General features: G+C 28.1%; 7 protein-coding genes and 1 long non-coding RNA gene across 9 annotated transcripts in view; 5 read left to right on the top strand and 3 right to left on the bottom strand.

Moving 5' to 3' along the window:
* Positions 1 to 13,106: 13,106 nt before the first annotated feature.
* LOC136089434 (uncharacterized) lies at positions 13,107 to 15,640 on the bottom strand. The gene is made up of 2 exons (XM_065815430.1): positions 15,535 to 15,640; positions 13,107 to 15,086 (listed from the first exon to the last, which is right to left on the bottom strand). Exons 1-2 carry the CDS (start codon positions 15,581 to 15,583, stop codon positions 13,435 to 13,437), a joined length of 1,701 nt encoding a protein of 566 aa, XP_065671502.1. The 5' UTR covers positions 15,584 to 15,640; the 3' UTR covers positions 13,107 to 13,434.
* A 2,533-nt stretch (positions 15,641 to 18,173) lies between these two features.
* On the bottom strand, positions 18,174 to 21,627 carry LOC136089489 (uncharacterized). The gene is made up of 3 exons (XR_010643100.1): positions 21,084 to 21,627; positions 19,364 to 20,954; positions 18,174 to 19,185 (listed from the first exon to the last, which is right to left on the bottom strand). It is a non-coding gene; the product is annotated as an uncharacterized LOC136089489 (long non-coding RNA).
* A 5,580-nt stretch (positions 21,628 to 27,207) lies between these two features.
* On the bottom strand, positions 27,208 to 27,774 carry LOC136089743 (uncharacterized). The gene has a single exon (XM_065815823.1). The coding sequence runs from the start codon at positions 27,772 to 27,774 to the stop codon at positions 27,208 to 27,210; it is 567 nt and encodes a 188-aa protein (XP_065671895.1).
* Positions 27,775 to 36,474: 8,700 nt separating this feature from the next.
* LOC105844459 (probable G-protein coupled receptor No9) lies at positions 36,475 to 44,396 on the top strand. The gene is made up of 2 exons (XM_065815822.1): positions 36,475 to 36,685; positions 43,668 to 44,396. The coding sequence occupies exons 1-2, from the start codon at positions 36,475 to 36,477 to the stop codon at positions 44,306 to 44,308; spliced, it is 852 nt and encodes a 283-aa protein (XP_065671894.1). The 3' UTR covers positions 44,309 to 44,396.
* Positions 44,397 to 49,776: 5,380 nt separating this feature from the next.
* On the top strand, positions 49,777 to 103,552 carry LOC105845495 (NACHT, LRR and PYD domains-containing protein 6). Of its 2 annotated transcripts, none has more exons than XM_065816708.1 (5): positions 49,777 to 50,363; positions 58,763 to 58,810; positions 58,995 to 60,308; positions 75,605 to 75,661; positions 102,814 to 103,552. In XM_065816708.1, exons 1-5 carry the CDS (start codon positions 49,973 to 49,975, stop codon positions 103,425 to 103,427), a joined length of 2,424 nt encoding a protein of 807 aa, XP_065672780.1. In that variant the 5' UTR covers positions 49,777 to 49,972; the 3' UTR covers positions 103,428 to 103,552. The 2 variants fall into 2 exon arrangements, with proteins under 2 accessions (XP_065672780.1, XP_065672779.1); XM_065816707.1 differs by lacking the exon at positions 102,814 to 103,552 and adding an exon at positions 91,091 to 91,854.
* LOC136090307 (uncharacterized) lies at positions 91,862 to 94,647 on the top strand. Its single transcript, XM_065816709.1, has 2 exons — positions 91,862 to 93,329; positions 93,516 to 94,647. Exons 1-2 carry the CDS (start codon positions 91,862 to 91,864, stop codon positions 93,572 to 93,574), a joined length of 1,527 nt encoding a protein of 508 aa, XP_065672781.1. The 3' UTR covers positions 93,575 to 94,647.
* Positions 103,553 to 127,155: 23,603 nt separating the features above from the next.
* Positions 127,156 to 127,761, top strand: LOC136089741 (D(5)-like dopamine receptor). Its single transcript, XM_065815821.1, has one exon. The coding sequence runs from the start codon at positions 127,156 to 127,158 to the stop codon at positions 127,759 to 127,761; it is 606 nt and encodes a 201-aa protein (XP_065671893.1).
* Positions 127,762 to 140,453: 12,692 nt separating this feature from the next.
* Positions 140,454 to 144,179, top strand: part of LOC100212975 (activating signal cointegrator 1) — a 72,023-nt gene continuing 68,297 nt past the window's right edge. The window contains exon 1 of the mRNA XM_065816449.1: positions 140,454 to 140,698. Within this exon, the coding sequence (XP_065672521.1) occupies positions 140,613 to 140,698 (86 nt within the window). The 5' untranslated portion in view covers positions 140,454 to 140,612. The remainder of the gene's footprint in view (positions 140,699 to 144,179) is intronic.

Here is a 144,179-nt window from a genome sequence, read left to right as displayed (position 1 = left end):
TTATGATGGCTCGGTACAGTGATTATTTAATATAGCTGGGTAGAGTGATTATTTACTATGGCTGGGTAAAGTATTATTTAATATGGCTGGGTACAGTGGTTATTTACTTCTTCAGAGCCCTGATTTGAATATAATCAAACATGTTTGCGACTACTTAGACAGAAAGATGATGGAAAGGTTGCCAAAGAATGTAAATGAACTTTGGAATGTTTTAAAAGAAGAATGGTATAATATCCCCATCACATTTATTGAAAATCTGTATAAAAGTACAAATAAAAGACTCCAAGATGTTATTGTAAATAAAGGTGGTCACGCTAAATATTAATTAAGCCCCTACGTATAGTTATAAATTTAAATGTTTTTAATAAAACTTGTATTATATTACAAAATTTAATATAAAATATGTATGTAACTATATTTTTTGTTTTAATTTCATTTTGTTTGACATTTTATCTTGAATATATTAAAATTCTATATATATATATATATATATATATATATATATATATATATATATATATATATATATATATATATATATATATATATATATATATATATATATATATGTATATATATATATATAAATATATATTACCGGAACCATTTTCCTCTTTATAATTTATCTTAATTATTTATAACTTTTATTTATTTATAATCTTTATTCATAAATTTTATTTATTTAAAATCTTTACAATTTATCCTTATCTTAAATGATAAATTAGTTAAAAAAAGAGCCAGTATAAGATTCTTAGGAACTTTTGTTGATGAGAATTTATCCTAGCTTCCTCAAATAATATATATTCAATTTAAGATGACCAATATAATTGGTATGATGTATCGAGTTCGTTTGTATATCAATAAACAAAGTTTATTATATTTTGGATTAATTCATTGCTTCATCAGTTATGCAAATATATCATGGGCATGTACCCAACCATCAAAATTTAAAAAAAGTTTATAGCTTACAAAAATGCTATAAGGTAGCTATCGCTGCTATAAGGTAGAGTTTTATTAAAAAATTAATTCATTCACTCTTTACATCACGCAGTCTGGGACAGCAAGCCTGATTGGCGCCCTTATTTAACAAAGTTTCCCTATATTATAGATAAAGGACTTTTTTTTTTAATTTAGTTACCTTCTTTTCTTTATGCGCCCCTTAGATATCTGCCGGCCGGGACAAACTGTCTCACCCCCCCCCCCCACCTCTCGACAGTACTGCAAAGGACAGCATACTTTAGCATGTGTCTGCATGTAGAGAGAGCTAGACCATCAATTGTAGTGGTTTGCATGCCGCCGACATGTAGGAGAAGTCATGCATAGCGACTGCAGGGATTCACTAAATATAGAGGCTTCGTCCGGTTTGTAAAAAGTTGAATATATATTCAACTTTTTACAAGGTAAGCCTAATGCTTTGACAATATCATCGAACAAATAGATTTTTTAAATTGATTAAATAAACTAAAGTGACTTAAAAGTGACTTAAAAAGACTCAAGTGGCTTCAACTAACAAAATGGTTATAAATTGTTGCAGGTTCAAGAACCACTACTTACAACTTCCACCAGTTAATAAAGCAAAGTTTTACTTTCCTGAACAACCTAGAGCAACTGAGATGAAACAAGAAAGCTTAACAAATTGGTTCTGTGAATTCCTAGCTTTAGGTTTCACTCAAGGGGATTACCAAGAACTTATTGAACTCAGTCTGTTATTAGTTACAAAAAATCCAAACCTCAGAAGTTTAGCATAAAGCACCCGGTAACTTTGCTCAAAGCAAGATGGATGGCAAAACTTCTGTACATAATGAAAATAGTCCTATTTTTCAGAAAGATAGTTGAGCAGTTTTCCAATTCAGATGTTGCAACCAAAAATCAAATCAAGAAATTAGAACGTTTTTGTGTGTTTGCTGTAAGTGTCTACGTGCAAAGATGAATTAAATGCCCGCTTGCAGCTGATGCCCCAGTCAACAATTTTATTTTAGTCAAGAAACTGAAACAGTTTGCATTCCATGGTTCTATAATTGATGACAAGGGAATAAAAGATCTTAACAGACATAGTTTGTATATGAATAAATTACTTACTCCATGGGCTCTTTTCTCACAAATGGTTTCTGACGAAGACAAAGAGGATGTGAGGCTGCAGCTCCTCCATATTGTGAATGCTTGGTTTTCAAAAAAATACATTTTTTTCTATTTATCTTTATATTTCATCTTCATTATAAATTCGTATTATATTTAAATCTAAATATATATTATATAAATAGTAAGATTTTAGCATTTTTCTAATATAAAGAATGCGGAGACTCGTAGTAGATCAAACAAATGGATAGAAAGCTATTTCGATAAACGTGTGCAATATGTATAGTACAGAGACAATAAACTCTCTAACACGTCTATAATAGAGTGTGGTGTCCATCAAGGATGAATTATTGGGTCTTCGCTTTTTTTAATCTATGCAAAGAATTTTTCATGACATAAAAATAATTTGAACTACTAGGTTTGCTGAAAATAGAAACGTTTTTGTCTCCAATAAAGCTATATGCAAACTGCGCGTAGAAGTGAATCATGAATCATAAAAAATTTTAGAATGGTTTTTCAGAAAGTATTTCAGAGGGCAAACAAACTCTCTATCAATTTAAGTAAAACAAAGTTTTTTTAACTTTATCTTTCTTAAAAAATAAAAAAACCAATCTTCCAGACCGTCACTTGAGAACTACTCAAACAAATCTACTATAACTTTGTTCAAAGTTACCTAAATTATGATAATATAGTATGGAGTAGTACCAATAAAACTAAAATAGAACTTCTCTACTGTAAACAGAATAATTTGCTAAGCATATTGAAGTTCGTTGCCAAAGAAAGCTTTGTTTAAAGCTAAACATAATTTGCACCCCTGTCCTAAACGGGGATAGGGCATTTTTCAATGTCTATTAAATTAGCGTACAAATTAATGAAAACTGTAAAGTTATATATAAAAAGACTTGATTGAATATTTACAGTATTTTGCAATTTTTTCTTGATTTAAAGATGCTATTGATTAATGAAAGGCAAAAAGTACAAAAAATTTTTTGCTTAATTTTTGTCAGTTATCACATGTGTCAATTACTTTTTTTTATATAATTTTTTATTATAGTGTAAACATTGATATATATATATATATTTATATATATATATATATATATATATATATATATATATATATATATATATATATATATATATATATATATATATATATATATATATATATATATATATATATATATATATATATATATATATATATATATATATATATATATATATATATATATGCAAATATATATATAAATTTAATTTATTACTGCTCTGTTCTTTAAGAACATTGAGCACTCACTCATTCACTCTCTCTCTCTCTCTCGCGCTCTCTCTCTCTCTCTCTCTCTCTCTCTCTCTCTCTCTATATATATATATATATATATATATATATATATATATATATATATGCATATATATATATATGTATATATATATATATATATATATATATATATATATATATATATATATATATATATTTATATATATATGCAGTGGTGGAAAAAAGTCATGTGTCCAACCACAAATTTATTTCATTTTACAGAATTTTGTTAATTTGTTACCGTTGCAGAGATAAAATAAATCAAGATCAATACCTTCAAGTGTTTAGAAATCAAATGCTACCTACAGTCAGAGAGCTTTATGACAGAAGAGTTGATTTATCTTCCAACATGATAATGCACCTTGCCATAAAGCTAAGCGAGTTTGCAATTTCTTACAAAATAAGGGTGTTGAGCAAGTGGAATGGCCACCTCAGAGCCCAGATATAAATCCAATTGAACATGTAGAGGAAATCCTGCAAAATGCTAGGAATAATATAGCGCCACAGCATTTTCAAGATCTTATTGAGTCTATGTCTCGACGAATTGAACAGCTGGCGTTTAGCTAAGGGCGGACATACTAAGTATTAGTAATTCTTCCAACTCTCGATTGAATATTTACTGTTGTTTATGAAAAAGATAAACTCTACAAATATTAAGTAACTGTATGGTGTTTCTGTTTTATCTAGCAAAAATTCCATTAAAAATTTACTGGACACATGACTTTTTCCGCCACTGTATATATATATATATATATATATATATATATATATATATATATATATATATATATATATATATATATATATATATATATATATATATATATATATATATATATATATATATATATATATATACATATATATGTATATATATATATATTCATATATATATATATATATACATATATATATATATACATATATATATATATATATATATATATATATATATATATATATATATATATATATATATATATATATATATATATATATATATTTATATATATATACATATATATATATATATATATATATTTATATATATATATATATATATATATATATATATATTTATATTTATATTAGGGCATCCAATACCTGTATACCAAAAACTGGTATCCCGGTTTACCGGCCATTTTTCTATTACCGATACCGAGTTCTCAATACCGGTATAAACCGGCATTTCAATTATTTTTTTCATCGCACAGAAACTGTTCCATTAGACTTCGTGCGTGTTTTGACATTTTTAGAGAGTTATAAGCATGAAAATATCACATAAAAAAACTTTGATTATAAAAATGGATAACAAAAAACTTTTGTTATCCATTTTTATAAACAAAGTTTTCACTTTGTTTTTTGTAACTTTGTTGTGTTGTGCTTCATTTTATTTGTTTTATATATATTTGCAAATATAACAACAACAAATAAAGACAAAGAATAAATTTAAAAAGAATAAATATTTAACACACACGTATTCATAGGCAAGATAAAAAAACCTAAAAACATCTCTATATAATATAAAAACATAACTACATCTCTATTACAGATTTAAATATGTTTTTTTGTTCGTATAATATAGAGATGTTATATTTTTTTTCATGTTTTAAATCTCGTCTGCTATTTGATATTGGTTTGCGCGTGCTTAAAATAACGACTTCTCAAAATAGAAAACGATTTTGGAAGTAATGACTTATAGGCTTGTATAAGCACGCTTTTTAAGACTGCTTGGGAATTGCGATTGCGAAATGATGTGTATATATATGTGTAGTTTATATTATTTTTGTTCATGATTCGCAGTCAGTTTAAAGTATAACACATTTAACGAAATAAAATATAATTATATGAAAAGTTCATATAATTCAATATGTAATTCATATAGTTATATTAAGTTCATACAAGTTCATATCTTTATCTTCATTTTTATAAATTTTTAATATTTATTTATTTTGTATTTCAATATTATTTTTCTTATTTTGCAAATTATAGTATTCAAAAACGTGCTGCCATGGCTGATAAACCAAAAGAATTTGAAGATTTTAAAAAAGGACTTCAGGACAAAAACTAAAATTCGAAATTCAATAATAGAAGAATAATCTGAACTTCAACGTCAAGGAAATCGATTTAGTTGTACGTTTGACGAGTGGACTTCGGTAAAAAATAGACGTTATTTGAACATTAATGTTCATTCTCGAGATAGATTTTGGAATTTGGGTTTAGCAAGAGTTAATGGACGTTTCCCAGCAGAAATGTGTGTTAAGTTAATTGAAAACATACTGAAAAAACACAACTTAAAAATTGGTCACGATATTGTATGTATTACCACAGATGGTGCTTCGGTTATGAAGAAAGTAGGCCGATTAATGTCCATCGACCAACAACATTGTCTAACCCATGGAATCCAATTTGGCTGTAGTTGACGTCTTGTATAAAATAACAGTTGTGGAATCGACAGATTATTATTTTGAATCTGATGAAGATAGTGCTGGAGCGTTTCTAATGAATATAATGACGACCATTTAGACGGACTAAAGATTTTTCAGAGCTCACCAAATTCAAATGAACTTACAAATAATTTGGCTCCATTGATAAGCAAAGTTAGAAAAGTTGTAAAATCTGTTCAGAAGATCACCAACAAAAAATGAAACCCTTCAATTTTATGTAAAAACTGAACAGGGTAATAACCTGTCAATAATATTAGATAATAAGACCAGATGGAACAGCTTTAAATTTTTATAAACTAAAAAATTCTATTCAAAAAGCCCTGATTGACTTAAACTGGAGTATTAATTTTACGGAATCTGAACTAGAATTAATATTATCAGCAGTTTCTATGTAGTTACCAGTGAAGTTGGCTGTAGAGGCTTTATGTCGGAGAGACGCTAATCTACAATCAGCTGATGCTACCCTGGCATTTATGCCAGGCTGCAAAATTTAGGCGTAGGACCATTAAGTAACAATATGAAGACCTCCTTAATTAAAAGAATAAAAGAAAGACGTACAAATTTATCTTATCTCATACAATATCTTCATAAAGGAGATCAAGCCCAAAATAATTTTGGTTCAGATATCATATTTGATCGGCTAACTAAAACTGCTCTGGTAAATTTAATTGTGCATCTTATCCAGGGGGCCTCATCTGTACAAACTGAAACTACAGCACTCCCTACAGAAACAGATGATGACGAAGATACCATAATGTGCGAAGACGAACCTTTGAGCTTGACATTAAAGGAGCAGCTAGACATCGCCATAAATAATGAGATGAAAATGAAAACAGTACCAAAAACAAAGCGAAATATTAACGAATGTCATGTACGAAAATTCGATCATCTTTAAATGACAAAACTTTAAATAATTTATGTTTTTTGCGGGCCTATTTTAATAATAAATAACTTTTTTATGTTTTTTGTTTCAAATTAATTAATTATTTATACTATTTTAACTTAAAAAATAAAGTTTTGGAAACGTTTAATTGTTGCTTTGGGTTTTACTTAATTTTTTTTAGTAATTGTAAATACCGGTATTAATACCGGTATTTCGGTTTTCACTTAACCTAATACCGAAAAACCGGTATTCCATTTTTGGTCCGTTATTGGATGTATACATATATATATATATATATATATATATATATATATATATATATATATATATATATATATATATATATATATATATATATATATATATATATATATATATATATATATATACCTGATGATATATATATATATATATATATATATATATATATATATATATATCAATTTTTGTAATTATATTATATTATATGATGTTGATCGGCATCATCAGCATATAATACAATATAATTACAAAAAATTGTGAACGTTAAATAACAAGAAAATTTTAAACTTTGACGCCACCTTTATAATGGCTTCTTTTACTTAAGTATGAAAATTCAACCCTCCGTACATTTTTGCTGTACGGAATGTACTGTTGAACCAAATTATATTTCTATTTCTATTTCGCTTTTTTGCAATTTTTGTTTCAAATTTTAGCTCGAAATTTTTTAATGCGCTTTTTTTAAGAGCATCTTCATACACGCGTTTAGAAGAGTTAAAATATTTACATTAGAAGAGTTTTGATTTAGTCTATTGTTAATTGAAATAGGAATTTGTTTTAAGATTTGAGGGGGATGATTTGAATTTTTATTAATATACGAAAACTCATTATTAGGTTTTTTATAAGGCCGATAAGAATTTTCTGAGCAACGGTCATCTTTGATATTCTAAAGTTTTCGATATTTGACCCAATTTTACGTCACCCGGTAAACAGTTAAAAGTGTTAAAACAGAATACTTAGATAAAGTTAATAAAACTGAAAAGTGTTGTATGAGCCTAAAGTTTTTAAATTTATAAATTTAGTTCAAAAAATGTGTTGGAATTGTTTTTATGTATTTAAATTTAACTTTTAAAAATTCTTAAATTAAACTTTTTACAAATTTTTTATGTTTACAAACTGGTAACGTTTGAATTGCAACATAGCTAAAATTATGCAACATAGCTATCATAGTTTGGTCTTTTTGATGATAAAATTAATTAAAAAAAGGATTTTGTTCAGCACGTTATAGTTATTGAACTTATAAAGAATAAGAAATGAAGTATAAAGAACGCGGATACTCAAAGAAGACCATCAGGTCTTGTCACAGAGAGCCGTAGTTTGTAAAATTAGATCTATTTCAAAATTTTTTTTTCAGTTGTTCAGTTTTGTTTATGTTTTTTTTTTAATATATTGTTTTGTACTATTTGCATTCATCAAACTACTATGTCTTCTTAACCGCTAAAATATGTGAACAATCTCTATAAATTTATAAATATCATGTCTAAAATAACAATAGTTAAAAAAAAATGCGGATATAATTAGATAAATAGATATAATTCGATGCGTCCTTAATTTCAAAATGATTACATCTTCCTGTACCTACTCAACCTTATTTGTCGGATATAATCATTTAAATCTTATTTATCAAACTTAATAAAAGTATATTTGTACTTGTGTACTTCCAAATACACATCTAGATCCAAAAGGTTTTACGGAAGAAACTAAAGAGCCATACTGATAGCAACACTGTAGGTGAAGCCAGATTACTAAGCCAGATTACTAAACGTTTATGCTTCTGACGACAAAAACGCCAAACCACTTTCGAGGTATGGTTCACCTCAAAAAATAGCATACATACATATATTTACAGATATGCATAAATCCAGACATAAGCATTCATTGTTTTTTTATTTATTTATTTTTTTTATTTGTTTATTTATTTATTTTTTAATTTTTATTTTTTTTATAATTTTTTTAAATATATATATATATAATTTTTAAATATTTTTATTAGTTTTCGTCAATTATATTTTGCATATAAAAAGTTAAAATTAATAAAAACTAGCAATTAAAAAATAAAAAATGGTACAAAAAACTTAAATACTTTTTATAATTTCTAAAGTAATAATATATACAGCTAAAAGTGTATAAATATGTTATCCAATAAAAGAATGAGTTCTTTTAGATTTTTTTTAAAAACAGTTAATGATATCGACAAGTCAAAATTAGGCAAAATTATTTCATTTCACAAACAAGGTCCGTGATGAGCAATACAAAACTGATTAAATTTTTTTCGACAAAGTGGTACATTTAAAAAGTTATTATTTTGCAGGGTATATTTATTACTTTTTTAATGTAAAAATAAGTAATCCTGGCTCATTCTGACATGTGCTATAATAGAACTGTATTATTAGTATTACGGAACACCTTAATATTCGCCCTCAATACACCCTATGGCGTATTAAGGGCAAATAGGTGCATTAAACTCAGAACTTAGGACTTTAAAAACGTTTAGTTCATATATGTTAAGAAAATTCTTTAAATTTCTTTAAATAACATTTTTGTATGGAGAAAACGATTTAAAAACATATTAAGCGTATAATGTGTTTTTTTGCCGATGATAAAAAAGTCGCAATTTACTTTTGTTAGTACTTCCCCCAATATTTGCATAGTTATCGTAACTTTGTATAAGTGAGTAGTAAATCAGCTTAAACTTTTTTTTTGTTTAAAAAATGTCAGGTTTTATTTCAATACTAAGTTTATTTTAATATTAAAAGTATTGAAATAAAATTCTGATACTTTGTAGACGATTCTTTTTTTATTTTAACATGTCTATAAACAATTCAAGGTTAAATAATAAATGAGGTAAGATTTTTAGCATGAGGGATTTTTTATTTTATACTTTGTCTTGTCAACGCTCATTGTTAACTTATTGCATTTAAACCAGTTTAAATACCTGTTTAAGTTCTTTGTTAACATTGGAAAATAGTTCATCAATGTTAGTATTTGATATGAATAAATTTGAATTATCGGCAAATATAAAACTACTTAGTTCCCATGCCATGTTGATGTAAAACTACTTAGTTCCCATGCCATGTTGATGTCATTTATATAGATTAAAAATAAAAGGAGTTATAAAATAAAAAGCTGTAGAACACCACATGTAGCTGTAGAACACCACATGTAGCTGTAGAACACCACATGTAGCTGTAGAACACCACATGTAGCTGTAGAACACCACATGTAGCTGTAGAACATCACATAATATTTCAGTCATTTCATTAAAGCATCCACTATTGTACGGAACGTTTTGCTTCTGTTTTGTTAAATAACTTTGATACTATTTTAACAGATTATTTTTTATGCTGTATTATTTAACTATATTATTTTTATGCTGTATTATTTTTTTGAAGCAAGATAATATAACTTACGGTATCAAAAGCCATAGAAAGATCAACAAAAACGCCTAAAGTAAATTGATTTTCATCAAAGGAGCAGGAAATTTTCCGCACAAATTATAATCATTGCCATCATTCAATTATACATTATCATCTTCATCCCAGTCTACATAATCATGTAATCAGTCTACATAATCATGTAATCAGTCTACATAATCATGTAATCAGTCTACATAATCATGTAATCAGTGTATATAATCATGTAATCAGTCTACATAATCATGTAATCAGTCTACATAATCATGTAATCAGTGTACATAATCATGTAATCAGTCTACATAATCATGTAATCAGTCTACATAATCATGTAATCAGTCTACATAATCATGTATGATTATGTAGACTGATTACATGGTTATGTAGACATCATAATCATGTAATCAGTGTACATAATCATGTAATCAGTCTACATAATCATGTAATCAGTCTACATAATCATGTAATCAGTCTACATTATCATGTGTTCTATTACACTACATCATTACGTAACATCAGTTTCCTTTACTACATTACATTTATTTCATAATCCAACTTTAAAACTTGAACTGCGATATCATCGACACCTGCTTAAATCTACCAAATATTGCAAAACTTCACAGAATGATTAGAAGGCGATTTGAAAAATAATTTTCAGCGCAACTAAGTTGACTTACTAAAAAAAAAGACAAATAGTAAAACCGGTTGTTGTAGACCAGTATCTAAGTAAATCCTAAATGTTTAAGAAACTAAAGTAAGGCGATATAATATAAACGGTTAGCTATTTTTTTTTTTTTTTAGTGTACAATATTTACATGTTGTGATTTACATGTAATATAAACGTATAAACTTGAAATATGGAAAAAGATCATAACGATCTTGTCGCCAGAACCATATAAAAATTACAACATAAATATAATGTAAATTAATACAAGTAGTTTATAACAAAATAACTATCCAAAACATTTGAAAAAATTAATGGTTAAAATAATATTTCAAAAATATTTCAATATTATCCTTTGAAAAAATAATATTCTTTAACTTGTTTTTAAAAACAGAAAAAGATATAGATGAATCAAAACTAGGCTGGACAATTTTATTCCAGAGATAAGGTGCTCGATAATCTATACAAAATTGATTAAACTTTATTTGACAAAAGGGTTCTTTTAAATAGTTATTATTTTGCAAACTATATTTATTCTTTACTTTAAAGGTAAATAGATCTTTAAACATGTAATAAAGGGCTGTTCATACAACAAAACGTAAAACATAAAGTATTATACAAGTTAGGTTCAAAAACGTTCAATACATTCATATCTTTGAATAAAGGTTTTGTATTTGAAAAACGATTTAAAAAGTATATTATTTGCATTGCATGTTTCTGATGGCGGTAAAGACATTGCAATTTACTTTTACCTGTAGTTCCCCAGGCAATATTTGCATAGTTTATATAGCTATGAATAAATGAGTAGTATAGTTGTTTTAAATTATTTTTATTTAAATAATTTCTGGCCTTATAGAGGATTCCAATACTTTTTGCAACTTTTGCTGATATACAATCAATATGAGTTTTCCATGTCATATTTTCATCAAGATAAATACCTAGGAATTTTAAAACGGAATCTTTTTTTATTTCTACTTCATCAATATAAAGTTTAGTTAAATCTTTAGGCAAAAAACGTTTGTTTGTTGAGGAGTGGAAAAGGATCCACTTTGTTTTGTCAATATTTAAGGTTAGTTTGTTGCATTTAAACCAAGTAGAAATTTTTATAAGTTCTTTATTCATATTTAAAAAAAGATTGCTTATGTCTTTGTTTGATAAAAATAAATTGGTATCGTCTGCAAACATGATGCTCATAAGATTCGAGGCCTTATTTAGATCGTTGATTTATACTAAAAAGAAAAGTGAACCAAGGATAGAACCCTGTGGAACACCACATTTTATTTCAATTAATGTTTTGTTTTGAAAATCCAATAGGAAGCAATTCTTCTCCGTGGTAACCGAATTGCTTTCTATTTGACAAGTAGCTTTTATACCATTTGATCAATTTACCAGTTATTCCGTAGAACTCAAATTTTTTAATTTAGATTCACGATTGACTGTATCAAAAGCCTTTGATAAATCGACAAAAACGCCAAATGTATATTGTGATTTAGCAAAAGAATTTGAGACACGTGTAAACTGAATAATGGCTTGTTCAGTTGAACTATTTTTTTAAAGCCGAATTGATTTTTATGTAGTAAACTATTTGAAATCAGGTAGTTGTGTGTCTTATCAAAGATAATTTTTTCTAATATTTTTGAAAAAGTAGAAAGGATAGAAATAGGGGGATTATTGACGTTTGATTTTTCTCCGTCTTTATAAATCGGGATAACTTTGGCATTTTTTGATAGGTTAGGGAAAACCCCTTGTTGTATAAATCGTCAGGTTAGAATTATTTTGTTCTAACTCTGCATTTGTTTAAACTGAGATAAATCCAGTTGAAGTTTTAAACTGTAATGCAGTAGAATTGGAAATATATTTTTCATTAATGAAAACTTTTTTTAATACTTGGCTATATACTGAAAATAATTATTTGTTTTGAAAAAAAAAGTAAGTTGCTCAAACTGCTATTATGGCCCGACCCTGTTTGGAGATAAATTCAATATATACATTTTGCGTTAATATTATTTTGTGCTATCTCCATATTTTAGTAAAAACAGTTTAAACGTTTTGCAAAAAGCAAATGAATTACAACAAATTACTTTTAACTTAGGGATTTAAACGCAAATATAGAAACCTAATGCACTTCGTTGGAAAACCTAAATGGATGGGATGATATAATTAGCTTTCTTATTGCTACTTAAACAGAATTCAACTGATATTGCTTCTGGAAGGATGGGCAGCTTTTATTAAGAGCTATATTATTTAAAGAAAATCATTTCTATCTAAAAAGATTTATTGAAAATAAACAAACAAAATTTTTAATACAAATAACATGTTTATAACAGTTTATACAACTTATAAAACTGAATGTTGCATAACTAAATAATTTGCAACACTTAAGTATATAAATAAAACAATTAAAATAAAATTTGTTTCCGGATTGAATAGTTGAAAAAAAACTACTGAAATAAGGTTTTATAGAAACAAACATCTGCAGCTGGCATGTATGGGTACATAGAAACAATGTCTTTTACTTTCTCACTAGAAATTTCAATATTATGTGGAAAACAAGATGCCAATGGAATTGATGGTTCTTCAAGATTACTTCCTCATCCTCTATTGTTTTTTGGCTTAGACAGCCGTGCCTCTTTATAAATATCTGTAAAACGATTCTTGAAATACACATGACCAGGAGCATTAGACCTATATACAAGTGTTTTGACATTAAAGTATGGAACCTTTTTGTAGTTCATAAGACAAGCAATTTTTGAGAAATTTTTGATGTCCTTTTTTTGCATTTGGTATACAAAAAATGGTTTACGTTGGTTAACATTTAACATTGCTTTTACCAACTCGGGAGGGCTGAATATTTCTGCTGAATGTAATGATTTCTCAATCTGACTATGTATATTATCACATTCCTGAATGGAGCTATGCCCTGGCTCACAATACTTTTGTTCAATGATTTCAATATTTGGATGATCAATAAGAAACTCACGCAATGCAGCTGACATATGACTGTTTCTATTTTGTGGAACACAAGAATCAAACCAGAGTAAAAACTTGTCAATATTAGGAAGATCCTTGTAAACTTGATTTAGCATACATATCACAGCACTAGCAATATCGTTACCAGAACGACCAGACATACCTTCATGCCATAATACACAATATGCTTTTTTGTTTAGCGAAGAGTAACCTGTTAAGTTATAACAACTGAGCTTTCTTTTATAAAAGAAGTTTCCCACGTTACTTTTTGGCAAGCTCAAGACATTTTGTAGATCAATACAAACTATGGTTGTGGTAGGGGAGTTCAACTTTTGATCCTTATCTCTCTCGATCTTTGTTTCATTTTTTGATGCAATATGCTTGTTATACTTTTGGATTTGCTCTTCATTTGCATTTTCAAGAATGCAAAATTGGTAGCATGTATCACACAGATCTTTTTTCGGCTTTTGAAATTCAATATTAAATTTGGTGTTAAAAATATTGCGGTACATACATTCCTTTGCTGGTAAAATTTTATATTGAGTGCAATATGTTAAATATAAATCATAAAGTTTCTTCAAATTTAATGAACCATCAAAGTATTGTTTGCAGGAAATGCTTCGACAATAATGTGACTCAACTCGTGGAAACAAGTTAATATGGTTTTCTACACTCTGTTTAGTCATTTCAAGAACTTTTTTTTTACAATGTTTCCCCCATTTTGTAGGGGCAGGAATACCAGTTTCAAGCTTATTTTCATGATAGTATGATATTTGCCTGCTGCTGATGTCTAATGTAGACAAATAAAACACTTTACATACACGATGTTTGACATTATCAACAAAGAAATTGTAAAAATAAGTATATTTTCTCCTTGATTTGCTTACTTTATTGGTCTGAGTTGTTTTTTTATCTAATCTTTCAGTAGTTTTACTAAAAAAGTGTTGCTTTTCAATCTGAGACATTCCCCACAGTCCATTAAATAATATTTTCCTCTCGTCTTCTGAAATTTTTACAGAACACTTAAACTTGCAACAATTTCCACAATCTTTTTTATTTTTAATACTTTTTGGTTGTATAACCTTGCCTCTGATATTTATATATTCTTTTCCTGATTGCCTAAGTCGCTTTCTTTTTGACTGTTTCCAGTTATAACAGTTTGCCTTACGTTTTCTTGTTTTCCCACCGTGCGGAGGTAATCGCAGTTGACCAGCAATTGAAGGATGTGTTGGAACATAGGGAGTAACCATGATATTAGCTTGTTGTGGGTAAACTAAAAATAAAAATTAAACATAAAAAAATTATGCAATGCAAATAGGTGAAAATAAGATCATTTTTTCCACATATGAAGCGATTCATTTAAATTTGAATCCTTATTTATTTAGTATATACAACAAATAGAGTGCTCAATATATCTATATCTATATATATATATATATATATATATATATATATATATATATATATATATATATATATATATATATATATATATATATATATATATATATATATATATATATATATATATATATATATTATTAGAACCTCACGGATTCTATTATATATGTTACATACACACATTATTGTATGTGTCACATATACAACAGAATCCGTGAGGTTCTAATAAGATAATAACACATTTCCTACTAAAATAATTTGCTGAATTTTTATTAATAACTAAAAAAAGCCGATTAGCACTAGAATATATAAGAAAATACCTGTATTTTGGTTTATTATTCCAAGACATACATTTATATTTTCCGCCATTTTAAAATTTTTAAGAGGAAATAAACACGAACGTATTATTTAATGCGATTTATAAACAATTTTATTGGTTGTTGTAAATAGAACAAAATAATATTAATAACTATCGCTATTTTGCACATAGAACAATCGGTTACACCTAATTTGACACTATTTAGTTGTTTTTTTCAATCTTAAAAGTATTATAGCTAGAAAGAAAATATAACAAAAAAAGAGAAAAAGGTATAAACTCATTTTTTTCAATTTTGGAGTTAGAACAAAATAATTCTAACCTGACGAAATGTCTTGAAAACTTTAAATAGAATATTTTTCAAACTTTCATAGCAATCTATAATTTTGTTCCCGTTTATTCCATCCGCACCGATTGCTTTGTGTCTTTTTAGAGATGTCAGTAAAGTGTTTATAAAATTCTTCCGGTATTTCATTTGGTTCATATACACATACATTGTTTATTTTAATCATTTTCGGAAGGAAATTTAACAGGTTTTCTGTTTCCCCATTATTTCTTTCAATATTTTCCATATTTGTTTTGAGACATTTTTATATTTAGTAATTAGATTAGAGTAATAATTTTTTTTCAGGTTTTTACGAATTTTTTCAAATAGAGTTTTGTAGTTTTTATATATGCGTAAATTAGCACGAGATTTTGTTTTTAAATATCTTTTAATACAATTTTTGTTTAATTTATGAAGATTTTTTAAGACCCTTGGTAATTTAAACGTTTCTAATCGATATTTAAACGTTTTTTTTTTGTTGAAAATATTTTTTCTTGTAGTTTGACTTTTATTAGTGTTAGGAGTTAAAATTGTGTTGATTGTTATAAAAATGGGAAAGTGGTCTGATATATCTGATTTAATGCCTTTTTGCAAGTCAATGTTAATACATCTGTTTGCATGTCAATGTCTATGCATCTGTTGTTAAAATATTGTCAATTAGGGTGGTTGAGTTTTCTGTTATTCGAGTAGGTCGGTTGATAATAAGTATTGCTCCTGATACAAATATTTCATCATAAAATTTTTTTATTTTTTTGTTTTCGCTATATCGTAAGCAATCCATATTTAAATCGCCAATTACAAACTTTTTTTCTTTTCTTTGTTACCGTTATGAAAAATATTGTGCTTTAAGTATAAGCTTAAATTTTCTGACACACCACCAGGTGGTCTATAACAACAACTTAGTAGAATTATAGTCTATAGAAATAAACCCTGGTCTGGCAATCTATTGTTCTTCGCTATTGTTTTTTTTCCGAACTGGAAAAAACAAAAACGTAAGTCACGTGATCAAGAATATTGTTTAAATGGTGAAATCTGAAGCATCTCCGGAGAATTTAAATTTAGTTAAATTTGATATTTTAGATGAAGATTTCTTAGATAAAATATTTGAAGAGGATATTAATAAAGCATTTGTAAAGGTGTGCAATTCTCTTTTCTTATATAAATTTAATCTCAAAGTTTATCAAAGAAAATACACATTATCCAATATATATATATATATATATATATATATATATATATATATATATATATATATATATATATATATATATATATATATATATATATATATATATATATATATATATATTATAAAATTACTTTTACTTTTTATGTAACTTCTTCGGAGGAAATTTCATGTATTACATTTGCAAAAATTTGCAAGTCAAAAGGAGGTTTAAAAAGAAATGTAAATTCAGCACACAGCGATTAGTAATGCATCTTAGGAGAAAAATTCGATTGATCATTTTACTATTAACATGTTTTCAAGTATTGTGAAGGAGGTGCAAAATACTTTATTCTACGACACTTGTTACCCAGAACAGTTGAGAAAGGCAATTAAAGATTATAAGTTTGAATTCAATGATAACCTGCGCAACGAAGTAACCAAATTATTAACTGAAGTCAGGTCATCAAAAAATGCAAAGATATTTTTATCAAAATTTTATTTCAGCGTTGTTCTGTATGCCCACAATTATATTTTTAATTTGGATAAACGTTTATGTGCTTTATTAGTGCTTCATATCGGAAATCATAATTTGAGTTTTCATAAAAAACAACAAAACTCTGCTTATGAAGAAGAAAACAAAAGGAAACCAATAAGTGCACAAGAGCTAGATGAATTGTAGTATTTAGCTGGTTATGTTGTACATAAATTTATCAAAAAAACAAGAAACAGTACAAATCATAATTCAAAAATAAATCAGAACACAATGGAAATACTTAAAAAATTTACAGCAGATACATTCATTGATCAAAAATTAATTTGTTCTCAGAACAGAGGGGGTTTAACTGCTGTAACAAAAGAGTGTCAGAATATTTTTATAGTAACGGAAAGTTTGTTTCAGAGAAAAACTAGCCAGAGCAACCTTAAAAAAATTGATATTGCTAAAATGGTAACCTCTTTGATGGAAGACAAAGACATTATAAGTTTGTATAGTAACATTGTTGAAACATTTGAAAATGAAACCCCTATTGTTTTTGATAATGATCTGGGTAATAACATTTTGGAAAATATGCTTAAGCTTTATCTTCGGATACACTCATTTTCATTAACTAGAGATATTGTTCAGCCGCAGAAAGAAAAGAAAAAAGAAAAATCTTTGCAAAAAACAATCAAAAAAGAAAATTTGCTTACAAGAATAAAGAGCATTTAATATCCAAAGAAAAATAATTTTTATAATATAACAAAAAAAACCCATTTTGTATATCTTTATTGATCAAAAAAATCACTTATTACAAATATAATGATATGTCTAAACACTGCTTAAGAAGTCTTACTATAAAAAATTTGTGTCCCCTTAATGATCTTTAGAATTTTTCATATAGACAAAGCAAATTTCTTATCTTAACGTTTCTTAAGCAGAGTTTCATCAAAAATGGTCCGAGATGGTACACGTTTTGTTTTATGAGCACCTTTTGTGTTATCAGTAACAGGTACAACTGAGCGCTGCATTCTCAATGTATTTGTTTGATAGCCAAACTGGTGTATGTTAGGATTATCATTTCTTCTTCCTAAACTGCGATGTTTCCCAAAATATTCCTCTAAAACATCTTGACTGCTCACTAAGAACATAAAGCATTCCAGCATTTAATAAGTATTTTGTTACCTCAATAAGAGAATATGAAGGCCCTCGTATGTTTGGGAAGACAAAAACATTCTTTCTCGTTCATTATTTGAGAAGTCACCAACACGTTTAAAAACATTTTTTTTCTAAAGTTTTAAATAATTTAGAAAATTTTCTTTTAACCATGTAAATCGCTTATCATTGACATTTTTTTATGGTTCTAAAAATGGCTTATGCTTAGTTAAACTTTCTGAATGGTTTCGAACATTCATACAATCAAAAAACTTTTTAGCAAACTTGCACAATTTTGCAGTTTTATGCATATAAGCAGGGTAATAATTTTCAATTACATGTGACACTGTTTCACTTAATACTTCGGTAGCTAATCGAATTACAGAATATGGTGTCAAGTTAAAATGTTCAGGTGTAAGTTTTGGAAAAAGTTTTAAACAACACTTTAGTTCGTCGTTATATAGTTTTTTTAAATGATACCAAACACTATTATTTCCATTCCACATATGACATGTAAAATTTCCACTTAAGCCTAATAAGGAGAAAAATAAATTCATTATATGTCTTCCAAATGATATCAATGATTCAAATATAAAATATATTAATAATTATATTTTGAAATTGTTATATACAAATATGCAATTAATTTATGTATGCATTTTTTAATAAAATATATAAACAAAAATATATTAACACATAAACATACTTACAAAAAAAATTTCTCAAAGTTTTTATTAGGTGAGGAGTATCAGCAAAAAACAAAATAAATCAATCATTTGCAAATAGATACGTTACTTCATTATCAACCAACCCATCCATCATTTTATGCATTTGATAAAACTTTCGGCTAGTAAATGCCCCATCCGAAACTGATGCAATGACATAAAGATTACATGTTAACTTAAGGATTGAAACAGCTTTCCAAAAGGTCATCATAAGCTGACTTGATGTTACACCTTTTGTAGTAAAATATGCTTAACTAAACTTTAAATCAGATGCTATGCCTCTCAGATAATAAATAAGAGCATGAGTTGCAAGTGCACTTGAATCTGAAAAAGTACTGTAGTTGATACTTGGATCGTCAAGGTCTACGCATCCAATAAGTTTGTCTGTATATTTGTCAAAAACTAAGTCCTCTTGAATCTTGATTTTATCAAAAGAAAGACAAACAAACCTCTGGTAACCAGTTAGATTTGAAGTTTTATGCAAAAGTTCATCTATGACTGCAGAATTAAAACCAACACAAGGTTTTATGGCATTTTTTAATCTCTAAGTGTTCTGAGACTTGGAAATTTTAATGTTTTGGCAGATTGCAATACATCATAAGCAGATGCAGACTTCATTGCAAATGATAAGCAAAATTTAATTATCATTGGATGATATCTCATCTTTGAAGTTGGATTAGAAATTTTTGTTGTTGTTTCCATAACATTTTCACAAATGGGGATACTTCATTGTCATCTAATCTCATAATTTCTAACGTTTCATCACTAATGCTAGATGGTACAGTTATGGATTTTGATACAATTTAATTTTTCATTTTTTCTATTGTTTCTGTCAATTCCTTGTATTGGTGTCTTTTCTCTTTTAAGGCTAAGATAATTTTGTTTGGATAAGTGTTTTTTAAAAGGAGCATTATTTTTTGCAGGAACAACTGCTGTTTTGTTTTTTTGTGCTAACTGTTTGTAAAGCTTTTTTTTCAAAGTTAGAACATTTGCTACAATTATTATTTTCTGATAAAGAACAAAGAATGACACAAATTTTTGGCCTTAAATAATGCTTGTGGACTGAGAGTCCTGCTTGCAAAACAGTTGAATTAATTTCAGTTGGAACATAGTGACAAATAAATTCACTTGAGGTAATACTTGTTAATCCAATGCATACTTTAAATGCTCTATTTCAGCTATTAAGTCGGAGATAAAGACATTATTCATACTTCCTGAGTATTGTTCTACAAAATAATGTACACTCGGAAGGACCCAATCAAGAGCAATGCAACTATAGATTAAAAATTCATCAACAATGATTTCATAAGTAGGAACCAAGAAATGCTCTGTAAATTTTTTGAATGACATTGTTTTCTCATGAGTTACCATCCAATTATCTGTTAATTTGAGTTTATTTGCTCTATTTTTGAATTCCAAGAAGCTTTTGTAGCATTTTGAGTTTAAAATTTGATCGCTTGCTCAGTCTTGTACAATATGTTGATGTTTATGTTCTGGCTGCTGTGAATTTTCGTGAGATTTTTTTGGTAAGTTTTTAGTTGGTACTGCAAGTAACTTTAAAGTTTTCTTTTGTTCTCTGAAATATAAAAACCAAAGTTTTAATAATCATGGATTTTTTTCTGTATGTTAGGTAATGCCAATAATTTAAATATTTGTATTAATTTTTAATAATTTGTAACTTGTCTTTATTTATTCAAATACTTACTTGTAAATTCAATATCATCTGTAGAAAAATGTTTTTCGCAAACAACAATTTGTCCTGCAGCTACTCGATCTTTCAAATCTTTATCTACAACACGATATTTAAACAGAATATTAACTATTTCTTTCCTCCAGTTTGAATGAAATTCGTCATTTCTCATAGGGATTTGAAGTATGCTAACTCCTTTATACTTATAAGAGCAAGAAACTCCACATCCAGGAAAAGCACAGTTTATTCCTGGCATAATACTATAGTAATAGTTTAAAAAAACTTTCTTTTGATACTCTTTACAAATATTATTAAACACAACAAGGTTTTAAGATCTTTTTCTAAAACGTATAAAGTTTTGTTTGTTTTGCACCCAACACTGATCACGTGACGCAAATTTACGGAATTTTAAGTTCAAACAAAGACATTGTCAGGCCATGGTTAACTTCTAATAGACTATAGTAGAATGCTTTTGCTTTTTAAATTTTCGCTTTTATTGTTTGAAATTTCAATTATAACGATTTCTTTATCGCCATCAGAAACGCACATATCATTCCTTACGTTATGCACAATAGGGTGGGTCAAACGTCCCTTATTTTTGAAAATCAAAAGGCACTGTTTTCCATGGGCTGTGGACGTACTCTAGGATCAATAAAAAACAAATTTTTTCTTATTTGCTCAAATTTTAGACCCCGCTCAACGGGCTCGAAAGTTAAATTTTTGCCCCAAAAAGTCATGTTGTGAGTAGTTAAACCCCCTTAATTTTTTTATTATTTTTTTTTTTGTTTAATCATTTTGTGTGATCAATTAAAACAATTATTCAGCAAAATAGAGACTATTAGGACAGCTTTAGGTGTTGTTTTGTAAGTTTTTTATGTTAAAACTTTGACCTGGTTTCTCAAAAAAACCCGGTTTTTGCATAATCTTAGATATAATAGCTTGCTATCGACAGCAGAAGAAATATACAACTAGGGATAGTTTTCTTATTGTGTTATGCAAAGTTATGCACATATGTGGGTTTAGAAAGCTTTTTTTTTAGCACATTTATAAATGAAAATTACAATTTTTTTAAATTTTTATTTTAAAATCATGTTTTAAAAATATGTTTTTTTATCAATTAACTTAACATAAATTTATGACTTGACATAAATTTATGAAATTATATAATTTTTTACAATTTAACAATCATATAAACAATGTAATAATTACATAACACATGTTAAATAATTTTTGACAACTTGTCTTTAGTATTGACTGAAAATTTTTGTCTGTGACTTGAAATTGAAAGCATCAAGCATTGCTTTATTTTATTCATCCTGACACATGTGTGTTAAGTCTTGGATAAGCTTTACTCCTCTCTCATCCTGGCACATGTGTATAAAGTCTTGGATAAGCTTTACTCCGCACTCATCCTGGCACATGTGTGTAAAGTCTTGGATAAGCTTTACTCCTCTCTCAGCACAATCATTTACTACTGTTAACTTTTCTATGAATTTTTTTAGAACTCGATATCCTGAAAAATTGTTCCAATCTCTTAAATAAAATATATACAGGCGTTTTTAAATATTTTAAATGCTAAAAAATTTAATAAAATTAAATCAATTAAGAGAAAAACTTACTTTGAGCTAACTTGCATCCATTCTGTTTCTATTGCAGAAAGATTAAGCTGTTGAATTAGAATCCAACTTTGAGGTTCAACCAGTTCTCATAACTCTGAAATTTTTGTTATGCTAATGTTTAAAAAAAGTGGTTCTCCCAATGTTAATCTTGAAGGTTTAGGGTATAAAAATAATTTTTTGGCAATTTTTTCTATTGTGTTATAGTCTAACGTTTCATCGCATATAGCGAGTACAACATTTTGTTCTGTAAGAAACCATAAATTATTTTTAAAACTTTTAATTGCTGCAGTTAAAATTGTTTTATTAAATGATCCATACTTGATCATGTCCCTGATTGTACATAAATCTAAGCCAGGAGAAGAAGCTGCCAATGGTGCTTTTAGAAACTGCTTGACACTTGGCTTGACTACAAATGCTTGTAGTCAAGCCAAGTGTAAAATTGTCTGTGAACAAGGAACACTCTATATAAACTTTGGTTTCAAAAGCTTTCAAAAAATGTAATTCAAACTTGTTAATATGATTTTTTTTTTTTTTTGGAAAAAAGAAATACAAATATCTACCTTTTCTTCTAAAAATGTTCCTTTTCGCTTGCTCCATTAAAACCTGTTAAGGTTGTTCAAACTTATGTACAGCTTTATAGCTTCCCAGAAATTTTGAACTTTTTTAAAAAAATTATCAACTGGTCTGTTTGAGACTATCCCGAAAACTGCAAGTACTGCATGCTAGATAATGATAAATGAGAAAATAAAAAAGCCATTTGAACAGAACTAGAATAAAAGTATTTTATGAATAAACAATCAGCTGGTTGAAACTTAGGTTTCAACAGCTGAATTAATGACATTAGCCAAAGTAGCTGTATGTGCTGAACTCTGAAAACCATATCTCTTTGCTGTAACAGCAGTAGCCTTTAAGATTTTCCTAGGTAGCATAACTTCAACAAAATCTGGTTTTCTTTTATGAAATCTTGGTTTTCTTTCCTTTTAATATTCTTGGTTATCCTCTTCGTATTGTGATTCTTCACTGCTAACCTGATTTGCAGTTAAATCGCTTATATATTCAGAAGCTAGTATTTTACTGTTTAAAGTAGTCACCCTCTTTTTGGTAGATTCAATCTCCCTTTACTTTCTACAAGCAGTAAATAAGTACTTTTTCTCTATTCCACCCATCACAGCTTTACATTCCCCTTGTCGATCATTCAAAAAATTTATATCGACATTTCTTTCCTCTTTAGTGATTTGTTTGCTTAATAAAAATTTTTACTGCACATCTTTTACACTTATTTCAAATAAGCACTTTATTTCACGTTTGTAGTTTTCTATAGTACTTAAATTTTGTGGTGTTTTACATGATCTGCTTTTTGATAGCTTCTTTCTACGATCTTCCAAGCACAAGATCTTACTTCTATATAAAGAAAACAATGTTGTAATGTTATGGTAAGATTCTTAGAATAACGTAATAAGATTCTCTCTCTCTCTCTCTCTCTCTCTCTCTCTCTCTCTCTAATAAATTTAAAAATAAATATATAATGTGTCATTCAACTAATATATTGTTCCGCTACTATTGGAAATGAACTTCTGTTCCAGATTTTCTTCAGTGACGAAACAACAGTGCTTTTAAGAAAATTACATCCTCCAGGGTTATTGCAACCAATTTCATAACTCCCATGTGGAAATTTGCAAAAAACTATATCACTGAGTTAATATTGTAATTTTTCTTTTCTTTCTTTAATTAGTTTGCCATGTAAATATTGCAGAACGTGCTCTCCAGTCGGCAATTGAGATGATGATAGTATCTCAATGGTATCATTGATTAAAAAAACTTTATGTTTCGATCTTGTATCTTTTCCCATTTTATTTTTAAAATTAAATTATATTTAATTCTACTGTTAATGTAGATATATATTTATTTTTCTTCTAAAACATAAAACAGGAAAATAATAAAAATTAAAATTATTTTTGATTTTTCTCAATGCGAAAAAATCAATTTTTCTACTTTAACAAAGCTTAAAAGCGTCATAAATGTTAGCGATCTTAATAAAATAAACAACCGGCAAGTTGAAGGTATAGTAAAAACCGGCCGAAATTTTAAGAAACCGGGTCAAAACTCAGGGTCCAAAACGCTCGAGCACAGTCTAAAATTTATTCAATTTATATAAGGTTAAGCCTTAAATGATCATATAGACCTACAAATTCGGATAAAAAACAGTGCCTCAAAGATATCCATTTTTAAAATTATTTAACAAGTTATAATATGATTTTTTGAGGTGAAAATTTGATCCTTGAGCCCATTGAGTAGGGTCTAAAAATTGTGTAAATGAGTTAAATTTTGTTTTTAATAGATCACAGAGTACACCCACTGCACAAGAAAAACAGTGCTTTTCGATTTTCAAAAATAAGGGGCGTTTGACCCACCCTAATGCGCAATGTTTTGTTTTACTTAAATCAGTATTCCTCCGCCGCGTTTATTCAACAGACAGATCCCGAATTCCAACTATGTAATGATACGGCTACCTTAAATCGAGGCGAACTATGACAAAAATTTTAGATCATAAAAAATCAAAATTTAAAAAAAGATGTCAACTGTTACTTTAATTAATATTTTAAATACTGAAGAAGCTATTCCTCTTGTTTTGTCAGAAGACTTATCTGATTGTTTAGAAGAAAGTAATGTTTTTATACCATATAAAGTTACAACAATAAATCAAAATTATCTGTTACATAACAAATGGGGTAAAAGCTTGAAAGAAATAAGAGGAGCGTTATGTTTCATCAGTCACAATATTAACATATTCTGCAAAAAATGTATTTCAAGCTGAAGGATTGTGTAAAGCAAATATGAAAAAAGAAAAAAGAGAAATTATTGTACACCTATCAAAAATTTTCGCCCATGTTATGTATGCTTACTGTTCTTGTCCAGCAGGATTAAGTGAATATTGTAACCATGTAATGACTTTGTTGTTAGAATTAACTGATTACTCTATGAAATTTCTTAAAAAAGTCCCAACTGAAATTTCTTGTACAAGTAAACAACAACAATGGGGCATACCTGGTGAAAAAAATATAAGTAAAGCTCCTATAATGAGTTATTAAGAGAGAAAATAATAAGCGTGGTATATACATTGTATGACCCTAGATTTTTTTTTAATGAACATCTCATGAACTTAAAAGTGTTAGATTGCAAAAAAAACTTTTTGATGTTGACTACAAAATTGGGTTTGCCCATGTTGTGCCACTCATTCACACTTACAAATACGTAAATACAAGGTTTGGTCAATTTCCAACAGGCTCACCTCTAAGTATGCATTTGCAAGCTGTGGAACCACATTTTGAAATAATTTCAAATATGCAAAAATTAGCTAAAGATGAATCTGCTATTCAAGAACCAGAAATTGAATTTGAGTATTTACCTTTATAAGAAATAAAAGATGACTGTAATGACATCATTCCAAATTGTACATTTTCTTTTGAAAAGAAAAACTATTTAGAAAAAATAAAATTTACATATTTAGAGGCAAAAGATATTGAAAACAAAACAAAAATTTTACAAAATTTTTAGATAAATGGCTTACAGTACAAAGAAACATAATTACTTCTTGCAATGCTCATAAAGTATGTATTAAGCCAAAAACTTTGACAGTCTAATACCTGTCTTAACACAAAAATATAATTTATCTGATTCTAAACTTTTTGAAAAAGCTGTTCAACATGGTAAAGAGTTTGAAAATATTGCTAGAGATATTTATGAAGACGTTATGAAACATAAACTTAATCATTCTACAAAATGCAGAGAAACAAGGATTATTATACAACCTAAATTACCATGGCTTGCAGCGTCACCTGATGGTATGTTAATTAATGGAGAGTTGAATAGTGAATTTGGGTTAAAAGAAATAAAATGTCCTTGGTCAAAGAGAATCTATACACCCTAAGAATTAGTACTCGACAAATCTTTTTATGTGAAAATAAAAAATGACAAACCAGTCTTGCGAAAAAAGCATGAAAATGGATATTACACTCAAATACAAATGACTCTAAGCATATCACAAGTAACATTTTGTAATTTCATTGTTTATACATTCAAAGATGCGTTATTATTCGAATTCCTTTTGATATAATGTACTTTAAAGATGTTGTAAATAAACTAAACTTATTTTATATCAAATATCTTTTACCTGCTATTGTTGAACTTGAGACTAATGAAATTGAGCAATAAATTATATGACAAATAAAATATTATTATTTAAAAGCAGTTTTTTTTATTACATTATTAAAAAATAAATTCTTTTAGTTTCAAAAAATATTATGGTTTTTCTGTATCTTTTTTTAATGGTGATTGAAAGTTTGCAAGGAGACAAATAATAGTTTAAATTTGATTTACTGAACCATGCAAAGATAAAGATACTTCATTACGAATTGTTTTATATTGCTTTATTCTTTGAATAGCACGCTCTATATGTATTCATACTGATGCAATAGCTTGGTTTTCTTTAATCTCAGCTAATGTAAATTGGTTTCGATATTCTAAAAAGAAAGGATGTTTAGACTTACATTTATATTTGCTAATTCCTCTTCAATTGTAAACCCTCTATCTGCAATTATAGAATCATCTTTATCCCATAATTTTTTATTTAAAAATCCGCTTCTTCGTACTACTTCCTTATCTGATACTGATCCTGGATACAACTGACTTACAAATATTATAGCACCAGAAGGAGGTATTCCTAATAATCCCTTGTAAGTAACATGACTTTTGTAACTTGAATACATAGAACTCTGAATATTTAAAGATGATGGTATTTGACAAAACAACTTAGTGCAATCAATGATGCATCTTGTTTTTGGATAAGATCTTTTAAAACATTCAGGCATTGTCAAATCAATTTGTTCTCGAGAAGGCCAAATAGGTATCCTACCAAGTGTAAAGTACAAATAACTAATCCAGGAAATTATCTGTCTTGATATTATTGTTTTTGGTAACTTAAACAACCATCTAATACGAGAAAGTGCAAATCCATTTTTAAAATAAACAAGAACCATGAAAAACTGATCAAGTGCACTTAATTTTGGTTTCGGACCTTTTTTTTGCATTGATTCTATGTTGCTGTTTTTTTGTTTTTTTTCAACACTTGACTGAGAATCATGAAATTTTAAAAAAATTCACAGTTTTCACCTGGGTCGACTAAAATAAATATATCATTGAACCTGTCTACTTCTAAACCAGTCAAAGATTTGAACAATTTTGATTCAGTGGAAATATTTTCATAATTAAACTCGTTTTTATTTTTTATTTTAATCTCATCATTTATATAGGAGTTTACTTTAGTTAATTTTAAGTTTTCATTTTTAATAAAATTGTTTTCATTTTTAAGGAAATCGTTTTCTTTTTTAAGTTACTCTAATTGCTCTTTTAGAGTTTGACAATTTTCACAAACAACAACTTTCTTTTCACAAACTTCTTTGGGACAATCGATATGAAAATTTATATCGTTTTCTATACTATAGCAAGTTTCACTTTCTAAAGCTTCTGTTGATGTATTGCAATTAAGTCGTTTTTTTAAAGTTTTTCTTTCTTTTTTAATAATGTTTTCTTTAAATTAAAAATAGACGGGATAGCATCTTGATGAAGTGTTTTTCTGCCCGAACAAGGTTTTAAGATTATATCACTTATATTAAAATGAAACTGTGAATGAAGGTATACTTCTTTTCAACATTAAAATTGTCAACTCCTCCTTGTCGTCGAATGTTATTAAATACATTAATCCACTTTTTTAACAATTAAGGGTTGTTTTTAGGAAAAGTAAATAAACCGATGTTCGTCTTATTTTTATGTTTGTCATACCTAGCATTTTTACCCATTGGTACACAGCAGTATTGACCCCTACCACCACTTTCCAGATGTTTAGGACGAGTTTTAGTTGAACCAATACAAACCTCCTCTTCTGCAACTCCAAGACTTACATCCATATTTTTTAAATTCTTTTTTTCAATAAAGAAAAAAAGTCATTATTAAGATTAACAACAATAAATAAAAAAATATAAAAAACATCATGTTCCAAAGCAAAAAACATTTTTGTAGCAAATAAAAAACAAAAAATATCAAAATGTTTCATTTTTAAATTTTATATTTTGCTATGGTTCGCCTCGATTTCAGATATCATTTTTTTTTCTTTTTTTTTTCTGTTTAACATGGTATTATAAATTTTACAATGCTCGTTTAAATATATATAAAATAAATTCTGTTACAAGAGTATACACTAGTGTTACAATAAAATAAGGTTAAAGCAGATAGGAACTCAAATAAGATAAGGATAACATTACGTTATCGCAATCTTTTCATAGAGTCCCTTTTAAAAGAATAATAAATCGTAGATTTATATAATAAATAAGAAGAGTAATAAATCGTTTTAATAAATCGTAAATATACAGCATTAAAATCGAGTATAATATAAATATAAAACTCATAATAAATATACTAAAGAGATCGTATTAAGAAGTATATAACACGTATAATATAAAGCTCGTATAGCAAATAAGTAGCAATGTTACCGGTAAAATTGTCAAACAAACAAAAAATTAATTAGTCAAAATAAAAATATTTTTTTAATTATTAAGATCATTACATTTTAAAAATTTCTTTTTTTGCTTGAAACTTAAACGAACTTAAGGACTTCACTGTAAACTTAAAATCCTTTTGACATTCATTCCATAATTTAGGTCCTCGATAACATATACAATATTCTGAGAGTTTGTTTCCGAGGCAATTTATAGTTAATGTTTCTATTTGATATTAGATTATAGCTATCATTTAGCTTTATTTCGAACTTATCATTAAAATTTACTGGTAAAAGATTGTTGTAGTATCTATACATAAAAATTAGATGCTGATAGATATTTATTTCAAATATATCCATCATTTTCATATCTCTTATAAGCGGTTTTGCATGTTCACGTTTAAATTTAGAGTATATGATTCGGCAAGCGTGTTTTTGCAGCTTATAAATTTTTTCAAGTTTTGTTTTGTGCGTACTTTCCCATGATATATTAGCATAGTTAATGAAACAGTGAGTCAGCCCAAAATATATCAATTTGAGACTTAAAATATTCACCTATGGGCGGACTTGATACATTACGCCAATAGTTCTGGTGATTTTTGATTGAATATAGTTTATCTGGGAAAGCCAGGATAAACTTTCATCGACAAGAATTTCTTGGAACTTTATACTTGTTTGCTTTTTAATTAATTTATCATTTAAATAAAGTTCAGGCAACTTTAGTGGAATGTTTAATTCTTGTTTTTTTTTTTATGAAATAGAGTATTATTTGTTTTCAACATTAAGTGACAGTTTGTTTGCACTAAACCAAATATTAACTTTATGCAATTCTATATTCATATCTGAATAGAGATGTTTAATATTATTATTGGTAAGAAATAGATTTATATCATCTGCAAGCATTATTAAATTTACTTTTAACGATGCATTTCAAAAGCCATTAACATAAATAAGGAATGGGAGCGGACCAAGGATTAATCCCTGCGGTACTCCGCATACGACATTTAATGTTCCGGATTGTTCATTATGAACATATTGCTTTCTATCTCTAAGATAACTTTTTATTCAGGAATATGTTGTATTATTTATACCGTAATGCTTAATTTTTTCTAAGAGAATGCAATGGTCAACTGCATCGAATGCTTCAGATAGATCTATAGATACTCCTAAAGTATACTTGTTGTTGTTAAAACCATTAGTTATATGGTTGACTATTTCAATAATTGCATGTTCAAATGAGTGATTTTTCTGGAACCCGAATTGTTTTGGGTAAAAAAAACTGTTTATAGTGAAATACTCGAATATTCTATTATAAATTACGCGTTCAAACAATTTTCAGAATACAGAAAGTAATGATATAAGTCTATAGTTTGTAATGTCCGAATGATCGTTGCATTTGTAAATTGGGATTATTTTAGCTATTTTAAGAGCGTCAGGGAAAATACCGAACTTTAATGAAAGTTTCAGTATATGAAACAAAGGTTTGCTTAAACTAGTTTTGATTCAGTATATGAAACAAAGGTTTGCTTAAGCTAGTTTTGATTCAGTATATGAAACAAAGGTTTGCTTAAGCTAGTTGGTTAAAAATCACTATATTACTAGAGATTTCATCATATCCTGGGGATTTTTTTTTTTAAAGAAGAGTATGCTGTTTCAAATTCTTTATAACTTAATTCATTATCATATAATATTTTGTTATTAGAGGGTTTTAGATAGATTATAGATAATTTAGATGTTGCCAATATTTTATTGACAAGTTTAGGTCCAACATTTGTGAAATACTTGTTGAACTCTTTTGAGATTCGGTTTTGACAGAATATCAGTGTAGTCAATATTAATTTTCTTAGGCAGTGAAGGAGCAATATTTTTGTCTTTTCCGATGATGTTATTAATTATGGACCATGTTTTTTTACTATTAAATTGGCAATTCGAAATTAGCTTACTGAAATAACTTTTTTTTGCATTTTTGATTAGTGATTGGTAAAAGTATTTATATTTTTTGTAATTTAGTTTATTTTTTGTGTTTTTTTTTTTAGAAATTTGTTATATAGTTTTTGCTTTTTTTTTGAGCATTTTAATAGCGATTTGGTCATCCATGGGTTAGCAATAGCTTTTGCCTTAACTTTAATATCCTCATATAGACAGGTTTCATTGTAGTGTTTTAATAATGTACTTAAAAAGTTATTAAAAGTTTCGTTAGAATCATAGCATTTATATACATTACTCCATGATTCTTGTTTTAATCTTCACGTTAGTTTGTTAATATTACAAAATTTAATGTCACGTTTTTTCAAATTAATAACATTTAGTTGACTATCAGACGCAGTTTTTTAATAATTTACTTTTAAGAAGATAGGAAAATAATCACAAATATCTGTAAGGTAAAATTCCAGTTTCAAATGTTGATTTTAGGTGATTATTAATGAAGATATTGTCAATCGCAGTTGCTGAGTTTTTGTAACACGCGTGGGTTTATTTATTATTGATAAGACGTTGAGTTTAAATAGCACTTCAAAAAAGGATTTTATTTTAGGAAATTTTTGATAAGTCAGAGCATCAAGGTTTATGTCCCCAATAATATATAGGTTTTTATTTTCATTATTAATTTTTATGATTTGAAAATTTTATGAATTTTTCATAAAATTTTCAAATGGTTTAATTTTACAATTTGGTGGACGATAAATACATCCTACTAATATAGTAATATTTATTGTTTTTTATTCATATATACAAATATAAATTTAGACCAAATCAATTTAGATTTTAAACTTTGAGCATTGTCGGATTTCTTTTTATTAAACTCGTGTACTACGAGCTTGTTGTATATCATTTTCGCGAAGTATCTGTTTTGCCTAAGGATTTTTGCTTTAGCAAAAAGTTCTTTTCGAATTTTCCTTGTGGTTTCGCTAAAGTCTTCATTAATATAAATGTTGGTACCTTTAAGATAGGAAGTTTTATCCAAGATTATTTTTTTGTCTTCAAAGTCGTGTAGTTTGAGTACAATTGTTCGCGCACGCTCGTTATTAGCAAGACCAACTCTATGCGCACGTTCAATTTTAATATTCTGTTCAATCCCGAGATTTCATTAAAAAGCTTTTTAACTTTTTCTTTTGTAAATTCCCACTCTTTTTCGTCACTACTCTCTTTAGGACCGTCAATTCGTAAATTACACCTTCTATTCCTGTCCTCTTGTCCACACTTTTTAGCTTTAACTCACTATTATCCGACGGAATTTTTCCTTGTATTTTTTTAATATTAGATAATTCATCACTTAATTGTTTAACTTTTTCTTCGTGAATATTTTATTTTTTCAACGCACAAATCACCAACAAAATTCATAGCAGTTTTTATTTCTTGAAGTTCGTAGATGGACGTTAGAGTTATTATTAAGTCTCCGTTAAACAAATAATATCAAAATAGTTTTTAGTTTCTTCTATAAAATGTCAAAGGTATTCAAAATTTTTGTTCATACTTCTAATATTTATGTGGACAATTCTGATTTTTTTGTTTTCATCGCCATTTTTAGAAAGAAATTCTTTTAAGTCACTAGCAAAATGATAAAAACAATCTATTTTTAAGTCATCAAAATAAACAATATCTGGATCTGAGTTTTCATCAGATCCAATGTATTTGTTTCTAAATTTGAAAATAAATGATTCATAGTCCTCCATTTTATATTTTTTGTCGTTATCATTTTTTGTGTAATAAATAAGATTTAAAAGAATTTCTTATACTTCTGAGGCGCGCGTTACAGGTTTGGTATATATAACTTTAGCAAACTTACCCTTAGCTCGAAGTTCTAGCTATGCTTGTTTCAATGCGAAGTTCAAGCTGCGCTTGGTTTCATTCATTTAAGAAGTTATGTTGGAAATGTGTACTTAACAATATATGTGTATAACGCGAGTAAAGCATATTTCCGAAGTTTTTTCTTTGAATTAAGATTGCGACGTTTAAACTTTGGAGTTTTAAAAATCTTTTTTCATTTTCTTGTAGAGCTTGACGAGATGAATAAAAATAAATAAATCTTTTAAAAAAATTTCCATATTTTATATGTCAAATTAGTTCAAAATTTTAAAAAATAATTTCAATATTTGTCAAATTAGTTCAAAACACAAGTTAGTTAGAATCATTTTTTTTATTTCTAAACTTATGGCTAAAATATAACTGTTTTTTCAAAAAAAAAATTTATCGCCTAGTTATACACAATATTCACTTATAATGATGAAAATTAGTTATTCAGTTTAAAAAAAAAAATTGATTAGAGAGCTGCAAAAAAGTGTTTTAACAAACCCCATAAATATATATATATATATATATATATATATATATATATATATATATATATGTTTTATGCAAAATGAAAATGTTAGTAAATAAAATCTATATGGGTACACCTATAAGTTACTCTTTTCTTTCCGCTATATACTCGCCTATTATAAATTTCATCTTTATAAAGTAAAGAATAAAACGCTATGGTATTGAATTATTTTTTCGTAAGTTATGCTAATTACTTTTCTAATTTTTGATTCAAGTAATGATTCTGATGATTCCGCGGTTGAGCTAAAAAATTAAAAGGGAAAATATTTGAAAAATCTTCTCAAGTTGTATAAATGTTACGGACGAAGTTTGTTAAGTTTCATAGATAAATATGAAATTAAAATTAAAATAATACAAGTAGGACAAATACAAAAGCAATGAAAAAAATAGTCTTTTGGTAATCGCAAAAAACAACAACAAACAAACAAAAAACTATTTCCTATTTTCCAATGGGGAATAGTTATTAGTCAAATATATAAATATTATAATAACTATATATAAATATAGTTTAGGTACAATGAGTTTTATAGTTCCGTAAATTCAACTTTGCTTTTAAAAATCTGCAAAATTTTAATTTACAAACATAATTGCGCTTATCTATATTGATTTAAAAAGAGAATGTTTTAATAAAAGCCATTTTGTTTAAAGATAAAGTAGCCATTTCGTTTTAGAGCAATATTGATGACGTCTTTTAGTTCAGATAACGCAATTGTTCTTTACAATTACAATTACAAGTGCCTTGGTCTATGCTTACAAGAAAGTTCAGACATAATCCAAAAGGTTAGACCATAAACATAATATTTTAAATTGCACCTTCATTTATATTTCAAACTTAATTTTCTCATGTTGTCAATTAGAGAGATTCTTTTCTGATACTAATCAGAAAAAAATCTCTATTTAATAATTTTGGTTGTAGAAATTAGAATCTCTATTTTTTAATTTGGTTGTAGACATTTGTCTACAATCTTCCGAAATCTCAAACGTTACGACTTTAACCAATCTGCTAGAGAGTCCATATCTGGATCAAATTATTGTTGATCAAAGTGCTCTTGATCATCAAATAGAAGATTAAATACAGTTATCTCTGTCCTGAACATATTAATAAATTCACTTTCAGAATTTTTTTCTCGTGAACTTTCATCAACATTGTCAAATATACAATTAAATGTGACATTACTGATACTCGCGTTCTTTTTTATATTAAGATACTTCTCAGTTCTTATAGGTTTGCCAGCTACTATCTAAAGCTTAAAGTTTATGCTTTATATTTTTCTTTATATCTTATTTCATTGTGTAAGACATTAAATGATCTAACCAACGTCATATACTAGTTGTGATAATACGTCATATACTGGTTGTAAAAATACGTCATATACTGGTTGTGATAATACGTCATATACTGGTTGTGATAATTAGTTTTAATACTTGCGTACTCTATATCACTATGTTTGCAGAAACCTTTTTTGATACTTCCAATACAGCAGGGTCTTTGATATGAATTCTTGGTTTCAGCTTATGCTTATCAAGCAAATAGTATTTTAATATAACATAGTATAAACATTAAAATAAAATACTATATAATAAGTCGTTATTACAATCTCAGTTTATGCCTGACTGAAAACTGACTGAAAACTAAAATTATTTTTTAGTGATTTTCGGAACAGATAAATAAATGATACGTGAAGAAAAAACTCTGTACCCTGTTATGAGTTTATTATAGAGCATATACAGTACGAAAAAATACACAAATACTTTGAATGAATTTAAAAACAAATACATTGTTGATAAAATAACTTTATAATAAATTTTAAAATTACAAATTCGGTGTCGCTAAAGCAACTTATAAGTTATTTGAATTCCTTTATTTGGAATTAGCATGATTTTGTCAGCGTAATATGTACAAACAAAAGCTTTAGTTGCTATAATTTTTTGCTTAAAGTTTTTATATTTAAAGAAATTTTTCTCTTTTTTTATATAATTTTCAAAACTTTTTTATTACCCTTTATTGTGAATCTAAAGAACACCATTTTTGAGTCTTTAGATCAATTCTGCTTTACAGAGTTAACTTAATTTTAATTAAAACATTTAGAAAAAGTACCTTAATCTACTATAGATCTTAGCTCTAACCTGTTCTAGTACATTATTTGACTATCATTGTCAAAACCCAACATTTCTATCAATTTTCACAAGAAATATTAGAGTTTTGCCGGGGAAAGAGCTTAAAATTAAATTTTTTTGACCAATAGACGATAAGAGCAATTTATAACTTAATTTGCGCACTTCTGATTTTATTTTCAAAAATTAATTTTTAAACAAGGTTTAGAGTATTTTTCGCATTCATTATTTAGATAGTTTTAAAAAAGTTTTAGTTTTTTTTTAAGTTTTAGTTTATTGCCACAAATCGTTCATGTTAATACACAAATTTTTTAGAAAGCTCAGGTTATCCAGTTTTGTAAACTTGAAATAAAATGTAAATTACAGTTGGTAATTTATCTGAATTAAAGTTAATAAAACAGTAACATCTATTGTAGATGGAATTTGCTGATAAACTATAGCCAACAACGTGGTTTTTTTTTTAAAACATTGTTTTCAAATTTTGGCAAACGATGAAAAACTAATATAAAAACTTTGGCAACAAGGTTTAAAACCTCTTTCAAAGTTTTCAATGAACAATTTATTTAAAAAACTACTTATTTAAAAAGACCAAACTCGATGATGTTAGGTAATTTAAACTCGATGATGTTAGGTAATTTAAACTATATAATAGATAGTTATTTTAATGACGCAAAATATTTTGTCACAGTATTAAACTTTATTTTAACTTAAATTGTACGTGCGGTATTTAAAATTTAAATCTCAGATTTAGTTAATAGAGTGGCAAACAGTTTTTACAATATACATAATAACAATTTATTTAGCTATGTCAAAATCGGGTTTGGAAATACTTGAAATTATTACTTTAGTTATTATTGCAATCTTTGGAATTTCAGGAAACTTACTGATTATTTTTTTATTTGCGTTTGGCGGTAGTGCTGTCAAAGTATTCAGAAACTACTTCATTGTGAGTTTGACTTTTGCTGACCTTATGATTGCAGGAATATTAGTGCCGTTTTGGACTGTAGGTCGAATGAGTAAGTTTTTAATGTTGAATAAAATATGTAAAAATGTATATCATTATTTGTTACGAAATTCAAAGATTATCCTTTTTTTTATATATTTGTAATTTTTACATAAACTGTTGAGAGACGTTTTAGCCAGGGCCGTTCCTTGGTGAGACTTGTTGTCCATGGCAGGAACTCATTTTCAAGCCCCTAGATAAACAATTTTTTTTTACTGGAGTATTACATTTAGAATCCCAAAAAATTACCTTAAACGACTCCAATGAAGATTAAAGATTCAATTAACGACTCCAATTAACTTAAAGCCTTGATAATTAGTTAGCATTATTAAACTATACCAATAAAAGAACTTAGATGATCGTCAAATACGTTTTTTTATTTTGTCTAAACCGCGAAATTCTTACCTTGCTATATTCACGGCCTACTTTGTAAACGGCCGAATATGTATCATAAATATGCCAAAAAATATAGGTTCAGTTTTTCAGTATGATAATTTTTGATAATTCGGGTTTTAACTTAAAACCTGAAAAATTATCATACTAAAAAACTGAACCGTTTTAAACTTTAAATTTAGGTTTAAAATGAGTTTATATTGTAAAATTCCATCTTTCCAAACATTTTTTAGGTTTTAGGTCTATTAGTTGTTCCTTATTTAAAATTTTTTTTTATATAAGGAACAACTTATAGGGTCATTTCGGATAAAGCGAGCCAATAAAACTAAAATCAGTGTGTATTAATAACTATGTGAGATATCTTAATACTTCTTGTACTAGAAAACTCTATAACAGATACCTAAACTATGATATAATGTAAAGTGAGCCACACTAATATAAAGTGAGCCAAGTAAACTATATATGATACATAGGAAAGGCTCGCTTTATATTAACAAATTTATAAAGTGAGCCACCATTATTGGTAAAGCGAGCCAATAGCTTATATGATTATTTTAAAGTGAGCCATTTAGCTTTTATTTCAGACAAAAATTTACAAAATTGGAAGTAATATTACAAATAATATTTACTATATTATGCTTGCCAAGTTGGTGTAAACAAGCTAAAAAATTCCTTTTTTTCCAGTTTACGGCCAGCATTCTTTCGTGTAAACAATCTCATGCCCTCATTCCACTTTCTCTTAAATGAACCAAAAGGCACACGATCCAGTGGTTGCAGCCAATGAGTAGTATGGCTTGGTAATGCAAATACATGAATATTGTTTGCTTTCATTAGGTTTAAAAATTCAAGGTTAAACACATGTGAATAGTGATTGTCCATAATTAAAAGATGAGGTCGACCGTTTAATAGTCCTAATCGTTGTAAACTGTTGACAAATAACTGTCCAAATTCCACAAACAAGTCTTTATTTATCCAGCCACTATCACTTGCTTTTACAATAGCACCAAAAGGAGCACCATCATTCCAGCCTTTGCCAACAGTTTTGCCTTTATGAATGATCATAGGTGGTATAATATCGCCAAATGCATTTAATGCTGCCAAGACAGTAGATGTCTCCCCTCTTTCTAATGCAGCAAGATTATAAGCAGGTTCACCAACAATTTCCACAGCTTCTTCTGCCTTGTGAATATTCATCACACATGTCTCGTCCACATTCCAAATGTGCCTAGGACTGTCTTTTATATCCAGTCTTTGCACTAAGTCTTCATACAAATCAAACCATTTCATAACCTGAGTTTTGTTCATACCCATTGCTCTTGCTGCAGACAGATTCTCTGCCTTTTTTGTGCTTATATCAGGAAATCTGTTCAAAAATCCCTGAAACCAGTAATAACCGGCAATTTTTTTTGATTCTGAAAATCCTTTTATTCCTTTAGCATCAGAATAAGCATATGCAATTTCTCGAATATCTTTGCGCGACAAAGGAAACCCTGCTCGTGCCATTTTTCTTACAGTCTCTGCTAATTCTTCTTCACTTTGTTGTGAAAGAATTGTGGGTCTCCCAGAAGCACTTTCCACTTTGCTCACTTTTCCTGACAATCTCCTCCTCAAAGTTTCATATGGCACATTCCACGCTCTCGCTATCAGCCGTATTGACAACCGTTCAGTTGAAGGTTTTTCTTCTTGTTTTCTGTATTCTTCCATAGCACCATCCATATTTCCTTTTTGCCATAAATTTAGTTTTGTGACTGCATGACTTTGAGGCCTCGGCAGTTTTTTTGAACTTCGATGTTGTCCTCGAATTGCCGGTACCTGCTCGGACAATTTTTGTTTTCCTTGAGATTTTTGGCTTCTTCAGGCCGTAATCGGTTGATAACGTACCATTCTGTAAAAATATCATAAAAAATTCCAATAAATTAACTATTCATGTGGGTCAAAAAGCAAAAAAATTTATAATATTTTTTACATTTATTTATTATTGCAATTTTTGGAAAAGTGAGCTAATGGCTCGGTTTACCTGAATGCCCTTGGCTCGGTTTATCTAACAGTTATGCAAAACCGAGCCAGGTTGAAAATTCGATTAAAAAACTTTATCATCGCTCAAATACATATCAACACTGTATTTTTTGAAATAGTTTCTCATATTACTAATATTACAATCATATTTACTATAAATAGTGTCAAATATGAAATACTCACTTTTCTTAATTGAAGCTAAACAAAATATAAGGTCTTAAAGCGAATAAACGTTTTGTTACTACTCGAATGATTATAATTATACCACCGCGAAAATAATTGCTTAGCAACTGTTTTTAAAATATTTATTAGACTTTAAAATGAATAACTAATATTAAATAAATTGTTATAAATCGAAAGCATAATTTGATTTCGTAAAATTGCAATATTTAGGCGACCGGCTCGCTTTATCCGAAACGACCCTATAAAAAAGTTTTGTTGTAGAATTTTTAAAATTGAATTTTGCATTTCTGCCGAAATAATTTTTTTCTCTTAGTAAAACATAACATTTTAAACAGAAAATGAGCTTTAGGAGAATAACTGTTTTATCCCCTGTTTTGTGATGGCGTTTTCGAGCAAAAATCAATAAAATGTATATATATATATATATATATATATATATATATATATATATATATATATATATATATATATATATATATATATATATATATATATATATATATATATATATATATATATAAATATATATATATATATATATATATATATATATATGTATATATATATATATATATTTTTTTTTTAATAACCAGTCTATTGGTACAAATTATACTAATAATAATAGCTGTAATCATTGAACTAAAATAATAGGAAAATAAACTTTTGATTAAAAATCAAATTATTTCCTAAGTTCTTAAACAAACGTACCCTATCATACATTTCTCCTAGGACCATTGATATTTCAAGTGATGAAAAATACGAGTTACTATGGAGATCTATTTTATTTAATAGTTGAAAATTGCACATAGCCATTTCCCTCCTTTGGTCGGATGTCTTAAAATTAGGTTTTATAAAGATTAAGCAAAATCATCAATTTAAAATAGTCTTGGATTTTCATAAAATTTTCTAGCATTTCTTCAAATAATTTCATAATAAAAATCTGAGACGTTGAGACCATAATTCGAAGCGCTTCAAAAGTTATTGCTGTTTTAAGTTTTATTAAATGTCGACTTTTTATCATTGAAAAGTCATTCTTCAAAGTTTTTCATGGTTTTATTTTTTATTTTTAAATACTTTGCCTTTTAAATGTTATTACAATAAGAAGATAAATTTTACAATTTTTTACATTGGCAACAACAGGACCTCTAGAAGATCATTAGGACCTGATCATGGACTCCTTTGTCTGTAATACAATGTCTGTAGCAAAGTAAATAAAACACTTTTATGTATAAAATTTAATAAATTCTAAACAATTTTGTTAAAGGAAACAATATACAAAAAATGATTAAAAGTAAATGAAGGTTTAATGAAGTTTAAGTAGAACAAAGAGTACAAAACTTAAGAGTTTAGAACTTACTTGAAATTTGAATTACTCAAACTCCAAGAAAGTGAAGAATTAAAGAAAAATTTAATGAAGTTTAATAGAAAAGCCTAAGTTTGGTAAGACTATTTTATTCCAAAGATAAAGACCTCGTAAGAAACAAAAAGTTTTTTTGTTTCAATTTTCGATTTACGAGGTCATTTTTGGTCTATCCTAAACTTTTTGTAAATAAAGGGGCAATAAGATTTTTATTAATACCAAGTTTAAATTTAGTTTTAGGTTTCAAACAATAAAGATTTTGTAATACAACTGCTGACAAATTTTCTCTACATTTTAACATAAAGCATAGAATAATAAAGACATTTCGTTGATATACATTTAAAACATTGATTTCTTTAAAACGTTTGAATGTAGCACTTATATGCAGTTTTAAAAGTTGATTTTAACGAGAGAAAGTGCTGAATTTTTACAAGTGAAAGTAACATTAGTTTAAATGTTTTTAATTTTTATATTATTAATGTTATATTTTTTTAAAACATCATATTTTTTTTATTGGTCAAAAAGTTCAAAATCATATTTTAAAAAGTTTTAAAACATTAGTTTAAAAACTATTTTTCAAAACATAACATGCTTTGAAAAGCATAAAACTTGGGTTAACTTTGACAACCAAAAGATCAACGTGCCAACGAGCTATTATAGTTTAGCTTTTCGAACATGGTTTATCAACCTTATTACTCCCAATTTAACAAAAGACTTCAACAGGTGGTTGTATCTAAATGTAGATGTCCTTCATTCAAAACGCCATTGACACTCACAAAAAAAAAAAAAAAACTGTTATTAGAGTCGCGACTCTTTAGTTAGCGAATTTAAAACAATATGTTGATAGTTAAATACCGTAGTGTGCTTGCTAAAACATTACTATAAATCTATATATAATCAACTCGCTACCTTATCTAATAGTTACCAAAAGAGCTGTGGTGTGTAAAGCTTTTTAGCTAGCGCTACTATTAGTATTATATCATATTACATCATAACAAAAAATTTGTAATCAATATAGCGTAGCTATCAACCGTGATGATATTTACAAACGAATATTTCAATTCACTTTCTCAATAATATATTTACATCAGGACTTATTCAAGACATATTTTATTTGACCAGCAAAATTACTTAAACCACGGGCATTAACAGGTGCATTAATAAAACACTTAAACACATATTAATAACAGTAACTGTATAACAATCATAATCTAAGTCTTTTTTTTTGCACTTATGCATAGGTACTATCTACAACTGTACCTATGCATAGGTACTATCTACTATCTACAACTGTACTATCTACAACTGTACTAAAAATGGCTAAGTGTCGTACCACCAACTCATATCAAAATTATTGTAAATCATTAATTTAATCTGTTTTATCAGTTTCGTTGGAATGGAAAACTCACAAACCAATTAAACCAAGCCAATAGCATTCACTGGCAGCTTAACAAAACCATATAAAAAGTATGCTATTAACCAAGTTAACATTATGGTTTATGGACCGAATTATGGTTAAGTTGTTGATCTCAAAAATACTTCCTGATAAGCTCAGAAAAGGAAAAAAACCTGTTTTTGTTAGAAAGTTACATCAATGTATATTAACTGTTTACTTAAAAATAATGCTGATGAATTAAAGAATAAAGTATACCACCCAGTAATACAAAAAATGATCAGGATGCAAGAGGCATTTTATGTGTGGTAAATAACGTAAAACAGATCTTCAACGAAATTAGTAATGCTGCTTAGCATGAAATTACTTTTATGATGAATATTGTAAAAAAAAAAAAAAGAGTTTTGATTTAGGCTCTTGAAGACGAGATTGATTTAGGCTCTTTTATTGTATGATGAAAAAGTTTGATTTTTTATCCACTATTTTCTTTCGATCTTAAAATTTAATAACTATTTTTATTTTTGGGTGTTATTCTGTTAACTTAAACATTATTTTGCCTAAACATTATTCTATACTTGCTAGGTGAATGGCATTTTCCTTATAAGATATAATAACTATGAGCCACAAAAAGAAAAAAAACACTTTTGTTGATGTCTTGGCAACAACAAAAGTGTTGTTGCCAATAGGTACACTTATGCATATGCCAACCCTTGCAATACCTGTATTCAAGCATAGGATATAGAGAAAAACTTTGGAGAGACCTTTTTCTTTGGAGGTTCAAAAGATTCAAAAATGTCACTGGTTAAAAACGAAAAATTAAAATCAGTCATCAATGGCAAGATGAAGAGAATTTGTTTAACCGATTTAATTAACGTTATAATCATACAACGATAGCATAATGATTTCATGGGAATACTTTAAAAACTTAAAGAAGTTGAAACTATTGAAAACTTAACAGAATAATTAACAGAAGAGTTATTTGTAAATGATACCAAAAATTTAGTTGACGAGATTTTAACCAATGTTGAGACATTAAAAATGTTAACAATGAACATTTGTAAAATTTTTAAAATGACAGACAAAATTTTATGAAATTTTAAACCGCCAAAAGTCAATAACTTTTGAACCACTTTAAATTATGGTATATATCTTACAGAAAACAACTTTTAAAAGTTTTATATTTGTCAAAAATGTTCGTTTCGGCAACACTTTAAAAATAAGATTTAAGAATCTATTTTCAAAAAAATAATTCTTTTTTTTCTCTTAAGAAAAGCTAGCTTTACTTAAGAGAAAAATATTTGTTAAAATGTTTGTTAAAATATTCGGCTTGACCTGAGAGAATTCAAATCATTTTGTGTCACGTAGTTTCATAGTGAAGGGCATAAAAAAAGTTAACAATTCCTATCTATACAAAATTAGATACCAACTTACTCCAAATATATATAAAAAAAAGGACCTTTTTGTTTTTTTATATATTTTTTTAATGCATTGCAAAAAACTCTAAGCAGCTTTGTCCATACTTTTAAGAAAGTAACCTAAAGAATAAATTATATATTTTTGTTGTTGTTGCTGTTTTTTATATTTAACTATATATTTTTTCATGTATTTGCAAAAGCGTTTTGTAATTTATTTATCCTTATTTATTTTTAGATTTTTATTCTATTTCTGAAAACATATGGAGCATCTTTGCAGCTTATGATATACTTTGTGGCTCTGCATCAATACTTAATTTAACAGCTATAAGTTTAGAACGGTTGTATGCTATCAGGTATCCTTTTCTTCACTTAACCTTGACTCAATTTTCTTACAGATTGGCAATTGCTGTAACATGGTTTATTGGATTCATGTTATCGGGCGCTAAAATAATAGTTGCTTTTGGTTATAAAAGTAGAATAAAGCAGTTCTCGTTGTCCGTATTTATTTTGGCATATATGGTTCCAATATTAGTTATTGCGATGTCTTATTCTGTCATCTTTTATTACGCAACTTCTCGAGCAACTGACTACTGTCGTGCTAATAGATTTAAACGCGAGCTAAAAGCGGTAAAAACAATAGCAATAATAGTTGGACTCTTTATTCTGTGTTGGACACCTTTTTTTGTACTAAATATGATACATGACTATTGTAAAAATTGCGACTTAAGAAAGAACTTCATTGGTTGGATTTATGCATCAAAAGTATTGCACTATAGCAACAGCATGATGAACTTTTTTGTCTACGGATACAGAAGCCCAGATTTCCGTCGGTTGTTTCGTGATCTTCTAATTAAAAAACTTAAACTGAACCGATAAATATGTTATCTTGTTTTAAAGGTAATTAAAGCTGCATTGCAAAAAACATTGTTGAAAGTTTATGTTGTTATCAATCAACGCAAGAGTATTTTCGACCAATACTGAAATTGAAAAAAAATTCGGAGTTACTTTCTGTATGTAGCATATTAGTAAATTAAAAATGTAAAATTTATCATATACATAAATGTATTATATAACTGTAAAAATATAAGTGTAAAATGTATTATATATGTAAATGTATTATAAATATTTCATAACATTGTATCATATTTTTGCGAAATTTAAACAGTTGTATCATATTTTTGCGAAATTTTAGTAACAGATAAATAATATACATATTCAGGGGTAAAAGCAGGGTTTGTAGATATTTGATATGATGGTGTTTGAGCTAACATGGAACTTCAAACAGTTGCATGTTTATACTCATGTCAAGTAATCTTTTTTTTTTAAAAATTGAAATGATTTGAGCCTGTGAAAAAAAACCCATTAAAAAATTGACCATAACTGTCCCAAGCAAGAGAGCAACAAGTTAGAAAAATATTTTTTTTCTTTTATTAACTTAACTTATATATATTGATAAATTTTAAATTTCATACAATAATCTCTTTGCTTTCAAAAATTATGACCTTATGAAGTTTGTAAATTTGGGTTCAAACTTTCTATGGTAATACTGTTTTGAACAATGAAATATTATACTATAAAATTTATTGATGAATATAAATTTAGTTAAGAACAGTAAAAAATCGCGCATGTGTACGGTCTCAGGTATGTGGCAGTTGTGATCAAAATTTGTTTCCAAGCTCCAATCATCGCAAGTTTTGGCAAAGAGTACTTATTTGACATAAGTACAATAATGAATTAACTGGAAAAGTATAAATAAAATTCAAAGCGAACATGGCAAGTTTTAAGGGAAATTATAGGCAGTAAGAAACAGAAAGCTAGCTCTTTATCTAAATCTATTAAAGCTTATGGTAAATTATTGTACCAATCCAAGATTGGTAGCTAATGAAATAAATTCTAAACTTCAGATAGACCAAATTTAGCCAAAAAAAATTTCAATCATTAGCAAAAAATAAAAAAATGTAGTTTTCCGTCAGGGTCGTATCTAGGCCCTTTTGAATTGTCTTTTGACTAATTTGATAGAGCTTTAAAAATACTAAAGTTAAATAAAGCAGACGGTCCTGAAGAAATCAATGGAATAATAGGTATTGATATCATAAAAAAATATACTTTTTAAAGTATTTAAATGTTTAATTCAATAAGGAATTTTTCCTGATGGTTTAAAAATAGTTTCACCAATACTTAAAGGAGGAGAGCTACACAATGTTAGTAATTACCGTCCAATATCTACTCTCTGTTTTCTATATTATAGAGAGAATTCTTTATAATAAAATTTTTAACCATCTTTCTTAAAATAATATACTATATAAATACCATTAACGGGTGATGCGGAAGTTATCGGACAAAATAAAAACGTCAATAACTTATTTATAAATAAAATAACAAACTACTATTATATTTTTTTTAAATAAAGCATTTATCTTTTAATGAAAATATATTATTTTTTATATGAAAAAACACCACCATCTGCAATTGATCTTAATTTTGCTCTGGCGCCTTTCATATGCGACTGTAAAAAGTTTAAATCAATTTCTTGTAGTTTTAGTTTAATGCGATCAATCAAAACTTGCTCTGTTGAAGCTTGCCAATCTCCCTCGTAAACATTCTGTGCCAAATGTCCCCAAAAAATTTCAACTGGTCGTGCTTGAGGCACATTTGGGGGACTGGATTCTTTGTCAACGTAATAGACATATTGGTCCATCCAATTTAGAGAATCATTAGAATAATGAGAACTTGCTAAATCTGGCCAAAATAAATAGTTAAAGTCTCCATGATACTTGTGAATAAATGGAAGAAGTCGTTTTTCTAAACATTCATTAATATAGATTGATGAACTGATTGCTACAGCCTTGGAAGTGCGAAACAATGGCTCGGACATACCACGCAAGCTTCGGTCAGATATGGCTATTCACATTAATAATTTTTTTGGAAATTTCTCTTTTCCTATAAAACGAACACTTTCTGGGCATATCTTTTTGTTGTTTGTGTAGTATCCAGAATTTCCAGGCATGTTGTCCCCTGCAAAACAAAAGTATTTTTCGTCATCGATGACTAGAAGCGATTTTGTGTTATAGAGTTGGTTAACTAGTTTCCTGCTTCTTTTCTTTGCCTTTATTTGTTGTTCTATAGTGTATTTTGGAGTCTTTTCACGTTTTCTATATTTAATATTCATTTTTTTTAACTGACGACCAATTGTCGATTGATTTACACCCAATTTAATACCTATTTTTCTCTGACTGACCCCTTTTCGATTGTTGACAAGTCATTGTTAATTCGGCTTTCTTTTCTCTAGTCCAGGATGTCGGACGACCAGGGTGCTTTCTATCAGAAAACGATTGAACAGTTTCAAGTCTTTTTAGGTTATCATATATTATACTTCGAGCAAATCCTTCCTTTTCAAAATGATTTACGTTTTTTTTATTTTTTTATATTAGGTTTAATTACAAAAAACATTTTTAGTCGCTTTCAAAAAGATTCTCGTTCAGCTGCATTTAATCTCATTTTAAATAATTGTGTTTCGAATAATAAAGTTTATATTTTATAGAACGTTTATGCCTACGCATAAAACCACAAAAGCTAATTATTATGCTCAAATAATAAAATTAGGATTTGTCCGATAACTTCCGCATCACCCGTTATCAATTTAATAAAATATAACTCCACTGAACACGCTATTCTCTAAATAATTCAATATTCGACAGAATCGTTTAAAAAATATAAATTTATTTTAGGCATTTGTATTGATTTGTCTAAAAATTTTGAGACAATTGATCATAAAATTCTGTTATTAAAATATTATGGAACCTCTGGCAATAACCTGAAGCTGTTAAAAAGTTATTTACCTGCTCTTTTTATAGACGACAAGCAAGTTTAAAATCTTTGCCTCTTTTATTTGAAATGAATACTCTTAAGATATATCAACTTAATATTTTTAATGTACTGCATTTTATATTAAAATGTAAAACTCACACACCTCCGATTTCTTTTCACAATTTGCATTTTTTAAATGTTAAAAAAAATACAATTTGCCTGATGAATATTTTATTCTTCAACCATATTTCACTACTATTTTTGGTAAATTTGTGTTTAATTTAGATGAACATTTTTATGAAACAAAATAGTTTCAAAAATCTTTGATTTTTCTCATGAATGGAACATTTACTTATTTAAAAGGAAATTATCAAATTAAATTTTAAAAAGCGTCTTTAAAGAGTTTAATTTATATAATTAAGTAAAAACTTTTTTTTTTTGATTCAAATATTGAAACATAGGTTTTCAAAAAGAAGTCGTGAATATGTTTTCGATATTTGTAAAAAATATCATGTGATAAACTAGATAGCATGTGATAAACTAGGTTGTAAAGTTGAGTGGTTTCATTATTCTTGTGTGAAAATTACTCGAGTTCCAGTTGGTTCCAGGATATACAACAGTTGCTTGAAATAAAATTTTGTTTAATAGGGTTCTTCTGTCTACACGATTATTTTGCAATGAATTTCGGCTTATTTGGTATTTATTTTGCCTTTGAAATGATTTTTTTAAAGATTTAGACATTCATTTATTAATTCTTTTATAAAGCTTCAAATATTTTCCTTTTTTTCCATTAAATTTTGTTTTTTATTTTAAAACTTTTTTTTTGAAAAACCTTAAAGGCTTGGTTTAAGGATATTTTGGTATATGATTTAAAGTTACTTATGGTATTTTATGCTAGTTCTCATAAAAAAGTTTTGTAAAATATTTCCTTGTCAAAATAATGTAAACAAAATCGAAGAAATGTTTTTTTATATTGATTGTGTCTACAATTAGAGATAATGTGTTTTTTTTGTGCTAATCTTGATTTTTTTTTAAATATTTTTGAAGGCTTTTTTTTTTTTGGCTTTATGTCAGATTTTGTGTAGTTGCAATTCTTTTATTGACCAGTAAAAGTGTACTAAAGATAGAAAATACACAAAGCTCTGTTGTTAACTATTAGTTATTGAATTTGTTTAATCAAAGTCTTACTTAACCCCTGGTGACAAAAAATTTGGCACAAAATAAACACAGATGGTAATAGTACAACTAAAAGTTTAATGATCAAAAAATATTGTAATGAATAATAAACAATATATTAGTTTTTTATTTTCGGGACTGCAAAAATGATTGAATCTCGCCATTACGACGTACGGCATCAACTTTTTTGTATACATGTTCACACATGCCATGTACAATTTTTTTTAAACGAGAATGGATTTTTTTTTTGCAGTTGATCTTCACTTTCAGCTTCCCAATTGTTTTCATACACGTAGCCTTTAAGGATTGATCAGAAATCTTTAATTGGTCGTAATTCTGGGACACATGCTGGATTATCAAATTTTGTTACATAACGAATATTTTTCGTTATGTAACAAAATTTGAGATGGTTTCGAGATTCCACGAGGGGATATGGTAATCCACACAAGAATTTTTTTTTCAAATTTGCTTTTGCGCTTATATTTTACATTTTTTGGTGCATTTTTTGCGTCATCTGAGTAAAATCCAACATTCGAATTTTTATCTGTATGTTTAAATGTAAAATAAGACTCATCGTCAATGACAAAGTCGCGGTTTCTGAATTTGTGACAAATTCTTCCACACTTCAGTTGCAACTGCTTTTACTGTTTCTCAGTGCGATCAGGGATTGGGTTTTTTCTTAAAATAACAGGGTTTTTTCTTAAAATAACAAATGTTTGTTTTGTTTTTTATTGTTTTTACAATGAAGGAATGATCACACTTGAATTTATTTGCAATTTTTCTTGTTGAAGTTCCAGACCGGTTGTTCAAAAGACCTTTTAGGCGATTGATGTTCCCAGCAGTCATAACTTTTGGTTTTCTGCCTGATCCAGGCTCACGAGACTTTGGTTCATTGTTCTTCCACTTTGCCATATAACGTTTAATGGTTCTTTCGGGGTGATTAGAGGCAACAAAATACTCTACGGTGCTCTTCGTTTTAGCGTTAAGATGCAAATTACAATAGTTGTACACTTGTTCAATTAATGTAGTCGACTTCATTTTTGGATAACTTTTTTACTAATTAATCTAAGTAAACAAAACTTTCAGTAAAAGATAAGTAACACTTTATAAACAAAATAACTAAAAAATTAAGACTGGATAACTAAAAATTCAATAAGTTTTAGCTTATCAAAGATTGTGCCAAATTTTTGTCACCAGTTGTTAATTGCCTTCATTCATTTTATATTTTCAGTTGCTCGGACAAAAATACAATTTATCTTTATGCGGCAATAACATTAATTTCTACAAGTTCTGATATACTCGTGTCTTATAATTAGGTGTTATAATTATATAACAAGGTTTGAAAACTACCCTTTTATTCCTAATAGATTTATGCTTACACCAAATACATTCAATAGCCTTCAGTAAACTTGTTTAATTTCTTATTGATTATGTTTTGCTGGGGGAAAAAATCACTACTGTTTAACATGGTAAAATACAAAGATTTTGACCACATCTTCAGAAGTTTTGTACGAAGTCCAGCAAAAAATTAACCCACAACGATTTGTTTTAACTGCCATGAATTTGCGCATGCGTACATCAACGGACAAACTCAAAACAATTCCAACCCGTCTATACATTTTAAATATTTTTTCAAGTAAAAACATCAGAATGGAACAAAATAATTCATTTTCAAAAAAACATGAAAATATTCTAACAAGCCAAGAGTTTAGATTAAAATTTAGTAATAGTATTGGAGTAGATTGGAGAACTCTTGGACGTTGGTTAAATATTAAAGACAACTGTTTAGACATGGTCGATCAAGATAATGCTAAAACTGATGCAAAAGCTTATTCAATGTTAACCAAATGGATAGAAATTAATAACAATCCAACGTTTGAGGAGTTAAAAACAGCGTTAAAGAGCATGGAGAGAATAGATCTAATAAAAAAAATGGATCAAATAGCATGTAATTATTTTTTAATTTTTACTAATATTTCTGCAATAATATTTTGAATATTTATATAAGTTTCTAATGTTTTATTTTTGAGATAATTTAATTCAAAAGGCTATGCAACATTATTTATAACACACTGTTTTTGTATGCGTTGTTCATTTATTAACACTGTTACAAATTCAAAAACTCTTCAAAAAAATTTAAGCATTTCTGGATTTGCAATCAAGTTTTTTAAACATTGTACCAAGATTTGTATGAACTTTTCTAGCTGTTGTAAATTAGAACTTCATCATTAACTCTTGCATGATCTTTTTTATTTAAAAGGATGAGATCCTGTCCCATTTTTGCTATTAGAGAAATTTTTTGATCAGAGCTTGCTAAAGGATCTCTTGCCTTCAGTCACATACTGGCGAGGTAATAAAAATACAGATGCATGTCCAGGCAATGTCTTCCTCCACGCTTGTTTATATTGAATTATATGGGAAAAATAAAGTCTGCACAAAGTATATGTTTTTGGCAAAAAAATGTTAAATATATTGATGTTTTATTTATAAAATTTCTCACATAATGTTATTTCAACATGAGTGGCAAACATCAAGTTTAAAATTGTTCCTTTTTTAAATTAATAAATTTAGAAAATAAATATGAATGAATTAAAAAAAGTGAAGAAACAAATTTAAATTAAGTCTAAAGTTTAAAAAAAAAGAAACACAAAAAGTAAAATGCATACACTTTGCCCAAAGCAAAAAAAAAAAAAAAAAAAAAAAGTGCAGTGTAACTTTAAAAAATGATTATCTTAACTTATCTATCTAAAATATAATTACAAAAGTCTTTTTAAATGCTTGTTAAAACAATTATTTTATAATTTATAAAATTATATTATAACATTTTTATGTTATTATTTTTTAAATTAATAACTAGATTATTAAATTAATATAAAAATAGTAATATAAAGATTGAATAACAAAAACACTTTTAAATGAATTATAGAAGTTTTTTTGAAATGCAAACCTGTTTTTCTGTATTTTTATGGCTAAAGAACCAAATCTTTTTAATATCCATGAAATGTAGAAGGGACAAAAAAAATTCAGCTGAAATATCAAAAATTATCATCAAAACATAATACTTTCTTGAAAAGCTCATGCAAGACCATCGAGGCGGGTAGCTTGTGTGAGTCCATTAGACAGGCAATTCATCGAGGACATTAGACAGGCAATTTATCCATTAGACAGGCAATTCATCGACAGGCAATTCACCATCGAGGCGGATAGCTTGTGTGAGTCCATTAGACAGGCAATTCATAGTTCGTGCACTAATTTACTCCTGTCAAATCCTGCATATCTGTGGAAAATTTCCTCTAAATCTTTTTTGATTTAATGGTTAAACACTAGTCATTAAATAGCTTTGCATAAATAAAAAGTGGTGAAACTCGTCAAGAAATTTGTCTCTGCTAAGGTCATTTGGATACAGAAGAATGAGATCTTTGACTTTATATTTTCGACTAAAAATAGTTTTTCTCTAAAAGACAAAAACAAAAATAACTAGATGACTGAAGTAATGAAAAATTTGCTGACGTGTTTAACAAACACTTTGGAATGTCTTTACAAATGATAACAGTTATTCTCCATTTATTAATAGTTATGTTAGTGATTGAATTGGTATTAAAACTGTAAATTTTCCACCAGAAGCAGTCAATTAAAATTAAAGCCAGCACATTGCATGGTCCTAATGGCATATCAAACATACACATATTTTGAAAAAGTTAGCTCATTTGTTGTGTGTTCCATGTTCATTTATGTTTGATGCCAGTTTTAAGTCAAGTTCTTTACCTAACCAATTGTGCGAAGCTATCGTATTTCCAATTTTTAAAAAAGATGCTACTGTGGATCCAAATAATTACTGACCCATCTCACTGACGCGCACTTGTTGTCGTGCCATGGAAAAAATAATGTGTATTTTATATAGTATCTAACTCATCATCAGTTAAAAACTCAATAATCAACATGGTTTCCTCAACAAACGCTTCACCTGTACAAATCTCTTAGATTTTACTAATGATTGGAACACCACACTTGATGACGGCGAAATAACTGATGTTGTACTCATTGATTTTTAAAAAGCGTTTGACTCTATCTTGCATTGAAAACTATTAGTTAAACTTGCATCGTATAATAAGGTAATCTTTTAAATTGGATTTCTGCATTCCTCGCCAATAGATATCAACAAGTTAAGATTAGTAGTTCTCTGTCAAACTCAACATGCATTGTTAGTGGAGTTCCACAGGGTAGTGTGTTTGGTCCTACATTGTTTCTATTATATGTTAATGGTTTAACACCGTAACTAATCTAGATTGTTGTTTGAAACTTTATACGGATGATATAAAGTTATAGTTTGTACCGTGACATGGATCTAAGCCAAGATTTTGTATTTACTCTAAATCGGCTTGTACTCTGGGCAAAAATGTGGCAACTATCGATTGCTAGTAGTAAGTTCTTACTTCTTACAGTGTATCAGGTAACATCTTTAAGAGTATTGAGTCCTTCCTTACCAGTTGTAGTATAAAAGTTATCCTCAATAAAAAGCTATCTTCTTCATTTCCTATAACTTCAGAGGTTCCTCAAGGTTCTATCCTTGGCCCTATACTTTTTTAAATTTACATTAGCAATATCCCAGAAGTTTTCAAAGTGGCATTATTCGCTAATGATACTACCATTTATTCTTGTCTTGATAAGAAGCCAACACTCTCTGAATGCTTGGAGGGGGCATTTGAGCTTGAAAAGGATCACACTTCTGCTACAGCATGGGGCTCTCAGTGACTGGTGAACTTTAATTCAGATGAAACTAATTTTTTTTCTGCTAGTCATTATCGCAACAATCTAGATCTTCCTGTGAACGGTAATGTACTCAATGAGTCATCTACCCTTCGTCTTCTAGGATTAACTCTTACTTCCCATTTTTCTTGGAAACCATATATTAAATCCATTGCTAAATTAGCATCTGCTAAAGTTTCATTTCTTTATTGTGCTTGTCACTTTCTTACTCTAATTTCTATTCTTTATCTCTATTTATCTTATTTTTTATCCGTCCATGTATTGAATACTGTTGTCATATCTGGAGTCTTTGAATGATGCCCTTTCTATTTTAGACAAAGTGCAAAAACATATTATAAACATAGTTGGACCTTCAAACATTGTCACATTGATGTAATGTTGCTTCTCTTTTTCTTTTCTATAAATGCTATAATGGCCTATAAAGCTAGCGTCTCTTGTGCCATTTACTAAAATTCATTTTCGTGTTACTTGTCATTTAACTAAGTCTCAGCTTTTTATTGTGGTTGTTCCTATGTGTTCCAAAAATTCTTATTTGTCTAGTTTTTTTCCTCAAACATCACTTCTTTGGAATTTGCTCCCTTTTTCTTGTTTTCCTGATTCATATAGTTTGCAATCTTTTAAGTTGTCTATTAATCATTATCTTGCTTTATAAACTTTGTATTTTCTCTTCCAGTAACTTTCAAATCTAATAGTGGTTGTTTGCAGCCTTGTGTGAAGTGAAGATGTTGAAAAAAAAATCTTGAAAAACTTTTCTATTGATTAAAAGACCGTTTAGTCTGAAACATAAACCCTCAGTTAATGTATGTACATTCAGCTGTGGCTATTCCAATTTAACATAAATTGAAATCAACTTTTTAAATTGTCTCAAGTTTTATTAGAATTCACTTTTTAAATTGACTTGAAGTTTAGTAAATTAATGTAGACTCCGTTTTGTCTATGGCTTTATCAGTCAATGATGTAGTCAATATATCATGAAAAAATAATAATATAATTATTGAATAAAATTAATATGGTAATTATTAAACAACAATAGTTAATGCACATTAGCATAAAATATTATAATTTTAGATAACCTTCACTGCGACACAAACTAATTACTAAAATAGTTGTTTAAATTATACATTTATCACAAAACTCTTTGGAGGTTATTTGTCTTCTTAGTCACTGTTAAAGGTAAAAGTGGGACAAAAAATTGAAATTTTTCAGTTACCCTCTCAGATTTCTTTCCAATTTCAATGAGTGGTACCTTATAACATGAAAAAAATATAAACTGACTGATAGAATCATTTTCCCAGTACAGTCTACGTATATTCTTTTTTGAACTCATATATTTCAAAATAAAGTTTTATAAATTAAGGGTAATTCCATGAAAAAGTGTGACAGTCATTTCAGTCACCCCTTGGATTTTCTTTAAATTTTGACCAATTGTACGTATTAATGAAGCATGAAAAAATCTAAAGTTTGAGTTCCCAAATCCAAATGGTTCAAAAGTTATGATGTTTTGAAATTCGGCCTAAAATGCCTTATTTTTCCACACCCACCATTATGGATTTTATAGATTTTTTAATGGATAATTTAAGATCAAGTAGAAGAATGTGGTTAAAAATTGGTAACTGGCCAATTTTAAGGGTGCTGAGTTCATAAATGTAGAGAAAAAAATCAAGTAAAATTTTTTGATGGTTATTTTTTGATTTTAAAATGGTCAGTCAAACTTTTTGTTTTGTTATCTTGGGTTGTGTTTTCATTAACTCTCAGTGTTGCCCAAGTCTTATTGACATTGATTTTTTTCCCAACGAAGGAGGTGATCCTAGGCTAAAATCTAAAAAAAATTCTTTTTTTGGACTCGAATTCTCAAATTAAAAATAGTAGATTTTTAAGCAATAACTTAAGTGTAAATAGTTTTAGTGGAAGAAACTGACTGAAAATTGATACCTGACCATTTTTGAAGATGCTGAATTCATAGTAGAAAGAATAAAATAACCTAATTCAAAATTTTAGATAATTGTTTTTTATTTCAAAATGGTGGTAAAATGAAGTAAGATTTTCTCTAATTCCTGAAGTTTCCTGACTCCTATGGAACAGTTATGATATGTAAAAACAGTTTTTTGATGTTCGTTTTGATACATAAATAAAGTTTTGTGAAGTGAATTGTCATGTAAAAATATAGTTTTGCGACATCTGCTGTGATGTATAAATAGTTTTGTGACACCAGTTATGTCGTATAAATATAGTTTTGAAACATCAGTTGTATAAGCATAAAAACTATTTTAATTTTAGATTAAATAATTATTGAGTATTATTTGGTAATTCAGTCTCTCAGTAATGCTAAACAGCCAACAGTACTCCATTGGAATCAAGCTAGAAAGTAAATGTCATTTTGCAACATATACATTGTTGCTTGGAATCCAATCTTATGAAGTTATTCCTAAAAATGAAAGAGAAATATAAATAATGTGGAGGACTAGGCTATCAACAATCAATGTCAACTTAACAACTTGTCTTCAACATAAATATGTTTATTTGAAGCCTTATGCAACTAAATTAACACAGTGCTGTAATCCATTTAAAATTCATAACAAAGTTATATAAAAATATATAATAAGTTATATAATACAATAAAAGGTATTTATAGCAATTACAAAATTTAGTTTTTGCGAAAGTGTCGTGAGTTACAATAATAAAATTCTTGGTAGCCAAATTCTTAGCTATATTATACCTTACTTTTAGCTGACTGCTAAAAGTGCACTATTAAATGCCATACAACTTTGAATTTAAAATGGTTTTATTAACATTATTATACATATTAAAAGAGTTCTTCCCTATTTTTAGGCAGTCTTCGTGAAATCAACTTGGGTACAGCAAAGTACCTATGCGGTAAAGGCAAATTCGTAGTGCCAGGTGAAAAGCTTTGTCCACAGTGCAGACATAAATTAGCATCAAGTGAAGAATCAGAAGAAAATGAGTTGAAGAAATTACCTGAAGATATTATGGAAAAATTGTTATGGAATTAACAAGATGTTTGCTCAATAGTACTTTGTATTAACTTGAAGTGTCTCCTCTAAAAGTTCATTTACCCAAAATCTCTAACAAATCTTCACTTTGAAAGAGAAAGATATTGCAAGTTTAAGAAGCAGTTAATAAGAAACAAGTCAATGTTCTCTTCATCAGTTATCATTTACTACGAAAATGTGAAATTAGAAATATCTTCCTTTTGTGTAATTTCAGATGATTTGAATCATGATGTTGGATTTATCAATGCAGTTATGCATAAAACCATTAATCATATAAAGCTCATCTTTGTTCTACAATTACAAAAATTTATTATTTTTCTGATGGTTGTGCAGGGCAGTATAAAAACTGGAAACATTTTTACAATTTATGTCACTAAGCTCAAGATTTTTCTGCTCATTGCATTTGGAACTTCTTTCTCATGGCAAATCTCCATGCGATGGAATAGGTGGCACTGTTAAAAGGCTTGTTGCAACTGCTAGCTTGCAGAGTCCAATCACAGGTCAAATACTGTCTTCTCAGGCAATGTTTGAATACTGTCAAAAGTCAATCAGTGCGACTATGTTTGTGTATGTCACTGTTGAAGAAATGGAGCTAGTAAGAAACAAACTTACTGATATACTTTTAATAGCAACCACTGTTCCTGGGACAAAAAGTTTCAATCAATTTATACCTTCTTCATTCAATTATAAAAATGAAAAGGGTATCAGATGATGATGATTTTGCTCTTACATTTGACTCCCTCAATAAACAAAAATATGAAACTATTAAAATTGACTATGTTATTATGTCACAATACCTATTTTGCAAATACAATGAATTTAACTGGCTTGGTATGGTTGTTGAAGTTTATAAAAAGAATGATGATTTTATGGTCAAGTTTATGCTTCCACATTATCCAAGTCAGTCATACTACTGGCAAGATGTTGGGTGCCAACAATAAATTGAATTTCTCTTGTAAAAACATTGTCAACATCTTCTGGGCGTCAGTGCCACATCTCAAAAGAAGATGAAACTCTATTTGAGCAGCTTTTATTTTGTCAGAGAAAGTTTAATAATATTTTACTTTCATTATTTAAATGGTATCAACTTCAATTTTAGTATTCTTGGGTTATTCCTTTTTATTTTTGAGGTTTTTTCAATAAAGCAGGTTTTTTACTATTTTTCAAAAAAATTTGCATTTATAGTTTCTTATTTTTAACAAAACATTTTCAGCACAACTTTTTAGTATGCAACCTAAAATTTGAGCATGCAACCAGTATTTTGAAACAATACTTAATTATTAAACATTATGTAATAATGTTAAGTTAAATTATTTTAATTAATAAATAATGAAATTATATTTTCAATGTGCATCAATCAGTTCAAATTGCAAATTATATTTCCATGAAATGAAAAATACTTCCAGACTATTGATTACAAATATGCAAGTTATGCAAAGCATATTATAAGTTTTTTTGTTTTCTTTCAGAGACCTAAACTTTTTTAAGACCTCTTATTTCAAATATAGAGTATGGCAAAGTGAAGTTTGACTTTTGATATTTTAAAATTAAAAAATTATTCTCAAATATTAAGAATTGGGTTGTTTTCTCTTCATCTTTGTATTCAACACCTTTAAAAATGGTAAAGTACCAATATCTAGTCATGTTCTTCCTCTAGAACTTAAATTATTTTCTATAAATTCTATAATAGAGAATGGAGGCCAAAAAAAAGATTTTTTTGTCTAAATTTAAAAATAACATGATTATGCTTTAAGAAACTTTATTATGCTTTAAGAAACCAAAACTGCTTTTATATAGATAACCTAAGATTTAATACTTTATTTGAAAAAAAAATTAAATTCCTAAGACTAGAAATCCATAAGACTTAGGCAACTACAGGAGTTAATAAAAACCCAATCCATGGTAGCAGAACAAAGAATTTGACTAACCATTTTAAAATCAAAAAATAACTATCAAAAAATTTAAACTTTATTTTCTTTACATTTTTTAATAACAGCACCCTCAAAAATGGTCAGTTCCCAATTTTTAGCCACATTCTTCCATTTAAGGCTGAATTTCAAAACGTCATAACTTTTTGAACTGTTTGGATTTGGGGGCTCAAATTTTACATTTTTTCATTTTTCATTAATACGTACCATTGGTCAAAATTTAAAGAAAATCCAAGGGGTGACTGAAATGCCTGTCCCACTTTTAAATGTAATTACCTTTAATTTATAAAATTTTATTTTGAAATATATGAGTGCAAAAAAGAATATATGTAGGCTCTACTTCCCCTATATCTATTTAAGTCAATTGATGTATGTACTACTGTCATGTACTGGGACAATGATTTTATCAGTCAGTTTATATATGTATTGCTTATTATACTGTGAAACTTTAAAAAATAGAAATAATAATTAAATATAGTTACAATTAAACAACAATTTTTTAAATTATAAAATGTGTAAGTATTAGAAATCAAGTGAATGTAATATTCAATTTTAATAGTAAATTGTTAGATTGATAGAATAATTATAATTATCCTTAAAAGTTAAAAGTATTAACTTTAATTAACTATATTATTACCTAGATTCTTTAAATCCACCTGATATTGCTAGCAGAGTTTATGCCGAGAAAGGTAATTATAGTATAACAATAACAGTGATGATGATGATGATGATGATGATGATGATGATGATGATGATGATGATGATGATGATGATGATGATGATGATGATGATGATGATGATGATGATGATGATGATGTGATGATGTGATGATGATGATGATGACGATGATAATGATGAGTTATTTATATTTAGGTATATCAGAGATATGTACAGCACTGAAAAATTATTTTCTTGTAAACTATAAGAAAATAAATGAAATTCAACCACCATTGAGAGCACTGGCAAGTGTTGATCTAATACATAACTTTATTGATCTATGTATTGTTGATGCTGTGAATGTCCAAATGGATTCTGTTTTTAATGTTGAGCGAAAGGAATTTTTTGAAAAGCAAATGAGTTATACACCAATTCCATATAGCAAAATATTTATGAAAGAGAAATCTCTTATATTAATATCTGGAATAGCTGGTATTGGAAAAACATGGTTGCTTAGGAAATGTTTGCTTGATTGGTCAAACAATTTAATTTGGAAAAATGTTGAACTTGTGTTTTATTTTGAATGCAGAAGGCTTAATCAACATCAAAATGTTCCAAATGTTAATGAATTACTTAATATTTTCTTCAATGATATTATAAATGGTTTTAATATTAGTAATCATACTGTGCTGTTTATAGTTGATGGATTAGATGAGTTTAAATATTTAAATGAATTAATAAATCCAAGTTTAACTTGTAACTATCCAATTGTTAATGCTTTAGCAGAAATTCAAAAATACAAACATATAGTTGCTGGTAGAGTTTATGCTATTGATCAATATCAAAGTATATCTGCAGAGCATACTGATAAGTCAACCATCCAAGTAATGGGTTTTAATGAAAACGGAATTAACAGTTATGTAGAAAATAATGTTAAAGAAGAAATAAAGGAACTTGTTAAAGCAACTTTGAAGGAATCACCAATTGCAAAAGCCATGGCATCTGTTCCATTTTATTTATCTTCCATGTGTAAAATTATTAGTGACTCAAAAAAAGTATATACAAATTCCTTCTTAACTATGACAGATTTGTATGCAAATATTTTTTTATACTTTTTGCAAAAACACATCATTAAAAACAATAAATTGATATATGAGATAATGGAAGACAATTTTAATAAAAAATATATTTTAAATATTTGTAAAATTGCTTATGAATTGTTTGTTGAAAATAAAGTAGTTTTTTCCAAAGAAGAAATACGAACTTTTATCAGTGACTTCGATCAAAATGATGGTAATCTTTTTGGATTTATTGAAAAGATTGAAACAAATCTGGGCTGTCATTATCAGTTTGTACATTTGACAATAATGGAGTTTTGTGCATCTCTATATGCATATAATTGTTTGAGTCGTAAAGAGATTATGGCCAACGAAAAGCTAAAGAGTTGTTTATCAATGATTTGTGGATTAACAAATAAAAGTCAAAATAGTTTGTTAAAGTTTCTTGATAACCTAAATCCTTCAAGATTTAGTAAGTTTTAATATTATATTTTATACTATTTTTTACTATTATGATTTTAATATTATATTGTATTATTATGAGTCATTTTAAATAAACTTTCAGGTATTCAATACTATATAAAAATATATATTTCTGCTATGGATAAAATAATTAAATTAAAAACGAATAAACAAGCGTATAATTTAAATTCTATTCAGCAAATATTACAACATAACAAACAGTTTATTTAAGTTCTAAATAAAATTAAAAAATCTAATATTTTAATTGAATTCTAAATTAATATAATTCAAAAAATCCAGAAAAACCTTCTGAGTAAGATAATTCAAATAAAAGTTACAACATTTTAATTCAATTCTTATTACAAACTTTTTATTTAAGTTTAAAAATAAACAGTTAGAATATTCAATTAAAAACAAAAAACAAGTGTTTTGTAAGTTCTAAATAAAAGTAAAATAGAATCAGCAAAGCATTTGTTCATTTTTAAAATTTTCAAGCAAATGTTAATGTTTGAAAGATAGTTAGTGAACTCTGCAGCGTTTTTTTTTTGAGCAAAACTTAAACTATAAAAGATTGGCATAAGATTGGCACAAAAAAGAGACACTAAAGTTTTACCATAAAACATAAAAACATGGTCTGAAAAAATTATTTGCTGACCTCAAACACTTTAAGGTTGAAAGTTAGGTTAGCATTGCTGAATGCTGGCTATACTTCTAAAATATATATATATATATATATATATATATATATATATTATATATATATATATATATATATATATATATATATATATATATATATATATATATATACACACACATATTTTAGGGTGGTTCTAAGAATAACGTTTTCTTTAAATTGTCTGCTGCCTCCCCCTAAATGTGTTCTATGTAATAAATTAATACTAAATTAAAAAAATTTTTGAATAAAAAAAATTTTAGGGGTTGCTCAAGACCCTTAAACATCAGACAGGTCCCTAATATTTTGAAAAAAAACTTCTTCAAAAGCATATCATGTTGGGTCTCAAAAGAAGTGAAATTTTATAAAAATTTCAAAAATAGTAATCATTTTATATAAAGTTTACTAGTTTAAATTTCATGGCTTAAAAACTATAATTTTTTAACAAAAAATAAAAAAGTACATATTTTCATAGTTTTTTTAAATATACTTTTTAAATTCGTGTTTCCATAAACTGTTTGCATTTTTTATAACGCCATTTACATTTTTGTACAAATTTAAAGATTGCCGCATTTACGCAAGATGAACATGTGTTAAATTTTTTACAGAAATAGATCAAAAAGTTAATATTGTCAAACAAGCGTAAAACACATAATAACACAATAAAACTAAGTTTGGTGAAAGTCCTAACCCTATTTTAAATATAAAACCACCCATAGACAAACTATTCAAGATCTTTATTTTCTAAGCAATAGTTATCCAAGCTATAGTTTCGACAAAACTGTAAAACTTTTAGCAAAAAAAGTAAGAACAGAAACAAACACTTTTAAAAAATTTGGACATCAGTACCTGCTCTTGTTCTGATACTGATGTTTAATGCACAAGTAGCCCAGATAAAAGGTACATTGTTTTTTTTTTTTTATAATCAATTTTTTTTAAATAACAAAATAAGATAAAAATATTTTCGAATAAAATAAATACTATCGTATTACTACAAGTACTAGTTTCATACTAGTAGTATGATAAAGTACATTATTACGAATTTTATACAAAGTTGCTCGATATTATCATTTAATATTTAGATTCCTGTCAAAGAAAAAAAGGCAAGCGCTGTTAGAGCACTTGCCTCATAAGCGAAAAGTTCTGAGTGATCCCCACCATGTCTCTAGTAGTACCGCACTCAACTTGTTTTGCCGCACAGCGGCCTTGTTTGTTGGGGTTCGTGTTTTGGGGTTATAGAGTTGAGAGAGGGTTGTAACCACAAAAAGTAGCCTCCTCAACTGTAGTGGCACTCTCAGCCTTGGAGAGGTGAATGATTAAAAAAAAAAAATTTCAACTTGATTTAATTGAAAATAGTTACAAACTTCCAAAAATTATCAGAATCTGGTTTAAAATCTGATAGCTCTAGCTCTGGTGTGGTAACTCACTCTAGCTTTATTTTCGAATTAAAAAGTAGAAACTTGAGTTCCTGCTTTGATGGATTTTTTTTAGTTTTAGTCAATTTTCTGGCTTTTATTTGATCAAATTCAAGTCTCAGCTCCCTCATATTTAATGACTTTGTTGTTTTGCTCTCAATAGAAATAATCGAAAGTCAGTTCAGCTTATCTTGACTGATGTTTGATCGTAAATAGTTTTTGATCAACTTTAGTTTAGAAAAAGATCTTTCGCCTTGACAGACAATGACTGGAACTGTTAGTAAGATTCTCAATGCAATACAAGTATTGGGGAATATTTCTTCAAGATCACGTGTAAATATAAATGTTAGAACATCTAGTGGATTTTTTTAATCTGTTTTTCATGACAACAAACAAAGTTCAGTCATCAATTCTTCTCCAGAAATATCCTTTTCGTCTTTGTCGGGTAAAGTTTCTTCCAACAAATTACAATTATCTCTCAATATACCTTCTTTCATGTTTGAAATATTTGGAATTTCAAATAAGAACTGAAAAGGAGACATAGTTGTTCTAAAATCTTCAAAACGCTCCTTCATAGATTTAATGGCACGACTGAAAAGTATGTCAAAGAAATTTTTTTTGAATTTTGATCTGGAATCTAAAACAGGAACTTGGTTTGTTTCAACTTTGTCGAAAAACTTTTTTTCTTCCCGACTCTTTCAGTTGACAGATCGGTAAACTCGAATGTTAGACCCGAAGTTGTTGCCAAAATTTTTGCTGTGGTAACGTACTCATCTAATTTAGTCTGATTGTAACTGGATTCCAAAAATGCTAAAGTGGATTTTAATACTCCAATGGAAATTTTGACATTTGATGAACTTGACTGAATAATTTTGTTTGTGCAGTTTATTTCGTTCAATACATCATCCCAAATAACAATTACACTTATGAATTCCAAAGTATCCATTTTAGCAGCAATGGAATCAGCTGATAATTTTATGGCTCCATCAAAATCACTTTTGGCAACTTCACACAATGCTTCATAAATCTTTTGCATATTTTCCTTGATCGCTTTTACAGCTCTGATGTGACTCTCCCATCTTGTATCACTTAAAGATTTAACTGTAAGTGATGGACACTTCGATTCTAAAATACTGCAACGTTTTGTGGAACCAGAAAAAAAATTATAAAGGCTTTGAATAATTCCAAAAAATGTCAAAATTTCCAATCCAACTTTTACAGAATCAACAACAACAAGATTAAGTGAATGTGCTGTACAAGAGACTAAGAGTGCTCATTTATTTCTAATTCTAAATCTAAATTTTTTTTGTTTGTAAGCCCTTCTTTTTGCCTCTCATATTTGCACCATTGTTGTATGCCTGATCTCTCATATCTTAAGTGGAAGTTTATTTTCATTCAATGAAGCCACAATTTTTTGCTCCAATCCATGACCTGTAAATTTAAATTTTGTTTAAATATGTTTCTTAACTTTTAACATATATTTTATCAAAATAATAAGGAAAATTTCAAAAATTTACAAACCTGTGGTATCATCAATAATAATAAATTTTAAGAAACTCTCTCGGATGTCGACAACCACTGAATCGTTATGTTTTTCTATGACTAGATATCGTATAATAAGAGTTAACTGCTCCTGATGACTGGCATCTGGTGTGCAATCCACAATAATGGAGTAGTATTTGGCTTTCCGAATATTTTTAAAGATTTCCTCTCTAGTAACACGAGCCACTAACTGAACAATTTCTTCTTGGATATTTTTGCTTAAGTAATGAGTTTTGTTTGGATTTTCCCCTGCTTTGGAGACATGATATTCCATAATTGGGTCAAATTCTGCCATAAGTTCAACTATTTTTAGGAAATTTCCATTGTTTTCTTCATACAGTTAATCAGATGATTGTCTAAATGCTATGTTTTGCGATGCCATCATTATGGAAATTATCCTTTTTAAAACATTATCCCATCGATCAATTTCATTCAAAAGTTGCTTTTCCGTTAAACAATCAACAGTTTTTGAACTTTGTAGTCTTCTTTTTTTCGATTCGATCCAATTGCCAAAGCTTTTAATATGATCAACTCTAACTTCATGCCTCGTTAAATTTTGTGATAAATGCCTCCAGTCAGCAGATCCTGTTCTCGCAAGGGAAGTATCTGTAATGTTAAATAGTTTACAACAGAAACAGAATATTTTATTCACTTTTTCTGAATAAATTGGCCATGATCTAGGATGACTTTCATCATTCGAAATTTTTCGGCAAAAAAAGCTTGAGTTGAAGGAACGATTATCATAATTTCTTGGGTAACTGTTTAATTGACGGTTTACAGGGCCATTCATAACTATTTCTTGAATATTATGGTTTGTAAGAGTCTGAGACCAATCAGAAATTTCTTCCCATGTACAAAAAGGGAGCACGCCAGTTAAATTATCTAGATTCTCAATCGAGAATTGAGATTCGCTCGAGAATCGAGTTTTGCTCGATTCTCTGTTTTGGTTCGATTCTTCAATCTTGATTTCATGTACTCTGATCTCATTTGAATTGATTGTATATGGCAAAGTTTTTATATCAGAATCATTGTTGGGGCTATAAAATGTTTCTGAACTTAAAAAAGTATCTAGTTTAGTTTGGTTTTTATCATGTTCTTCCTGTTTCTTTAGCCGTTTCAGATGATACTGAAAACCGGACAACTTTTTTCTTTTATCCATTTTCAAGGAATTTAATAACAAAAAAAGTTATATAAAGTTTCTCCCTTCTAAATAAAATTTTTAATTAAAAACTCGTTAGACGATATTTAATACTTTTGTAATTATTGTTAAACATATTTAAAAAAAAAAAAATTACTAACATGTTTAAATGACTGATCAATTATAATAATAAAGTTATTATGATAAAAACATTGAAAACCCACCAATTCAAAGAAAGAAGTTCTATTGGTACTAAAATATGTTGAATAAGCAAAAATGAGTCCCGGAACTTTCTTCAGAGACATTTTTATTAGTAAATTGTTTACAAAAATTAAATATTGAAATATCGATGTAATGTTTTACATATATATATAATAATAATTTTATCAGAACAAAGAATTTTTTTGGCAAATTTTCATTTAACGTTGACCTTAAAATTTGCCGCCCCTAGAAATTTGCTGCCTGTGTGCATTATACTCAAGAAAATTAGTTACCTTAATCATTCATTGGTTAGCATTAAGAATGATGTCACTATATGTGCTAGTATTAGTTCAAGATTCTGGGATTATTTTGAATTTTCTGCTATAAAACCATTTATTTTATAATAAACCAAATCAAAAGTTGTTCAAACTATAAACCTAATGAATAAAATTTCAGAAATTTGAAATGATGTTTTTATATTCAAAATGATGTTTGTATATTAGCTCAAATATTTTTGATCAAGACATAGATAAACCAGCAACAACTGAGATTTTACTGATGAGATTTTTACTAGAAAAAAGTTTAATCTCAAAGATATTTGTTCCCTTTTGCAAAGTGTTGAAAGTTTTGTACAACTTGTTTCCAAGTTTTGGTTGTATTATTTTTTCAACCAAAACTTGGTTGTATTATTTTTGAAAAAGAAAGTCATCATAAACATTGTTGCAAAAATTCTAGCACAAAGCATCGAATGAATTTTATATCTAAATGTTTTTACAATTATTAATCTTTATTAGTTTGAAAAATAGTGCAAATTTTACATATTATATATTATATACAATAAATTAAAGATAATTCAAAACAAATTTTAATAGTTATAAAATACTTAAAAAAATTTTTTTATAAGTCTATGTTTACTAAAAAGTATTTTAATTCATAAAAATGCTTCAAAAACATCTGTCGTTTTACTTTTCTATTCAAAACTTTAATCCCTTTTTAATCGAAAATAAATAAAGGAATCATAAATTATTATTTTACAAGTATTCTAATTTCTGCTTAACACTTTTACATAATTATATCATATAGTATTTAAGTTTAAAATATATTTACTTCATTTAAGAAAAGAAAAGTTAAAAATATTTGTTTACAAGTTTAATCCACCATTTGTGAAAAGGGCAAAAAGCAGCTTCACTTTTCGGATCGAAGTTAGACATTTACACCTTTTCAAGAGAACTTGAAAGTTGTAATTAAGAAACGTGAGATGTAATTGAGAAGATGAAAGTTGTAGTTAAGAAATGTAAGATGTAATTTAGAACATGAAAGATGCAGTTAAGAAATGTAAGATGTAATTTAGAAGATGAAAGTTATAATTGAGAAACGTAAGATGTAATTTAGGACATGAAAGTTTTAAATAAGAAATCATAAGATGTAATTGAGATGCTAAAAGTTGTAATTGAGAAAAGTATAAAGAATACAAAGTTCTTTGTATTTTGAATTTTGTAGTCCTAATATACTTTGTAATTTAAGGCTGGAAATAATAATATAATATCAATAAAATATAAAAAGTCATGAAAAAGACATTTGAGGTTTAGGCGGTAACTGGAAAAATCCTATTGGGTGTCAATTAAAACTTTCTTTTATTTTTTTTTGTGAAAATTTAATTCAGATTTCAGATGAATAATAAATAAAACACAAATAATTTATTTACATAAAAATTTAAATTTAAATTTAAACAACGTCGTTAAAAATCATTGCAATCTTCAGTTGAGCAACAACTTGTACGTCTTCCATATTTAAAATTTTTGCATAATGCGTGGTCGTATGTTGCACAGCGTGTGTACAATCACCTCCCGTTGTTGTATTTTTTGCCGCAGTAACAATTCTTTCTAAATACTCCATTCGTTGTTCCATAATCCCAGCACCGAATACAGGTGCAATGTGAATAACATTTTTAACGTTTATTTTTAGTTTGGACTAGATAGCTTCCACTGGGTTAAATATTGGGCTGTAGGGTCCTAATCATAACAACTGAGCCGGTGAATTTTTAAACACCCTTTCCAAACAAACTTGACATGGAGCATTGTCTGTTATGAGGATCAATTCCTCTAAACGATTCCCAGATGTAACCCACTGGTTAAACAAAGCCAACATCCACTCGTCACAAGAATCTGCTTTAAATGATCCTCTGCGAGTTTCCATCATGACGACATTTGTTGTTGATATAGCTGCAATCAAATGTATGTTTGCGCCTTTTGAAGAAGGTATTTTCATTATTACTCTTTTCCCCTGTTTGGCATGTCCTTGCATTTTTCTACAAAAAAGATAAAAATTTGTTTCATCCAACCAAACTATCTGATGACCATTTGTGATGTGTTCGTTAATATTCCTAACATATTCAGCTCTTTTTCGTTTGTTTTCATTACTATTCATTGTAGTAGGTTCCTTGTGCACTTTTTAAAATGAAAATAGTCTGCCTTCGAGGTAATTGGCAAATGTGGTTGTGCTGACACTAATATTAAATTGTCTTAATATCCTTGTTTTAATGGGCACCATTGTCAACTGACAGTCACTTTCAATCCATGTTAGAGTCACCCAATCATTGTTTCGCTCAGCGCATTCAATTACTCTTCCTCTATCATTCAATGAAGATAAAACATAATGTTTTCTTTCAACTTGTTCAGTTGTATGTATTTCATGTCTACAAATTGGACAAGGTGGTTCTGGTTGTTCCAGGAGTGGTTGTAAACAAATTTGGTGAAATAAATGCTTGCACAGATTCAATTTAAAACAGACTTTCTATTTATAGTGTATTGACAAATAACACAATGATCTTTCAATTCCATTACTGTATTACTGTATTGCTGGTGCATACAAATGCTAAATTTGAATACTATTACCTTATTAAAATGCATGTCCAAGAAAATCTTTTATAATGACCTTTAAGCTTACATTCGCAATTACAAATAATGTATTCTCATTTGCATATTACGATTTCTTAATTACAACTTTTGTTTTTCAAATTACATATTGCGATTTTGTATTTACATGTTGGGTTTCTCAATTACAAATAAATTTCTTAATAACATGTTGTGTTTCTTAATTACATATTGCGATTTCTAAATTACATGTTTTATTTTGCAATTACATCTTACTTTTCTTAATTACAACTTTCAAGTTTTCAATTACATCTTGAAAAGGTGTAGTTTATATAATATATCATTGTGCCGAACACTTCATTCCAAAAAACGTTGTAATTCGACTCGCCCTTATATATATGTATATATATATATATATATATATATATATATATATATATATATATATATATATATATATATATATATATATATATATATATATATATATATATATATATACAGGGGTGCACACTTGAACTTTTGGTAGGTCTCCGGAAGGGCGATTAAAAGTGGCGAGTTTTGTTAATTTTGGTTGCTCGCTGACTGTTGCCTATGGCTATTTTTTTTTTAAAATTTTTGCATGTTCTAGTCATTTTTTATTGTAATAATAAGTATAGACAAGAAATAATTTGCATAAATAAAAATAATATTATAAATTATTGATAACATTCACTTTTTTACTTTCAGATAAAGCAAATGCCGATGTATACAACATTCGGTTTTTCTTTTGAATTGAGCCTTTTTTTTATCAAAAAAATATGGGCTATTTTTTACAAGAACAAAGTATTGACAAATATAAAAAAATAATTTACAAATACTTTAAAATCCTTTCGTTTTAATGTATAAAATAGTTATTAAGATCTTATTTGTAACAGGATCTTAAAAACTATTGAAAATTTGGAAGTACTCTAAGGTTTTGGGCTGTAATTAAATTTAATTTTAAACCTCGCTAAAAACTATTTAAATGAATTTAACAAAAACTATTAATTTATCTAAATTCAGTATTTGAAAAAGATTTTATTTCTTTATAATTTTTTTCTTCAAACAATCTTATACTTAACATAATCTTTTGTTTGTTTATCACAATTTACTTAATTATTTTAATTTTTATGTATTTAAGATGTATTTATGTATATAAAGAATATTTATTACCATTATTACCATTATTATTGTATAATAGGGGTTCTGAGCCACAGTTTAGTATTATATGTGATTACTGCCAGCGATTTATGTTTGAAACACTTCTATAAGTTATTGAATTTTATTCCAGTCATCAACAACACCACATTCTAGTCATCAACTGAAAAAAATGTTTCACTTTGCTAGGATTTTTAGAGAGTTACTTTAAAAAAATATAGTTTCTTAAATGTTATGATTGACAACAATTTCCTTTGGGCAATTATTAATCTTTTGTAAAGTTCTATTTGCACAATCATTAAAGATTGCAACACAGTAATTTCCATGGAGATTAATTCAAAACCTTGGAGTTCTCAAATGAATATTAAAATGTTTTTATTGTTATTAAATGTGTTTATATTCTTTTAAATAAAAAACAAAAAACAAATTTAATTAAATTAAAACCAAAATAAAGTCTCCATGTCTCCTAAAATAAGCTGCTCAAAAATGGCATTTAGATCCCGATATATTGAGGAGGATATTGGCAATGCAGTTCAGGATGTTAAGAGGTAAATTTGACATTTTTAATGTCGTATTAGATTTAAAATTTTATAATCAGTTTTTACTGTACACAAGTAGATCCTATTGAGATGCTTAATGCTACAGTAGTGGCATAAAATCTTTGCTACACTTAGGAAAAACAAGAAAAAAGTCATTTATAATGCAAAAGTTAAAGCACCACCAAACAGCATCAAACATGACTCAAATGATATAAATGCATAGCACTTTTTTAAAAAAACAACACAAATATAAAAAAATGTTAATATTTTGTGTTTCCACCACCCGCATCAATTACTGTCTGTATGCGCTTAGGCATTGACTGTACCAGCTTTTGGACTGTGGCAATTGGGATTGCATGCCAAGCAGACTCCAACTGTTGCCACAATTCATCCAAATTGCTGGGCTTGCTTTTCTGCACCATTCTGAACAATTCCTTCCACAAATTTTCAATGGGGTTCAATTTTCAATGGAGTTCGGGACTTTGTGGTGGCCATTCAATCACATTGATGCATGCGGTTCGAAAGTATTCAGTAACTTTTTTGGCTTTGTGGCAGGGAGCATTGTCTTGTTGGAAAACAAACGTCTTATTTCTGCCAAAAAGCTTGGTGGCAGATGGTTTAACTTGTGTTTTGAGTATTTCTATGTACTTGTCTTGGTTAACAGTGCCTGTACAACGATACAGCCAGCCAACACCAGACCCCGACATGCAACCCCAAATCATAAGGGAACCTCCACCATGTTTCACTGTTAGTGCAACACATTGAGAACTAAATCTCTCACCCACTTTCCTTCTAACATATGCTCGTTTTGCTCCACAGAATACAGTAAAACAACTCTCATCACTCCACAACACTTTATTCCACTGTTCAACAGTCCAGTTCTTGTGTTGCCTTGCAAATGCTTGTCGCTTCGCAATATTATCAGGCCACAATAATGGCTTCTTGGCAGCAATTCTGCCATTCAACCCAGCTTGCTAAAGGCGTTTCCTTATGGTTTTTGCTGCCAGATTGATGCTGTGCGTTTTTCCCATGTAACTGGCTACATCAGATGCCGTGTCGAAGCGATTAGCCAGACTTGCCCAAACCAAAAGCCGATCTTCCTGAATGGTCGTTTTGCATGGTCTGCCAGAACACTTTTTGTCTTTTACTGTCTCAGTCTCTCTCTCTTTTTTGATGGTGTAGGTGACAGTCCTCAAGCTAACCTTTAATGCTTTAGCAATGTCCCTGTAGGAAACTCCTTGTTTTGCCATTATCACTATTTGCAGGCGTCGTCCAAGAGATAATGGGATGGCCATATCGATAACAATCCTATACAAAATAGCACATTTTTTTCTAATAACTCATAAAATTATGTAGACAATAATTGTTCACGTTAATTTTAGTTGACAAGAATAAAAAATAAATTAGAGATTTGGTGTGAAATAATGATATATGTGTAATTGTAGTTAATTAGACTAATTATAATTAGTAATTAATTGATAATTACTATGGTGTTAAATCAATCAAAATTGCAGTAAAAGTTATAGAGTGATAATATGTGGTATACAGCAACCACAAATTTCAACAAATATGCGCAAAAACATCCAAAAACTATATTTTACTTACCAGTATAATACAGATTGTATTGAAGATAGTGGCAGGTGTCTCAATCAACCAACAATAGCAATTAAATTAACAAATTAAACTATATGAAAACCGTTGCTAATAACGCGGGAGATGTCCAATTGGAGATATAGACAAATTCCCGAAGGAAAAGCTTTAAAAAGTAGTATACCAAGGCAACCTAAGTACAAGTTGTGTAAAATCCAACAGTGTGGCAAAGACTTTATGCCACCACTGTATGTCTTAAACCTTATCTTATAAATATTGCACTAATCTTATAGAATCACTGGGAGCAGGCACAACTATAAAGTTGTTATTTATTCATTAAACTTTCAAACTATTATTCAAGCTTTTTTTTTTAAATATATAATAGCCATACAAACATTCACTCCATTTATATTTGTACAAATCTTTTAAAGATGTTTATTTTGATGCGATGGCTCAAAATTGATTTAGAAAAATGGTTTAGAAAAATTTCGTTTTCCCACTACAAAAAAATGGTTTAATTATTTACAAAGAAGAAATTCAGATAATCAATGAGCAAAGAAGAAATGCAGACTATCAATAAGCCCTGTAGAGGAATGAAGTCATGTAGAAGGTAATATTTATATTTCCTTTAAATTCAATTGAAGTAGCATAGCCTATATTAAGTTGCATGTGTTTTTTAAATGTTTTCCCTGACACTTCATTTTAATATTGTTTCCTTGCATTTTCAATTTCTTTTTTTCTTCCTATCTTAACTCTAACAACATTGCTTTCTAAAGGAACAGCTATAAGCAAAGCCTTACTGCATTATAGACAGTTTACCTTGCCAAAGTTTCTAAACTCACTGTTTCTAAAGTTAGGACAATTGCTCAAGAATTCCATGCAACATCTTTCTTGACAACACTTTAAATAGTTTCTATGTTAGGGAATATCTGAAAAAAAAAGAAAGAAACTATTGCAGCCAAAGACATTTAAAAACAAGTATGATTGGCAACTGCAGAAAAGAAGAAAAACACATCTACTGTTTGTTTTAAATGATTGATAAGCTGTTGTGTTAAGAAAACCATAAAAATAAAGCAGAAAAATAAATCTTGGTTTAGTTTAAATTGAATGTTTTTATCTTTTTTTTTTTTTTTAGATTATTCACCTCCGAGGGGGGCTACTACAGTCGAGGAGGATACTCATTTTTTTTTTTTTTTTTTAGTCATTCGTGGTGCAACCCTCTCTCAACTCTTTAACTCCGAAACACGAACCTTGCCGAGCAAGGCCCCTGCGCGGAGAAACTAAGTTGAGCATGGTACTTCCAGGGACGTGGTGGGAGTCGAACTCCGAACCTCTCGCTTACAAAGCGAGCGCTCTTACCACTACACCACTACCGCATTCTTACGCTGTAAAATATAGAAAACAGACTTTTAAATGTTTTCTTCAAAGTATGTTTTAAATAGTTTACGTTGTAAATTATAAAAAACATACTTTTTTATTTTGCTACGTATCATTTAAGTACCTGTATCTAAAGTACCTAGTTTTTTAAAATTTTATAAGTGTCAAATACTGGAGAATAAAAGCGTTGATATCAAGATGTCATCCTGCCTTTGACATTTTGGGGGCTATAACTACTTGTTTTATTTATGGACATCATTTACGCTAAATTTATTGTAAAGCGCAACTATCCCTTTATACAATAAAACTTTAAGATTGATCATTTTTGAAAAAAAGAGTGAGAAATTGTTATTTATATATGACTAGGTAAAAAAAACGTTGACCACTGGGTGGTTTACTTTATATATATACATATATATGTATACATATATATATATATATATATATATATATATATATATATATATATATATATATATATATATATATATATATATATATATATATATATACATATTTATATATATATATATATATATGTATGTATATATATATGTATGTATGTATACATATATATCTACAGCAAGATTACCATGTATGGTGGATATACTTCAATTGCTCCAGTTTCATCATTTAGGTGAAGGACAAACTCTACCTGAAAGTTATAAAATGTCTTGTGATGCAGTTATTTGTATTTGGATGCAAGCCAGGATACCAACACAGATATTGCGACAAAGAACTCGACAGAAATACAGAACAAAAAAAGCTCAGGAATTACTACACATGCAAATAGAAGATGTTTTTTCCTGCAGCATGAGTGGATTAAATGTAAAGACAGCAGCAAAAGAAAACAGGATAAGGCAACATGAGGAACAAGAAAAAAAAGTGAAAATGAGAAAGGAAAAAAAAAAGCATTAGCTAAACAGAAGGTTCTTTCTTATTCAACATCTAGATTTATAAGAGTATGAGGAGTATCAGCCAACTCAAACTCATGTGCGCCAACATCTACAGGTTCAACATCTTGTGCTTCATCATCAAAAAAAAGTTTATAAATATTTTCCAGTCACCTGAAGTTCTAGGTGCTTTAGATCATGTTTGTCTCCCAGACCGTAAAATTTTGTTTGTTGCCGGAGCTGTTGAACAGGTACTTGGCCATGACATTTCAGAAATATCATAATCTTGAAGTTCAGATGATCCAGAATAAAAGAAAGACAATAGGCTGCTTCAATGGATGAAAAAGAATTTTCTTTGGCAGGACCACTATTGCTTTATTGGGATGGCATAATTATGTCCAATATTGATAGATCAATGGAAAATGTGGATCACATATCTGTTATCCTTACTGGGAATAGCCAGGAAAGAATGTTGGCTATTTAAAAAACAGATAAAGTAACAGAAGTTGCTCGAGCAAATGTCTGTATTGAAGTAATTGAGAAATGGAATGTGTTCACAGATCAAAGGCCTTGTATTCAACACAACAGTTAACAATACAGTATACAAAAACATGCTTCATAATGGTACATGTGTTAGAAATAAACAAGCTCTGGGATCTGAATTGGTCTAGATTGCATGCCGACATTATGTCAGGGAAGTTGTTCTTTCAAATGTTTTTGTGTCTCTGTTTGGTCCGACTGAAGGTCCATCAACTGCACTATTTAAGTGGTTTCAGAAGCAATGGTTATCAATGAATCAAGGTGATTATTGTACAACTACCAATGAACTTTTTCAATATGCAATATTGAAGAAAATGCAACAGGAAATGCTTGTGCATTTACCAGCTCTTCTTGAAACAAAGCACCAAAGGGACGATTATCAGAAATTTTTATGTTTATCATTCTGGTTTCTTGGTGGATACAAAGGCAGTGAAAAATTTTGGGCTCCCAGTCTTGCACATTACAATGGATGGCAAAAGCCATATACCCACTGAAAATCTTTCTTTTTAAGAATCAGTTCAAGTTGACTGCCTGTGAATCCAATAATATCACAGATTTTGCTCTGTTTGACAGTGAACATCTGATCCAGACTTCGAGAAGTTTTATGAATTGGCTGCATACATGGTAGTTTTAAATGATGTAGCTGAAAGGAAAATCAGTCTTATTGAAAATTACAATGACACACTGACAAAGAATGAGGAACAGAAGCAGTTTATTCTTAAATTGATTGCAAACCATTGCAAGAATTTCCCAACTCTATCAAAGAAATCACTTATGTCATCAAAGAAATCATCAAAGATTATCCACTGCGTAACAATTTATATAAAATCTGTATATAAAACTATTTAAAAACTATCATATTTTAAAACTAAATTCTGAATTAGATTGTAATTTTCAACTAAAAATTTTAATTACAACTTTAATTTAATTTCTTGATTTAATTTAATTTATAATTTTAAGTTTTAAATCAATAATTGACATTCGATAATAACTATTTTTAACATAAAAATTGTCAATTGGGTTGACTTTTAAATATTTGTTTTCATTAAAGTTTTGCACAATTGTTATAATCATAACAAAAAACAAAAATAACCTTGTGGAGAACTGAAGTATATATATATATATATATATATATATATATATATATATATATATATATATATATATATATATATATATATATATATATGTATATATATATATATATATATATATATATATATATATATATATATATATATATATTGTAACTGAAATATGTATATAAATATATATATATTTCAGTTACAGTTTATGTAAAATAAAACATGTCTTTTATTGCATTAAAAAAATTATTATTATAGGAAACTGGTTCTTTAAGAAGAGAGTAACTGGTTGTAGTGGAAATATTTGGATTTTAGGTATGAAATTTTTTTTTATAGTTTTATTATCCTTAATATACTTTATCCTTAATATTTATTTTTTATAGTTAGTTATTATCCTTAATATAATAATCTTTTTTAAAAAATGACAAAAAAATTAAATGCTCAGTGTAGACACTCTATAATTTTTTTGTCTTTAAGTACCAACACTGCGCATTAGTACTAACAGACAAAAAAAGGTTTTAAGTTAAAATTTAAATACTTTGAATACTAATCTAAATAAAAAAAAAATTTTTATATTGTTTATTTTTTTTGGAAATCTCATCAAAAAAAATTCTATCAAAAAAATTTGAGTATTTGCTCTAAGATTGATTCAATTTTTAGTGAAATATTTCAGTTATCCATTTCTAAGGTACATATTTGTAAATGTTTTTTTTATCTAACTATTTAAATAAAAATATTCTTTTTGAATAATTAAAGTTGTAATTCTCCTAAACATTGTTCAAAAAAGTTATTAAATCATCAAAGTTACTTTAAATGAGAAAAAAAGAAGCACCTGATAAAAAATAATAATAATAGATATAACTTTAGCTCTGCTAAATTTTTGTTTGCTACCTTTTTTTTTTTTTAATTTTTTGTACCTTAAGAGAGTTATATAGTTATCATAGTTATTCCCGCCGTTTACCCACGCTTGGTTTAATTTGACATTCATGTATGCAGTAAAATCACTGATTTAAAAACCCTTACCCTCTTTTAAGCAACTGTATGCCTTCAGCAACCCTCTCTATTCTTCTTCCTACTGCGTTTATATGCATTACTTATTACAAAATCAACCTTTGCCCAACGCATCAATTTTTAATTAATTTAGAGATATTTATATTATATAACCTAATTTTGATATTTTTAAACTCATTATTGTTGATTTTTAAGGTTTTGTATTTATATGATTCTCAACACAAAATTTTTTACCATATTAAAATAAAAAAGAAGGGAAGGGTTAGAAAGACAAGGAGGAGTGAGAATTTTTATTTAAAAAAATTTTGCGATCAAATTTGAGCTTATCAGAAAATTTTAGCTTATTAGCAAATTAGCCTTTACATATATATATATATAAACTTTCTTTTAAATTGCCTTTAACAAAAAAGTTAATTTACATTAATAAACTTTTGAAATTCATTGAAAAATTATTTACAAAAAAAAAAAAATTACATTGTATTTCAGGGTATATAATTTATAAAAAACACATTATTCAAAGGTCATACTCATATTTCTATGTAAAGTTTAATTTTAATTTGATTTTGTTTTTTGTGTTTTTTTTTAATATAAATGTTTTGGTAGTACAATTGATACTTTTAGTTATGCAATACACCATTAATTATAACAATTTTTATCTTTTCAGTGTAAACTTACTTAATATTTAATTAATATTTAATTAAAAAATTACTTAATATTAAATTAATTAGAGAATGTAACCTTGATGCAACATAACTTTATAATGTTATAGAAGCAGATTTATTACTTCATCAAAAGATTTTTTTTTTTTTTTTTTTTGTAAAATATTTTATATAAACTGTTTTGACTTCTCATTTGAAATGGTTTTAAGTTTTATGGGTTTTAGTTTTAAACTCCTGAATAAATTTAAAAACCAAATAACTGATTGTTTTTTTTTTAAACAAAGAGTTTAACTTGAAATGAGTATAAATATTAAAATATTGGTTTAAGTTAGCACAGGCTTGGTCAGGAAAGGCATGCGATCACACTCTAATCTTGACCACGCATACAATATTTAGTTGTGACAACTTGCCCACAGCTTCATAGATGTCTTGAGAATATTCAAGTTTTTTCCATGTTTGTCCGCATATCAATAAGTTTTTAAAATACACGCTAAAAAATTAACTTCATAACTTTAATCTTTACTAATTAAATAATTTTATATTGGCAAATGCTTTAAAAAGATTCGCTAATACAAATTTGTTTTATATGAAAATGTTTGTATATCAGCGAATGTTTTAAAGCATTCGCTAATATAAAAACATTTGATTAGTAAACATTATAGTTACGAACTTAATTTTTTAGCATGTATTTAAAAAAGTAATAGTTATGCGGGGAAACATGGAAACATACTCAAACATGAATGTTCTCAAAACATCTTGGTGCAGAAGGATAACATAAAGAATATTTGCGAACATTAAAAACACGCCAAATCTACAAACAAAGAAATTCTATTGGTTAAAAAAATACGCTGACTTAGTGAATTAAAGTTCCAGAGCATTCCGAAGAATCTTTTTTTTAAATTTGTATTAATTGAGTTTTGTCCACAAACTAAAGAGTAGTGGGCCACCATTATGCATCAATTATGATACATCCCATAAGGAGAGTGCTCAACAAAACTAAAAGTTAAGGAGCTAGGTTCAACATTAGACAATATTAATTCACAACACAAACATACACATATATATAAGAAACACAAACACACATAAACAAAACAAAAACATACATAACAAAACACAAACACATATATTAAGTGGCTTAAGAATGAACCAACAATGCGCCAGAGGCAGAGACAGAACACAAACACACATAAACAAAAAAAAACATACATAACAAAAAACAAACATACGTAAAAAGTTTTTACTTTATATAAATAAGTGTCGCTTAATTATAATTTAAACATTATAAAAGACGGGGTTTATTGATTATTCTAAACTTAATTTATAACAATTTAATCAGGCAGCTTTTATTTTTTGTAATTGTCTCTCATTGGTCCTGTTAAACTTTTTTGCGCTTGATTATTTTCTGAAATGTTCTCAAAACATCTAAAGAGCCGTGGCCAAGTTGTCGCAAATAAATATTTTATGTGTGGTCAAAATTAGTGTGCGATCACGCACCTTTCTCAACCAAGCCTGTTGGCACGAAAAATTTTTTAATTATTTCGAATACTTTGATCATTCTAGTTCTAATGAATCTTTTTTATTGGCCATGTTAGATGCTTTCATTACACTCTTGTGTTGTATTGTTTGAGTGATGGTTTTATGTTTTTCAAAAACTTGGATATTTTTATCTATAGTCTCTCATTTTTTCTACAAGTGATTTTTCAAAAACTGTAACTGGTGGTTTAAATTGACTATTTGCTTTGAACCATTAAGCTTTTACCACTTAAGCAAGTTTTGTTCTTTTGCAACTAAATTGTTTTTTTACATTCAAACTCTATTTCTTTTCTTTCCTAAAAGGAAAATATAGATTTATTTATTTAACATCAAAATAAATTATTAAAAAAAAAAAGAAAAATTTTAAAGTATAACAACTTTCTAAATATATTTTCAAAGTTTAAAAAAAAATTAAAAATTAACCTTTAGGAGAATTCCTATTTAAATTACTGATCTGTTTGTGGATCCTTCCAATTAAACAAACTCAACACCTTTTCCAACAAAATTAGACAATTTAGTTTCCAAATTATATCTAGTTTTCACTTTTGATGTATTATTATTCATGGCTAGTACTTTTTTATAAAATTGCAAAAGATACATTAATAAAAGGTATGTGAGATAAGGAAGTCTTGGGTTTATAAAATTAATAAAATGCTGCTATGTTTTAAATATATCTCGCCTTAATGAAAGCAACATGTATTAAGACTATTTAACAATATTTAATTAAGTAATCAAATAGATATAACATCTATTACAAATTCAAAAAGATAATCACATAATTTTATCACATAAACAATGCATATTCACTGAGTTTACATAGTGTGAACGTATTATAAAAACCAACTTTATGACATATATTTTCATAGCTGGTATTAGTTTTACAACCTGAGTATTACTCACCTTGAAAAATAATACAGTTGTTTCAATGCATTTACAAAAAACAGGTAATTTTTTACAATAAATAATAAAATGCTCGGCTAAGTGTCAATTGTCCAACCAAAACATCTTCAATTTAAAAAGAAATTAAAAAACAAAAAGAAATTAAAATTTAATTTAACATTTATGATGTACCCCACACTGAAAAATCACAAAGTTTTAAATAAAAATTTAATTTTTTCTTTTTTTTCCTACAAGTTGTCTACAAACTCACAATGACCAAATATATTATTAATTCTATCTTGTTTAAATACTCATAGCGTACTCATTAAATATCAAGTGTGTAAATCCTTTTTTGCAAGGGTATTAGAAATATGCAATAACTGCTTATAAAAGTTTAGAAAAAGGTAGTATCAAAAAGAAAACGAGTTATAAAAAATAAGAGTAATGGTAATGCTTCATACATGATACTTATACATCATGCATGTATGATAGGAATCCATGAAAATTGTTGAGTTGATAAAAAATTGTTGAGTTGATAATATTATTGTTACGATTGTTTGTTTGCTTTATTAACCATGAATCTTATTAACTACAAATAACTAAACTTTTTGTTATTATTATTGATGTTATTATATAAGTTTTTTGACATTTTTATGTATACATTAGGACGGTTTCTAAACCAAGATTTGAGAAAAAACATTTACTTTACTTGCTAATTATATTTTTTATAAAAAAATGACTCTGAATTTCAAGAGTTTGTTTATAAACCTGTGACCAATCATTGATTTTTCATGTTTTTGTCCAAAAAAATACTGACACATTTATTAAAGTAACAGCATTTTTTTCTAATGGATCCGTTGTAAATTCTTTAGTTTACAATTGGTGAATAAAATAATGATGTATCACCTGTATTCTCAATTTTTGAGAGTTTCTTGTTGTTTAGACTAGTTTATGATTCATAACAAAGTACCTTGAAGAAAATATACACTATTCACCACTGAATTGGTTTAGGTGGTACTCATAACATCTTTCCATTTAATGATGCTTTTTCAATAAAATAACTCTACCTTTAGTATACAGGATTAGCAAGGGTTATACATTAAAAAAAAATTTGTTTCAAATAATTGTTACCACATAGTTGCAACAGTTTTAGCAGCAACATTTTAAGTATAATGTTGGCCCTGAATCTATTCAAAAAAATCAAGTCGAAGATAAAGAAACTTGTCACTTGATTAAAGAAAATTTAAAACTTGGAATCAACATGGAAATAATAACAATATTCAATAAAACATAAACTAAAGTAGATAAAAGTTTTGATTAAGTCTGTTTTTGGTGAATTTGATTTGAGATTATAATAAGAATTGATAAGATTGGTTACAGATTTTGGAGTTGACCAGTGTATTAAATTACAGAAGATATAAAATTAAATATAAAAAATAGATAATAGATATATATGAAATTCACAAGAAAAAATGTTATAAATATTATTATAAAAATTATAAATATAATAATAATATAGTAATATTTGTTTATTTGCAAGGTTTTTTGTTCGGTTTTTAAACTTTGTTGTTAAATTAAACTTTAGATGTAAAATTTTCATGAAGATTATTGTTGTAGATAAAACTAAAGTGGTACTCTTAAAGTTACTATAAGGAAATTATAAGTTACATATAAGGAAACTAATAACAGAGTGAAGACTAATCGTAGAATAGTTAGAGAGGTCAGAGTGTTTTCTAGAGATCTGAAAAATTGGAACCACTTATTTATTAGCAAAAGTTAAAGAGAATTCTGGAGAACACTTTTTTAAAACTATGATGGAAATCTTGTCTGTAACACAATCTGTATAAGTGTTTAATTGAGAATTAACATTAGTATTAGAAGCCATAGTGATTTTGATATTTAACAATGGGTAAATCTGTTTAACTTGTAAGAAGAGTGTTGCCATTAGATTCAAGAGCTAAATTAGAGTAGAATTGCAAAAAACTCTGCCTTATTTATTAAGAAGAAAAAAGATCAGTCCCATTAATTACAGATTAAATTTTAGACTTAATTTAGTTAATGACACTTTTGAAGACTTACCTGAATTCTCTAGAACCTAACATCTGAGATAAGAAACAAGATTTAGTAAATTGAGAATAACAGAGCTTAACATCAGACAGGACTTTTTTACATTGGCTTCTTGGAATGATAAAAGGACATTTGTTTATAAGAGAGATGTTTTTGTAAAAAAGATGAAAAAAAAAAAGATTAATGTTTAATAAAGGAACTGCTCAAGATGGTAAAAAATGTGGAGTAGAATAAGGCTTGACTTATATTGAAGAGAAGGAATAGAAGCTTCAAAGCTTTTATTCCAGAAGGAATAAAAGCTGTCAAGATGTGTTTTATGCATACATATAAAGATGTTTGCTATTTATTTAGATGCTGGCAAACAATATACTTTCATATTTATATAAATTTTAGTATTTATATGATTTAGTATTTGCCAAAAGAGAAGATGATCAGATGTATGTGTGGTGTGACTCTGACACGACAAGAAAAGAAGGCATAGTTTTAGGCAGATAAGAAAAAAATCTCTTATCATATGATAAACAAAGTGTATACAAAATGTTATGATGGCAATTTGTCATTTTAAATTCCTTAGCATCATTTCGCATCCCAGTCAGTTTCATCACCACCTTTCTGATGCAATCTAGTAGTTTTTCTGCTGTCAGGTAATTTATTTATAGGTTGTTTGAACTCATTTCCAGTATATAAGATAGATACAAAAAATAAAGGATCCCATCAAAAAGCGCTGAACATATGTTTGGCGCTATCAAGTATATATTATTTTTCCACAGGCTTTTGTTCTGCAGACTCAATTATTTGTTATATATATGGTGTGTAAAAGATATACATCACTTGAGCATTGGCTATGGTATTAGTTGTAGAAAATAGAAAAGGATGCAACCATATGACAAATGGAACAGAAGCACATGCTGGATGTTAACATCTGCCCCATGCAAGTATATCAAGACACCATAATCATTATCATCTTTCGTAAACTCAACCAAAAACCCCAAGACAGGGTATATATTTTATATCAGAGTTACAAGGCAGTGAGACCTGACCTGTATTATTTAGTTTTATATTATTGATTAATCTTATAATCTGTTAATTAATCAGTATTGGCATTGTTATGGGCTTTTTTTTGTCTATTGGTATCGGCATTGACCAAAAATGTTCAATCGGTATATCACTAATATGTATGATAATAAGAGTAGAATTAACCTTATCTTTCTAACTCTACCTATAAAGAAATTGATATTCCAATAGAAATAGATTTTACTTTGCACAAATAGTTGGTTCTGGTATTCATAAACTTTGCATATAAAAGCTGTTCAAAGTTTTCATGCCCAATTTAATTCTAGGAATAAAAATGTTACTGTCAGTTTGTTTATTTTAAAAAGATTTTTTTTGTATCTGTGTGCGACTAAACAAATATATTTGCTAACAAGATTTGTACTAAATGAAAATTTCACATAACCAGATTATATCTCAACTCAATGAGCAAAAAACTTGGTGTCATCAGAAAAAACTTTCAAAGCAGTTGCATAAAAACCTTTATAAGATACTAAAAAAGGTTTTCTGTGAATACCATAAAGGTGAGTAATTAAGTGTGTTGTTGAATACAATTGGTTTGTTGAATAAAATATAATGGTTATTGAGTACAAATTGATGTGACTCTAAGGAGATTTTCCAGGGTATATTAATATTAAAAGAATTCGATATGTTTTTCTAACATATTATAAATACTATAAAAAAACTCTTTGTGGCATTTCATTCCTGTGAATTTTGAGATTTATGCCTGTTTTATGTGTCAGTGGAGATTTTTGCACTCTAAATAGGTTTTTGCTTTTTTTTATGCTTTATTAAAATGATTATATTTTGTAACAAATGAGGGTGATTATGATCATATACTTTTATAACAACGCTAACCTTCTGGTTGGTTACAATAACTAATAACCTTCTGGTTGAGAAAAAATAATTTTTAAAAAATTAAAATATAAAATTTAAATTTGTTTAAATTTTTATCTCATATCAATCTACTTGAAAAAATGGTTAAGTTTTCTTGTGTAAAAATAACTTAGAGCTGTGGGTGTATGGTGTTTAGGTGGGTAGGACATTTAGACGTTTGAAAGTAGACTAAAACTAATGAAAATAAAAGAATGTTTTGAGTTAATAATGGGTTTTTATATACTAAGTTGAGAGAAATTTTTTAACATTGCGGTAAACAATAAAAATCATTTTTAAAAACGCTATTGAGTCAATAAAAATTATATTTGTGCAAACAATTTGTGTTTAAATAAAATATGTTTTCTTTATGTCTTATTAAAACAAAAACAATTATACTTTGTAGGGATCGGTGTTTTGATGTGAGAAAATAAGTTGTGCAGAGCAAGCAAAAACTTTTTTAATTCCATTTTCGAGAAAAACTTATTTGAGAAAATATTACTAAAATTTGTGGGTATTAACAGTTCAATTCAAGAAATGTTTGCAATAAGTCAATAAATTGAGAAAATTATTTCTTTTGTTTTTGTTTTTTGTTTTTTTGTTTTTTCGTATAAACTTATATTTTTTGGAAAAGTTGTTAATTTTGTTGCAGAACGTTACTATTACTCGTAATATACTTTTCTATTTGAAATCTTCTAATTTTAGTTGTACCTGGGTCTCTTTTAGTTGTACCTATTTCTCAAAATAAACAACAATTGTTATTTAACAATTATAACTGCCAAAAATATCACACTTTAATTTAGGCAGTATGAACTTCTTTAGCCCTATTCTAGGCTGCTGTTGGGATAGCTTCTTTGACTAGATAGTGGCAATAGTTGTCTTTTTAATTGGAGTTTTTTTTAGGTATTTTGACTATCTTCTGCCTTATCTTACCTTTCCTCCTCTTCTATTTCTTTGTCGATCTGAGCATAGCATTGTATGAATCCTGCTTCCTTTCACGAACTAGCTTTTGATGACTACAAATTTACAAAAGTTAATAAGTTTTCAAACTTGTAAATACTTTGTGTTCTTTTTATAATTTTCAAAATCAATTCAAATTAAATTTTTCTCCTAGTTGACCATAAATAAAGCTCCCAGCTTCAGAGGGTTATTTGCTTGCTTTTCCATGCTGATACTCAGGTTTTGTTGTCTTGCTTCTATAAAAGCCTTATCCTTGGGTGTTCCATCCTTAAGCCTAGTTTGGATGGAATAAATTCCTCACAACAAAGGGGATTATACTCCTGCCTAAGTCACCAAATATTGGGTCACACATTTGTGCCAAAGTTTTTTTTACAGAATTGTTTGACTATGCAGATTTTTTAATTTTAAGATTTTTTCTTCTTTTTGTAAGATATCTGTCAATGCTATTAAATATGTTGAGACTTATGCAATGATTTTGACATATTCACACTCAATTTCTCTACACTCTTCCTCCAATTGGAAAAACTTTGCAATAAAGTGAAGAACTACTATATACTATAGAAGAATCTACTATAACATATTTATGTAAGCATTTGCTCACTTTTTTTGCTTATCTAAACCAATACAGTTTTTTTAGAAAAAGAAGAAAAAAATGAAATAAAGTACTGGTAAAAATTAAAGCACAACCTATTAAATTAAGATTGTCATTTAAAATTTTTGTATGCATTAATCATATTGTTGAGAGGTATTTTTGAAATGTGTTTACACTAGTCATTTAAAATGTAAAATTAAAAATTTTGTTCATTATTCATCTTAGAAATGAACAATTTTACAAACATATACAAAAAATGTTGGTCAAATTTATACCACACTCATATTCATACATAATTTTGACTGTGTGAATGATTAAATGCATTGATGCATTGTTGTGCATGATATTTTATTTATCTACTAGCATCATAGTTAATTATTTAAAATAGCAAGTCTTATAATTTTTCAAAGTTTTTTCAGTAGTTTTAAAATTAAAAGAATATTTATGCAGAGTCGCAAAGCAGTGAACTCTGAGCAGTGACAACTTGTAAAAAACTTAATTCAACAGCAATTTATTTTTGCTGATATTGCTAAATGTGCTAAAACTTCCAAAAAATTTGTCTATAATATTGCTGATAAGATTAAATTGAGTTTACCACTGAAAAATGGACCAGCTCAAGGATTTCGTAGGTGCACTAATTCTACAGAAGACCGCTATATAATGACACTTGCTAAAATAAAATCGTACTGATTCAAGTAGAAAAATTGCTATGGGGTTAAATGCTGCAAAAGAAAAAATCATTAGTGCAAGAACAGTTCGTTGTCGTTTGATAGAAAAAGGGTTGAAAAGTTACAAACAGAAACGACGTTGTTATCAAAATAAGGCTCAGAAAAAGAAGAGACTCACTTAGTGTAAAAACTATGTTGATCAGACTCAAAATCAATGGCATCATGTGGTATTTAGTAAAAAATTACATTTTGAAGTCATAAATAGAAAGAATTGTAAGTTTGTACGTCGTCTTCCTAATGAAAAAGATTTACTATTTAATTTTACAACAAGAGCAAAAGGTGGTGGTGGAACTATTTCTGTATGGGGATGTTTTTCTGCAAATGGTTTATTAAAGTTTTACAAAGGTTGTTTGAATGCTTCTTGTTATTTAGATATTATTGCTTAATTTCCTGACTATATGGACACTTTTTTTGATTCTGAAGCTCAAGATTTTTATACTATGCAAGACAACGCACCGTGTCACAAAGCAAAAAAAACTCTGGAATGGTTTGCAAAAAAAAATATTTGGCTCTTAGAATGGGCACCCACTTCACTATATACAAATTTGATAAAAAATCTTTGGTTGATTATTGACCAAAAACTCAAAAATTGTAACATAAGCAATACAAATGACCTAAAGGATGCAATTCAAGACATTTGAGACAAGACTTCAATTGATCTTTGCATTACATTGGTAAATTCTGTTCCAGATTGTATTTCTCAAATATTTAGAATTATGAGATCCAACATTTCTTCATATTACATAAAATTCTAATATTTTTTTTATCTAAAATTTGTACTATGTGCTATAATTTTGACCAGCCTATTTTTCTGTATTATTCCTAATTGAACTTTAAAACATGTTAACTTTAAATGTATTTTCATTTTTCATTCATTTTTGTAAAAAGTAAAATGTTATTCTTCAGATAAAAAAATAATTATAACTTTTCATTCAACCCTCCATTAAATTTTTATCATTCAATTTTTATTTTACATTAGTCTATAGTTTTGACCAATACTTTATATATATATATGTATATATATATATATATATATATATATATATATATATATATATATATATATATATATATATATATATATATATATATATATATACACAGCTCAGAAATTTAGGGTTTAAGTTTACTATCCCAAAAATGTTAATAGTTATGGTAAGTAGGGCATCAGGCACTTCATTTTAATATTTAGAAAAATCTGGGAGGTATCACATTTTTAGAAAATTGACAAAGAAACTCTGCTTAAAAGTCATTTTTTTTGTATTTACTAAATATACTGACAGAACAGTAAAGTTAACATAAAATAACTTTACATTTCAACTTTTTATGCTTTTTTAATTTTGTATTTATACATCAACATCATTAGACTGCTTTAAATTGGCAAAAAAAAGTTTAGATACACTTGAAATTAATTTAGGAACAGTATGCTTAGTAAAATAGAACATATTCATGGTATATAAGTAATTTAGTAAAATAGTAGTATTGTTGCCTAATAACCTAATATATATATAAATAAATAAAATATATAAAAAAAATAATATAAATAATAATAATAATATAATAAATACTAAATAAAATATTTTAAAATTGTTTATATTAATGTATTTTTACTGTCTTTTTGAATGAATTTACAAATGTTTTTAACTAAAGATTTCAATAATGTTTGTGTTTTGATGTACAATTGATGTATGTTTAATAACTTATAAATTGTATGAAATGAACACTTCAGCAATTCTTTTGCTTCTTTCCTTATGTTTGTTGCTGTACTGCAAAACTTCAAACCTGTTTATTACACTTTTCATCTTGGAATGGCAAGATTCAGATGTCTGGTCATTAAACTGCCCAAGGGAAAGGCCACTCAAATCAACAAATGTTTCCAGATGTGCGATTACATTATGTACTTTTCAGGTAACCATGAGCTGTTTATCTAAAAACTAAAAAAATTCACTTTAAATATGTTTATCAATAACTTGGTTTCAAATACAAAGGTTAAAGAACACAGCGATTACCTCTCTGCAATAGTCTGGTACATCTTTATAACTTTGTGTAAAACTTTCAATTAAAATTGAATAGTTTGGATCAAATTTACAGCCAAAGACACCATGAACAACTTATTATTATTTGAACAACTTATTAAACTTTCTCATTGTTATCAAGAGAGGATACAGTTTAACATGTATTATCAACTCAAGTTTGTTGCAACTTTTAAGTATCTCTCTACATGTGTTTCCTTCAAATGTTCTTTCATGGTAACCTTTTTGAAGGCGCCTAATATTCTTGACCCAATCTATAAACTCAGACCAAAGCTGCATTATAAATTCTGCTGAATGGTTAATAAATCCCATCAGAGCATGAAGCTCTGGTAATGGAACTTCCCTTAATATACTTAGGGATTTGTCTTCTATCTTGAGCAGACAAGGATTAATGACATTCTAAATATAAGGAAATAATAATTTTTTATCCTTTTAAAAATGATAAATTTGTGATGAATGATATATTTTGAAAATATTTACAATATACTTATTTATTTATACCTTATATTCAGGCTTGGACAGGAAGGCGTGCGATTTGGAGTGCGAATATGACCACGCAAATATTTGTTGTTTTTAAATCATTTTGAAAAATTGACCGCGGCTGTTTAGACTTTGTTTATATTTACATTAGTTTGTTTTTATTTTAAAAATGCGCCAAAAAACTTTTATCTTAACTTAAGAAACTTTTATCTTAAATAAATAAACTTAAACAAAATTTATTTTAAAAAAAGAAAAGAAATCTTCGTAGAAGAAAATAATGAAAAATAAAAAAAACTTAACTGAAACTAAAATAAAAAAAACCGAAAAAATACTTGACTAAAATAAATAATAAACTATAACGCTAAATTAAGTTTATAATTACGTTTGGAACTTTTAAACTTTTAGCGTTGCTAATGTTTTTATAATATTATACGAAACTCTTTTAAAAAAAAGTAACAACTTCTAACGATTGTTTAATAAATACGCGCATTTAACAAAAAACGATTCTTAACAATTCTTCGTAGTAAAAACAAAAGAAAAAATAACTAAATTGTTTCTTTTGTGAGAAACGTTAACGAAAAACGTTTACATTTTCTATGAACGACGTTTAAAGAATAAATTATAGAATTAGTTTATGAGCGTTTATAATCATAAAATATGCATAACTTTATTAATTAAAAAAATAAATATATTATATAGGTATATTAATATATATGTATATATATTAAATATAAAATAATAAGTTAAATATAAAATAATCATGTAGGTTTTTTTTTAAGTTTCCTCATAGCTTAGATTTTTTTGGCACATTTTTAAAATGTAAACAAAGCATTTTAACAGCCGCGGTCAAGCTTTCAAAATGATTTAAAAATAAAAACTGTTAGTGTGGTCATACTATCGCGTGAAATCGCACGCCTTCCTGTCCAAGCCTGCCCTATATTCCATCTTTTTTGTCACCGGAGTTCCTGCATATAAATACAGTTCAGTTCAGTTCAAATAGTATTCATTCAAAGGTTGAAATGTTCTTAACTCTCCAGAAAATAGTTCAGAAGAACCTTCACACCATACACAAGCATACTTTCCTCTATGAGCCTACAATTTTATATAATAATTCAATTTATAAATATATTGTTGGGTAAAAAAAACCTTTTCCTAATATAGTGTTTACCTCATATTTATTATTATCTTGAAACAACATACCAAAATTCCTAGAAATATGTTGATTAACTTTATGTCAGAAGGAAGTGAGTACTAACATTCATGCAACTTCAATCTTTCCACTATCCTTGTCATGTTAAAATGATTCTTTTTGCATTTTGCCCCTGAGTATGATCCTATGGAGTTACTATCTTCTGTCCTGTCTTTGGAAAGGAATAGTAAACCTGGTTGGATCAAACAGGTTTACTATTCCTTTCAATGATCCTCCACTTATAAATATATATCTATATACATACACATACATATTTGTATATAAATATGTAAAAATAATATTTTCCAAAATATGTTTTCAAAAAGATGATTATTAAAATATAAATATAAATACCTGAATCCATCCCTATTTTTAAAAATGTGTTTTGTGGAACATGCCCTCAATATTTCATTACAAAATCCAGAAATATTGTAGTATCTTCAATATACAATAGGTTTCTCTTCACTGTAGCATAGTCGTTATCTTTTTCCTTTTCTTGAAAGTCTAATAATTCAGCTACATAATGGTTCGAAAGTAGTTTACTTTTTTCATCCAGAGTTCTCCATGTTTGACTCAAACTTTGCACCACTTCTCCTCAAAGTTTTTAACATTTCGTTAGACTTAAACTGACTAAGTCCTAAGCTCTTTACCAAAGCATCTGCCTCATTGTAAGGAATCTTTCACTGAAACCACCAGCCTTACAAAGATATAAGTTTTTCTTAAAACCTGGGTATAATCTTGAAGGGTAGGCAAATACTTTCAGTGAAAACTCAGGCATACAGAAAACTTAAACCAGACCTTCCAAATTTTAATTAACTGGAATGCATTTGTTGTTCTTTTCAAGGCAGCAACAGCAGATGATCTTTTGAAAAAATGTTTCTTTTAAAATGATATACTCTACTCCATGGGCGGATTAGGCCACCGGGACATTTCCCGGTGGGCCGTCAGCAATACAACATTTTAAAATTTTAAAACATATTTTCTTTAATTTTTTTAATAAATTTCTAGAAAAGTAATAAAAAATTGTTAGTTGAAATTTACTTCAGATTTTGCTTTATTCAACTTTGTTTTCACTATAGATTATTGTTTAAATAAAACAAGTTAAATAAAAACGCGTTAAATAATTTATTATACATATCTTAGAATTTTTAATTTAATGTAACTCTTCTTTTATAGTTTATTATTTCAATAAACATTTTCTAAATCAAAACAATATTATAAATATAATATAAAATATCTTCCAAAAAAAGTAATTCGGTATTTATATAAATATTGGTTTTTTATTAATATGGTATTTTACTATTTAAAAATTAAAAGTAATCTATTTATATTTTATATAGTATGTATAATATTAACAAGAAATCCCTACACAGTTTATAAAAATAAATATGAATGATTTATTATTAATGAAGATGTAGGTTTATTTTAATAAATATGTAGGTTTAATAATAATGTAGGTAATAATAATGTAGGTTTAATAAAATGTAGGTTTATTTTAAAAAATAATAAAATTAGTATATTCTAAAATTTTAAGTTATATTCTTTAAAAAAAATCAGATTAACAAACTTCACACAAATAACAATACAGTCGCAGGTCTTCATTCATAACACTTATTTAAAAATAATCAATAAAAACTATCATAGTAGTTAAAAGGCTAATACAAATGTTTATTTTTTTATTTTTTTACAGGTGTGATGTCTAAGCAAATAAGTGGACATGAAAAGTTACGTGAGAAAAACATAAAGCTTCTGCGAGAATATGCTAAAACAACTAAAAATCTACTATCCATGTTTTCTAAACTGAATTCAAATACCCTGCAACACCATGGTGATGCTGAGCCTGTTGATGAGGTTCAATCTCACGTTGCTAAAGAGACCCAAACAAACCTTGATGATGAAGATGGCGTTCATACTGACACTAATGAAATGACCCAACCAATCCTCATTCTAAACATCACAGCTTCTTCAAGCATGGTTGAACCTACTGGTGATAACGAAAAAACTACTACCCGAGTGAATGATTGGTTTAATAAGCCTCACCTGAATGAACTGACAACTTTCTATAAATATCACCCACATCAGCCTGAAACACGTCACTTTAATTCAAAAATGGTATATATTCGTCCTGAAGATGGTATGCAGCGTATGTTTCTTTCATTTTCAGAAGAAGAAGAGTGCCTGTTTTGCAGTGTTTGTTTGGCACATGGAAATGAGAAGCAGAAACCAAGTTCGTTTGTAACAGGTTTTAACAGTTGGACTCATATTCATCAACGTATTGTGGAACACGAATCGTCAAAGAGACACCAAGAATGTGTCGAGGCTTATCTACATTTCTCTGCTAATCGAACCATTCTAGATATGGTACAAGGTCAGCAATATAGTCTGCGAAAACAGCAAGTTTTACATCGTAGATTGATCGTGGACAGAGTAGTGTCAATTGTCAGTGATTGGTAAACGTGGTATGCCATATCGAGGTAAGGCTGGTTGCGAAGGCGTCAATGTTTTGGCTAACAACAGAGTGGATCATGGAACATTTCTTGAAATCGTGATTCTTGTTGCGAAGTACAATGAAATTCTAAAAGCGCATTTGAAGGAAATTATCGACAAAGGCATGCTGAATGATAAACAGGATAAGAGGAATAGAGCTAACAGAAATACTTTCATTTCCAAATCCACTGTAAACCAAATTATGTTAGGAATCGCTAAATTGATGAAAAGTGCCATTGCTGAAGAAGTACAACAAGCGGGAATATTCTCAGTGCAACTTGACACAACTCAAGATGTAACACAAGCGGATAAATGTGCGATAGTCCTGCGATACGTTACCGACAAAGTTGAGGAGCGACTTATTGGTGTTGTCGATTCACATTCTGGAAAAGGCAATGATCTATGCAAATTGATGTCAAATGTTTTGGAACAAAATGGCATTGATATTACTAAATGTGTGTCAGATAGTACTGATGGCGCGTCTAATATGGCCGGGGCATACAATGGATTTACTACATTCTTAGAAAAAGCGTCTCCTGGACACATTCACACATGGTGTTATGCACATGTTTTAAATCTGGTCGAATGTGACGCCACCAGCAGTAATGAAGCTTCAATGACACTTTTTAGTATACTTCAAAATGCTGCTATGTTTTTTCGTGAGTCCTACTTGAGAATGGACCTTTGGACTGATCACATGAAAGAAAAAAATGGCCAAAACATTCACAAACGACTAAGTGTTATCGGTGCTACTAGATGGGGGTCCAAACACGATGCCCTTCAAAAGTTTTTTGGTACGTTTCGCGACAGTGAAGGAGCATTATACACAGACGTCATTCAAGTACTGGAAATAGCAGTCTCTTCCACTAAATTAAGTGTTGAAGCACGCTATGATGTGCAGTGTCTATTAACGTCCTTATTGAAGTATAAGACTGTACTGACGGGATTTGTATATCTAAGAATAATGGAGTCAACCACACCACTGTCCAAATACCTACAGACGTCTGGATTGAATTTCATAAAGGCGTTTGAGATGGTTAAAGTAACTATTTCAGAAATTCAGACTCAATTACGCAATTTTGATCAAGTTAAGGTGGCTGCAGACCATTTCATTAATGTGTCCGCAACCATTCTTGACGAGAAAGAATGTGATTGTGTTATACAGACAGATTTGCTAATGGTACGCAAAAGAATAAGAAAAGTAATGGCAGGAGAATTAGCAAATGATGATCCACTTACAGATCCTTTAAAAAAGTTTGAAGTAGAGGTCCACAATGGTATTCTAGACACAGTGTTAAGAAGTCTTTCGACTCGGTTTGCATCACACGGTGAACTGTACTCTGATATGAGTTGTTTTGACCCCAACGGATTTTCTGAGTTATTGGAATGTAATATTCCAAAAAAAGCCCTTCAGAAAATCTCATGTCATATTTCGGCAACAGGTGTGTAAATTTACTTATAAATATAATTGATTGGTTTCTTGTTAAATTTTATTAGTAATTGCTTACGTATTTTTGTTTTCCAAATTGGTAAACTTCATTAAATTTTTAATTAGCATTAGATAAGGTTATCTCATGTTCTTTATTTTGAATATTTATAAGATTATCTTTATCTTTTTGTATTTTAAGCGAAGAAGCGCAGCTGTTGCTTGAGCTGTTGGACTTTGCAAAAATGTGGCCAGTTTTAAAAAAAACATTGGAAGAGAGTTACGATTGTTCTGATCAAATCACGATTGATGAGGATGAGGTTGAAAATGAAGATGACGCCACCAACCATAAATGCGGCCCTCTAAAGAAGTGTCGCTCGTGCATTTACTGTTGCTACCATGTGCTTCGAAAATATAATCTTTACGGCAAGAACTACTGCATGCTGCACAGGGCTTACAAATTCATGCTCACAATTTCAATTACCCAAGTGGCTTGTGAGAGGAGTTTCAGCAAGTTGAAATGTGTCAAAACAAGATTGAGAAGTCAGCTGACAGAAGATCACTTGGACTCACTGTTGATGATGTGCATTGAAAAGGACATATTGAGTAACATAACCAACGATGAAATTATTGAACTTGCTAAATCGAGTGGTGAATTAAAAAAGTTACTGTTTTTATGATTTTTAGTTTTTGTGATTTAAATATGAATTTATAATACAAATATAACACATGTACTTAAATGACATCTTTATTGATTTTAAACAAGTGTATACAAATCCTTATTGTTCAATAGTGTTACAAAAGTATTTAAAAGTGAGGGGTTACAAGCGAATACGATTTAAAAAAAAAGGTCACTTGGTGGGCCTTTTTCATGATAGCATTTCCCAGGCCTTTTCAAAAGCCTAATCCGCCCCTGCTCTACTCTACTTTGAGAGCAGAGGAGCCATAGATTTAATATATTAGGTATCTATAATAATATTTAATAATATAGGTATAAGTATCTATATTAAAATATGTATAAAAAAGCATATTCAAAAATAAATATTTTTATTACAAAATGTTTTTTTGACCAATTTTGAGTATTCTAATGATATTTATGAGTTAATATTAGATTAAAGACCTTGAAAAGTTGGTATATAAAAATTTTTTTTAATTACAAATAAAATGACTTTTTAGCAGATTTCCAGTGTCAACTTTCTAAAAATGTGATACCTTCCAGGTTTTTTTTAATATGAAAATGAAGTGTCCAGGTGCCCCATTACCATAATTATTAACATTTTTGGGGTACTTGGATAGTAAACTTAAACCCTAAATTTCTGAGCTGTGTATATATGAGTGTGTATAAATATATATATATATATATATATATATATATATATATATATATATATATATATATATATATATATATATATATATATATATATATATATATATATGTATGAATGTATATGTATATATATATATATATATATATATATATATATATATGTATATATATATATGTATATATATATATATATATATATATATATATATATATATATATATATATATATATATATATATGTATATATATATATATATATATATATATATATATATATATATATATATATATATATATATATATATATATATATATATATTAATAAGAAAACATCAAACGATACAAATTCACTTAATACAAATAATTTATTTTGAGAAATTTTCACTGGCTTATGGACACCAGCATCATCAGCTCGTAAAATATTACAAAATTTTTAGAACGTTAAAATAACAGTTTATTTATTTTTTAACTGGCGTCAGCAGTTGAATGGCTTCTTTTTTCTTTACGCAAGAATATAAAAAACGGAGTCCGAAATTTAGTTTTGACAAATCGCCCATTATCGAGATTTATTCCACCATTCGATGGGAAACATTGGTGCCTATGTATTTCGAGTGCCTCACATACTTTGCGGTCGAATTTTTTTATTTTAACTTTTAGTTTTCTCCAAAAAGAGCAAAACTTGCTATGTGTGGCAATTGCTGATTGATAATGTTTGCCATCATTTAAACTCTTTTGGTTCTTTATTGAGTTCTTGTTCTAATTTGTAACTTTGTTTCTCCTACATATTTTTTTGAGCAATTGCATTCAACTAAATATGTTGCAGGCTGGCTATTTTCGGGAAATCTAGATTTGTTTTTACATGTTAGTAATGTTCTTAAATTAGGATTTGATTTAAAAACTACTCTTAAATTAGGATTTGATTTAAAAACTACTAAAAACTTGATTTAAAAACCATCTGACTTTTCTAAATATTTTCCTTAACTTTGGTGATTGTGAAGGTATCCACGGTAATGATACTGTTGGGAGAGCAATGTTCTCGGATTGAACTCTATTGTTTTTTATGGACCGTTTTTTCCTAATTTGATTTGCAATACTTTTTAGTTGGTTTTCGGTGTACCCATTTTCATTAAAAACTTGAATAAGAAAGTTTATCTTGTTTTTTAAATGTGTAACACTGCATATGGAGTATGCGATGTGAACATAACCTTTAAATATTGCGCATAAAACTTTGGGGTCATGATCTGAGTGCAGTTTTGTTTGAATATTTGTAATGGCTTCTTTTCTGAAGCATTTAAACTAATACTTACCTTCGCTGTTATTTATTATTGTTATATCTAGGAAATTCAGAGTTTTGCTATGGCTTTCTGTCTCAATTGTGTATTGTATTGCAAGGCGTTGTTTATTTAAGATTATTTTGAATTTCTCTGCTTCTTGGATGTTTGAAAATCTAGCATGGCTATCATTGACGTATCTTAGATAGGATTTTAAATTGAGAGGAGGATTTAATGTCATTGTAATTTTGAAAGCGTTTTCTTTGTGATGTTTTTGAAAAGATTCTGCCAATACGAACATGAATGAATGACCAATAGGACCGGAATTCTCCAATTCATGGATCTCGTTGTTCCAAAAAAAATAACAACGATGTAAACAAAGCTCTATAATTGTTTTGTTTTTTTGATATAGTAATCTTGGTAGAACATCTTTTGGATTTATCTTTATTTAATTGATCTATAAGAGTAAAAGTAGCTTCTTTGAGTGGAATTGATGGATGAAACTTGAACTTTGTTTTCGTCAACGTTCCATGAGTTTGCTTTGCTAATAAAATCAAATAAATTTTTCAAACGTGTTTTATTTTTATTTAAGATAGGTTGTATTGCTTTAACTAAGTAGTTAGATATTCCATAATTAGGTGTGCCGATAGTTGATATAACTATTCTCATAGAGTAAGCTTTTTCAGGCTTGTGAGCCTTAATTAGACCATACATACGAGGTAGGATTAGATCACTTGGATATATACTGTCATATTCTGTTTTTGAAAATCTTTGTTTTATATTAAGTTGTGAGAGATTTAATTTTTATAGCATAACTAGAAGTAGGATCTTCACTTAAAACCTTTGTTTGACCAATTTGATCGCGAATTATTTTTAAAGCTTTTTCGTGTTCAATTTTCGCAAACCCATTACCCTTATCAAACTGATATATATCGATAAGTTTGTTTTCCTTAATTTCCTTTAGAGCTTTTCTTTGTTCTCTTGTTAAGTTTTGACTAATTTTTTTACCCATTTTAAGTTCTTTTAAAACATTTTTTCTCAAATCCTGCGCATTTTCAATTTTGTTGTTATATTCTAGCTTTAAAGCAAGCGACTCTGTTGTGGCGATAATATCCATATAAGGGATATGTATTAAAGAAGGTACAAAGTTTGGACCAAGATTAAGAAGATCGTTTTGGTTATTAGGAATTTCGGTATTGCATAGGTTTAAAATAGCATTCTTAGTATGCGTAGTTAATTTACCGTTTTTAATTTTTTGTTTATTTTTAAATTCGTTTTGAAGAATACTAAACTTTTTGAATAATCTTTCTTTTGATCTTATAAGCATTATTTTGTGGGCTTTTTCAGTGACTTATTCAACTTTTTCATAGTGTTTTTCATCAAGAGTAGATTTAAGATTTTCCTGAAGGTTTTTTGTTTCATTTATAAAAATAAAACACCATTTTTTAGCATCGTTTTTTAGACAAACCAAAATTTCAAATCAAAATCAAAAAGCAATACTCATTGCTCTCTTTGTACTTACAGGACTGTTGATAGGTAAAGATTTTGGAATAATTTTGTGTTTTTCGCACTTTTGTAATAATATGTACTGGCTTTTGGATTTAGCTACCGACTTTTTTAATAACTGTAACTGTTAAGTTTATTTGTAGATATCAGCTCTGTATTTAGCTGAAATATATGATTTGAGTGTTGACACTGTATAAGAGTGTATGTTATATTAATAAGATATAAGACTTATATTCTTATATTCACTTATAGAGCTTTGTTTACATCGTTGTTATTTTTTTTGGAACAACGAGATCCATGAATTGGAGAATTCCGGTCCTATTGGTCATTCATTCATGTTCGTATTGGCAGAATCTTTTCAAAAACATCACAAAGAAAACGCTTTCAAAATTACAATGACATTAAATCCTCCTCTCAATTTAAAATCCTATCTAAGATACGTCAATGATAGCCATGCTAGATTTTCAAACATCCAAGAAGCAGAGAAATTCAAAATAATCTTAAATAAACAACGCCTTGCAATACAATACACAATTGAGACAGAAAGCCATAGCAAAACTCTGAATTTCCTAGATATAACAATAATAAATAACAGCGAAGGTAAGTATTAGTTTAAATGCTTCAGAAAAGAAGCCATTACAAATATTCAAACAAAACTGCACTCAGATCATGACCCCAAAGTTTTATGCGCAATATTTAAAGGTTATGTTCACATCGCATACTCCATATGCAGTGTTACACATTTAAAAAACAAGATAAACTTTCTTATTCAAGTTTTTAATGAAAATGGGTACACCGAAAACCAACTAAAAAGTATTGCAAATCAAATTAGGAAAAAACGGTCCATAAAAAACAATAGAGTTCAATCCGAGAACATTGCTCTCCCAACAGTATCATTACCGTGGATACCTTCACAATCACCAAAGTTAAGGAAAATATTTAGAAAAGTCAGATGGTTTTTAAATCAAGTTTTTAGTAGTTTTTAAATCAAATCCTAATTTAAGAGTAGTTTTTAAATCAAATCCTAATTTAAGAACATTACTAACATGTAAAAACAAATCTAGATTTCCCGAAAATAGCCAGCCTGCAACATATTTAGTTGAATGCAATTGCTCAAAAAAATATGTAGGAGAAACAAAGTTACAAATTAGAACAAGAACTCAATAAAGAACCAAAAGAGTTTAAATGATGGCAAACATTATCAATCAGCAATTGCCACACATAGCAAGTTTTGCTCTTTTTGGAGAAAACTAAAAGTTAAAATAAAAAAATTCGACCGCAAAGTATGTGAGGCACTCGAAATACATAGGCACCAATGTTTCCCATCGAATGGTGGAATAAATCTCGATAATGGGCGATTTGTCAAAACTAAATTTCGGACTCCGTTTTTTATATTCTTGCGTAAAGAAAAAAGAAGCCATTCAACTGCTGACGCCAGTTAAAAAATAAATAAACTGTTATTTTAACGTTCTAAAAATTTTGTAATATTTTACGAGCTGATGATGCTGGTGTCCATAAGCCAGTGAAAATTTCTCAAAATAAATTATTTGTATTAAGTGAATTTGTATCGTTTGATGTTTTCTTATACACGATGTCTACACTCAAATCATATAAGTATAAATCAAGTATAAATATATATATATATATATATATATATATATATATATATATATATATATATATATATATATCCAAAGTTTCTTTTTAGCACAAAAAATGTAAATATTTTAATAAATAAGACAAACTTTTTAATTAATAAAACCATTTTATTAATTCCAAACAATACATGTTTCGACTATCAATAGTCATCTTCAGTTGAAGTTTAATTTTTAAATTGTTTAAATACCTATATAGGTGATTATTTCAATACTAATACAAAATGCAATTATCTGTGTACAAACTATTAATTTAATTACAAAAATACAACAAAAACTATTATAAGAATAACAAGTCATGCTAAAAAACAAATAGGAAGTGACGAAAGAATAGGTTAAATAAAAAATAAAAAATACATAGAAAGTAATAACTAAACAGAAAGTGTCAATTGGACATGGTTGACCTGTTTGTTCATACCAGGTTTTAACCATTCTATGAACATGCTTTCTTTAAGTTTTAATTCGAACTTATTAGATGCTGAATCTAAAACGGAAAAACACTTTTCATTTAATTGCATAAAACAATTTTCATTACCATGGAGATGTTTATAGATTTGTGATTTTTTGTCTCTTTTATAATGTTCAGTTATCCGTGTCTTGAGATGGCGAGTAGTTTCGCCTATATAACAGGAGTTACATCCTGCACATACGAATTTGTAGACCACGAACGATTTGAAATCTAGAGGAATAGGATCTTTACACAGATAATTGCATTTTGTATTAGTATTGAAATAATCACCTATATAGGTATTTAAACAATTTAAAAATTAAACTTCAACTGAAGATGACTATTGATAGTCGAAACATGTATTGTTTGGAATTAATAAAATGGTTTTATTAATTAAAAAGTTTGTCTTATTTATTAAAATATTTATATATATATATATATATATATATATATATATATATATATATATATATATATATATATATATATATATAGATATATATATATATATATATGTATGTATATATATATATATGTATATATATATGTATATATATACAGTATTAGACAAAACGAGTGCAACCAAATAATGCTAATTTAGTTTCTTTATATAAAAGTGCTGCTTTTTTTTAATTTAGAGAAACAACTACGTAACTGTTTAGAGACAAAGTTTTTCAAAACTTTGTCTTGAAACCACTGCTTGACTACTTTTGCAGTGTGTTTTGGATTGTTGTCTTGCTGAAAAACCCATTTTATTGGCATATTCCATTCAGCATGAGGTAACAACATCTTTCAGGATATTTTTATACATGAAACGGTCCATTATTCCATCGTTTCGATGTATTGAACCTAGACCGTTAGCAGAAAAACATCCCCAGACCATTACATTGCCTTCACCATGCTTCACGGTCTTATGGCAGTAACGTAAATTGAGGCGTTTTCCGGCCGGTCGACGTACACGGCAAATGCCATCGCTCCCAATGATGTTGAACTTCGATTCATCACTAAACAGGACAGTCAGCCATTTCTGCACATTCCAGTCAATATGAGATGTAGCAAACAGGAGTCTTTTCTTCTGGTTTTTTAGTGAAATCAGCGGTTTCTTTGCAGGGCGTCGAGAAAACAATCCGGCTTCAACAGCACGATGTCTGATTGTTCGGTCCGATACAGGCAGCTCTAATTGCTTTTGTATCTTGACTGATGATATCCAGGGATCCTTCTCGACGGATCTGACGATCATAGAATCATCTCTAGAAGTGGTGGAATGCGGTCTTCCACCTTTGTTATCTGCTGCCAACTTCCCCGTAGAACGATATTTGGAACATAATCTTGATACGGTCCATTTTTTCACGCGATATTTATCACAAATACTTTTTTGTGACATTCCACTTACGTAATCGCGAAGATGCGTCTGGATGCTTCTGAATGTTTCTGGATACTTCTGGATGCTTCCAGATGCTTCTTCTGGAAACTTCTGGAAGGTTCTGCATGCTTCTGGAAACTTCTGGATACTTCCTTTAATTATAAAAAAACTTCCGTGACGTTGACACGGACCAGACTTAAGAAAATGAAACAAACCAAAAAAGTTGCACTTGCTTTGTCCGCTGCAAAATTGCACTTGTCAACGAAATTCTGCCTGTGTGCTGTCACCTGTCAGCTGATTGCTCATGTCATGGCATGCTATGACTTCAGACTCCTGAACTGTTTGCTGTGGTAGTATAGTTCGTTTCGTTTTAAATACATGTAAAATTAGGAACACTTTTTAGCATTGTTCGATGTTGGTTGCAAATGTTTTGTCCAATACTGTATATATATAATATATATATATATATATATATATATATATATATATATAATATATATATATATATAATATATATATAATATATATATATATATATATATATATATATATATATATATGTATATATATATATTTGTATATATATATATATATATATATATACTATGTATATATATATATATATGTATATATATATATATGTATATATATGTATATATATATATATATATATTTCTATATATATATATATATATATATATATATATATATATATATATATATATATATATATATATATATATATATATATATATAAATATATATATAGTATATAAATATATATGTATATAAATATATATGTATATATATATATAGTATATAAATATATATGTATATATATATATGTATATATATATATATGTATATATATATATGTATATATATATATGTATGTATGTATATATATCATCTATGACATAACATTTGCAGAATGTGCAAATCTTATCTTATTTCTCAACTCAAACTCTTTGTCGAGTATGTTATGGTAAAACAAGGTAAAACAATCATATTTATTATTGTTTTACGATAACCTATTTGCGGTTTCTGTCAAAACACCTCACTGTGTTAGTTGGTTTATAATACTAGCAAAAAATGCGAATAAATTGCTTTGAATCTATTCAAGAAATAGCTATGCTATTAGAATTGGCGTCGGTACGGTAACCAAACAGTCCACGTCTTTGTTTTTTCAATTCTTTCCTAAAGCAATGTGCATTTGTTTATATGTATAAATATACTTTATATATATAAACTTTAAGCCTAGTGTAGCATATATGATACATATAAGTTCAAAAGCATATTGTGTTCGCTTTAAAAAGAGAGAACTTTTTTATAAACTTTCAAAACTTACATGTGTTATTAGTTTATAAGAAAATAAACAAAAAAGCCTCAGCGTATACAAAAAACAAGAAAAAACTTTTCAAATTTCCATGTCCAAGCATGATCAGTCGATTTTTTTTAAATACAGTTTCGATGTACTTTTTTGGCTTTACATATCTAATTAATTGCGTGAACCTTGAAAATTTAAATCAACAAAAATATGTTGTATGCGTTAAAGCAATTAATTAGGGGTTAATACAGTTTTTCAATTTATTTGGAATAATAATATAAATAAAACGAAGCATTTTATGAATTTATATAAATGATTAACTTTTTATTACTTCGGTTATGTTTCGTATATAATCTATAATGAAATAAAATTATTTTGTTTTAAAAATGTGATAAACAAAAATAATGGTCAAATAATTAAAATTAAAAATGTTTTTTAAATTTTATGAATAAATGTTTTATTTTTATTTTATATCATATCATTCTAAAGATTTATAATTTTTGTTAATTTTTTTTTTTTTAATTGTTTAAGATAATGATTTAATATTATTGTATTTAATTAAATTTATTTAAATTAATATTGTATTTAATTTTGATATAGACCGTGTACGCGAAAGTCATGACGATAATTTATTCATCGAGTGTTTTTATGAAAGTCAATCATCATTTACTAATGAAATAAAATCTATCGTTGATAAACGAGATGATAAGAATAATAAATTTATGTTTGGTAAACGAATGTGGTGGATCTCGATTAACGATGGAAAAACTTCTTACGAAACTACTTGCGAAAATTATTTCATAAACCATTACATAAAATCTGGAAGAAAGTTATGGAGGTTAGAAGTTGATAAAAATAATTTAAGTGATGAAGAAAAAAAACTTTTATATCAATGTTCAATTAATGTTTGCGATGTGTACTTCCATCGTCCAATTAAATTCGAAGGATGCAAACCAAACAATAAGATTGAATGGTTGACGATATGGATTTCACGTTATTTAATAACAAAAAATGATTTTGAAGAAAACTTTCTCCCGTGGATTAATCTTTGTGAAGGATTACGTCTTCACCTTCACTACGACATTGATTTTATTGACGATGTTTATAAATGGATTCGTTGTTCAAATATCAAAAAGTTGTTGATCAACTACCGTGGGAAATATTTTCATCATCTTGATGAATTAAAAAACTTTATAACACCTAAAAATGTATAATATTATAAATTTTCAAAATAAAAACAATTTTAAAATGATATTTATAGTATTATTTTACAATATGTTTGAAATATATGAATTGAGGTTGTATTAGATTTTAAATTAAAAGTTTTAAAATTCTTGAATTTTTTATTATTTAGATATCCTATAATTAATTCGTTTTAAAATATATTGATAATAATTTGAATATTAATACAATACAAAGACCGCAAAAAACAATGAGCCTACGACCGAGCCTTGAGGTAAGCTACTAGTGCCCGCTTTCCATTAAGATGTGATGCGTTGACCACTCGTTGACTTCGGTTGATTAGCCAAGGTAAGATTTATTTTACGAGTGCGCCTTGAATTTTATGAGCTCGTAACTTGTGAAGGAGGTGTCTACGCGGAACTTTGTCAAACATCTTGGCGAATTCGGTGCATATGACGTCCACTGTGTAGCCAAGAAAAATTGTTTTCTTCAGTGGTTCCTAAGCCTTTAATAGTTTTGAGATGCAGCTCTTGAGATGAACAAAATTAAAATGCTTTAGTGTGATTAGACCATTACGCAATGTTCCATTATGTTCGTTTGAAGAATGCTCTCCATTAGTATTCGACCAAAGTTCTGTTTCGGTATCGGTTTCATTTTGAAAGTTTGCTCTAAAGTCTTTAGAGTTTTCACAAAATATCTCGAAAGTTTCTTTTCTTGCAGAGAAAATCAAAACTAGTTGTTAAACTTCGCTATTAACTTATATCGCCAACTTATGTATTAAACTTCAATTTGTGAAACACATGTAATCAATTTTAACATTATACACGTATAAAAAAAAAACAGAAACTGTAAAATTGCATTTTTAAATAAAATATTCTTATGAAATTAATTTTTACTAGCCAAAATGTTGGTTTTGGTAAAATATTTGCCGAAATGTCAGTTTCGGTTTCGACACCGAGAATACCCAAAACTTCGGTTTATTTCGGTTGAGCTTTTTTTCTGTTTTGGTCAATCACTTCTCTCCATCATCTTGCACGGGATGGACTTGAGCGAGAAAAATTGGTAGTTTTATGCAATTACTTATCTTTTTTAATCCCTTTTTAAAAAATAGGCGTGACATTTGATTTTCATTCGGATAATACACCAGTAGCAAACGAGGACTTGTAGACCGGCATAAGAGATTTTGCAAAGGACGTGTAGATGTAAGCCGTCACAGCCAATTGATTTCGATTCATCAAGGTAGTTGATGTACTTTTTTACTATATGGATGAACAAATTTTCCGTATCGATGTCACAAACTACTTAAATACAATTCTCAAAGGATGTCACCAGACTTCGGGTTATAAAGTAAATACCAATTGAAATAGTCATTCAACAATGTACATGGTTTGCCGATAACATGAACAAATAGGTGATTTGTCGAAGTGGAAAATGGAATCAACAGTAAGATATTGGCAAGCACGATAAAGGAAAGCAACCTTCGTAGATGCAAACTTTGTAATCGATTGTATTAACGGTTTCAGTAGTGAGCAATAATCCGAGAAGACGGAAAGAAGTGAGCTCAGAGAGAGGGTTGCTATACATTAATATTAGGACGTTGATATTCTTGCAATAGTTTTTTGCAGTAAATAACTGGGTTTTGTTGGAGGTAAATTTCACAAACCAATTCATGCCCCTATCTGTTATAGAGGTGAGATCAGATTTAAGATTGGCTGCCTGTTCTAAGCTATCGAAAAAAAAAAACTTTTGTCAAGACAGGAATATAAAAACATTAAATCTTAAAACATTTCCCAGATACACCATATAAAAAAAGCTTATGGAGAAAACTAGTATGCCAAGCTTTACCGAAAACTTTTGATAGGTCAGGAGTAATAACTCTTGCCTTGTCGCTCAACAGTAGAACGAGAAGACCGAGAACCGTATTGACAGTAAGTCGGACAGTCAATTTGACTTAAGATTGGATGTTAAAAATTTGTTAATCAAATACTCAAAGACTTTGCTAATAATTGAGAAAAGGCCGACCGGATCATATTGGGTAATTGTTAGAGGAACCAGAATGTTCTCCAGTTTTTACAAATTGGAACCAAAGATGCCATTTTCCAGCAGGTAGGAAAACAAGATTCAGTCAAACATTTATTGAATAGTATATTTTAATTATGTATATATATATATATATATATATATATATATATATATATATATATATATATATATATATATATATATATATATATATATATATATATATATATATATATATATATATATATATATATATATATGCAGAGGCGATTTTACGTGGAGGGGATGGGTGTTCCCACCCCTCTTCCCTCCTCCCTGCCCCCCAATAAAGGTTATTTTCAGGTTCTTGTTGGTATTATTTCGCATTTACTGGGCTATTCGGGTATTTAACATTCTTCAGTCGGGAAAATTTTAGTTTCGAGGATTTTTTTTTTTTTAAGGAATCAAGTCGGGTACTTTGTAAGGATTCACCTCCCCCCCCCCCCATTTTATTCTTAGATGTATATATGTATATATATATATATATATATATATATATATATATATATATATATATATATATATATATATATATATATATATATATATATATATATATATATATATATATATATATATATATATATATATATATATATATATACAAACATGTATATATATATATATATATGTTTTTACATATATATATATATATATATATATATAAAATATATATATATGTATATATATATTTTACATATATATATATATATATATATATATATATATATATATATATATATATATATATATATATATTTTACATATATATATATATATATATATATATATATATATATATATATATATATTTTACATATATATATATATATATATATATATATATATATATATATATATTTTACATATATATATATATATATATATATATATATATATATATATATATATATATATATATATATATATATTTTACATATATATATATATATATATATATATATATATATATATATATATATATATATATATATATATATATATATATATATATATATATATATATATATATTTTACATATATATATATATATATATATATATATATATTTTACATATATATATATATATATATATATTTTACATATATATATATATATATATATATATATATATATATTTTACATATATATATATATATATATATATATATTTTACATATATATATATATATATATATATATATATATATATATATATATATATATATATATATATTTTACATATATATATATATATATATATATATATATATATATATATATATATATATATATATATATATAACCTTTTCATATATAAAATATGAAAAGTAGTAAATATTGTTTAAATTTAAGAAATGTTTTTATTTCAGTTTTAAAAACATAATAAATGGTGACCTGTTTTTTATGTTTTTGTCAGGAGCCGAGTTTTAAGAAATGGGTAGCTACCATGTGACTGAAAAGTTAGTATTTTTAAAGCGACGTTAGTGTAAAATAGCAGTTACAAACCGAGTGTCTTGTTTAATATTTAAAATTAATAAGGGAGAACTTTTCATAAAAAAAATTTTGGAATTATTTTACTTTAAAGTTTAGGCTAAATAAAAAGTTGTGATAAACATTTAGTTCGTAAATGTGAAGAGCATTAATATCCTAGGGTTATGGGTTGGCGCTTTCGTAACTGTCTGCACCAAAACCAATCGGCTTATTTGCTCTTGTTTAGTATTGACATTTTTTATAGAAAATAAATGATTACTCACCGAAAGCAATATTATAATGGGTAATTTTGCAATGTAAAAATAAATTGAATGAACTTCTGCAACGTATTTAAAAGTTGCATTGTTTTTGCACTTAACCCTCACAGTTTTTAAATTATTATTTGCAACAGGCATAATTTGATTTTTCTCTTTAAATGTATGTCATTTACAAAGTTTCATTACAAAGTTTTTGTAAGTATTTTTATTTTAAAAAAAACTTATATTGTTATATATTAACTTATATAATTATATATTAAAAAAACTTATAATATTGTTTCTAATTAACTCAGGTTTACGGTTTAAACGAACTTTTTAACGATTCAAAGGAAATATAAAAATAGTTAAAAAAGTTATAGTGAAACTTTTACGTTACACACAAAAAATATTAAAATAAACTCAAGATAAAAATTAGACTCAAAATAAGCTCAAGATAAAAATTAAACATAACAAGATGCAGCATAGTAACTAAAATTGTTATGAAAAAATCAAGTGTATTTTGTTTTTGGAAAAAATAACTTTTTTAATGTAATGTTTAAAAATGATGAGTGTCATTTAGTTAATACATATAAATGAGTCAGTTCACTTTTCAGTTGATATATATATGTAATTTAATTTATAGTCTGTACTTTTTATTATGGCTACTGTCGCTGAAAAAAAAAAAAGGAACAAAAAATCAATTAAAGAAAAGTACGCTGCTTAAAGGGAAATCGGAGAAGGATTATCAAAGTCTCAGGTTGCTATGGAATATGGCATTCCAAAAAATACGCTGTCAACATGAATGAAAAATAAAGAAAAAATTTTCGAATGTTTAAAACGCAAGGAAACAAGTCAAAACGTATGAGAATTAAAGAAGGAACATTTTTAAATCTTCAAAAATTAAACAAAAATCTTCAAAAAAATCTTCAAGAGTTAAACAAAAATTGTATTTAAAATATCTAAAAACAAAATCTCATGCCAATTTACACATATGTAAAAACTACAGAACTAAAAAAATTCGTAAAAACCTGAAAAAAAATTATTACTCTAGTCTAATTACTAAATAAAAAATGACTCAAAAGAAATATAGGAAATTTTGAAAGATATAAAGGGGAAACAGAAAACCTGCTCAAATTTCCTTCCGAAAATATATATATTAAAATAAACAATGCATGTGTATGTAAACCAAATGAAATAGCGAAAGAATTTAATAAATACTTTACGATATTGTAAGTCGGCTGGCTGATAGGATTCCTTCTACAAATGTTTCCTTTGCAGATTTTTTGATAACTTGAAATAATTTACTTTCTCCCTATAACTTATTCCTAGATTTATCAATTGAAGAGTTTAAAAGAGTCTTCAAATCTCTAAAAAGAAACAAAGCAGTCGGTGTAGATGCGATAAACGGAAACACAATTATAGATTGCTATAAAAGCTTGAAAGATATTCTATTTGAAGTTTTCAAAACATCTATACAACAAGGGGTTTTCCCTAAACTATTAAAAATTTCCAAAGTTATCCCGATATATTTAACGATTATCCCGATTTAAGACGAAAAAAAATCAAACGTCAAAATTATCGCCCTATTTCTATCCTTCCTACATTTTTAAAGATATTAGAAAAAATAGTCTTTGAAAAGGCATAAAACTACCTGATTTCAAATAATTTACTATATAAAAATCAATTTGGATTTTAAAAAAAATAGTTCAATTCAACAAACCATTACTCAGTTTATATGCAAAGTCTCATATTCTTTTGCTAACCACAACATACACTTGGTGTTTTTGTCGATTTATCAAAGGCTTTTGATACAGTTAATCATGATACCTTACTTGAAAGACTTGTGTTCTACGGAATAACTGGTAAATTGATCAAATGCTTTAAAAGTTAGTTGTCAAATAGAAATCAATTCGTTTACCACGGAGAATTGCTTCCTATTGATCTTCAAAATAAAACATTAATGGAAATAAAATGTGGTGTTCCACAGGGTTCAATCCTTGGTCCACTTCTCTTTTTAGTATACATCAAAGATCTAAATAAGGCCTAGAACCTTATGAGCCTCATGTTTGCTGACAATACCAATTTATTTTTATCAAACAAAGACATTAACAAACTTTTTTTAAATATGAATAAAAAACTTGTACAAATTTCTACTTGGTTTAAATGCAATAAACTAACCTTAAATATTGACAAAATAAAGTGGATCCTTTTCCACTCCTCAACTAAAAACGTTTTTTGCCTAATGATTTACCAAAACTTTATATTGATAAAGTAGAAATAAAAAAAGATTCCGTTTTAAAATTCCTTTGTATTTATTTTGACGAAAAATGACGTGGAAGACTCATATTGATTATATATCAACAAGAGTTGCAAAAATTATTGGAGTCCTCGATATGGCCAGAAATTATTTTAACAAAAATAGTTTAAAGCAACTATACTACTCATTTATTCATGGTTATATAAACTATGCAAGTAATGCCTGGGGAAGCACAGGTAAAAGTAGGTTGCGACGTCTTTACCGCCATCAAAAACATGCAATGCGAATAATATATTTTTTTAAATCGTTTTTTCAACACAACACATTTATTCAAAGATATGAATGTATTAAAAGTTTATGAACTTAACTTGCATAATATTTTATATTCTACGTTTTGTTGTATGAACAACCCATTATTAAATGTTTTTGAAGATCTATTTACCTTTAAAGTAAAGAATAAATAGTTTGCAAAATGATAACTATTTAAAAGAACCTTTTTGTCAAACAAAGTTTAATCAATTTTGTATAGATTATCGAGCATATACAATCTATGGAGCTCATTTTTTTTTACCACCGAATACTACATCTAAACTTCAACCAATCGATCAGAGAGTTATACGTTCTTTGAAAGTTTGTTACAGATCTTTGGCATTGCAAAGACTGGTCGTAGCTATCGATAAAAGAAAAGATCTTCCTGTTCTTTCAATTTTAGATGCAATGAAAATGCATGATCTTGCATGGCAAAGAGTGAAAATCTCCACCATTGTTAATTATTTTGCAAAAGCACGAATTTCCGAAGAACAGCAAATATCTGCCCATTCGGATGAAGACTTTAAAGAGGTTTAAATCATATAGAAAAACTTGATAATTTTTACCCTCCAGATACAACAGCTGAAGATGTTATTTTTGCAGATTAAAACTTAATTAGCACAGTACCTTTACTTAGAGATGAACAGTTGGTAGAAAAAATTAAAAATGCAGCAAACTTACTCCCTTCCCCTCCTCCAGCCCTCCCTCACCCGTCCACACACGCACACACACACTCCTTCTCGCCGGCCATACATACATGTCAAAAATTAAGGTGCGAATGAAAAAGCATTTTCAAATTTTTTATACTGTTACTTTTCAATTGACTCCATAATAATGAGCCTTGGCTCATAATTGAAAATTTTGACCCTTGTGATTTGACTTTGCTCAAGTGATATTTATGGTTAATACCTGACCAAAGATTTTTTTTGGACAAAAGTTATTCTTATATTTGTGCATAAATGGTAATGTTTAAAGTGAATTAAGTTTTGATATATCTATGATATTCATGAATTTTATTGCAGGGTAAGGGTTTTCTAATTTATTTAAATAGTTAATTACTTTACATGTGTGGTTTTTAAGCTCTGTAATGTTATTTAGTTTTGTGTGCAATTGCCCAAATTACATTAGCGTAGGAGAGATATATAACAGAAGATATTTTTGTTTAAATAAGACTAATATAATTTCTCCATGATAGGTTCTTATCAAATATTGCTACAAAAAACTTTGTATAGTTTACTAAATTATTTCATTTTTAGTGATTGACAGTTTTGGAAAATTTAACGGAAGATTAATAGATTGTCTTCTTTTATTGAAGAGAGTAAAACTTATTTTTTCACAATTAAATGATACTTTATCAGCTATAAACCATTGATTAAAGCTTTCTAGTTTATTTTTCATTGTTTTGAACAATATTTTTACATCGGAGTGGTTGTAAAATAAATTTGTATTGTCTGTACACACCTATCCAAAAATGGCCCCAACCTCAATTTTGAGGACCAAAAAAACGACCAATGAGGCATTAATCTGCATGGTCCCAGGTATCAACAGATGTAAAAATTAAAATCTAATCTCTATAGCCAAAGGAGAAAAAAGCATTTAAAGTTTTAGAGCACAGTAGCACTTTGCGCTACTGACCAAATATTGGAAATATACACAATAATAACAACTTTTTTTCATTTAAATAAGAAACATATCTTTACTGAAATGGGCTTTAACAAGAAAATATAAAACAAAAGAAAATCCCAATTAATCTTAATCTCCCATTGAAAAAACATATACATGCAGATATGAAATGATTTCCTTTAAAAAAAAATTACTTTATGGTGGTGTTATGATGTTTATTACTTTTTCTTCAAATTGTTGTTGAGATTTTTTTATTTCATAGTTGCAAAATAAGATATATACTTCTAATTATTTTTTTGTAAACTTATGATATTTTATGAAACCATAAATAAATTAATATAGTTTATAATATAAGCAAAAATTTCAGACAAGAATGTTTCTTATCAACAAATGTTATGTCAAGTATTTCTAGAATGAAATTCTAGAAATCACTGTTTAACTGTTTAAAAAAAATGAATTATTTAAAAAATCGAATTCAAAGACGCTTGCTGTTATAGTCAATAACACATTTCAGTAACTGGCCTCCATAACCAGGGTGATCAGGGTTTCTTTTGTACCTAGCCCATTGCACACTGATTGAATGAAAGGCTTTTGTTGATTGCTTTAGAGCAATAAATTCAGGAACATGGTAGAACTCTGCATGGGCTTTTGGGGTGACTGAAACGGGGAGTTGAAGATATGAGTTATTAAAGTCTTTTATATGTTGAACATATGCAGTATTTAATGTCCTTCCAAAACAGAGGCTAACAACATTCTTAAAATGTTGGAATGTTTTCACAAAACCAAACATATAGTCTGTCTTTTCTCTTTTAACAATTCTTTGCAAAACATCAACATTCTTCAAAAGCTTATACAAACTCTCTACCATGATAACGTTGTAATTTAAATTTGAGAAGTAATGGCCAATCTTTGCCTTAAGCCATATCTTTAGCATTGATTTGTAAAGATGATTCCAAGGAGAAGATGAGGTTTTATTGGGGTAATAAACACAATAACTTGTTTGAAATCTTCTTGGTCAAACAATGAGTTATGAACAACATTATGAAAATCCTTTGCGCAAATTTTTCTATCCTCTTTCTCAATGAATGCTTTGTATTGCATCCTAATGGATCTGAAGTTTCTTGGAGTTCCCTGTACTTTAAGGTCACTAGATTTAACATCACACCAACAGCAAGGGTGTTTGCTTGAGTGATACTAAATGCCACAGATGATATTGGCTAACTTTATGTCACATGCAATAAAGAAAGGCACATTAATTTTCCCAAATAAACTTAAAATTTTTTTAACATTTTTATAAGTTTCTGAAACATTTTCAGCAACAACAACAAGTAGTTGACACTTGGCACTTGTTTCTTTCCCATGTTCCACAGTCAGTAAGTTTTTGTCATTTAAGGCTGAACTTTTTTTTGACATTTTGACATCCGCTATTGGAAATAACACTCAAGCTGAACTTGAGAAAAGATCCTCCACTAACAATACCTAGTTTGATGAGAGGCGGTGAAAATATGCTCTAACTCTTAGAATTGAGTTGTAAAAATCCTCTAAACTCTTGCACTGAACAACCTTCGCCAAATAATCAGTTTTTGATGATGGCCTTGTAAGTGAGATTTTGGGAACTTTGAATAAACTTTCAACCTTTCAACCAGCCGTTGTGAAATTTTCCCTAAATTTTGTTTCAACAATTTTTGAATTTGTAGTCTTGTTTAATGTTACAGCCAGTTCTTGCATCTTTTGAAAGACCAGTATTGATTTAAACTTGAAGCATGTCTAAAGTAGTTGAAGATGTTCTTGATATGCACTGAGCTCTGGGGGGGGGGGCTGGAGTAATAGTTAAAGCTTTATCACTTTCTCTGCTCAACCTAATTGTGCCCTGTGGTGAGAATACCTTTTGAGTTATTACAGAGAACGCAATTTTTTGAGCAGTTCTGGAATCAGTTACTATCATTTTCTTTAAGTTTTCAAACTTAGTGGCTTGTGAAAAATCATGTGTTATTCTTCTTTTGACTACACTGAGACAGTTTTAGCATAGTTTATCAAAGCTAATTAATGGTTCTTTCAAATCTTGATTGGTTGAAAAAGTGAGCTTTGTAGAATGTCCTTTTAGTTGACCAATCTGGCAAATTAAACAATTACAAGAATCAAATCCTCTGGTCTGTGGTCTAATAATCACTTTGTTAAAGTCATGTAGCTTGGGAAGAAGCAAGTTTCTATCTCCTTTGCCATGCTTTTTTACCATTGCTCTGCAGGAATTACATATGCCCAACTCTATCATCCTTAAAATCAATGGAATTTCCAGAAAAAATACCTAGTATTTTTTCCTTGATGAAATCAGAAATATGCTGTCACATTTTAAAACAAAAGAAGCATACAGATTGCCGACAGTTTTGATGAGTTTTTCTTTTATATGGCATTTTAGTGGTTAAAAAACTGATCTTTGAAAAATAACTTTAGTACAAGCTTGTGTTGGTAAATAATATTTTTAGGTGTTTAGGCTGTTGACTGCTTAAATGTAATTACTTTTATGCTGTGGTATTTCCCGGAAAATAAGAAACATTTGCTTTCACATTTTTAAATAGTAGAAAAAACTTGGTCAAAGCAATAAAAGATTTTAGGAGATACTTCAATACAAGAAAAAAAGCACAACATGGTTATACATATTTGATTTCTTTAAAAAAAAACTTGATTCTAAAATTAATTTTGAAATTATTTTATAAATTACCAACTTATTTTGAATTTACAATTCTAAAGTAATTTTTACAATATGAAAAAAAGTGTTTACTATATCCAATATTTAGTCAATCATTTTAAACAAAAACAAAATGCAAACCTGTGGGTTTAACAACTAAAATATAAAGAAATTTTTATGTGTTTTAAATTCAGAACAATTAGAAAAAATGCCTTTAACTATGTGTTTTTTACATATTATACAAACTTGGACAAAAAAAGCACTCTTTTTGCAGACAAAGTACACACAAATGTGAAGTCTAACAACCATAGAATCCCATATCCACAAGTCACATGATATTGTTACTAAATTAGTTATTTGATGTAACTTTGAATCTTTAAAAAGCATAAAAACCACAAACGGCTGCTACATTTTGGTCGTTTTTTCAAAGTCGAGATTCCTACTTTAAGAGTTATTCCTACTATATCTTTGCACAGATAAAAGATATCTTGCTTCTATTTTTTTTTACCTAAAAAATATATGCCAAGGCATATATTTTTTAGGTAAAAATATATGCCTTGGCATATATTTTTAAAATTTAATAAAAATAAAATTTCTATTAAATTTTGGAAATTTCATAGTCTATAATAAGGTTAGAATAAAAACGTAAAGCATCCGTCGTCTCTTTTTAAGGAGGCTTTTAGTGCCATGCCCTATACTTTAGGTCCCTGTACGCAAACCACAAGTGTTAAAGAGCTGATTTTTTGTCAGGTTATAACCAACACATATATGTAAAGAGATTTTGGTACTTTTTAAAAACTCCATAACCCAAAAGTGAAAAAAACAAACAAAATAGATTTACAACGGGGCTCCAAGTGCGATCAGTAGCGCAAAGTGCTCTAAAACTTTAAATGTGTTTTTCTCCTTTGGCTATAGAGAATAGATTTTAATTTTTACATCTGTTGATACCTGGGACCTTGCAGATTGATGCCCCGTTTTTGGATAGGTGTGTGTGTACATAATTGGCGATATTTTAGGAGAAGCTGTATTCATATCATTAATATATGAATCGGTGAATGTTAAAAAGGCGGAAGTCTAACAATGTAAACTTTTGGGAAACAAAAAAACCCCACATTTTCCCCCGTAGTAAATTTTTGTTAATGGTTTAATAATTTTTTTTTTGAAGAGGATAATGTTTTTCACCTTCAAAAAAAAATTATTGAACAATAAACAAAAATTTACTACGGATTTTTTTTAGCTTCCCGAAAGTTTACATTATTGGACTTCCGCCCTTTTAACATTTAGCGATTCATATATTAAAAATAGTAAAGGCCCCAAGATTGATTCCTACGAGCTCCTGACTTTTCCAGGTCAACATACTGTTTTTTGTTAAAAAGATTTAACTCACTTATATATTAGGCCTTAAATGCCGCAATCCTTTAATATTTTAAGTAAAACTCCATGATCAACAGTATCAAATGCCTTGGAGAGATAGATAAATACTTCTAAAACTTGGTAAGTTCAATAATACCAATTACCCTTTCAAATATTTTTGAAAAGAGTAGTGTTATAGGATGGTTGTTGCAAACAGAAAAACAATCACCTTTTTCAAAACTGGGTGGATTTTGTCTGATTTTAATTTATCAGGAAATATACTATTCTCAAATGAAAATGCTATTAAATAAAATAATAGTTTACTTATACTCTCGATAACATAGATAGTTACATTACTGGTAATGTCGTCATATCGACATGACTTGTTACGGTTTAGTTCGAATAGTTCTTTTTTAAATTCGTGTTTATTTATTTTTATTACACATGCTAGTCGCCGGTTTCTCTCTCAAGTATTCATCATACGCTTTAATTGACTGAACAATGTTAGATGCAAGAGAGGTGCCTACATAAACAAAATATTTGTTAAGTTTTTAACATATTTATATCGGTTGTTATAATTTTGTTGTTAGTAATTACTTTTTATTGTAAGCAAAAGAGCATTTTTTTTTCTCTTACAATTAATTCATTTTTAATTGACCAGGTTTTCTTTGTATCAAACTTATTTTTATTTAGCTTATTAGAATAGTAGGGGAAGTTGGGGAGTAGGGGAAATTGGGGCACAGTGGATCAGATTTCTTTATTTTTAAATTGAGCAAAAGTTAAAATATGTATTTTATTTTTTTCAAGGCGAAAAGATTGATTTATATGTCCTTCATTATTATAAGATTTTTTTTTACGGCTGCTTTCTTTTATTCACTATCATTAATTTACGGCTGTGTTCATTTATTCACTGTGCCCCAGTACTGGGGCACAGTGAATAAATGAACACAGCCGTAAATTAATGATAGTGAATAGAGGCATAGCCAAATTACTGTACACTATACTTTTCGCAGACTTTTATTAATCAAATTAGTGTAAAATCGAATAAGTAGACATTTTGAAAATTGAGAAGAAAAAAAAAAGAATTTTCTTGATAACAAAACTTATATAAATATTGAAAAATTAAAAAATTATTCAAATATTATTATTCATAACTTAAAACTAATAAATTCATTTTCATGTAGTTAGTTTGTTAAAAATGCATGAATTTAATCTTTAAGATCATTAATGGGGCATAGAGAATCAACATGTTCACTAAACCCCAATTCACTGTGCCCTACTATAACCTTTTTTTTGCTTCCAACAAGGCTGCAAGCAGCCACTAATTAAAGTTGGAAGTTACTGGTAGAGAAAAGATGAAGATTGTAGAGCAGGATAACTATTGACGGACGACTTAAAAGATTGCAAGTTATATGAATCAGGAAAGCAAGATGAAGGAAGCGAATTCCAAACAACTGATGTTCGAGAAAAAAAAACTAGACGAATAAGCGTTTTTGTTGCACTTAGGAACAGTCGCAGAAAAAGGATGAGACTTAATTGAATGACGAGTAACACGAAAATAAATTTTAGTAGATGGCACAAGAGACGCTGGCTCTTTAGAGGAGTGTCCATTATAGTATTTGTAGAAAAGAGAAAGAGAAGCAACATTACGACGATGTGATAATGGTTGGAGGTTGGCTGCAAAAGCTGGTCCAACTATATTTACAATGCGTTTTTGCACCTTGTCTAAAAAAGAAAGGGCATCGTTAGAAGATCCGCCCCAGATATGGCAATTAAGTTTAAGTCTAATTTCTTTTTTTTAATTTCAAATTAAGTTTAAGTCTTGGGACATGAGTGTTGTTAAAATAAAAGCTAAACTACTAAAAGGAAGCAATAATATCAATAATCCGAATGAAAAACTTGAATTTTTAAAATTATTTCAACCATGATCTCCATAACAAGCATAAGGACGGTAAGACAATTTACTTTAGTTTGCTAAAAATAAAAATTACCTACCAAAAACCGGTAGTCAAAAATTATGTGGTAACAACTATAAATAAAAATGGCTGATATATGAGCACATAAAATGATTACATATCAAGATGAAAAAAATTCTAATCTTTGTGAAAATACCTTTTATTAACTGTGCCCCTCAATCCACTGTACCTCAACTTTGCCTACTTATTTTTAGCTTGTTTTTGGAAAAACTTTTCGAATATATTTTGCGCGATTTTTTGTAATTTTTTTTTATATATCAGAAATTTTTATTTTAGGAATTTTATATAAAACTTTTGTTTTCGTTGATTTTGATGATTTTATGAAACTATATGTCATCAATGGGTTTTTAAGTTGTTTGTTTTTTATTTCAGTGGTTAGTTTTGGACAGATATTGTCATGAATATTTTGAAAAGTATTCAAAAAACTGTCAAACGCGCATAGGGGTCCGCAGAGGAATAGGCGTTTTCCCATCGTTTTTCGTACAGCTTCTTTTTAAGTTTATTTAGGCTTTTAAAACAAAATTTTTTTTTAGAAACAAATATTTTTTATTGTCGTTATTAAGGCTATTATGAAAATTAATTTGCTTACTGCATGGCGGTCGATTACTGCATTGGATTAAGCTGTGGCGTGTATGCTGGCATATACTTAATAGCTATGCTATGAGAAGCTATTGTTTGCAAATACCTCTTTTATTACTACAATGAATGTACAAAATGAATGCATATTCATTTTGTACTTTCATTGCAGTAATGAAAGTACAAAATAAATCTGCATTCCAGCCTCTAGTTTTTATTTCATAAAGCAGTACTCCCATTGTTGAAACAGCACAAATAAAACTAATACTCTTGTCACAATTTGCAGACGACTGTAAAATTGCTAGCGCACCTCTTAGCGAATAACCATATGTGCTGTTAATGTGCAAATTAAATCCAGTTTCATCCAAATAAATGTTTTTCATTTGAAATTCCGTTAACTTTGCTTGGAAATGCGTAGCGTGCATCAATAACTCGTGTTGAGTTTTGTTTTCCTGGCACATGCACAACACACTTTCTTGATAAATCTAAGCGTTTGAGTTTTCTTGAAACAGTAAGCTGAGACATATTGAAGCCTGCCGCAAAGAGATTTTCTTTTATTGCTTCTTGCGTACAAAGAATATTTTCATGTACGCATAATTTAATATTTTTTATTTGAGCGTTTTGAGGTCTTTTACCTCGTTTTTTATCAGAAAATGACTTGAATGCAATCATGTTGTTGAATTCTTCTCTGCTAAACTTAACAACAAGATTTTGAACTGTGCGCATAGATAAATTAAGAGAAGTGAAAATGCTTGTTGTAGAATCATTTCTTTCAACTAAATGCTTAAGCATTTTAATGTGCTATTTTCTAACATTTTTCATTGTTTAATGATTTGCACAGTTATTTTCTCTTCTATCCATTGAGCAAATATTTGAGTATTAATGATAATTATAAATAAATAAATTTAAATCTAGATAAATAAATATTTAGATAAATAATAATTTAATCAATCAATAAATATAATAACAAAACTAAACAAAGATCTAATACCAAATTAAATTAACCATCATTAAATGACAAACGCTATGCCTCTCATGGCATAGCTATTAAGTATCTGCCAGCATACACGCCACAGCTTAATCCAATAGAAGAATTTTTTCTTCTTTTTTAAAGCATACTTACAAACATGGAGAAAGGTCTCGAAATACGGATGGGGTAATCAGGAAACTTAAAAATAATTGGGTACTACAGAGTTTAACTTAATTCTATTTTACGACCATATGCGTAGTTACATAAATCCAGCGCTATTTATTTTTAAATAAATAGCAGAGGCAACAACCTAATTTATATTTTAAATAAATCTATATAAAAACATAAAAGCTTATATAAAAGTTATATAAGTTATTATATATTTTATAAAATCATTATATATTATTTAAAAACATAAAAGCTTATATAATAGCTTATATAAAAATAAATTAGAGCTTTTATGGGTGGTTGACTCGCCTATAAACGCGCTTATAAGAATGAATAATTGCGCATATAAAATAAATAAACACGCGTATAAAAATGAACAAACGCGCATTTAAAAGTGAATAAGACTGTAAAGTCTTGATAATTAGTTTGCATTATTAAACTATACCAATAAAAGAACTTTTAAAATTTATGTTTTTTTATTTTGTCTAAACCGCGAAATTCTTACCTTTCTTCTTTCACGGCCTACTTTGTAAACTGCCGATTATGTTTCATAAATATGCCAAAAAATAAAGGATGATAATTCGGGTTTTAACTTAAAACCCGAAAAATTATCATACTGAAAAACTGAACCATTTTAAACTTAAAGTTTAGGTTTAAAATGAGTTTATATTGTAAAATTCCATCTTTCCAAACATTTTTTAAATTTTAGTTTTATTTGTTGTTCCTTATTTAAAAATTTCATTTCTTTTCTTATAAAAACATTTTGTTTGAAGAATTTTTAAAATTGGATTTTGCATTTCCATATTTATATATATATATATATATATATATATATATATATATATATATATATATATATATATATATATATATATATATATATATCGATGGCTAAACTCCAACACCACGTATCTCAAAACTTGGCCTATTTTGAGTTAAGTAGTGAATAAGAAACTATGGCCAATTCTACACGTGATTCTAACAACACATTTGTTAAATATACCGGGAAAAGTGTTTAAATTAGGTAAATTTGTTTCCTGTATCTTGTTAGTTGGCAGAATTAAATTCTAACACCATGCATCTTGACTTGTTTACATTGAAAACATGTGACAATATTAACCAGCTGGTTCATTTCAGGTAATTATTGTTTAATTAGTTAATTGTAATGCAGTTAAGTTAATTGATTACTATCTTAGAAGTATAATGAATAGTGTTAAAGTATTCACTAAACCTAGATTTGTTGTTTACTATAGAAAAACTGCTTGTAAAATAAACGTTCCAGATACGCATTGTTACAGTTTAGTTTGTATTCTTGCAGGTCCAAGATACGTGTATTAATATCAGCTACCTAGCAGTTGAATCATGGATGAACCAAATAGTGAAGATAATGATTTCATTGATGACGTGATTGGTTTGCTACAAAAAGAAGAAACAGTACGTAAGTAGCTTTTAAAATAAAACTTAAATTCAAATTTCTATAGGCCTACTCCAAAAAGTGATAGGCCTAGGCCTACTCCTGTATAAAGTATGATTATTTGACAATACTAGCTCAAGCTTAGTCGTTTACAACATTTGAAAGGTATAAAAACAAGAAATAGTTTTGAACTTATGGAAAAAAAACCTAAGATTAATAAATTTCTCTTATAATTTATCCATTAAAAATTAGTCTATAAAAACAATAATAATACCCTAATATTTTTTTTCAGGAACTGAGCGGACTACGAACTACCTTGGAAGAACAAATATTTTGAACAGCAATGAGAATACAGGAAATTATGCTTTCGGACTATTGATAAATGAATCAGAAGCGATATTTGAAGATGGTCTAGGTATTGAAGACGTTCTTCAAGAAGAAGTCATCCTCTCTGTCGACGAAACGGATTTGAATCAGCCCGGGACAAACCATCAGGATGTTTTACGAGAAGAAGATCAACCAAAACTATTATTAATTGCTCTCTATACTTAAAAGATAAAGAAAACTGCTGCAAACATTGACAATAGTATTGATTATAATAGCAATGATGAAGAACCTGATGACCCTAATGACCCAGATTATGTGTTGTCAGATGATGAGATTATGCAAATTAGCCTTGAAAATGACTCAAAAATTGGCCTAAATAAAAACGATGCTCAAAATATCGAAAACAGTTCCAATGCAGACCATTTAATTAACGATCTTGCAAGAAAACCTCAAGATGACTTACAAAACTATGCTCAAAATATCGAAAATAATCCCAATGCAGAGAATTTAATTTGCCAAGAACTTGCAAGAAAACCTCGAGATGATTTGTGTTCTGTTGAGGTACTTAATGATAAAGGCAATAATGGCAAGAAAAAAAGGAACAAGCGGCCTCATAGATCTTCTTGGGATGTTAAAGTTCACAAGAAACTAAGAATGACAGGAAAAAAGTACTTAGGTTATAAAAAAGTCAAAATTGATGGTAAAACTACAATTTAACGAAGTATAGTGGAGCATGAAGATAGAAAAATGGGATTTGCGTGTAATTTCAAAATTTGTTAAACAAATAAAAAACGAAAATGTACTGAAATATCAGAAAAGATAAGACATGATTTATTCAAATTTTTTTGGCAACTATTTTGGAACGAAAAACAAGTTTACATCCGCAACCACGTGAAGAAAAAATGATGTACTACAGAAAACTGGTATAGACAAAATAAGCAGGAGGTCTGGTTCATTCAAATACTACTTAAGCCCTACTACTGGTGATTTAAAACCTGTTTGTAAACAGATGTTCTTGAATACCCTTGGTATGAAAGAATGGATGGTTCAAAATTAGGCATCAAGTACAATTGTGTCTCCAGACGACGAGGAAGCACAGAATTTAGAACAAGAAGATGGTGCTATTCTACCAAAAGATGTCATTGAACAATGTGGATGTAGAGAGAAAAAAATACCACAAAAGAAAATGATCATTTCTGAATGGTTCAAAAGTTTACCAAAAGTCCTATCTAATTATTGCAGAGCATCCACGTCGAAAATGTATTTAGAACCATTATGGGATACAAAAGTTGATTTGTACAGATCATACAAAGACTTTTGCATTTCTCACAATAAATCGTAAGGATCCCTTACTATATTTATGCAAATTTTTGAAGAAAATAATTTATCCCTCTTCGTTCCCAAAAAAGATCAGTGTGATACTTGTTACGCATTTAAAGCAGGCAATGTTTCAAAGGAAGACTACAATCAGCATATTACTGAGAAAAATAGGGCTCGAGCTGAAAAAGAACGGGACACACAGAAGGCAGTTGATGGTGAAATATATTGCTTGACGGCAGACATGGAATCTGTTAATTTAACCCCATGACAAAGGCAAGTGCTATGTATTAAAAGACGAAGTTATGTTCACATAATTACACTGTTTATAACTTAGCTAATAGACATTGCAAATGTTACTGGTTTTAAAAGGTAGAGGGGGATTTATCGGTCAACACATTTGCCTCCTGTTTGGTTGATTATTTGAAGAAACATTGTCTATCTCCTTGCCGCCCCATTGCAGTATACACAGATGATTGCACAAATCAAACTCGTAACCAATTTGTATCAAATACCCTTCTTCACTTTGCCGTCCAAAATAATATCAATGTAACTCAGAAAATACCTAGTAAAAGGGCATACGTAAATGGAGGGAGACTCAGAACATGCGAGGATTGAAAAACAAATCAAGGGAAAGGATCTGTACTTACCATTTGAGTATGTAAAATATGCCATGGAGGCCCGGCAAACTCTCTTCCCATATGAGGCTGCATACTTGAAATATGACTTTTTCAAGGATTTCTCTAATATAAGCTATTACGACTCAGTTCGTCCAGTAAGAAAGAAGGGTGACCCATGTGTTGTTGATGTTCGCTGTTTCCAGTACCTACCCACAGGAACGATTTAAAACAAATTATCTTTTGATGGAAGTTTTGTGGATTTACCTAGAAGACCAATCAAAGTTAAAAAAGATAAGTCACCTATACAACTATTTAAGGAAAGGATTCCGCTTCCATACACCAAATGGAAATATTTACAAGACTTGAAGAAGTATGTCATCCCAGAGGATTATTATCACTTTTATGACTCCCTTCCTTACAAGAAATAACTTTGTGAAGACAACTGCAGGTGTTGAGGGCGCTTAAAAGTTACCAATTAGAACACCAAAGAAGATATATGGGGTTATGTAACTGTTTAGCGTTACTATTTTTAAAAGACTGCCTTTTTACAGATTTATATGCCTTTTAGTTAATAAATTGTGTCCTTTTTCATTTTAGACAATGCAGTTTTATTATTGACTTACCCTCTTAAACAACACTTATCTCAGACAAAACTTTAGGTCAATTCCACGTATCTTAAAAAATTGCCCATATTTCAAAGTAAAAACTTATTTTCATCAAATCAACATTTTAAATAAACAAACAAAAGAATTTAATAATTTGACATTTTTTTTATTTTTTTATTTCTGTGGTTTTTTTGAAAAATATCAAGTTTTTTGGCTCTCCGGAAAAGTTGTAATTTTTTAGATACGTGGTGTTGGAGTTTAGCCATTGATATATATACATATATATATATATATATATATATATATATATATATATATATATATATATATATATATATATATATATATATTAGGGGTTATATATATATATATATATATATATATATATATATATATATATATATATATATATATATATATATATATATATATATATATATATATGTACGGTGTGAACACAAACAAGTAACAGGTAAAAATAAATTTTTTTCTATCTAATTGCTAGCTTTTCTAGTTAGCAATTACCTAGCGATCTGCGTGGCTAAATCGCTGTCTTTATGAAAACTCATTTAAAGGTTTATATCTCATGAAAACTCATTTAAGTCTCATGAAAACGTTTAAATATAACAAGTAGGGTTTTTAATTCAACAGTAAATGATTATTTAATTTTTTATGTTTAGCAAAACAGCCAACAGAATTCTTTTTTTATAAAGTACAGAATTAATTTTGCCAGAAAGCAAAGAATGGAAATAGGAATACTTATTTAACGAAAAAGAAATTAAATCTTCAAAAGATGGATCTACCTTTCAATTCACTTTCTCAATAATATATTTACATCAAGACTCATTCAAGACATATCTTATTGGACCAGCAAAATTACTTAAACCACGGACATTAACAGGTGCATTTAGACAACACTTTTAATAACAGTAACTGTACCAAAATCATAACCTAAGTCTCTTTTTTGACTTATGCATAGGTACTATCTACAACTGTACTAAAAATGGCTAAGTGTCGTACCATCGACTCGTAACAAAACTATTGTAAATCATTAATTTAATCTGTTTGATCAGTTTCGTTGCAATGGAAAACTCACAAATCAATTAAACCAAATCAATAGCATTCACTGGCAGTTTAACTAAACCATATAAAGAGTATGCTATGAACCAAGTTAACATATAGACCGGATTATGATTAAGTAATTGGTCTCAAAAATGGTTCCTAATAAATTGAGAAAAGGACAAAAAACCTATTTTTGTAAGAAAGTTATATCAATGCATATCAACTGATTACTTAAAAAATAATGCTGATGAATTAAAGAATAAAGTATACCCAGTAATACAAAAAATGATCAGGATGCAAAAGACATTTTATGTGTGGTAAATTACGTCAATAAACCAGTTTGCTCAAAATATTCTAAGTGTTAAACAGGTCTACAACAAAATTAATAATGGATTTAGTATGAAATTACTCTTATGATAAATATTATATATAAAAATAAGGCCTTGATTTTAATGAAAATTTTGTTTTTGTACATTCGGGATTGATTTAGGCTCTTTTATCGTATAATGAAAAAGTTTGATTTTACATCCACTATTTTCTTTCGATCTTATAATTTAATAATTATTTTCATTTTTGGGTGTTATTCAGTTAACTCAGTTGCCAAAACATTATTCTATATTTGCAAGGTGAAAGGCATTTGCCTTATATGATATAATAACTATAAGCCGCAAAAAGATAAAAACCAGTGTTGTTGTTGATGCATAAATGAACCTCTTGGCAACAACAAAAGTGTTGTTGCCAAGAGAAACACTTATGCATATGCCAACCCTCGCAATAACTGTTTTTAAGCACAGGATATAAAGAAAGACTAAGGAGAGACCTTAGTTTTGGAGGTTCAAAAGATTCAAAAGTATCAGTGGTTAAAATTGAGAAATTAAAATCAGTCATTGATGGCAAGATAAAGAGTATTTATTTAACCAATTTAATTAACGTTATAATTGTTATTAACGTAAACAGAATGATTTCATGGGAATACTTTAAAAACTTGAAGAAGTTGAAACTATTGAAAACTTAACAGTAAAATCTTACAGTAAAAATTTAGTTGATGAGATTTTAACCAATGTTGAGACATTAAATAATGTTGACAATGAACATATGTACAATTTTTAAAATACAGACAAAATTTTATGAAACTTTCAACCGCCAAAAGTCAATAACTTTTGAACCACTTTAAATTATGGTTTTAAGCTATCAGGGTTTTCTTATGTTTTGCTATCCCTGAAAATTTCAAGAAAATCCAATTAATTCAAGTTCATTCATATCTCATTCTTACAGAAAACAATCTTTAAAAACTTTATATTGGTCAAAATTGTTCGCTTTGTCAACATTTAAAAAATAAGATTTAAGAATCTATTTTCAAGAAATTTTTTTTTTTTATTATTAAGAAAAGCTAGCTTTTCTTAAGAGAAAAATATTTGTTAAAATGTTTGTTAAAATATTAGGCTTGACCTGAGAAAATTCAATCTGTGTCATGTAGTTTCATAGTGAAGGGCAAAAACAGTTAATAATACATACCTATACAAATTTAGATACCAACTTAGTCCAAGTATAAAAAAACTAAAAGACCATTTTTTTATTTTTTTTATGCTCTAGCATTGCAAAAAACTTTAAGCAGCTGGTCCATATTTTAAAGAAAGTAACCTAAAGAATAAATTAATGTTTTTGTTGTTGTTGCTGTTTTTTATATGTGACTATATTTCTACTTTTGTGAAAAAAGTAGTTTAAAATAATAATGAATAAAAGGGTATTAAAGACTTTTTTTAATGCCATATTTTTTTAAATTCTTATTTTATTTTAACAGTTACAGCATCCCATCCAAACAAGCAAAAATAATAATTAACTATACTTTGTTTTGTCTGACAATATCTAAGACGGTTAGCCGACTCCCACAATCTTTTATGGATCCGTGTGGCCCCAATTTCAGACTATTATTTCAGCTTCTAAATTAGCCAAGAATATTTAAAATGCGTATATGTCTAAGTCATTCTGATTTTGTAAACAATTGGACAAATCCTTTATGGTCTTATTAAACTTAATCATTTATTAATTATTTTTTTATATTTAATAATTTATAAATTATATTTATTAATTTATTGTAGTTGTACAACTTCCAAGGTTACTCTAGAGTAGAAAATAATTAAAGTAACTCTGGTTCTTTGTTTGTACATATGTAACCATGGAAGCCGTGATTCTTTTTTAAATCAATTAAAATTAATTAAATCAAAAAAATAAGTCAATATCTACAAAAAAACAAGTTTTCACTGATTTCTTTTGGAATCTTTTATCATATTTTTGTATATTGTTAGGGTTTATTGCAAAAATGGTTTAAGTAAACCAGAAGGAAGCAAGGGAACCTAACTCTTACTTTCTTTTTGACTAATAGTTTTAGCTTTGCATTACAATTCAAAATGTTCCTGGTGCCTTAAAGCAATAAAGCGCTTGATGTTGCTAGTGTCAAATGCAAATTCGGATTTCTAATACTTTATGATACTCACATTTTTTGAACACTTTATATAAATGCTAGCCCTAAAACCAAATGATTGGGGTGAAACATAAAATATATTAAACACGGTACTAATAGCATAAAAATAAAACTGTAAATGAAATATTATTTGTTAAAAACCTTTTCTGAAAAGCAGTTTTTGCAAAAGCGTTTTGTAATATCACCATTTATATTTAGATCTTTATTCTATTTCTAAAAACGTATGGAGTTCATCTTTGCAGTTTACAATATACTTTGTGGCTCTGCATCAATACTTAATTTAACAGCTATAAGTTTAGAACGGTTGTATGCTATCAGATATCCTTTTCTTCACTTAACCTTGACTCAATTTTCTTACAGATTAGCAATTGCTGTAACATGGTTTATTGGATTTATGTTATCAGGCGCTAAAATAATAGTTGCTTTTGGTTATGAAAGTAGAATAAAGCAGTTCTCGTTGTCCATATTTATTTTGGCATACGTGGTTCCAATATCAGTTATTGTGATGTCTTATTCTGTCATTTTTTATTACGCAACTTCTCGAGCAACTGACTATTATGCTAATAGATTTAAACATGAGCTGAAAACAGCAAAAACAATAGCAATAATAGTTGGCCTCTTTATTCTCTGTTGGACACCTTTTTTTGCACTTAATATAATATATGGCTATTGTAAAAATTGCAGCTTAGGAAAGAAAATCACTGGTTGGTATTATGCATCAAAAGTATTGCACTATAGCAACAGCATGATGAACTTTTTTGTCTATGGATACAGAAGCCCAGATTTCCGTCGGTTGTTTCGTGATTTTATTAAAAAACTGAATCGATAAATATGTTTTAAAGGTAATTAAAATTGCATTGCATAAAACGTTGTTGAAAGTTTATGTTGTGATCAATCAACGCAAGAGAAATCTTGACCAATACTGAAATTGAAAAAAAATTCGGAATTACTTTCCGTTTGTAGCATATTAATAAATTATAAGTGTAAATGTATTATATATGTAAATGTATTATATAACTGTAAAAATATAAGTGTAAAATGTTTTATATATTTAAATGTATTGCAAATATTTCATAACATTGTATCATATTTTTGCGAAATTTTGATAATTGTGTCATATTTTTGCGAAATTTTAATCATAGATAAAGAATATACAGGGGTGAAAGCAGGGTTTGTTGATGTTTGATATGATGATGTTTGAGCTAACATGGAACTTTAAACAGTTATATGTTTATACTCATGTCAAATAATCTTGTCAAAAATTGCAATGATTAGAGCCTGGGAACAAAAAAGCCATAAGAAATCGACCACAACTACCCCAAACAAGAGAGCAACAAAGTTTTTTTATTTTACTTAACTTAACTTATATATATTGATAAATTTTAAATTTCATACAAAAATTTGGTTTCAAACTATTTATGGTAATAATATTTTGAACAATGAAATATTATACTATAAAATTTATCGATGAATATAAATTTAGTTAAGAATTGTAAAAAATGTGTATATGGTCTCGTATGTGGTCTCACGTACGTGGCAGTTGCGGTCAAAATTTTAGGACTCTTTTGTTTCCAGGCTCCAATCATCGCAAGTTTTGGCAAAGTATACTTATTTGACATAAGTATGATAATAAACTAACTAGAAAAGATAAATAAATCTCAAAGCAAACATGGCAAGTTTTAAGGGAAATTATCGGCAGCAAGAAACAGAAAGCTAGCTCTTCATCTAAATCTATCAAATAATGCTGATGAATTAAAGAATAAAGTATACCACCTAGTAATACAAAAAATGAAAGGGGTAAAGGAGAAATTTTATGTGTGGTAACTTACGGTATCAGGGCGTGGTGGGGATCGTAATCGGATCCTCTCGCTTTTGAAGTGGGCGCTTTACCACTAAACCGCTACCGCGTATTGTTTATACTATTGTAAAAATGATTTACAGAAAATAAATAGCTTGTTATTGTTGTTGTTTTATTATTTTTACTCTTAGGAAATCATTTAACATAATTTATAAATAAACTTACACGTATTTGTACCTTTAAAAATGTAGGTGATTTTTTGAATAGTCATAAAAATTTGTGTTACAATAGCTGAAAGCTAATCTTCAGAATATGAAATACCTTATTGTCATTTATATTCCTTTGGGGTTCTTGTTGCATTTACACTGTTTAATGAATCAGCAACAGCCTAACAAAATAAGACCTATTTTTTTATGGCAATAACTTTGGAACAACTTTTTTATTTCTGTTGAAATTTTGTGTGATAATTTCTTAATTGTTTTATGTTAAATTCAAGTATATAGTATAAATGACTTTCAGATTTTCAACTGTACTTTATAATGTATGTTTTTATGTATTTTAAAATGCAAATAAGATTTTTTTAAGAACCAAAAAGTTATATTTTATTTTATTCATAATACTTTTTAATTTTGTTTTTACAATTAAAGTATAAAAAAATGAGACCAAAGTTCAATCTTAGGTTAAGACCTAAGATTGAACTTTGCCCATCAGCGAAATAACGGTTGTGGCCTCTCCAGCGTTTCTTTCCCCCTCCCCCACTCACACACTAAAATTTGTATTTAAAAACAATTTTGTTATTGCTTTACATAATAAATTACTGCATAAGACCAAAAATCAATTGATAAATCTGGTAATTATAACAAAATAATCCAATGAATAAGCATTGGAAAAACCAGATCTTTGCTTTCTACTTATACAATTTGTAAATGCAGCAGAAAGAAACATCCTCAGAACAACATTGACATTAGGGAATGCATATACAAGTTTCTTTGGTCACCGGTACCAAAATCAATTGAAGTGAAAATTTAGCTCTTTAAATGCAGACATTTATTTGTAAATTAAATGTCCGCATAGTTTTGTTTTTAATGGTCTTGGGCGTTCAATGGAATTGTAAGAAAACCCATCTCTAGAAGATGACAAGGAACCCAAAATGAGAGGTAAGTAAAGGATACGCTTTCTTTCGTCTTTCAAGTTCAGCTAAAAGTCTGTCTATGATGATATTAACCTCGGCAATCATTTTTCCCTATCCAGCCTTATGCCACAATAAAGGTCAATCCGTCATGTTGGTGTTTGTACGTTCTGATCAGCAGTGTACTTGCCGGCGCCCACCAATGTCATAGCTTCTTTTTTAAATTTATCAATACTTGATCTGACCATTTAAGCTAAAATAGACAGAGAGTTGTAGAGTTCATTAACCACTGTTAAGTTGATTTCAACGACTTTTGTCGTTGAAATCAACTTAACAGTGGTTATGATGCATTTTGTTCACTTCGTTGCGCCTTTCCATAATTTTGCTCCAAATGACTATCATGACAGCCGTCTCCAGCTGATCCATTTCCTGAGAAGTCGGATAGCTTCTGTTGTCGTGTTTGGTTGTTGCGCTTAGTCATCATTAAGTTATTTTAAGACTACTTTGAAATTTATACACATATTTCAAATATGCAAATATATAAGTACTATTGTTAACTAAGAACTTAAAAAACTGATTCTGATGATTATATCTTGTAACTAATAAAAACCCGTTTGAAGAGCAGAACTTGCATTTGCACATGAAGTTGATTTGATTTTGATGATAATGACTAATGTTGATGCCGTGCCTTTCTAATGCGTTTTTGACAAAATTAAACATATCAGCTGCCCTGTGATCTCTTAAAATATATCAGTTAAAAATATAAAAGCGATTTATATCTACCAATTATTTGTAAAAAAAAATTGCCAAATTGCTGAATGAACTCATTAATGTTAGCTGATAGATAGGAAGTGCTACCTTTATCTTGGTTCACTTGACTGTTTATATGCTTAGGTAAAAACGGTTTGTATTCAGTTAGTAACTCTATTGAGCCAAGAAAAATATCCATTATGACATAATTCAATTTTCTGGTCTGATCCACCAATTACTAAAACTCTGATGCGTCATGCATAAGAAATAACTCGTTAGATTTATTTTAGGCCTGCATAAGTATATATATACTTATAGACCAATAGGGTAAAAAATAAATAACCCAAAAAGATAAATATAATTAAGCTTTACCTGAAAGTAATTAGGTGATGATACCCTCAACACTAAACATTTTTCCAATATTTTTTTTCACTCCGAAACTGTTTAACAAATTTGCAATTAATCTTGGAACTGCATTTACTTCGATTGACAAAGATAAATGGAGCATTTTTATGTTCAGCAGATTGCTTATGCTCACTGATTGCCTTATGAGCAACTTTTCAGTAGTAAAATACATACTTGCTTGCAAAAAAACTAGTTTTCCTGAAAAAGAAGCAAGATTTGCAATAAAAACTCTACCTCTCTAAGCAGTATATACTAGTCAATTTCGTTCTTTCTTTTCTCCATTAACTAGTTTTTGAAAAAGTAATTCTTTAAAGGCGCATAGCACAGTGACCTAGATTAACCTAAAAATGGCAGAAAGTCCGAAAAAAAATGAAAGCTTAATCGTTTTTAGACTAAAATGTTAAACTACTTTTTGATCTAAAATCAACTTCATAGATATTATTCATGTGTAATTTTAAAAAGGTAAATGTATAAAAAGCTAAATTTTTCACCATAAAGTTATGAAACCTTAAGGTATGGTTATTTTGTAAACAACCTTTTTTTTCACCATGAAACAAAACTTTATTATTATTTTTGTTAAAGTTATGAGTACTTAGATTTATATAATTTATTTTTTCTTTAAAAGCAGTTCTTTTTAGTTTTTCTTTTGAAAATTAAAATTTTCATACACATTTTTAAACATAAGTGCCAGCCAAATAAAAGTTTCACGTTGTTCCACATTCAATTTTAGTGAAACAAAACCACAAAACTATTGCAAAATAATCTGCAGTATTTGCTGCAATCTCCTGCTCTTTAAAGAGATATTTTAAATAGATTGATGCTTAGTTTTGTCAAATGCAATACCCGCCCCTCCGTTTTTTAACGTTTGTGTAGTAACATACATTCTTGTATTTACTTTTTATTTTGAAAATTAAAGAATCTTTTCACGTCTTATTGTAATATAATATTTGGTACTAACACTTGGTTATAAAGAAATTAGGCTTTAAAAGTGAAATTAAAAAGTTGGATCTATTTTAAAAATTCGTGGTTCTGAAGCAAGTAACGCGTTATTATTATTTTCGTACTTTAATTATTTTCGTACTTAAAAACTTTTCTTAGTTTCTACAAAACTTTTTAACCTTATTTTTCACTTTTGAAATAAAAATCTATTCTATTTAGCTCAGCTAGTTTGTTTTTAAGACTTCGGAAGTTTTGATAAATTCGATAAGTATTTCTTCCTGAAATACTTATCAAATTTATCCTGGGGAGATAAGAGAGATATTATACTAAGAGATATTTGTAATAGAAGTAAAAGAGCAAAGATTGCAGATTTAGCTAATGAACACCATGCAACTCTAACCCTTGCTGCATCAAAGAGTGCTAAAGTAGCAGAAGAAAAAGATTCAGCTTATATTTAGAAAAGAACTTCTAAAAGTATTGATGCAGCTCAGATGAGACGAAGTATTGATTCCTTGATTCAAACAATTATGAAATTAGAGGCGGCTTTTACTCTGAAAACGCAAACTGGTTTAAGTGATTTAAATTGCTATCAAAATTTTGATAGCAATTTTTATAATGCTATCAAAAATTTGATAGCATTAATTAGACTGAAAAGTCAAAGAAAGAAGATATTCTGTTTACCACAGCAGTTGTATCTCTTCTGTTTAAAGTTGAAATCAATTACTTTTGGAAAAGTTCTAAATGCTCTAGCTGCCAGTTTTGTAGACGTTTTTACCTAGAATGTAAAAAAGATTTGTGCAAAGAAAAAGAAACTGATCTTTAAACTAAAATCAGTCAGCTAAAACTCTTTTCGACAGATTTGAATATTGCTGGTACATTAGTAACTATTAAGGTTACTTTGATAATTGATATGATGGGAAAGTAATATATTCGTTGACTGACACTATGTCAACTCAGTCTGTAATGTGTGTGGTTTGAAGAAATGAACCACACACATTACAGTCTTGTAATGTGTGTGGTTCAACTCAGTCTTGTAATGTGTGTGGTTCAAAGTTCAGAGAAAATATTCTCTGAACTTTGATTTAATCAAATTTCAGAGAAAATTTTTTTCTGAACTTACTCTATTCAAATCTGTTGAGAAAGGTTTTAACTGACTCATTTAAGTTTAAAGATCAGTTTCTTCTTCTTTACACAACTCTAATGTCTCTTTTTTAATTCTAGGTAAAAAGGTTTACAAAAGTGGCAGCTAGAACATATAGAATTTTTAACCTGGTCAACAATGAAATTCTACTTTTAAAAGTCTAGCCTCATTGTTGACCAGCTAAAGTAGGCTTTGGTAATAGCAATAATTGAAATACTTCGAGAAGAGCATTTGCAACTCTGAAATTTTTTCTGAAATAATAAGGGTTGATATAGAAGTTTTAAAGAGAGTGCACATTGTCCTTATTACAATATCCTCTGGGTACCATATCGATAGTAAGTTTACCTTACTGATACAGCTAAATTTATAGTTAATAAATATTAATATATTATAGTTAGTATATAATGCCTCCCTCCCCCCCCCCCCCCCAGTGTTCACAAAATTCTGATACATGGTTGCTCCATTTCAAAGCAATTTGATTTGTCAATTGCTCAATACTCTGAGAAAGCTCAGGAAAGACTAAATAAGCAAATCCGAAATGTAAGGTTACACCACACAACAAAAATATCTAGAGTTACTACTATGAAAGATTAGATGCCTTTTGATTAGATCGGATCCAAAAATTTCAAGCATTTTTATTTTTAAAACACAGGAGTTATCAAGGAAGAACTTTGCCTCCAGAACTTGTTAGTAATTGTGAAAGATTTTAATATTCTGACTTGTTTATTTTTGTATTATAAATAGTGTATTTTTTTTTTGCGTTTAAGACTCATGACGCGCTTTGTAATGCGTCGGTATATAATACTTCGACGTTCTGATCTAATTTTTCGCCAAGTACACTTGTAAATATGCATCGGATTGTTTATTAGCAAAAAATATTGTCAACATTTGCAGGGATGCAACAACATTTAGAATTTTAAATCGTTTTTTTTTTGCTTCTTTCTTTCTTTTGCATCTGCTCTTTTTCTTGCTTGTTTCATCCATATTAATGTTATTCTTTCTTTCTTTTGCATCCGCTCTTTTTCTTGCTAGGTTCATCCATATTAATGTTATTCATCACTTTAGACTTCTGCTTGATCAATGTTGACTTTTTTTATTCTGAAAGTTCTGATAATTTTTCACTTTTATTTTCACGTATAAAAATTATTTGAATTACTTTACTTTTAAGAGAAGAATTCAGAAAAAAAGATTTCTTTTTTAAATTTGTTTCCCCATCTCTTGTGCAAACAATGCAGCAGACAAATTTTCTTTCTCGAATATGCAAGAAAACTACTTGTTTCCTTTTTTTTATTTTTTTATTTTTTACCAGGTTCAAGATTTAAAAATAGTATATAAAAGTAAATTGTGACATTTTTTCAATTTATATAAATCGTTTGAAGAAAGTTATTTTTTAATTAATTAAAAAAAATTTATATCTAATGGCTGGCCTCTCCAAATTCAATGGCCCCACAGCGGCTGCCTAAGCTAGACACGGGTAAAGACGGGGCTGAGCTTCTTACAGAGACAAAATAGAATTGAACGAAAACATTTTAGCAAATGCATTGGATTTTTGTAAAAAAAAACAAACTGTCGAGGCTACAAATCTGTTAAACAAGGTGGTTATAATGTTAATCCCAGAACTATAAATCGCATTTTAGATGGTGCTAAAACTGGTGAAAATAAAAACCATCATTTAATTTTGACAAAGGATAACGAGAATGCACTAGTATTGTGTGTAAAAAAATAAAAACAGATGTCTGCAAGGTATTACAAAAAAAGAACTACCCGCGTTTTTAATATAATAAAGTATCGTATGCATGCTGATAAAAACCTGAAAAATTATCGTTTGTACTGCAAGCTTTCACCTAATGCAGAACGAGCAATACTCACAAATAAACTATCGCGTTCTTTCTGGTCAAAATTCATGGTAAAGCACCCCCAGTCTAACTCAAAAGAGATAAGGTAGAGCTTCTATAAACCGTGCTTTAAGTTGCACAAGAGAAATGTGTAGAAGTCACGAACTAGCCAAAGAACTTAAAATGAAATATAATGTTTTTTCACTGTTCTTTAGGTATACTTGTACTTGAGAAGGAGTGTAGTACGGTATAATAGATACTAAAGGTATGTTTAATCATGATGAAACTCCACAGTTCGTTAACTTTGGAGTTGACGGGAGTGCAAGTGAATTAATGTTTGCTGAAAATGGTGACAGTTGCTATCAAATGATATCCGAGAACAGAGATTTTATTACTATTCACCCACTTGTGTCTTGTATTAGGGATGTAGTTAATTACCATGCAATATTATCAGGAAAAGGAGTAACCAGCAAAATGGCACCAAAATCCACTGTAGAAAAGGTTCCAAATTTGCTTATACCAACTACAGAACATGGAGTACTAGATCACAATTCTCTACTTGATTTGTGTAAATTCTTTGATAGCAATTCAATAATTTTTAATAGAGAAAAATGTAGAGAGAACTGTGATGGCACTAACAGAAGGTCACTCTTCAAGGTTTGACGTACGTGTCCTTCATTATTTTTGTGAAAAACAAATTCGATTTATGTTGGTCCGCCAGACACAACAGGTGTAACGCGAGTGTTGAATTAAGTAAACCATTGTTCACACCATCATTTTCAAACACGTAAATCTAAACTGTTTTCTAGTATGATAACAATTGATCGTTATGGGTTCATGGAAATATTAGGAGAGACATGCTCATCATGGAAAACAAAAGAATCTTTAATCAAAGCAGCAAAAGTAGTTGGTCCTGCAGAGTCAGATCTAAATGTTAACTTGATGTAAAATGATAAATTTGAACAGCAGCGAGATGTATACCAACTATTCAGTCTTCTCAAACCCCAAAACAATGCTCTGTACAAAATGTCCTAATTGTTTCATCCCTCACGAAGTTAGAACAGTTTCTCGTGATTATTACAGAACAAAACTTGAAAACGCATATAGAGTTATCCATGATCTTACTTTATCTCCATTACCTACCGAAGGTGTTCTAAAATTGCTAGCATAATCAAAGGCTACCCCAAAAGACATCTGTATAAAAGCCATAAAAAGAAATTCATTACAACAACATGGATCAATTGAGGGGGAAAATGTCTTAGAAGCGGTAACTGAAAAAGAAAACGAGAAAAAAAAAAAAGACCAGATGAAGCAGGTGAATAACAAAATTCGAGCAATAATAAAAGAACAATTTATCAAATTCAAAGATCAATATTAATGTAAAGGAAGGTGTTGCGTATTTAGCTACAACTTACTAATTGCAATCATGTTTTAAAGTCAGTTTGTAGTAAGCAGTCCTGCAAAGTTGATGGTATTAAACCAAAAGTGACAAAAATTTTATGTTTTATGTGAAAATATGTGTTTTAATTTTTAGAAAAAGTATCAAGGTAAAACACAATATCATCAGTTGCCAGAGTATACTTGACATTGAATGGACTTAGTGTTTTAAATTATATTCTTTTATGCCTCGGTTACTTTCTTGTATAATATAAACCTTATTTAAATTGATTTGAAAACATAAGAGACCAAAGTTCAATTACTAGCATTTTAAGGTGCGCATACATTTTAAGGTACATTTACCTGTAATTTTGTGTGGTTATTAAGGTGCTCCCAGAAGTCTTATCACAGAGCACCGCGGCAGAGTATCTAACTAGGACATTCACCCCTTCTTCCTTACCAATGACGTTTATTGGGCTGGAGGTGGCATCGAACCTCGGGTCTGTTGGTCCTTAACCAGAACTCTAACAACTGCGCCACGGTTGCAATTACTTTTGTTTTGTATCATATTTTATTTCCTACGCCTGTGTATTATTTTAAGCTCATCTTATATATTATACTAACAAGATCTTTATTATTTATTTAATTACTTTGCGTATTTAATTTTTGATATGAAATTTTGAATTTTGACTTGCTTATGATTTACTTGTTGGAAAAGGTCACTTACGAACCAAAAATTCAAATTTATCATATATAAAAGGTATGAATAAAATTTCAAACTATTATTTATCTCTCATTTTTTTAAATTAAAGTCATTATGTAGTTTGTAAGCATTTAACAGTTTATTGTTATACTATAACATAATAAATTACAAATAAATATAAAATCAAAAACTTAAACAACAATTTTACCGTTAAAAAAGCTACTGTATATATCGAAAAAATGTTGTGTAGCATTCAGTTTAATTAAAGCGTAATAAACAATTCTTATGTTTTATTAGACAAAATAAATTTAAGGTGATTCTCTTCCTTTTTAGAGATGTCAAAAAGGTATTGAAGACTCTTGATTGCTCGTTCTGTACACTGATTTGTTTTCAGTCTCAATAGTTTCTAATATCAAAACCTTTTCACTAAGTTCAACACGTGATCTGGGCGCCAGAAAACAAAAGACAAAGAAAAAAAAAAACATAATAAAATTTAAATTGCAAGAATGTAAAAAAATTATTTTTTTTAATAAGATATTATAGATGTGTAAAGCAATTAACTTTATTTATATTACCTAAGAATTATAGTTTTAAATATCTTTTTTCTTTGGTTGGTGGAGACCAATATAATAAATAATATAATAAAATTTTTTTATTTATTTATTATATTGACGGTATTGAAATAAGCATTAGATTTAATCCAAACAAAATATTTTATTGTTTAAGATAAACTTTGTCAGGTTGTTTCAGAAAATTTCATCACAAATTCAAATAGCAAAATAAAAAAAAACTAATTTAATCAACTTGCTTAAGTTTAACGACTTCCTAAGGAGTTTTGAAATCTCAACACAAATCAAATGTCTCGACTACCCTCAAAAAAGGAAACAAAGTCAAGACTTTTAACTACAAGCAGATGTCTCTCACCAATACCGTGCAAGGTAACGGAGAGAATTATCATAGATAGGATTATGAAAAACTGTGCACAATTTAATATCAAAGTCTCAACATGGGTTTGTTTACCACAAAGGCTGCCTTACAAACCTGATTGAGTCCGTAACATTTAATGGAAGCAGTTTAGATTGAATACCTGGTTGAATCCAAATAAGTGCATCAGTGTCATTTCATCTAGATGCGGTTCATGAAAATATGCATGAAAAATAGCTGTATTAGAGATGAAAACGCAGTCATTTAGGATCGTCCATAAATTGCGCAACGCTAAATTTTACTAATAAACAATATGAAAAAGGTCAAAGTTTTTCCCTCGCAGAGTCTTATTTAAAAAAAAAAAATCAAAACAACGTATTAAGTATAAAGAAAATCGCTGCGTAAAAGAGCTTAAGATCTCCTACTTCTGTTTTTATAAATTAATTTAGCGTTGCGTAATTTATGGACAATTCCTTATACGAGCTTTTAATTTAAAAATATGCATGCTAAGGGGCATCTAATTGCTGCTATTTCTTGAGCGTCAAAGTAGCTCTCGGTTGCCCTATACATACATACATATATATATAAATATATATATATATATATATATATATATATATATATATATATATATATATATATATATATATATATATATATATATATATATTTAAACAACTTTAAAAAGTATTCTACACAATAGAGTGCTCAATGTTCTTAAAAGAACAGAGCAATTATATATTAGTAGAAAATCACTTAACAAAAATTTTTTCCATTTAACACTGTGTTTTATCAACAAAGATTCATCAGAAATGGATGATCAAATTAATAAAACTTCAATTTATACCAAAAATTAAATTACAGAAAGTTGCAAATGTCTTAACTACTGTAAATTTTCACACATTTGTGGAATTTGCTGACACTATTATAAAAAGAATTCTTTAGTAATGATTACTTATGCTATTTTTTAAAAAGGGTAGTTAATGTAAATATTATTTGAACTCATTTATTTTTATAGTTTTTTAGGAGAAACTTATTTTCGTGCCTACATTTAGAAATTAATTCCGATCTTTCGTTCAATAAGCATTCTTGATTTGCATGTGTAATTATTTCATATGTTAAGTGATTTTCTACTAATATATATATATATATATATATATATATATATATATATATATATATATATATATATATATATATATACATTATATATATATATATATATATATATATATATATATATATATATATATATATATATATTATATATATATATATATATATATACACTTTTTGATATAAGATATCAAAGTTTTACTTACTAATGGGAGAAAAACTGAAAACAAAGTCCCATTAGATTAGTTTATAATTTACTTGCCAACTATTCAAGGACAATGACCGCCATACATATTCTTAAGGACAATGGACAATAAGGACAATGACCTATATACCCAATGGACAATAAGGGCAAGGGCTTAAGGATAATGACCGCCATACATACTCTTGGCATTTTACTTAATGACTTATCCAATTTGTTGAAGTCAATTCTATGAAGCTAACTAGTAGGTTTTTTTCACATCTTATGCATTATAAGGCATTAGTTTTTGACATTACTTTTAATTACTCCCATAAAAATCAGATAGGAGAAAGATCTTGTTATTAGGCAGGCTAAATTTTCATGTTTGATCATTCTCGAACTCAGTCAAATAACCTATACAATGTTCAGACAGTGCTGACGACACTGGGGGGCCGAAGGGGGCACTTTTCCCCCAACATTTTTCTAAAGGACATTTTTTTTTAAAGGAAATTCTAGATATAGAAGATTCTTTTGTAAAAATTAATTAAGATTGTGTCATTATTTCGAAACTCGTGTCGTCGGCCCTGTTTTAAATTTAAACTTCAAGTCATTTTCTTTAAAAAAAATGTCTTCCCATTAACCTAAATTTCCAAAGGTATGGCATGACTTTTTAATAGGCCTATTAAACTACTTTTGCTATTACTCTCTCTATTTTTACTATTTCATCAGTGGCATTCCAACCAAAACAGCCCCACACCTTAACACTACTTCCACTATGGTTTACAGTCAATAATACACACTGTTTTATCATACATTCAACGATTTTATTTTCAGAAAAGCAATCTTCTTTTAAAATCAAAGATTTAAAAATTCGACACGTCGGTCCACGTTTACAGACATCGATGGTCTATTTTTTATTTTGTTTTGCCCACTTAAGCATTTTATACATTTTAATGATTTTTATCAAAGCATTTTAATCAAAATACTTTTATGTTTTTAAAATCATCTAATTGAGCAAAAATAAACATAAAAAATAGGTAAATGAGTTGATTTATTTAATGATCAATGCAATGATATAAGTACTTATGTTTTATGGTTTGTATACCGTAATTTATTCTACTCTGTTATGGGTATATTGCGTATACCTCTGTTTATCTTTTTTGCGAATTTGTATTGATCAAGTCAAATATCGAGCAGTATAGTTGTTTTTGTTAATAGCATTTAGATTTGTTTAGCTCTGCTTAATTTAAAATTATTACAAATTATTCTTTTAAAAACATATTTTTTTTTACTTTTGTTTTGAAATTATTTTGATATTATTTAAGTAGCTATATTGACATATACTTACCGGCACATATCAAGTTATAAAAATTGTAAAGAAAATGAACATTGACGAAAATTTCAAAACATGGTTTAGAGAAAATTTATCTAATTTGCTTGGATTTCCAGCTGGGGATGACTTGATTAAGTAAGGAATTTGTTTTATTTATGAGTCTGCAATTTAGATTCCGAAAGAAATACTTTACTAACTAAGCACTCATAGCTATAACTGAAACCATATGCAAAGCTTTGGACTAAAAACATTTTTCTTTGTGAAGTGCTTGTTGATTTGCTAAACGCATTCGATACTGTCAACCATAAAGTTCTAATATCAAAGCTATATCATTATGATGTAAAGGGAATTTCTCTGAACTGGTTTAAATCATATCTAAACCATCTTCCACAAAGTATTACTTTTGTTAATATCTCTTCCACTATTAAGTTCACATCTATAGGTATTCCTCAGGGTCAGCCATTTCAGAAGATTTTTTTTTGTCAATATATTTTTATAAAATTAACATAGTTGTATACAGCTTAAAAAGACTTAAAAAATGAGGGGTCTTTCATTTTTAGAAGTGAATTGAATCCAAAATTGTTGCATTTTTTGTGCTGGAAAAACTGATGATTTTTTGACAAAACGTCTAGTCCTTAAGTATGGAAAATTTGAGTGAAAAAACATCCAAAATCAAGCAAATTTTCCAATTTCCAAATTCAAAAATCCAAATTCAAACAGATTTAATATGTTTTGGAACTTAGAAAATCTTACTTTCAAAAATTACTTTTGAAAAAATGTGTCCTGCCGCAAGTTTTTTATCAAAAGTGGTCTTAAGACATGAATAATATATAAAAAAAGCCATTTTAAACATAGTGGTTTCTATATATGATTGGAAAGAAGTTAAGTTAAACTAATTGATGCTAAAAACCTCAAGGTTCTAGCTTTATTATAAAAAAAGGTATAAGAGAGTAAAGTTTATGAAAATTAAGTTTTTGTAATCAAATGTTTTTCGCTGCGCTGTGGAATCATTAGCAGGGTTAAGCACCTAATTTATTAACTGGCATCACTTGTTCAACGGTTGCGATAAAAAAAGTATCTTTTTAATGCCCAAAAAACTGAATTAGTTCTATATAAATCTCAAGGCAAAAAAATTACTAAAAAACTTGTTTTTAGAATTAGTGGTCAAAAAATAATATTGTTGATAAAATAAAACATCTAGGCATATTATTAGATGAAAATCTTTTGTTCACCCAACAAATTAAATTATATCAAACTAACTCAAGCAAATGGAATGCTTACCAAAATAGGGTATTTTTTGAATTACAAAAGCCTTGCGAATATTTGGCATGTTGTTTTTGGTTCCCATCTACGCTATGGTTATCAAATATGGGGACAAAGTTCATCCATTTATTATAAAAATACCCATATAAATCTCAAAAAAAAATCATTGAGTATAATTTACTTTTAACCTAACAGTTTTAGTTCTGATCTTTTTAAACTTTTAAACTTTGATCTGTATCATGTACTCTCAAGTCCCTAATAAAAGGGGGGACTTGAGAGTACATGATACATGATATTTATTAATTTTTGGAAAATTTTCCCACCCACCCTATGCTTATTAAGAACCCCTCCTCCCCCCCCCCCCTTTATTAATTTTCACTTGGTATCAAAAAAAAAAAAAGATGATAATAAAAATCAGTGAAAATCAGCATTAAAAATTAGAAAACAATTAGTCAAATTCAGTCACTGATAAATTGACCAAGTAAATCTCGATTTGTCGAAAATGAGCTTTTAATTTATTTTTCACCAAAGTATAAAACTTATACCAGCATATTAAATTCTATTGAAATTATTATAAAACAGCTGTTAGACAATGCACATTAGACTGTAAGTTGAGCTAGATTTAAATAGTTTTAAGCTCCTTTTGTAAAAAATATTAGTTTGGATTTATAAACTAAAATTTTTTATAAAAAATACTTACTATTATTTTTATTTCATTTATTTAAAACCTAATGTAATTTACAAGGTAAAATGATAAATAAGAAAGTTATTTCTCGTGATTTTCACTTAAGAATTTTTTCTTCCAGAATTTGTTTAAAAGTTCCTCTTTGTTCTTTTGCATTCCAGCACTATATTGCATACTTCAAAGTTTGTTCAACTTCGGAGGGAATTTCACTTTTAGAAAGTGCTATTTTTACCTTCTTTTTATTTTGAATTAAATTTTGAAAATTTAATGTCTGAAAATGGCATAAGTCCTGGATATCGCCAACAAACGAAAGTTGAAATAAGGGGTGTTTCAGTTGTAAAAAAATAATGTCTGCAGTTCTTTTATTATTAAAAAGACAAAGAAAAAAGTTAAATTTATTTTGTTGAATCAAAGCAGAATTATTTTCACATAGCTCCATACCATAAGTGAAGGTAGGGACTGCTAATAATTTATATATATAGGAAATAGAACTTAAGTGGGCAAACCGGATTCCAGATTGAATAAGAGTTTAAACAACAGTTCTAAAGTTTGAGATTTTTTAATCAACATTTGCATTACTGAGTGAAGCAAAAATTGAATGTTTAGTATCCCATGCGAGACCCAGATGTCTAAGTTTATTCTGAAGATTTATTTTGTTACTAAAAATTGTTATCGTACTGATTTGTATTTATGCTTTACCTGAAATCAAGAACTGAGTTTTTTTTGGCATTTATTTTAATACAATTTAAATTACTGTAAATATTGTATGTTTTTATCAGCTTTTTGAGACCAGAAAGGGTAGAGCTTAAAAGTATGAAATCATCCGCATATGCTACCACACCGGTAAAGTAACCATAGGGAAATTCAATGTCAATTGAGCCAGAAAATTTCAAAAATGTCACCATACGTCTCAGATTTTGCTGATTTTTATACAGTTGAGAGTACTTAGTAAAACAAGAAATTCTTGAAAATTTTAGCCTCTAGCTCCAAGAGGATCCTGAAATATGATCATTTTACTTTCATATGATCTTGGCCAGGCCCCTCTTGTCCTCTCAGAACCCAGACCTTTGTTTAAAGGTTCCAAGTCACATAGCTTTAAAAATATTTGATATTTTGACTTAAAAATTTGTACCTGACTATTTTCAGGGTTGAAGAATCCAATGAAATAATCAAAAATATAAAAAAATATTTTTAAGTACCTGTAATTATCAATTTAAATCAATTTAGGCAATTTTTTATATACCTGATTTTGATGCTCAAGAAACCCACGTTGCCTTGATGGTATTAAAAAAAAATATTTTACACATTATTCTAAATTTTATGATCTTTCCGTAAACATAAGAATTTTGATCTGCAAGTATATGGACTTCCATATATGGATAAGGGGGCACAGGCCCCACTTTTCTGTAGCGGAATCTTGCAATACATTTTCCACTACCTTTCAGACTAGCTAGAGCTATGAAAGTTTCTGTATTTTTTTAGTGTTAATAAACAAGAGAAAGAAATAAAAAAGAGCCCAATAAACTAGGGGAGGGGGCTGGGGGCATGTGCCCCACTTTTTTGAGCAGAATCTTGAGATGAATTTTTCACTATCTTCCAGACAAGCTGCAGCTCTGAAACTTTCAGCATTTGTGTAGTCCTGATGAACATGCGTTAAAATTGTTTCAA

This window comes from Hydra vulgaris, chromosome 13 (assembly GCF_038396675.1).
Source record: "Hydra vulgaris chromosome 13, alternate assembly HydraT2T_AEP".
Lineage (NCBI taxonomy): Eukaryota > Metazoa > Cnidaria > Hydrozoa > Anthoathecata > Hydridae > Hydra > Hydra vulgaris.
The sequence above is the reverse complement of the archived record's forward strand: the minus strand, read 5'-3'. Positions and strand labels throughout refer to the sequence as shown.

What these genes read in the sequence shown, in the direction of transcription:
- LOC136089434 (XM_065815430.1), bottom strand. Translation starts at nt 15,583, where the DNA reads ATGGCGGAAAATATAAATGTATGTCTTGGAATAATAAACCAAAATACA. An exon ending in AATAATAAACCAAAATACAG is followed by an intron (nt 15,087 to 15,534) that starts GTATTTTCTTAT and finishes TTTTATTTTTAG; the next exon opens with TTTACCCACAACAAGCTAAT.
- LOC136089743 (XM_065815823.1), bottom strand. Translation starts at nt 27,774, where the DNA reads ATGCAAAAAAAAGGTCCGAAACCAAAATTAAGTGCACTTGATCAGTTT.
- LOC105844459 (XM_065815822.1), top strand. Translation starts at nt 36,475, where the DNA reads ATGTCAAAATCGGGTTTGGAAATACTTGAAATTATTACTTTAGTTATT. An exon ending in TTGGACTGTAGGTCGAATGA is followed by an intron (nt 36,686 to 43,667) that starts GTAAGTTTTTAA and finishes ATTTATTTTTAG; the next exon opens with ATTTTTATTCTATTTCTGAA.
- LOC105845495 (XM_065816707.1), top strand. Translation starts at nt 49,973, where the DNA reads ATGAATTTGCGCATGCGTACATCAACGGACAAACTCAAAACAATTCCA. An exon ending in AAAAATGGATCAAATAGCAT is followed by an intron (nt 50,364 to 58,762) that starts GTAATTATTTTT and finishes ATTATTACCTAG; the next exon opens with ATTCTTTAAATCCACCTGAT. An exon ending in CAGAGTTTATGCCGAGAAAG is followed by an intron (nt 58,811 to 58,994) that starts GTAATTATAGTA and finishes ATTTATATTTAG; the next exon opens with GTATATCAGAGATATGTACA.
- LOC136090307 (XM_065816709.1), top strand. Translation starts at nt 91,862, where the DNA reads ATGCCATATCGAGGTAAGGCTGGTTGCGAAGGCGTCAATGTTTTGGCT. An exon ending in ATGTCATATTTCGGCAACAG is followed by an intron (nt 93,330 to 93,515) that starts GTGTGTAAATTT and finishes TTGTATTTTAAG; the next exon opens with CGAAGAAGCGCAGCTGTTGC.
- LOC136089741 (XM_065815821.1), top strand. Translation starts at nt 127,156, where the DNA reads ATGGAGTTCATCTTTGCAGTTTACAATATACTTTGTGGCTCTGCATCA.